Genomic DNA, 133,189 nt, shown 5'->3' on the forward strand with positions numbered 1-133,189 from the left:
CTCGGACTGAGCACTCCCGCCCACAAGCGGCCAGGCCGGAGGGGCCCAGGGACACAGAGTGGGCAGTGGCCAGGCGTCAGGGGCCTGCTCTCCCCGCACCCCACCCTGGAGGAGGGGGAGGGGCTGGGCCAAGGGGTGGGGAGTGGGGTCTCCCTGGCCATCCCTTCAGCCGGTCTCAGGAGGGAGGGAGGAGGAGGCGGTGGTGTGGGGGCTGCACACCTGTGCTGGAGCTCAGCCTCGCTGGGGGCTGGGGCCGTGGGAACAGGGCGGGCTGCCGGTTGGAGAGTGACAGGCTTGGGCTTTCGTCTCGAGGGTGGGAGGGAGCAGGGGCACACTGGCTGGGGAGGGCCCTGCGGATGCTGCCTGACCCCAGTGCCAGAAGCCCAGGGAGGCCAGTACCTCCACTGGAGAGAGGTGGAGCGTGCTGGGGCATCCCAGCTCCCAGAGGGAGGCCCTGAGGGGCAGCAGTTTGGCACTGGCCAAGGAGGGGCAGCCTCAGGGCGGGGGGGGGGGGGGCATCTCCAGACACCCCCACCCCGGGCAGAACGGGGAGGGGTGGCTCAGAGCTGAGTTTTCGGCAGAGGCAGAGGAGGGGACTCCGTGTGGGTTTCTGCCCCCCAGGGGCTGCCCCCCAGCCACACTGCATAACAGGCTCAGGTGCGGTGGCACAGGGGGTTTCTGCACCGAGGGCCCCTCCAGGCCAGGCCCTGGCATGAGTCTCCAAACCAGGGACTGAGGCCCGCCCTGTCTCTGGGTGGCTGTGAGCGGGGGGCCAGAGCCGGCCTGTCCCAGCCCCGGGAGCTCTCTGAGCACCTGTTGAGGGCCAGGCCGTGACGACACCCACCCCCATCACAGCCTTGCCGCTGTCCTGACACCCGCCTGAGGGAGAGACCGGGCAAAGAGGGCAGGTGGGAGTGACTTTGGACTCGGCCCTTGGCCCTGGGAGCCGGGGGGGGGCCGGCAGGGCACAGCAGGTCAGCTGCCCTGGGGCGGAGACCAGGTGGTGAGGAGGCGCGCAGGGCAGAGAGCCCGGCCTCTCGGCCTCCCCGAGCGCCAGGGGACTGGCAGGCAGATGTCGGGATGGCACTTCCAGGGCCCCCAAGGAGAGGCAGCCCACGCTGGGGAGAGCGACTCGGGCTTCCCCTGCCTCCCGGACACTCCCCCCACGCCCCTGCCACTCACACCAGTGAAACAGGTGGCTGGGGGAGGCTGGTCAGAGCCCGACTCTGAGCCCCATCAGGCGGGACCTGGGTCTCCTTCCAGATTCGGAGGGCAGGGGCTGGACCTCCGTGCTGCTGGGCCAGGGTCTGCCCGAGCGGGGCCCCAAGGGCCCTGCCCTGAAGGTGGCACCGGCTCAGGCTCCCGGCTCAGGGCCCCGGCGGGTTGCTTCACCCTCTGGGCTTCAGTTTCCTTCTCTGCGGGGGGGCAGGGCCGGTTCGAGGCCCCAGGGCCCGTGGAGCTCGGCCGTGTGGCCCGGAGTCTGGGGTGCGGTGTGTTTGTGGGAACGTCTGGGCTTTTGCACAGCCCCTGCGTTTGAGCGAGAGGAGCGGCCGAGTACCGCTTCCTGCCCTCTGGTGCACCCGGACGGACAGTGTCCGGTGGGGAGCTGGGCCGCGTGCACGGCGCGGTCCCAGGGGCGACGCGGGCTCCCAGCGCTGTGCACGCCGCAGCGCTCCAGGGTGCCCGGCTGAGCCAGGGGGGTGGGCAGGAAGGAGGGGCTCGGGGAAGCAGCTCCGAGTGGAAGGGGGGCGTCTCCTCTCCCCTCGGCCCTGGTCCGCCTCCCTCGGGGCTGGTTCCGGTTCCGCGGGGCCCGGGACCCAGAGAGGAGCCTCGCCAGCGCCGCGTGTGAGGCGGTTCCGAGACAGCCAGGTGCTTGCGGGCTAGAAGTGGGGACCGGCTCCTCGGCCACCCGCTCAGAGGCCACCCCGGCTGAGTCGCCGCCTCCAGGGGCTCCCTGGAGAGGTGTGGTGGCCCCCGCAGGGGAGGCCAAGCACATCTCCACTCCGTGGCCCTCTTGGGCGCCTCGCCGGCTGGCGCCTCTCCCAGCCTCCAGAGCCACGGGGCTGGTTGCATTGTGGCCAGCGGCGCTCCGTGGTCGTCCTGTGGCCAGGGCCCACGAGCCAGGGCTCTGCGGGGAGCAGGCATCGGGCTGGCTGTGCAGCCACAGCTGGGTGGGCGCCAGGGAAACCCGGCCCCCGGCTTTCTCAGGAGCTCTATCTCCACGGAAAATATGAACCTCTTTGGATCAGGCCCAAAGGCAGGGGATTCCATTGTTCTGGCTTCCGCCCCGGCATGGGAGCGGGGGCCCAGCCCCCGCTGGCCTTGCTCCAGGCTCCCCCGGCTCGTGGGGCTGTGGCCCGGGAGCCTCAGCCCAGCCACCTTCCTGGCCTGGGAGAGAGGCCCCGGGCAGTGCGTGGCCTGCCCTCCCCCTCACTCCAGACGCTTCTGCCAGATGCTTCCAAGTTGCTCAGACCTCAGCGCTCAGACTTTCTGATCCCTGCGCTTCCCTCACTGGGAAGGGGGAGAGCAGGGGTGGGGCCCGGGACCGAGGGAGGCCCCTTCTAGGCAGCCCTCGGGGGGGGGGGTGAACTCACACGAGCACGGGAGCCACGTGTGAGCGTGAGCGTGAGCGCGCACCTCAGTGGCACTCAGCACCGTCCCCGGGCTGCGCGGCCACCACCGCTCCCCGCTCCGGACGTCTTTCCATCACCCGGAAAAGAAACCCACAGGCACCGGGCACTCCCTCCCCGCCGCGCCCCCCAGCCCCGGCCAGCCCCTCGGTCCTCGTCACGGCTGCGCGGTGTCCGCCGTGTGGCCGGGGCCACCACTTGCCTCTCGGCTCAGCAGCCGGTGGGCACGCCAGCTGTTCCCGCGCTTCAGCCGGCGTGGACCGAGCTGCCGTGTCCTGGGTCTCACACGCTTCTCACATTCCTGCGAGCTCAGCGTGGTGGCCCCCGTCTTGGCCGTGTCGGGAGGGTGAAGCTCCCCGGGGACCCGAGACGCGGGTGTAGGGCAGGCAATGGGAGTGGAGTGGACAGGCCCTGGGGGGCACGCACGCCCGGTTTCCGCACCGTCCCAGAGGGTGGGTGACTGTCTGAGCCTCACGAGCTCCCACCCCACCCCTCTGGGACGTGGGGGCCGGGCGGGAGGCGGGAGGAGGTGGTGGGTTGGGCGCTCAGGCCCCTGGCTCAGGGCGCTCAGCCGGCGACAGCCAGGGCTGCCCTTCCTGTCCCCTCAGGCGGGCGGCGCTGTGCCTTCCGGCCCCTGTGGCAGGGGGACGGGACGCCGCAGCCCCTGCTGTCGAGTGGGGCTGCTGCCTCAGCTGGAGAGCGCCTAGCGGCTTCCCTTCCGCCACCTCCTCCTGAGTCACCCCTGAGTCACCGACAGCTGATCATCCCTTGTGGCCCAGTCAGTGGCCAGCCATGCAGACCAAGTCGTCTCTGACCCCTTGTGCCACGGTGCCCTACTTCAGGTCGCCCTGTCTGTGGCCGCCAGCGCGAGGCTGGGGTCCGAGCCCCTCCCTGGGCCGGGCTCTCACACGTCCCTAGCAACAGCAGTGGCGGGAAGGGGACTCGGTGGCTCCGTCTGTGGGGTGGGGCTTAGAGGCCAGCCTCCAGCCACACGTCCAGGACAGACGGGGCAAGCCACGCCGCCAGGGCCGCCCCGAGCCCTGCCCCCGCACCTGGCTCCCCCTCTCTCACTCTCCGCCCTGAGCCCCCACGGGGCCCCGATTCGCAGTTCAGGGCCCCGAGCGAAGGTGCCTCCCTGAGCTCACCCAGCAACAAGCGTCGGGCCCCAGAGCCCAGGGCCCTCCTTGTCTCCCGGGAAAGCATGGTCCCGGGGCCCCTGAGTCCCACGGGGACTCCTTGCCAGCACCGGCCCCCAGCCCCAGCTGCTTCGGGGCTCAGGGGCCCCCCCATGGAGGCTCTGGCAGTGCTGTGCCAGGGTCAGACGTGGGCATCCCCCCTTTTCTCCACCTGCACCCCTTTCTCATCCTTCCCCACGGACCCCGCCCACTAGGAAAGGCCTCACCGGCCGGGCACGTCACAAGTGTTAGTGACGAGCTCCTTTGCCCTCTGGGACCGGTCAGTCAGAGAGCACCTGCCCCTGGAAGCTCTGAACAGCCCAGCGCCCGGTTTCCTGTGGACGCTGTCACCAGGCACCCGTGCCACGGGTGCGAACACCTGCTTCTCAGAAGCCGGGAGGTCCAGACATCGCGACCCAGGACGGCGAGGAGCCAGAGCCAGAAGGACACACCTCCGGGTCCTGGGTGCTGAGAGAGGGGTACGCCGGGGCCAAGCACCCACAGTGCTTCCAGACTCCTCTGTCCTCAGGGCCCCCTTCCCCCCATCACAGGAAAGAGGACGCCCCGGACGGAAGGGTGGCCGCGCGGCGCTAGGCCGAGGGTGCCAGGGTTCCTCGGGGTCTGGACCACAGACAGAACCTCTCCCAATGGGAAGGCCAGGTGGGGTCCGATCTACTCTCGGGTCCCCTTACCGGGTCCTACTTCTGTTACCATTGAGGCGACAAGACCTCGATTCCTTCGTCAGGTGACCAGGTGCAGTCAAGCAAGAATTTATTGGCTGCAGCAAAGGCCCCCTCAGGACGGGGAAGCAGGGAAGGGCTCCGAGGAGCAACAGGAGAGCCCGGGGGGGCTGCGGGAGCTCACTGGGAAGCCAGAGAAGAGGGGTCCCCGGAGACAGGGTCGGGGGGCTGCCACTGCCCACTGCTCTCCTCCTGGCTTCAAGTCTCGTGGGGTCCGTAGAGCTGCGGAGGTGCGTGCCTGTGGGGGAAGGAGTGGGGGAAGGGAAGGCAGGGGCCCTGCGTGCCCCCGGAGGGAGAGAGTGCTGGGTCTTTCGTCCTGAGGGTTCTCCGCTCTCGCTGGAAGGCGGGGAAGCTTACGGAGGCCTCCAGGGAGGGTTGCGGTAGAATGTGTACCCATTCTCCAGGTGCGCCCTTCCGGAGTCCTGGTCGTAGCTGATTGGTCGGTGCGCGGCAGGGGGTCATTAGTCGGGGCAGCCGTCCGGAGGAGGCAGCCAGGGGCCGCTCGTCTGGTTTTGCTGCTTTTCTGGGCCCGGAGCTGAAGCGCGAGGCGGCCCCGCGCTGTTATCCCTAGAGGTCCCTGTGGAAGGGAGTGGTCACGCAAAGGCCGCGCGCGATCGCGTGAGGCTGCGCTTCAACCCCCTGTTCCTCCCCCAAGGGGGTCTACCGCAGGACTGGCGACAGGTCAGGGGAGGAAAGGTTCCTCTGGGGGCGAGGCCCTTGTTGTTCCAGTTTTGCCCCTTGCTAGGCACCCCCGTGACCTTCTGTACCGGCCCACTGTCCTCGCTCTGCTCGTGCGGAACTGCCTATCACACTGCGGTGTCCTGAGCACTTCACACGCACTGTGCTTCCCTTTTACAGACGAGGACATTGGTGCACAGAGAGGTTAAGTCGCTTGCCTAAGGTCACACAGCTCTGGGTCGCCCTGCCTGAATGGGTCTGAATCCAGATCATCCTTATTTTCCAGACAGGCCACTGGGTCCATGGCTGCGCGCCCCCGCCGGCCCGGCCGCGCCAGGCCGACCCCCAGAGAAGCCTAATGAATGTGCAATGGTCGAGCTGGCGAGCGACAGCCCTGGTGAGGTGCGGCCAGCGCTCGGACCCTGGTTCCCGTTTGGGGATGGGGAGAGGGCGCGGGTCCTCCTGGCCTCCCCTGCCAAGCGCCCCTCGGCCGGAGGGTGGAGCCACTGGTGGGCGGAGCCTTACCCAACGTACCAATAGCGGTGTCGGGCGGAGTTAGGGGGCGGGGCGGGGCCAGTGAGGGGGGTGGGGTCTTCGGGTAACAGGCCAATGGCAGATCGGGGGCGGGGCTGCGGCGGGCGGGGGCGCGCGGAGGCGGTGGCGGCGGCGAACAAAGAGGCGGCGGGCACGGGCGGCCGAGGGGAGCCGAGGGGAGCCGAGCGCAGCCGAGCCGGGCCGAGCCGGGCCGGGCCGGGCCCAGGAGCGCGCGGGCTATGCGGGCTGCCAGGCCGGGGTCGACGGGCCCCTGAACCCGGCGCCCCGGACCAGCGAGGAGCCCCGCCGCGGCCGCGCGCCCGAGGCGGCCGGCCCGCCATGGCCGGGGTCAGCTACACGGCGCCCTGGTGGGTGACCCTCCTGCATCGGCTGCCGCACTTGAACCTGCGCTGGGAGACCACCAGCAGCCAGTTCCGACCCGAGGACACCGACTACCAGCAGGTGACGTGGGCCCCCGGGTCGAGGGTCAGGGCCCCAGGTCATGGCCCTTCCTTTCAAAGGTCTAAAGACACCCCTCCCCCATCGAGGGTCACAGCCCTCCTCCTTGTGGATCGGGTGCCCCTCCACGAGGGTCGCTGTCCCCGTCCTTTTTGAGGGTCTTAAAACGCCCTACTTTTCTTTATGAGTCATTGCTGCCCCCCCTTCTTGAGGGTCCTCTGGGTCTCGGGTCTCTCCTCTTGCAGGGTTTAAGGACACCCACTCCCCCATTGAGGGTCCACCGCCCTCCTGCAGGTTCTAGCCTTCCTCTGGTGTTGCTTGAGGCCCTCTTTTCTGGGGTCCCGTGGAGCCCCCTCCCTCCCCTCTGTGGAGCCCCCTCTGCCAGCTGTCAGCTCCTGCCCAGGCCCCTGTCTGTCACAGGGGCTGTGGGGGGGCCGGGATGGGGTGGGAGCAGGAGGTCGTTGCCGGGAAGAGCCCCCTGCCCATGCAGCCCCGCAGACCTGCTGGGCTGCCCCGCTGTGGGGGGGGGGGGCCACACACAGTGCGGTGTGCCTCAGGTGACACCTGGCCTGCCCGACACCGGCTGCCAGAAGCCCCAGAGGGGGGAGGCCCGGCCACAGGGATACAAGGTGGGCCTCGGCCTGGAAGGCTGGAGAGGGCTGAGCCTGGGCAGAGCCGGGGGTGGCGGAACCCTTCCCAGCCCTCCCCCCAGTGACAAGGCTGTCCCCGTGGACCCTCAGCCCGGGGTCATGCCCAGCCCCAGTGCCAGCCCCGTCACTGAGCCACCGGTGCCTGAGGGCCCGGCCAGGGACCTGGCTGTGGGCTTTCTCTTCCTGCCTGGGGGTCCGGATTCCAGCAGCCTCACGACCTGGGCGCCCGGTCACCTGGCCATGGGAACCCCTCGGGGCCTCTCTGTCTGACGGTCGTTGCGCAGCTGCCGGGGTGGCCCGTGTCACTGCTCACCTGTTCACAGTTCCTCTCTCTCTGTGGCCTCCCTCATCGGGGCAGAGAACGGGAAGCAGAGGGTGAGGGCGCCGCGGGCACCCCAACTCTGCAGGGGAGCCCCAGGCTCCCAGTCCCAGCGCCCGCCTGGTGCCTGTGTCCCCAGTCCTGCAGCCCTGTGTCTGAGCAATCAGAGGGGGGCGAGGGACCGGCCCAGGCACACCCAGGGACAGCAGGATTGTACAGAACCTCATCCCTGCATTCTAGAGGCCGCGCCCTGGGGGGCGGCCGGCGTGGGGGCACCAGCTCTGGGCCCCCCAGGAACTCCGTGTGCCGGCTCTGCCACGTCTGTCCTGGGGGCTCTGCTTCCACAGGCCGGAGGGTGGGCTGCCCTCTCGGAGGTTCCTTGTCAGCTCCGCAGCCCCGGGGGCACCGGGGGCGTCCAGCCGCACTGGGCGCTCCCGCTGGCCCCTGGACTGCCCCTGTCCCTGCTGCCCGCCACGCTTGGGCGGGTGGCCTCGCTCCTGCGCTCCAGGTGCCGTCCTCCGTGGGCCTCCCAGCTGGGGTTCCAGGACACCTGGGCGGGAGTGGGCAAAGGGCAGGCCCCCGACGGCAGGGAGGCCTCGGGGTGGTGGCCAGGTGCCCCTCAGCACAGCCCGTCCTCCCACAGGGCTTTTGCTCCTGAGAGGAGCTTGGTGCCTGCCCGAGCCCTGTTCCCTCGTCGCTGTGGGAGGCTCTGACTCACCCTCTCTCCTGCCTCCTCTCTGAGGAGCAGAACGAGCCACTGAATAATTCACGGGGTGGAAACCGGCCTGTCTCCATCCCCCGCCACCCGTGCTCCCGGCGGGGGGCTGCGGGGTGAGCCACACCTGGGCCTGTGGCCTGCCTCCCCCTTCTGTGCTGGCACCCTTGGGCAAGTGTGAGACCTCTCTGAAGCTTCATACCTCCCCCAGACCCTGGGCTGGTGCCCCTTCTCTCCAAGGTCGCGGCGGGGATGCAAGAGCCTGGGCTCCTGCTCCCCACTGGGCAGGCGGCGGAGGGAGCTCCCTCCCGGGGGGCAGGCTGACGGGGCACCGTGGGCTTTCTCTTCCAGCCTCCCTTGGTGAAGCATTCCTTGCTGTGGGAGGGTATTGCCCTGTCCCATTGGTGGGTGGGGGACTCTTCACCTCCTGATCTCTGGGCCAGGGCACCCGCCTGTCTCCAGCCCCAGCCTGGCTTTCAGGGGCCCCGCAGCCCTCTCCTGCTGTGTGGACTGGGCGCCTCTACCTCCTGACCCATCCAGGGGAAGGGGGGCCTGGGTGCAGGCTTGGGGTGGATGGGAGACCAGTCTTCGGCCTTCTTTGCTGTCTCCTGCCCCCCATCCACTGTTGGGAGCCCTGGTGAAACCCACTGGAAAGCCCCACGGCTACTGTGTTTCAGGGTGCTCTGTGGGGACATCTATCACTAGCCCTTTGTCACACGAGCCTGGGGATGAGGACCGTGTTCGTTACAGAGATGAGCAAGCTGAGGCTCAGAGGGAGAGGGGACTGGCCCGGAATCACGGAGCGAGTGGGGGTCGGCCAGAACCCTGCTGCCGGCCTCCTGCTCCTGGCTCAGGAGCCAGGGTCAGCTGGGCAGCAGGTGGCTGGGGGCCTCCTGGGTGGGGGCCGTCCTGAGGCCTCCCGGAGGCCCCTCCGCAGGGGTGCGGGTGTGTTTCACAACCTGAAGGTTGTGATTTCTCTTGGCTGAGGGTCTCAGGCTCCTGGATCCCCACTCAGGCCTCCATCCTGGAGGGGAGGGACTCCCTGGCCACCGGTGCATCTCTTGGGGGCCTGTGGAGTCTGCTGGACGGACAGACGGCGGGGGCACATGGTGCTGGTTCTGTGAGGCTGATGGTATCTGTGATGGGAGAAGGAGGCCAAGGAGCCTGGGGGGCTGCCTGTGCCGCACCCCCACCTGCCACCAGGGGGGGCTGCCGGCCTGGTGCCCCGGGGCTGAGCTGCCCCAGGGTGCCCAGAGCTGCCACACACCGGGCAGCAGAGAGGTGCTGCCTGACCTTCCATGGGGGCCAGGAGCCCGGCTGTGGGCACTCAGCAGGCCACTTCCTCCCTGGAGCCTGGCCGGCGGCGGGGGGCGCACCGGCCCACGCGCCAGGACAGATGGCAGCAGTCGCCTCAGGTCCCCCACGTAGGGGCCCGCGTCTCATTAGAGATGCGAGTGCTTGCGTGTCGCTGGCGTGACCCCAAAGATGAGAGGCTGAAGCAGCCACGCGGAGACCTCAGGGAAGGGGGTCCCCGGCAGCGGGAACGGCACGTGCAAAGGCCCTGAGGCAGGCAGGAGCCTGCGCCTCGGCCCAGAATGAGAGACTCGCTCTGGCCCGAACGCGCTGCCCTGGGAGGTGGCGAGTGCTTTGTGCCCGGCGGTGTGCGAGCCCCGGCTGCTGGCCACTTGGGGGGAGGGGAGACCCCAGCAGCGTGGGGGGACGCCATGCAAGCCAGGTCAGCCCGCGCCCGTCAGCGGGTGGCAGGGCAGCCCCCTCTGACGGACGGGGGAGGCAGGCCCGGCCGCCGTCCCCACCTCTGACCGGAAGGAAACCCACTCCGGTGGCACGACGGCACTTACGGGCTCTCTTCTCGTTCACGGGAGGCGGGCGCACGCCCGGGCCACTCGGCAAACCGGAGAGAGCGTGAGCACGGAAACGGAGCCCCTCCGGCCGGGGTCCGTCCGAGCGCCCGTGCGGGGCGGGGAGGGGCTCTCAGCGCTGGAATCACGCCCTTTGCCCGTCCAGCCGCCTGCGTTCCGTCACCCTGAGTTCGGGCCTGCGTCCCCGATCCGGGTTCTCGACGCTTGGCCTGCACCCTGAGGTAGTGGTCCGGCTTCGGGGACTGCGAGTGACAGGACGTGCCGCATGGCAGAGCCCTTGGGGGGCTGGGCGGCGGCCTCTGCAGCAGCCCCTGCGTGGACAGAGCTCGGGGCCGGGCCTCGGGGGGCAGGGCCCGTGCGTGGGTGGGCAGGGAAACCCCCGCGGTGCTGCATGGATTCTGTCTGTTTCCCTCCTGGCCGGTGTCAGAGTCCAAGGGCAGAATCCAGTTGGCACCGCCGGGGTCACATGCCTGCCTTTGGCTGGCGGAGGGCTGGTGGCCTGCTGGTGGCCTGCTGGTGGCCTGCGCCGCCTGCGGAGTGCGCACCTGCGGAGGGGCAGGCGTTGGGGCCCGACTCTGGGTCTCCCGCCCAGTGGCGGCGCGGGGGCTGCATCACCAGGCTCTGTTGCTGGGCTACCGGCTCCTGGTTTTCAGGGGTCTGAAGAGGCAGGGACAAGTTCTAGGGGACATGCAGGGCATTGCTCTTTTGTCCCTGGCCAGGGGCTCTTGGCCAGGGTCTGGGTAGGCGGCTCCGACCCCCAGGCCACACCGGCTCTGCCCGAGAGGCTTGGGCTGCTTTTTCAGTAAACAGTCTTCTGGGCAGCCCCACGCTGGCCCTGGGGGTGGGCGCCATCAGCCCCATGCCGGCCAGCGGGCGCCCTCTCCGTGCCAGCCCCGCCCTCAGTGGTTCCTGGGTCCAGCGGGCGGGCGGCAGGACCGGCCCCCTCCCCCCACGGGCACTCTGCTGAGTCCTCAGTTGGAGAAGAGGAACCGAATCTGCAGGCATGGACGGGTTACTGACATGGGAAGTGCCCCTTGTGGCCCCTGAGGGATCGGGCGCATGACGGGGGCAGCAGCAGGACCCCGGGAGCACCCGGTGGCGCTGCCTCCTGGGGGTCTGCGGGGGTCCTGCCCTGGCTCTGTGCTGGGCCAGGACACGCAGCCCTCAGGGGCCTCCGGGGCTCCCCACAGCCTCGGGGCGGGCGACACCCTCAGTGGGCGAGACTCTGAAGGGCGCACACTGGGCCCTGCCACCCAGATCAGGGGCCCACTTCCCAGGGGATGTCCCCGAGCCGAGATCCTGAGGAGGGGCCCAGGCCTGCCCTGGGGACCCTCTGGGAGACGGGATGGCAGAGGCCGACAAGACTGGGCCTGCCGCCTGCCCAGCTGGCCTCCCGAGGGTCCGCAGTGGTCAGTGTCTGCTGAGGCAGCAGGGGTCCGCCCCACGGACGGGGCGGGAGGGCTGTGGTAACCACTGTCAAGGCTGAGTCGCCAGCCCAGGGCCAGCGGTGGGGAGGGCTTCGTGCCAGCCGGCCACGAGGCCACTCTTGTTCTTGTCCGAAGCCAGGACAGGCCCGTGGGTGTGGGGCGTGCCCCCAGGGAGCGGGGCCAAGTGGAGCCAGGGCCACAGATGGGCTGCTTGGGCCCCCATGAGTCTCCCTTTCCCCTGCCTTCCTCTGAGGGCTGTGCCGTCCGTGTGCCCCTCCCCTCCCCCACCCACAGGAGGGGCGGGGGGGGGGGCTGTAAGGGGCAGGGGTGCCCAAGAGGCTGTTTCCTCCCGCAGCCACCACTGTGGCCAGGCCTGTCCTTCGCTGGCCAAGGGCCTGGGGGGAGGCTGGGCTCCCCAAAACCTAGGTGACCACCTCTGCCTCAGAGAAGGGTGGCTGCCGCCACACCACCTGCCACCCCACGCCACCCGCCCGGCTGCCCACTCTGGGCCTGTACGCCCCCAGCTGGGTTCCCGACCGTCATGGGGGCTCTCAGTCCAGTCCAGGCCGGGCCGCACCCCCCCAGGTCACCTGTGCCTGGTAGAGGCAAGTCTGGTGGTACAGGTGGCTTCCGGCTGCATCTGCGGCCCGTGGCCTGGGTCCCCGGATGTGGCCCGAGGAGGGTCACTTGCACACAGTCCTGGTGAAGAGCAGCGGAGTTTACTGGGTGTCCCGCTGGGAGGGACATTAGATCAGGGGACGGAAATAGACCAGGCTGGCTGCCGGGCTCTCTGATGTCCATTCACACTGCGAGCGGGCTGGCGTGCGGGCGGGCGGGGGCGGGGAGAGCCGGGCCCCAGTACTCCTGCACACCGGCCCCAGGATGGGCCGGGCCCGGGGATGACCTGCCCGTGTCTCTGGGGCCCTGGGACGCCGTCCACTCAGTTTCCGGAGGGTGAGGCCGCTGGCGTGTGCCTGCGAGGTGCTGAGGGCAGCTGGCGTGTGTCTGCGTGCCACCTGCTGGCCTGGACATGGGACCTCGAACCCTGGAGGGGGGGGCGGCTTGGACAGAAAGTTGGGCCCCTCCCAGGCTCCTGCCCAGCTGGCCGCTGGCTGTGCTCCCTCGGGCAGGGCCACGAGCTCACCGGCATGGAATTCGCAAACCCCAGGCCCCGCTCAGTGGAAATCTGTTTTTAATTTCTGGCTGAGATCTGGCCGCCACAGCCAGGCGTGCTGCAGGGGCGGGGGGCTGTGGCCGCACAGCCAGCCCGGCGCCCGGCTCGGTCGGCCCCGCGGCCTGCGTCCTCGGCATCCCCTCGGCCTGGCCCAGGGGGCGAGCGGGCCTTTTCTGGAGCTTTCCTCGGGAGGCCTGTGCCGGCTCCCACCCTGCCTCTGTCACTGAAGCGAGGGCTCTGGGGGTCTCTCCTGGTCTCAGGTCCCTGGCCTGGGAAGTGGGTGGCCCCCTGCCTGGGCGGCCTGGGGGCCAGCGGGTCTGTGGCTGAGGCCGGGTCTCAGAGGGGTGGGGCAGCTGTGGGGTGTGCGCCTCCCCAGCAGGGGCCCAGACACAGGGTTCAGCCCAATGTCCCCCCCAACCCCTCCCCCAGGCCCCGGGCCCCAGCCCAGACGCAGGGGAGGGGTCCCCCCCAGGGTGTCTCCGGGATGCCCCCTCCTGGCCTCGTCCTCTGGAGAAGGCAGTTCTGGGGCTGGGGTGGGACGCCCCTTCAGATACAATCCAGGGCCCACTGCTCCCCCGCCCACCAGCTCCACCCCGCCCGCCCACCGGACCCCCAGCTCTGCCCCCTGGCGCTGCAGGCCCAGGCCTGGGCCCAGCCTGCCCTCAGCCCCTGGCTGTCCCCACCCCTCACGGGGCCCTGCTGGCACCCAGCGGCCCCGGAGGACAGTTTAGGGAACACCGCCTGATGCTTCTGTGCCCTCCTGAGACCCCCCCCCGTCTCTAAGCTTCTGGGCCTGCCTGCGGGGGCCTGGGGGTCCCCGGCCAGCCCAGCAGGGCTGTGTCTCTGGCGCCCCAGCACCAGGCCCGGTGCCAAGCCCAGATGCCACAGGTGCTGCCGTTCCCCATCTTGGGCTGGCGCGGGGCCAGGGGCCTGTTATGGGGGGCAGGGGTCACCAGCACAGGGAAGGGGGCGCACCCTGCCCTCTGCCCCCTGGTGGGCCTGCCCTCAGGGAGGGCCGGCCTGCGGGCCCTGGGCCTCGCCAGCTCCCGGCCTGGCCCGGCTGCCGCCCCACTGGGCGGGGATCCTGCCTCCGCCCTGCCAGCTGTGCCCTCGAGGAAACGCCGGTGACTCCACGGCGAGGCCGGCAGAGGGGTCAAGCTGCTGGGCCGGGGCGGGCGGCAGGGTGCTGCTCAGGTCCCTCGTGGCGCTCCCAGCCCGGCGGCCTGGGGCACGTCGGGGTGGCCTGCGTGGCGCTGAGCCTGCCGCTGTGCACAGGTGCGCACACGCACGTGCACTGGCCGGTCTGGTCCGGGCAGCCAGCGGGGGGGGGGGGGGGGGGGGGGGGGTGGACAGGAGGCGTGGCAGGAACTGGCAGGAGGCCTACAAGTCTCTCTCGGTCTGTGGGGTGGTGCTGAGCCTCCCGCGGCAAAGCTTTTAGGCAGATTGGGTGGCCCTGCCATAGCCCTCGTGGGGCGGGCTTGGGGCCCAGGCCCCTTGCAGCCAGAGTGCCAGCAAGGCTGGGGCCCAGCCAAGAATCCCCCCACCCCTCACCCCTCGGGGCTGCCCCCCCCACGTCTCCCTGCCCAGGCTGAGAGGACCTGCAGGGGGCTGGGGCCTGTCGGTTGCCTGACCTGCCTCCCGCCTGGGCCTGAACTGGGGTGGAGGGAGGCCTCCCACCTCCAGCTCTGGCTCTTCTGCGCTTCCCAAGTGGGTGGGCTTTGGGGGCCTCAGGGCGCCAGAGGGGGTTGGCCAGGGTGTTCTCCTGGGCACGCTTACGGCAGGGGCTGCGGGGCCCTGGAGGAGGGCGGGGAGCCCCCCGAGTCCTCACCCCCTGGCCCTCACTGAGCCCAGCACACCCCTGGCGCTTCAGGCGGCTGGTTGCCGGGGCCGGCGGTCGGGGTGTGGGCCCGAGCACTCGCCCAACCCCACTGTGTGCTGACATCCCTTCCGTCACAGACGGAAAATTCCGTTTGGTCCGAGCCCAGATGCTGATCAGACAGTTCCCGTTCTCTTTCTGAATGGGCCCGGGCAGCAGCCGGCGACGCCAGCCCGGGGACGGCAGGGCGGGGGGGCCGGGGGGGCGGGCCCCGTGGGAATGCCGGCAGAAGCCGGGCCCCTGGGAGCCTGTCCTCAGGAAACTGGGCCAGAGGTCGGGTGTGGCACTGGGCCCGGGGGCTGGAGGAAGCGGCCACCCAGCCTGATGCTGCTTCCCAGGGCCGGCGCCCCCCAGCCGGGCTGCCCCGTGTGACCGGGAGGATGCTGTCGCCTCCCTGGGGGGGGCCCTGCGGGGCTGCCCTGGTACGGAGCCCGCGGCCCACCTGGTGGGGTTGCCGTTTAGCGTTCCTGAGAAGGAGCCGTCCTGGCCCTGACAGAGAGGAAGCTCCCCTCAGCCTGTCGGAGCTTGGGGTGGGGGTCAGGGGCCCCCGTGTTTCTGAGCGCCCACTCTGCGCCAGGCCTCGGCCACAGGGCACGGTCCCTGCCGATGGGTGCGCCTGTTGAGGCCTTTCCCGCGCCCCCTGGGGGACGTGCGGGCAGGCGGGTGCTGGAGGGGGCTCCCTGTCCTCACAGCGGAGGGCTGCTCCCCGGGTGCAGGGCCGCGGAGGCAACTCGGGGCACCGGGGCCCCCCCTGCTGCTGCCCCCCAGGCTTGAGGCGCTCATGCCCTTGGGTGCCCTGCTGTGATCCCAGGTCCCATTGTCGCCCCCAAGGGCCTAGGCCTGGGGGCACCGGCCCCACCCTGACTCGGCTCCCTGAGGCGGGGCTGCCTGGGAGTGTCCTGTGTGTGAGGCTGCCCCCGGCCGGCCACCTGTGCCCTGTCCAGTCTCTGGCGAGTGTCTGGTGCCCAGGGGCTGGGCCCCCTCCACCCACCACCTACCACCCCTGGAAGTTTGTGGCCACTGCTGGGGAGCTCATGGGGCAGCCCCTTCGTGTGCATGTGTGAACGTGGGTACGTGTGGGTGTGAATCTGTGTACTGTGCCTGTGCGGACGTGAACATGTGTGTGAACGTACGGCTGTAGGTGTGCCTGTGTGCACGTGTGGGCGCGAGTGTGAATGTGTGAGCATGCACGCATGAACATGGGGGTGTGCACACGCCTACCTTGCCCGTGAGCGGCCCTGGGCTCCCTCCCCTCCGGCCCCAGGGCACCCACCCGCCGCCCACCCCCTCCCCAAGGGCCCCGACTCCTCCCGGAGGCTCCCTGCGGAGGAGCTGCTCCAAGCTTCTGCACACGGCCGCTGCTCTAATCTCGGTGACCGTCCAGGAGAGTGACGTGCCTGCCTCCGTTTTACACGTGGGGAAACCGAGGCACAGAGTTTAAAGTCACTGGCTCAAGGCCCCGTGGGGAACCAGGGGGAGCAGCAGCTGCAGGGCAGCACTCCCTGGGACTCCCTGGGGGCCGGGCACCCCTTGGGGGCCTGAATTCAGGGGGTGGGCTGGGGTGGGAGCCTGGCAGGAGGCCCTCCCCCGGGCCTCTGTCCAGCAGCGGGCAGGGCAGTTCTTGGCCTCCCGGTGGGGACACCCAGGGGGTCTCTGCCCTTGGTCTCGGCACCTGGGCACGGGCTCTGGCGGGGGCCTTGCAAACCGAGAGGGGCTCAGACTCGGCCTCGGGCTGCCTTCGCCCAAGTGAGGGCCCAGGGCGGGGGCCTGGGGCGGGAAGCACCCACCCCGTCCTGCACAGCCAGCAGGGCTGTCGGGAGGCCGCACGGGATCACACACGGCCGAGCTGGGTTCGGGCCAGCGGCTGCCCACGCCCAGCCGGGGAGAGCTGCTCCCAGGTTCTGGTTTTGTGTTTTAATTATAAAGGCCGTACATGTTCGTGGCTTTAAAAAAAAACAAACAGAAAAACAAACCAAGAAGAACCCGACAACAAAAAAGGAGCCCAATCAAAGCTGTAGAAGGAGATCCGGGAACGCCACCCACCCGCCCACCTCCGGCCGGGGCCCGGCGCCTCCCAGCTTGCCTCGCCCCAGGCATCGTGGGCTCAGGAGCCCGTGATGCTTATCTTGCCTCGGCTTTCTCATCTGGTCAATGGGAGTGGGTGGTCCTGGCGCCGCCGAGGCGCCTGATCCAGGTGGGCGAGCTCCGGCGTCCTGGCCACACGGTGGCGGGGACTGCTCACCGCTGGGTGGAGCTCCAAGCCCTGCACCCCGACCTCGCCCCCTCGCCCAGGGGGGCCCTCGGAACCAGGAGCCTGGGCGGGTGGGGCTTTGAGGGGGGCTCAGTGGGGTGCAGGTCTCTAGGGAGGAGTGTGGGGGGCCTGACGGAGGGGCGGGGGAGGAGCCGCAGCAGCAGGGCCTGGCGACTGGCTGGGGGCTGAGGGTGGCTTTGGTTGCAGAAGTGCAGGTGTCCCCTGGAGCCAAGGCCCCGGGCGGTGGGCTGAGCTGCCCTCCGCCTCTGACCTGTGGGGACCGGTCGGACAGGCCCCGCGGCACCCCTGGTCGGGGTCCAGCCCGTGCACATGCACGCAGACCCAGGGAGCCCACAAGAGGGCGCTCGTCCACGTACCCTAATGTTTATCCATTCCCCGAGTTGGGCAGTGTTGGGTTGGTTAGGACTGGCGCCAGAGGCCGAGCCCCTTAGGGTAAACGTGCCCCCCACCACGACTGGGTCCTGGCCCGTGTCCCCGGGACCTCGAGTGCCCCGGGACCTCGAGGGAGCCTTGGGCCGAGAGGTGGCTCTGGTGCCAGCCCCAGGAGGCCTGCTCCCCGCCCCCACCGCTGGTGAGCAGGGCGGTCAGCTCTCCTGCCAGTGCAACCCGGGGCCCGGATTGCTTGGTGGGCGGCAGCGCGGGGCAGCCAGTGGGAAGGGCTGGAGCAGCCTGTGGCTGCAGCCTCCGGTGGTGCCCTGGCCTTCCCCTCGAGAGTGCCTTCCTCCCACGCTGCCTGGCAACCGTCTCCAGGGAGACGGATGCAGTCCCAGTGCCTCTGGCCAAGCCTCTGGTCCCCGGGAGCCCCGGTGTTCCACCCCCAGCAGCTCCCCGCTCCGGCCCACGGAAGCCCCGGTTGCTGAGGCTCAGACGTGGGGAGGGAGGGTGTTCCGGGGTCCTCCTGGGGTCTGGGTCGGGGGGGTGGTGAGGGCAGCTGAGAGGTGCTGGTGGTCCCACCACAACTGCGATGGGTCCCTGGGGTGGGCACCTCCACGTGTCAACCTTTGGTGGGTGCTTCCTTGTGTGCCCCCGAGAGGTGCCCCTGGACCTCTGTCTCCCACCCTGAGGCCTGTGCTGGGTCTGGCCCCACCCCTGTGAGCGCCCACGGGGGAGCCCAGCCTCGGGGACAGGGGTGCCTCCCTGGAAGTGGTGGAGAGTTCTGGGCCCTTCAGGCCGCGGGGGCTCAGGGTCCTGGAAAGGTGGCCTGGCCCAGCGCAGCCTGAGCACAATGGGTGGGGGGGGACTCCATGCCAACGGCCCCAGTGGGGCCTTCACTGGGATGGAGCCCCCCTCTGCTCGGAGGCTGTCCCCCAGCCAGCCCCCCCGAGCATCTCCTCCAAGGGGGAACCCTGCTCAAACATACTCTACCTTGGGCTCCGGAGCCCAGGAGGTGACAGGTCCCCTGGGGAGGGGCACGGGGCGGGGTAGGAGAAGCTACCCCGTGGCCTCCCCACCCCCCCACCCCACACCGGCTCCACCCAGTGGAGCTAGGGTTGGGTCCTGGTGTGTCGTGCAGGGTTGAGGACCAGACTGGGTGACCACGGGCGCGGCACGCAGGTGTTGGGGAGCCGCGACCCCAGACGAGGGCAGGGCTGGCTCTTTGGGAGCGAGTGCCGGGTGCCCTGTTCTGGCGCTCAGGTGGGACGTGCGGGTCCGGGACCCCACCTCCAGCGCCGCTGCCCCGCCCGCAGGCGCTGCTGCTGCTGGGCGCCGCCGCGCTGGCCTGCCTGGCCCTGGACCTCCTCTTCCTGCTCTTCTACTCCTTCTGGCTGTGCTGCCGCCGGCGCAAGAGCGAGGAGCATCTGGACGCCGACTGCTGCTGCACCGCCTGGTGCGTCATCATCGCCACGCTGGTGTGCAGGTGAGCGGGGAGGGGCGGGGCCTGGCTGGGGGCGGGGCCCGGCCTGGCGGCGGGATGGGGGGCCCCCGAGGGATGCCGGCGCCCTCACGCGGCCTCGCCCCGTCCTAGCGCCGGCATCGCCGTGGGGTTCTATGGCAACGGGGAGACCAGCGACGGCGTCCATCGGGCCACCTACTCGCTCCGCCACGCCAACCGCACAGTGGCAGGCGTCCAGGACCGCGTGAGTGGCTGCCCAGATAGCAGGGGCTCTCGTCCCGCCGCTAAACCCCGCGCCTGCGCGAGTGCCTGAGCTTGCGGGAGGAGGCTGGGTGGGGCGACCGAGGGGTGGGCGTGGTTGGGGTGCTGGTGCTCCGGCTCACCCGCCCGCCGTGGCACAGGTGTGGGACACGGCCGCCGCCCTGAACCGCTCCGCCGAGCCCAGCCTTCAGAGCCTGGAGCGGCAGCTGGCCGCGCGGCCGGAGCCCCTGCGGGCGGTGCAGCGGCTGCAGGGCCTGCTGGACACGCTGCTGGGCTACACAGCCGCCATCCCGTTCTGGAGGAACCCGGACGTGTCCCTGGAGACGCTGGCCGAGCAGGTGGACCTCTATGACTGGTACAGGTACGGCGCGCTCCTCACAGTCCACCCCGCCTGGCCCGCTGCCCCGGGGTTAGACTTTTCTTCCGATGGCCAGCTGGCTGCCAGCGCCCGGTGCCTGAGGGTTTATGAGTCACGGGGTCCGGACCTCCAGCAGCCACTAGAAGGACTGATTCCAGCCCCAACAGCCCAGAACCGCCCATGGGTGCCCCTCTGGGTCCCCGGCTGCTTGCCTCAACTCTGCCGGCCCCAGTGCAGATACCTGCCCCGCCCCAGCACCCGCCCCCTCGCCCAGCCACCTGGGGCCCACACCCCCTGTGCCCGCAGGTGGCTGGGCTACTTGGGCCTGCTTCTGCTGGACGTCGCCATCTGCCTGCTGGTGCTGGTCGGCCTCATCCGCAGCTCCAAGGGCATCCTGGTTGGGTGAGTCTGTGTCCTGGCCTCCCCTCCCCCACTGGTGGGTCAAGCTCGGGGTTTGTCCCAGGGGAGAGGGGGGGGGGGCAGAGCCACACCTGTGCACTGGGAGCTGGCCCCCTGGCCTGCAGCCTGCCGGGCGGCATGACTCCCGCCGTCTGCCCTCCACACCGTACCTGGGGGTGCTGACTGGCTCTCGTGGTCCCCAGGGTCTGCCTGCTGGGGGTCCTGGCCCTGGTCATCAGCTGGGGTGCACTGGGCGTGGAGCTGGCTGCGTCTGTGGTGAGTGGCAGCCGGGGGGCGGTGTCCTTGTCTACAGGGCCCGTCGTGGGGTGGGGAGGGAGCCTCAGTCCTCGCCCCTCCCGACTCCCATGGGACACCGAGGGCCCCAGGGGCTGGCCCTGCCCTGGGGCGCATGGCAGGTCCCTGCCGCCCCTCCTCCCACCCTTCAAAGCGTACCTTCTGGAGGAGTGAAAGCAGACCCTGGGGGCTCAGGCTCCACCCTGGAGCTCGGAGGGTGGGAGGGCCCCGCTGGGTCACCCCGGCTTCCTCGCCTGCATCCGTTCCAGGGGTCCAGCGACTTCTGCGTGGACCCCGACACCTACGTGACCAGGATGGTGGAGGAGCACTCGGTGCTGAGTGGGGGTGAGTGTGCGCGCCGGGGGCTGGGCTGGGAAGGCCCCCCCGAGTGAGGTGGAGGCACCTGGCACCAGGGTCAGGGTCAGGGGGAGGCCGCTGATGATGGGAGGGGGCGGGGGACACGGGGGGCAAGGAGGGGTGCGAGAGTGATGGGGAGAGGTGATGGCGGCTGCTGCCAAGTGGGAGTCGAGACGGCCGTGCCCCGTGGGCAGAGGCCCCAACTCAGAGACACTCGGGGGTGCTGGGGAGGCGGAAAACACCCGTGGCGCGAGGAGAGGGCGGGAGGCATCGGGGCCAGGTGTGTGCTCAGGACTTTGGACTTCACGCCATGGCCCCAGTGGAGGGTGGGGAGCGGGGGAGACATGTGGGGGTGAGTGGCTTCCTCAAGCTCCCTGGGCTGCCGGAGCAGCCGGGGGCAGGGGCGAGGGAGGGAGCCGGCAGGAGGCAGGGCAGCTGGAGCCCACGGGCGAGAGGAGAGGACAGTGGAGCAGCCACGGGACTTCCCCAGAAGTTTGGGGGTGGGGGAGGGGCTGGAGGGCTCCAGGGCTGCGGGCTGAGTAGGGGACAGAGCAGGAGGGTACTGACCGGCCCTCAAGGGACTGTCCCCCCCTTTGCCCAAGAAAGCCCCAGGGGCGAGCGTGGGGGGCTGGATTTGGCCTATTTTGTTAAGGAGTCATTTCCACCTAAGCCCGAGGAGCCCCACTGTGGGGGCAGGGGAGCCTGCTTTGCCAGGGGAGCCTGCTTTGCCAGGGGCCGGCCAGGCTGGTGACAGTTGTTCCCGCCATTGTCCCAGGCCTTGGTGCCCTCAGCCCCGCCTCCCCAGGCCCGCACGGGTCCCGCACGAGGCCCGCACGCCAGCCCGTGTACAGCGGCTGACGTGAAGTGGGGACTTCGAGGTGTTTCCACACGCGCTCGAAGGGGCCCCAAACCTGAGGGGCTGGGTGTGGGGGCGGCCAGCCCTGCCCCCCCTCCAGCCCCCGTCCCCATGCCCATCCTGCTCTGGGCCCCCGGGAGCCCCCAGCAAGGGAGCCGTGTGCAGCTGCAAAGCTAGTGTCCTGTTTGTGGGGCGGTGGGCCTCTGACCTCCCGGGGGCGCCCAGGGGCCAGAGAGCAAGGAGGGGCCGGGGGCAGGCGGTCGGGGTCTCCTGGGGTTTCCAGAGTCAGAACTGTGAGTGAATCCCCGTCTTTAGGTGCTAGAGGCCGAACTGACCCTGTTTCAGGGGGTGGGGACACGCAGGACAGCTGTCCTGCCCGGGCCCTCCGGGCTGCACGCCCTTCTCTTGTGACTCCCTGGCCTCACACATGCTGTTCTGCCCAGGTGGCCCATGGGTGGGTGCTTCCCGGGGGTCTTCTGACCCTGCAACCACCCCTTCCCCCCTTAGCACCCCGTCTGCTGCTGCCAAGGGAGGGCAGGTATGAGGCTGCCCTCCGAGAGTCGTGCCCCTGGCGGGGACACCCAGTAGGAGGGCCTGGGCCCGGCCCGGCTCCCTGGGGGCCACGACCCCCCCACATGTGACCATAGACACGCACATGTGCACACCGGCAGGCACACGGACATGCCCACACACCTGTGTGCACATGTGCATGCACATGCATGCGCACCCACACACACAGCACATGTGCACAGGCGGGCACACAGGGGCCCACATGCATGTGGTGTCTGTGCACATGGACACACCGGCGTGTCTGCACACACGTGTGCACCTGTGGGAGCCCACGTGGCCTCGCCCACTCAGCCGCCGCCGTCTCCCCACAGACATCCTGCAGTACTACCTGGCCTGCTCGCCCCGCGCCGCCAACCCCTTCCAGCAGGTGAGAGCGCGGGCTGCCCCGGCCCCTCGTCTGGGGTGTCTGCAGCCCCCCGGGCCCACCGTCAGGCCGCAGTGTGGTGGGGAGACAGCTGGACAAACCTCACTGACGTCACTGACTGCCCCCCGGGTGCCGCCCCGGTGCCCCTGTGCCCCCCAAATTCCTGGGGCCCCTCTCATGTCCTGGGCTGCCCCCGGCCAGCCCGGCAGGGCCGAGCCCACGGGTGGGCGCGGAGGTCCCGTGCCGGCTCCAGAATGAGTGGACGGGTGTGGCCACGGTGGGTTTGGAGGGGGACCCTCAGCCCGCTGCCTGTCACTCCCCATGGCTGCCTGGCCCTCGGGGTCCTGAGGGCCACCTGTCTGCTTGAAAGACGCTGCACCTCCGACAGTCTGCACCGTCTGGGTGCGTGGCACCTGGGGGCCAGGGAGGGGTGTCCCACAGGCCCCCCGGACGACCTGTGTGAGGCAGGGCCTGGCGGGGGCGGGGGGGGTGGGTAGTGGGCTGCTGGCCTCACCGCCCTCAGCCGGCCTGTCTGTGGAGCAGAAGCTGTCGGGCAGCCACAAGGCGCTGGTGGAGATGCAGGACATCGTGGCCGAGCTGCTGAGGACCGCGCCCCGGGAGGCCCCGGCCACCAAGGTGAGGGGCGGGCGCGGGGTCGCCGGGCGGCACCACCGCGCAGGGGCCTCCTGCCCACCCTTCCACACAGAGGCTCCTCCTCCCCCTCCTCCCCTCCATGTCCCCAGGGATTTTCGGTGGCTTCTCAAAAGAGTTCTGCTCTTCATTTTATTTTTCTTAAGATTTTATTTATTTATTTTTAGAGAGAGAGGAGAAGGGAGGGAGGAAGGGAAACATCAATGTGTGGTTGCCTCTCGCACACCCCCTACTGGGGACCTGGCCCACAACCCAGGCATGTGCCCTGACTGGGAATTGAACCTGGGACCCTTTGGTTCGCAGGCCGGCACTCAGTCCACTGAGCCACAGCAGCCGGGGCCCTGCCTTGCGTTTTAAAAAATCGCACAGACTCCTCCTATTGAGAGAGTAGGGAAGCTGAGAGCAGGTGCAAGGACCAAGTGAAGACCTGCCTGGCTGTGCTTCCTGCACAGGTGCGCCCCCTGGGGGCGTCCTGGGGATGTGAGGCAGGGACTGTGCGTGCCCGGACGCTGGGCAGTGCCTCCCTCCCTCCCTCTCTCTCTCTCTCTCTCTCTCTCTCTCTCGCACGTGCACACACAACACTGTCACTGCCAACGCCGCCAGGCCCCCCAGAGGCGCACACACTGCCCCACACTCTAGCTTAATTCTAGGTTAATGTTACTCCCTTTTATTAATTTTTTAATATAGTGTTTTGTTTTATTTTATTTATTTTTTAAAGGTTTTATTTATTTATTTTTAGAGAGGGAAGGGAGGGAGAAAGAGAGACAGAGAGAGAGAAAAACATCCATGTGCGGTTGCTGGGGGCCGTGGCCTGCAACCCAGGCATGTGCCCTGACTGGGAATCGAACCTGCGATGCTTTGGTTCGCAGCCCACACTCAACCTACTAAGCTACGCCAGCCAGGGCTCCCTTTTATTTCTTACTCCTGCCAGGGCACCCTTGGTGCTCTGCAGCCTGAGCGGGTAGGCAGGTGTGTTGGCTGCTTGGGTGCCGTCACAGAGTGCCACTCGGGCGGCTTAGGCCTCTGTCTCCCAGGCCGGGTGGCTGGAAGGCGGAGACTTGCCCCCTCCCTCCTTCCCTCCCTCTCTCTTAAAAAAAAAAAAAAAAAGGAATGAAAGAAACGTCTTCGGGTGAGGATAAAAAAAAGACCCAGGCCCATGTCAGGAGACACTAGGGTGCACCTGTCCCTTCCATGACACTGAGGGGCCACACAGCAGTGTCTGTACTGGACAGGCATTCGCGGGTCCTGCTGTCCCTGTCTCCCCTCATGTCCTCAGTGGTCTCCCTGAGGCCAGGCCAGACTCTGGGGGTGCAGTTCGTGAGAGCTGGGGCTCCTCAAGGCCTGAGTGGAGATCGCAGGGCACGGGGCGGTCTCGATGGCAGGGGGAAGGGGGGTGGAGACCTGGGAGAGTCCCAGGCGCCCGGGGCTGGCTGGGGCTCCCCGCTCCAACACGGTGCCGACCGGCCGTGGTGTGTGTCCCCAGGACCCTCTGCTCCGCGTCCAGGAGGTGCTGAACGGCACGGAGGTGAACCTGCAGCAGCTCACGGCCCTGGTGGACTGCCGCAGCCTGCACCTGGTGAGACCGGCTCCCGGGGCCGGGGCTGTGGCAGGGAGAGGGCCGTGGTGGGGGCCGTGGTGGGGGCCCAGCCCAGGCTCCAGGCCAGGGCTCCACGGGGAGCGGGGGACGGCCCAGGCTGCTGCGAGCCGGGCTGCAGCCCCAGCTCGTCCGCCTCACCCGGCCGTCCTGCCGTCTCCGTCCCCGCTGGACCCAGGACTACGTGCAGGCCCTGACCGGCTTCTGCTACGACGGCGTCGAGGGCCTCATCTACCTGGCGCTGTTCTCCTTCGTCACCGCGCTCATGTTCAGCTCCGTTGTCTGCAGCGTCCCGCACACCTGGCAGCAGAAGAGGTGAGGGCTCACAGGCGCCCTCCGGTTTCCCCGGCCACGGCCCACACACGGGGCGTTTTTAGGGGCCTGCCTTCCGGACGCCCCCGTCCTGGTCCCCAGAGACAGGGACCGGGGTCTCCTCGCCTCCTGTGGGCCATCGACCCCTGCAGCCTCCGTGAGGCCGGGGGGCCCTGGAGGAGCCCCGTGTCACAGGCGGGACACTGAGCCTGAGGAGCTCCTGGCATGGGGGGCACCATGAGGCCGGAGCAGGCAGGCGGGGGCGGGGGGAGCGGCCCCTCTTGTGGGGCTGGCTGCCCGCCCACACCCGCCATGCCTCTGGCTGGCCTCAGAGCACCTCGTCCACCCTCACCCAGATGTGGGTGTGCAGGGCTGCGGCGGGCTGGCTGGGGAGGGCCCTGGGCAGCTGTGGCTTTCGTGGCCCACTCAGCCGGCCAACCTGAATGACAGCTCCCCCCCAGGGGGCCGCTGTGTCCTCATCTTTGAAGCGGGGGTCCTGGCAGCCCCTGCCTCGTCTCCCCAGTCAGCACCGGGTGGTGGTGTGTCGGGGCGCCAAGCCCCTCCCCTTCTCGGGCCCGTGGTTTCTCTCCCACAGTCACCTCCTGCCTCTCCTCCCCTTTGGGCTTTGGCTGCTCCTCGGTGGCCCCGCTCCGGGGACAGATAACTCATCCCAGGTCCCTTCCCTCTGTCTGCATTTCTGCTCCGTGGTTCTCTGTGGTGACGGAGGCCGTGACAACAACAAGGACGGTGGCGAGGGTGGTGGTGACGGTGGTGGCGACGGTGAGTTTGGGGCCTGACCCCGTGCCGGGTGTCCCTCCCCACAGGGGCCCGGACGAGGACGGGGAGGAGGAGGCCGGCCCGGGGCCGCGGCAGGCGCACGACAGCCTCTACCGCGTCCACATGCCCAGCCTGTACAGCTGCGGCAGCAGCTACGGCAGCGAGGCCAGCATCCCGGCCGCGGCCCACACCGTCAGCAACGCCCCGGTCACAGAGTACATGTGAGTCGCGGGGCGGAAGGGCTGGGGGCAGCCCGGCGGGGGCAGGCAGCGCCGAGCCAAGCTGGCGGCAGGAGCTCCTCGCGGCCACAGGCACACGTGCCGGCCGCCGCACCTGCCGGCCGGGGCTGAGAGGGCGGGCCTAGCCCGGGCGAGTGAGCTGGACAGGGTGCTGGAGGAGCCGGCAGAGCCAGGGGCAGGGGCTGCTGGGCAGAGAGGCCCGTCCCACAGTGGGGCCACATTAGGGCTGGGCCTTCCCCCCACCCAGGGGGCTGCCGGGGTGGGGGTGGGGTCGGCCTTCTGTACACAGGCAGATGTGGGGGGAGGCCACGGGGAGGCCACGGGGTCAGACGCAGGGCCTGTGTCTAGGTGGCCGCGGGGATGCTGTGGCCCAGGGCCCGGGCTGGGCATGAGGTGGACAGGCAGACACCCTTGGGCCCACTCTGAGCCCTGGGTTACTGTGCCGGGTGCTTGCCAGGAGGTAGCACCCAGGGATGGTGAGAAAACCCAGGGTGCACCGCCCCGGCCGCAGCCGCGGTTGGGGGCGCCAGGCAGAGCAGGGGGGCGCACAGCTCGCCCGGCTCCAGAGCTGGGACCTCCGCGGCCCACGCCCACTCGCGGCCCCTCTCTCCTCAGGAGCCAGAATGCCAATTTCCAGAACCCCCGCTGTGAGAACACCCCCCTCATCGGGCGGGAGTCCCCACCACCCTCAGTAAGTCGGGGCCGGAGGGCGGGCGGGGCGCCACCCGGCCGCCTGGGTGGTCTGCCGTGGTCCTCTGTGAACCTGCAGCCGGGCCGGTGGGGCTGGGTGGGCTTGCACGCTGGCCTTGAGGTGCCCTGGGGCCCAAGTGGGCGGCAGAGGCCAGCGGCCTGGCCACCAGCTCAGCACGGAGGGGCCCTGGCTGCTGCTTCCCAGCCGACCGCTTCCTCCTCTTTTCCTTTCTCTGGCGTCCGGAGCTGAGCCCAGGCCTTGGCCCCTGGCCACTCCAGACCAGCCTGGCCTTCCCTCGGCCCTCGGGGCTGAAGCATGGGAAGGGGGGGACAGGGCGTTTTTGTGCCAAAGAGAAGGAGTGTGCAGAGGGGCAGGGCCCCGGCGGGCCTCCTAGAGGCAGTGGGCTGCTCCTGGCAGGCTGGCCGGAGGGGCCGATGGTCACCTTGCTTCAGGACAACCGCCCTGCTGTGCAGTGGCCCCGCTGCGCCCTGCAGCAGAGCCAGCCTGGACCTCCTGGACCCGGGGTGCCACGGGCTCCCCGGCTGTCACCCCGCCGGCACTGTGCTCCGGCCCCCACGGCCACCCCCGGCTGGGCCCTCACCCTGGCGTTGAGGCCACTCTCTCTCTCTCTCTCTCCTGCACCCCTCCCACCCTGGGCCCTCCTAGCGGTATCTGGCTGCCCTGGACTCTGGCAGCCACACGGGCTGGCAGTTTAAGCCCCTGGACAGTGCCCGAGCACGGTGGTGGCCGTGCCCTCAGAGCGACAGGTACTGACCCGCCTGGCCCCTGCCCTGTGCAGCGCCTGCCTGCCTCGCCTCCGCGCCTCACGCCCTCCGCTCGCTGCTGCCCGCAGCGGGGCCGGCCAGGGCCTGACCCAGGTGCCCCGGGGCCGCCCCAGTCGGTGCTGTGGGGCCGGCACAGGCCCATGCGCTTCGTGGCTTCCAGCACAGCCACAGAGACCTCTGGGGCCGTCCCTGGGCCGTCACCCCCACTCCGGGGACAGGGAGGCCTGCCCCCCAGCCCAGCTGTCCTGGGCACCACCCGGCCAGGAGACCGTCCGCCTGAGGCCCTGCATGTCCGGAAGTGCACACAGGGGGGCGCCGACGAGCGTGCGGGCTGCGGCCGGCCGTCCCCATAGTGCTGTGCGCCTGCATGGGCTCCCTCGGCGGTCTGGGCCGCGGCCCGCCGCCCCCACCCCTCCGCATGTCCACGGAATGCCACGGCCCCCGTGCCCGCTGCTGCTCCTCCTGTGTCCCTCCTGGCCCCCGATGGGCAGGACAGACCCTCCCCACCAGGAGTTCTGGGAGGGCTCTCCAGACCGGGGGACACGGTCCCCCGACCTGGGGACTGTAGGGTGGGCTAGCATGTGGCCGGGGGGGCCTGTCTAACAGACCCCTTGACCCCTGATGACCTGTGGCACAGGTCTCAGCCCTTGTCCCCACCCCTACGGGCGTGGGACCCTTTGCACATGGGTGGTGGCACGCACCTGCTCCACAACTGTTCACTGGCACACATGTGCACTCAGGTGTGCACTCACGCACACGTGTGCACAGGCCCCGCACACGCATGTGCACTGAGCAAAGCTCCCGTGCCTCGGGTTGGACGAGGGCCATGAGCTGTGCGGTCCTCCCCTCCCCCCCCCCCCCCCCCCCCCGCCTGTCCCTGCGTCTGGAACCTGGGAGGAGCCTGGGCTGGCCGCCCCCCCAGCTAAGTGCATCGCCTGAGCCCGAGGGGCCCACGCAGCTGCGGGGCCGCCCTCTCCCGGGGTGCAGGGCGGCGTGGCCCACGGCCCCGCTGCTCCGGGTCCTCCTGGACCGCCAGACTCTTCCTGGAGCTCGCCCCGCCCCCGCCCTTGCGCGGCACCCTGAGGCGGGAAGAGGGCCTGTGGGTGGCCTTCAGGTCCTGGGCCTTGGGGGGGGCCTTCGAACTCGGGCCCTTCGGGGCGGGCAGAGTGCTGGTCCCACCGGGACGGGGCCCTCAGGGCTCCCGGCCTCTGCACCGGGCCAGCTGCCCCCCGCCCCAAGCCCTCCCCCAGGGCTGCCAGCCATCAGCCCTGCCCCCAGGGGTGCTCGCAGCGGCCGGCTGAGGCCGTGCCCACGCCCCGCTCACCGAAGCCCCCTTCTCCCCGCAGTACACGTCCAGCATGAGAGCCAAATACCTCGCCACGAGCCAGCCTCGCCCCGACTCCAGCGGCAGCGGCCACTAGACCGCCAGGCCGGCCCCCGCCCCACGTGCCAATCGCCCCGTCGCCCCCAGGCCAGCACTGCTGCTCCCGCCTCCCCCGGGGCTGCCCGCCAGGCCCGCCCTCCCTTCCTGCAGGAGCCCGGACACCCAGCCCCACGCCCTCCACCCTCCCAGGGTTCAAGTTCACAGAGCCCTGCTCCGGGCCACCCAGCCAGCGCTGCGCCCCGGGGACCCTGGAACCCTGCCGCTCCCGCCTCGCCGCGCCCTCCTTCCCTCCGCAGCCCTGACGCCCTGGGCCACTGCGTGCCCCGGTGCCGGCGCCTCCTCGCTCCGCTCCGCAGTGCGTCCCCCCTTCTCTCCCCCCGAGGGGCCGCCTTTGCTGCCTCCGCCCGCCCCCCATCGCTTTCTCCCTCAGCAGCGCCGGACCCTCCACGCCGCGGGAGGGCGCCAGGCGCCACGCCCAGCCCAGGCCGCTCACCCAGTGCTGGCCGCCCTCTTGGTGCCAAACCCCTCCCTCTCCCCCCAGACTCGGCAGCTGGTTCCAGTTCCCTCTTGCACTAACCACACTCATCATCATCTCTAGGGCAGGCGGGCCGCGGGGGCTGCTGGCGAGCACACTCCCCCCGCCCCCGTCCACCCAGGACAGGTGCAGTGTCCCGAGCCTCCTGTGAATGAGCCCCAGCCCCTGCCGCCCCCGGGGACTAACCACTAACCTCACCCCAGCCGCCCGCCGGGGTCCCCTGGCCGGGCTGGCGAGTGGGACCCCGAGTCCAGGACAGCTAGCCGGGAGTCCGGCCGGAGCCTCCGGTTCTTCTCGGGCACTGCTGCCGGGGGGGGGGGGGGGGGCGCATGGGCAGCCTGCCCGGGGCCCCGAGAGCCCTCCCCAGGCCGGTGTTGCCCCGGGCGGACTGAGGGCTGCAGGACCGTGGTCCCTGTGGCCTCGGTCTCCCTACCTGTGAAGTGGGAGCGAGGCTCCCTTGGGTGCTTTTGGCTTCAGTGTACAATGTTTGCCGTTTCCTGCCGGGGGCGGGGGCAGCCCCACGCTGGGACAGGACGGCCCCTGCCAGCCCCAGCCCTGGCGTGGCCGGCCTCTCACGAAGGGGCTGGTGCCGGCTGAGGCCTGTGATGCCCCCGGCCAGGGTCCCAGAGAGGGAGCTGGGCAGCTGGCCGGGCAGTTTACAGACCAGGGGGCGCACGGGGCAGCACCCCGCCTGGGCCCGCCTCAGAGAGGCCGCCGGCATCCCTCTGGGACCTCCCTCCTCTGTGCTGGTGTCTGGGACCAAACGGGCAGGCGGGCCAGGCCGCACCTGCCCCGCCCAGGGTCGGCCTCCGCCCTGGGAAGGGAGGGGCGTGAGTGGGCTCACACTGGGCTCCTGGGATGGCCGGACCTCGCCCTCACTGCGCTGCGGGACGCTGTGGGACACTGCGGGCCACAGCCTGCCTGCCCGCCTGTGCCCTGGGCTCCGCCCTGCGGCCGTGGCCGTGGCCTGAGCATCCCGGCCTCCCACCAGTAGGGCCCAGCAGTCCTGTGGTGCCTGCCTCGTGCTCCGCACAGCCCGGCAAGGCCGCCCCAGGTGCAGTGGGTCTCGGGGGCAGCAGCCCCGCCCACGCCCTGTGACAATGTGCAGCCCCCCACTCCCCCCGCCCCCAGTGTGGGCAGGGTGTGCCCGCTCGCCCTTGACGCCCTCCGGCCTCTCCACTCATGGACGCTGGACACAGAAGGGAGGAATCCAAGGGGTCAAAGATGAGCTTCAGCCATGCGGGGGGGTCCCACTTTGGTTTTACTTTTGTTCTGTGTTGGGGCCTCTTCCTGGCCGTCCCCCACTCTGTGAACCTCCCCACACCCCCAACCCCCCACACCAGCCCCCCGCCCCAACATCCTCTCCACACAGCCCCACCGCCACCCCCGTGGGCCCTCGGCCCCTCCGGCCCTGCAGCATCCTGGGGGGTGGGTGCTCGACCGTGGGGGGAGCAGGGAGCCCACAAAGCCCCCCAGGGCGCGGCCCCCACAAGGCTGGGTGCGCCGGAGGCGGGGTCCCCTGGGATACCTGGCCCGCGGGCCCTGGCTGCTGCCCCAGGCCGGGGCAGTGAGTGGGAGGCCTGGTCGGAAGGCCCTGACCCTTCTCCCATCCACACCCACCCCATCTCACTATGCAATTCCAGTCCAAGCCCCCCGCCCCTGCCCACCCCGGACCCCACCCAGCCCGGAGGGAGAGCAGGTGGCAGCCCCCGGGGGCCCAGCGGGGGGAGGTCTCGGTTCAGCCACATGTCACACGTTCGCCACACACGGTCTCTCGAGATAACTTCGTGGAGACTCCACCCCTCCCGGCCCCCTCCCACCAGATTGACTATCCGAGCTGACTGGGGACAGAGGCCTGAGCCACGGGTCACTGACCTCCGACCTCTGACCTCCCCAGGGCCATGGCTGGATGTGCTGTCGCTGTGTTTGTTTTTTCTTTTTTCCCCCCCACCCCAAAGTGGGCTTGGGGTTTAATTTTTATATCTTTGGGGCTTTATTTTTCTTGGCAAATACTAAAATCTCGTCAATATAATTTCCGTGGTTTCTATTCAGCTTGGGTTTCATGTTTTAAAATAAACAAATTTTAAAAAACAGGTCTCTCCCTTCCTGAGTCGTCCTGGATCCCACCCAGGTCTGCGGGCGGGGTGGCCACGTGCGGAGACCCTGGGGCTGGGGAGGCACCTTGGGGTGGGCGTCAGACCTGAGGTTCGGGGGCGGGGCCTCTGGCCTGCCCCGAAGCTGCCCTGGAGGGCGTGAGGGCCGGGCACTGCGCACGCAGGGCAGATCGGGAGCTTGCTTTGCGGTCTGGAGGTGCAGTGGAGGGGCCCGAGGGGACACGGGTGGCTGGGCGGGGACACCGCCACCACCAGGGAGGTGACAGGCAGGGGCAGAGAGGCCGGTGAGTGCTGTGACCCAGGACTGTGGGAGAGCCATGGTGCGGGAACGTGGGGTTCCCCAAGGCCCTGAGGCCCTCGGTCTGGAGCCCAGAGTACAGCTGGGGGCAGCGGCTTCCTGCCCAGGGTGGCGGCTGAGCCGGGGGAGGGCTGGGCAGAGTGGGTCGGGCCAGAGGCTGGCCCAGGGAAGATGTGGGTGTGACCCCAGGCTGGGGGAGGGGAGGGGAGAGCAGGTGAGGTCAAGGGCAGGGCCAACCTGGGGCTTCAGCTAGGGGAGGGCTTGAAGGGGGGATCGGAGGTTCGGTGGACAGAGAGGAGGGGGGCAGAGGACCCTGCTGCTGTGGGGTGGGCGCAGTCCAGGGAGCGGCCCCAGAGGACGGGGTGGGGCCACCGCGCGGTTCCCGAGGGGTTGGAGGCTGAGGGTGGAGCTGCCCGTCCAGCAAGCTGCTGGTCCAGACTCGGCCGCCAGTGCCACACCGGAGCAGAGAGGGAGGGGCCCACTGGCCGAGGTTGGAGGCCGGGGGTTGCGCTGGGCTGGGCTGGGCCGGGCCGTGAGGAGAGACAGCAGCCAGCCTGGTCCCAGAGCCGTGGCAGGAACGGCCTCCGGACATCATGCATATTGCTCAAACCCAGTATCGGTACTGACATCAGGATTCGCGCCCTGGCTGGTGTGGCTCAGTGGATTGAGCACCGGCCTATAGATCTAGAGAGTCACAGGTTTGATTCCCAGTCGGGGCACATGCCTGGGTTGCAGGCCAGGTCCCCAGTAGGGGGCGTGTGAGAGGCAACCACACACTGATGTTTCCCTCCCTTCTCTAAAAATAGATAAAATCTTCTTTAAAATTTCTTTAAAAAAAAAATAATAAAGATCCTAGGAACCCGGGTTGAGGCTGCAGGAGAGGAAGACGTAGGTCCCAGCCTAAGGGTGGGAATGGACCTGAACTTCACGGGAGAAGTGGGGAGTAAAGAGGAGAGAGCCCCAGCCTCCAGGAGCAGCACAGCAGCTGGCTGGCCACACGCGGCCGAGTGGGGCAAGACTGACCTTGGCGGCCCTTCCACGCCCAGACAGCTGCGCGTGAGAAATAAAGGCACATGTCCACAAATTTAACGAGAGAGAGAGAGAGGGAGGGAGGGAGGGAGGGAGGCTCTTAGGAGCTAAAAACCGCCATCCGAGAACAGCAGGCTAGATGACTCGTTGCTGTGACGTCACCCAGTGAGATGTCCACTGCAATGATGGCGCGCAGTGTGCCCACAGGGGCACTGGGAAGCGGGGTGCCGCTGTGACGAACCCCTAAGGGCGGGGCTGGCGTTGGGACCGGGGACTGGAGGCATTCTGACAGGTGTGGCAGAGGAAGCCCAGGTGCCTCGAATAGCTTGTTTGTGGACACGTGGATGCTGGCCGCCCGCCGGCGAGGTCCTCTTAGCGGTCACACCTGCCGTCAGCACATCGTGGGCGGGCCGTGGGCGGATCCGCAGGCCGGGAAGGGGCCGCCTCTGGTGGGGCTGTGGAGGAGAGGGGGAGCGAGCGGCTGGGGCCTGGAGGAACGGTGGAAGAGAGCCCAGCAAAGTGGGGTCCGCCGGTCACCCGGAAAAGACCAGTGCCGCCTGCAGGAGGCGACAAAATCGGAAGGCTCACATGGGTGGGCACGGTGCTTCGGGCAGAAAGCCTGGGGCGGCTGGACAGCCATCTCCCGGTGCCTGGAAGGAAGGAAACAGAGGTCCCAGTGTCCAGTCCCAGCAAGGGAACAGGTGTGCGCCAGGTCTGCAGAAGCAAAAACGGAGAGGGGATTGCTCAGGACGGCCTTGCAGACGGATGTGGGGGGCCCAGAGGGGTTTTGAGCGCGCTACGTCCCCAGAGTCCCAGCCAGCTCGGACAGAGAGGGACAAAACGAGAGGCCCCCGGGACCTTGGTATCTGCGGGCGGGAAGCAGGCTCACAGGAGCCACCCTGGGGGCCAGGGAAGGAGCTCAGGGTGCAGCCACAGCCCCGGGGCGGTGGGGGGCGGGGAGCAGAGCTTTGAGCCGCAGAGGGTAAGTCTGAGGTCTCCTAACTGCCTCTGTTCCTGGGATCCCAAAGTTGCTTGGACTGCGGAACTCGATCCCTTTTCCTTCCCTGCTCTCCCTTTGTAAGGGGTCTGTCCACGCTGGTCACACACACCACTGTGCCTGTGCCTGGGAAGGGGGGCGTCTGTCTTCCAAGTGCCTGGAAGGAAAGGCAGCCTCCCCCGTGCAAGGGGTCTCGCCCAAACCTGGGGGATGTTTTTTGATGGTGGGGGGTCTGGGACTTTGGCTCCACTGAAATTCAGATGAGATTTTGGACTCTGAAATGCTGCTGTAAAAATGAAATATTTGGGGACAATTTTTAAAAGATGTGAGCCAAACTTCTAGAAAGAAAATCACACAACATTGCTGAGAGTAATTACAGAAGACCTGGCTACTCGCATGGACGTACTGTTAGGGTGTGAATTCTTCCTGAATTCGCTGCCTCGATGCACCCCTAATCACAGTGCCAGCATGTGCTGGGTATCCTCGTCATAACATTCACGCGGGGCCACGAAGCACTTACCACCGACACGATTGTCGAAAAGAGCAATGAGGCCTCTCGCTACCTGACTTCAGGATCTCTGTAAAGCCACGGTGACCAAGACAATGTGTTTTTTTTTAAATTTAATTTTATTGTAATTGTTGTTCAAGACAATGTGGTTTTCCTTCACAAACACAAGCAGACGGATGGGACAGAACAGAGAGCCCTTTCACAGACACAGGGCCGACTGGTTTTCAATAAAGCCGCCACGGTCGCCCGATGGGGGAAAGGATAGTCTTTCCATGAATTTTATTTATTTTTTTAAGATTTTATTTATTTATTTTTAGAGAGGGAGGGAGAGAGAGAGAGAAACATCAATGTGCAGTTGCTGGGGGTTATGGCCTGCAACCCATGAATGTACCCTGGCTGGGAATCGAACCTGGGACACTTTGGTTCCCAGCCCGTGCTCAATCCACTGAGCTACGCCAGCCAGGGCTTCCATGAATTTTATTGAGCAAGGAAAAATAAGTGACTCTCATCGCTCACCTTATACGATACGCAAAAACTAACCCCAAACAGGTCAGGAATCTAAATGTGAAACAAATCCAGCTTCCAGGGTAAAACACACACATGAGAAAAATGTTTGCAGCCTTGAGACAGACACCGATTTCTCCGAGGAGCACCAACACCAGAAGCCAAAGAGAAAATAAAAATGGACACAGTGGGTTTCCTAGAGACTTCCAAACCTCTGGGTTTTGTAAGACCCGGTGAGAACATGACAGTGCAAGCCACAGACGAGGAGGACCTCTGTGTCACACTCACCCCGGCAGAAGGCTCACAGCCGGAAGATGGACAGAAAAGGGGCAGGAGATGTGCACAGGTGCACAGAGCCGTCACAAAAGGAGACAGAAGACGTACAGATCACCCCTAAGCACACGGAAAAGTTTAACGCCGAGATGGAGGAAATGCAAATTAAAACCTCAACGGCCACACTCGGACCGGAATCACTGAAGTTAAAGACTGACTGAACTGCCCTTGGCCGGCAGCTCAGTTGGTTAGAGCATCATCCCCACACACCAAGGCTGCAGGTTCGACCCTCGGTCAGGGCACATACAAGACAACTCTTCCCTCCTGCTGAGGGCGGAGTCAGGAGAGACTCCTCTCTCCAGTCCCCGGTGCCCCCTCCTCACCGGGGACAGCAGGGGGGCACGGCCAGCGCCCCGCCCCACCGGAACACCCACCCCCACCCGGCCGTCACAGCAGGGACTCCGGCAGTCCTGGCCCCAGGGCCGGGCTGAGGCTCCATGAGTGACCAGGTGAGAAGTCTGAGCGCCTGGCAGCTGGGCTCCAGGGGCCACGGGGTGCAGCCAGGGCCCAGGCAGAAACGGCCCCCCATGGGCCCCACCACCCTCCGTCCACCTTGGTGGTGCCGACCTGGGTTCCGGCTGGGACACAGACTCAGAGGGGACCCCGAAGGGGCCGCAGTCCCTGGAGCCGCTGGGGGCTGTCTGAGCCGTGACCCTGCCCCGAGTTAGGAGCCATCTCAGGAGGGAGTCCGAGCAGACCTCACTGAGGGCGCAGGTGTCCTTGGTCAGGTGCGAAGCGGGGGCTTTGGAGGCTCAGGGGCCACCGTGGACCCTTCGGGTCCGTCTGTCCCTGCTCTGGGACCCTAGAGACAGCCCTGTCCGGGTGAAACGTCCAGGAGAAATGGCCGAGAAGCTCGTCCCGGAGCTTCCTCCTCCTGAGGTTAGGAGGGCGGAGGACAAAGCCGGCCAGCTGTGTAACTGCAGCAGGTGGGCCGCGAGCGCCCCCTGCAGGCGAGTCTTTCCTTCTCATTACACTCCCAGGGGACCACTCGCCAAGGGAAGACCAAGGCCCCAACAACCCAGCCTCCTTCTGGAGGCTTCCGGCCAGCTGGCAGGACAACCAGCACCAGAAAGGCAGGCTTGCAACATTGTTTTTCTTTTAAAAACATTGTGGCAAAATGAGCACAAGACAAACGACATCTACCCTTTAACCATTGCTACGTGTAGGTTCAGTAACAGGAAGCGAGTTCCAGCTTGCCATGTGGTGCACCCGTCACCACCGCCACCTCCAGAGATGTCTCACCTTCCCAGGCTAGACTCTGTCCCCATGGAACACTCAGCCTGCCCCCCCGCCCCTGGGACCTACCATCTACTCCCCGTCTCTGTGGACTTGACTACGCCTGGACCTCGGATGAGTGGGGGTCCCACACCATCTGTCCTTTCCTGTCTGGCTTGTCCACTCGGCACGATGTCCTCGGGGCTCATCCACACGGCAGCAGGGGCCAGAGTCCCCTTCCTGTCCAGGCCCAGCGGTGTCCCTGGTCTGGAGGCCCCCGGCCTGGCGGCCCCATGTTGTTCGGCCATTCTCCCATAGATGGGCATGGGGGTTACACCCCCTGTTGCTTATTGTGAAAAATGCTGCTGTAGACTTGGGGTACATGAGCGTGCTTGAGTCTCAGGAGTTTTTAACAAACTTTAAGATTTTATTTATTTTAGTTTAGTTTTAGAGAGGGGAAGGGAGAGAGAAAGAGAGGGAGAGAAACAGCAATGTGTGGTTGCTTCTCCCGAACCCCCTACTGGGGACCTGGCCCACACCCCAGGCATGTGTCCTGACTGGGGATCGAACCGGTGATTCAGGGGCCCGTGCTCACCCACTGAGCCACACCAGCCAGAGCTTCACAAACTTTTAATTTGGAATAATTTAAAGTCTGCAAAAATGTTGCAGAGGGAGTGCAGACAGCTCTCAGGACCCCTCACGTTAACATCTCACGCCGCGCAGCCAAGAAAAGGGCATCAGCTGGGACCCCAACTGCTCCCCAGACATCACGGAGGTGTCACCTGTCTGTCCTGTTTCTGTCCCAAGACCCAGCCCCGATGGGCATGTCTTAGGTTGTTCTCAAAGGGTCGTTACAGACACGACATAATAATGTTACACACATGACATCATAATGTGGGGAGAACACGGATGGTAGTGTTGAGTGAGAAGCAATAAACGAGATCATGTATAAGCAGACATTGAAACTTTTTTTCATCCTCACCCAAGGACACTTTTAAATTGCCTTTTTTTTAAAAGACAGAGATCAATGCGTGAGAAACATCAATTGCCTCCCAAATGCGTCCAACCTGGGAATCAAACCTGCAACCCAGACATGTGCCCTGACTGGGGATGGAGCCCACAACCTCTTGCTTTCATGGAATGGTGCTCCACCCAACTGAGCCAGCAGGCCGGGGCTGAAATGTTTTTTATGCAGCATGCGGTAACAGTGTTGGGAGGCAGGGAGCACAGTGACCCCCTTCTGCTGGAGGAGGCTAAACCTGGAAATTCGGGAAGGAAAGAAGAGCCACACCAACAGTAAATGCATGAGGAGGCCATGTTTCTCCTATGGAGCTCTTGCAAATAAATGGGACTGTTAGAAGTAAAAACGATCACATTGTCGTGTCAGGTTCTCAGTGTATATTTTTCATTCTTTTTTTTCCCTGTTTGACGGCTCTAGGAATGGGTAGTTATCTTCAATTTCATTTGAGACAATTGTGTTAGATTGTATTGTGACAGCTGTCATATCAGCGTGCATTTTAAAACACAAAAATTGGTGAATTTTTATGTCACCACTTTAATATTAAAGATGGAAGAAGATACACGTTTGCAGCACATGATGCTTTATTATTTCAAGAAAGGTAAAAATACAACCGAAATGTGTAAAAAGATTGGTGCAGTGTATGGGGAGGGTGCCGTGAGTAGTCTGACAGGTTTCGTGTTGGGATTCGCATCGGGTACACCAGTTGAAGTTGATAGCGATCACATGGAGACGTTCACTGAGAACAATCAACGTTCTTCCTTGGGGGAGAGAGCCGACATAGTCAAAATATTCAAGTCAATCAAGTTATTGGTGAAAATGAAAAAGGTGTCTTTTACGGAAAAAAACATATGGACTTTTTGGCCAACCCAATCTATATCTTTTGCATCACGCGCGCATCCATCACTTCCTCGCACTAAAGGACGTGACGAGCCCCTTCGCTGGGGAACGGCATCGCGCGGCCCCTCTGGGCAGCACCTGCAATGCCCTGGAGGTCTCCTGGGAGACGCGCGCGGTGCCAAACCAATCCCCGCTGTCCCCAGCTTCCATCACGGATCGGTCTCTCTTGGCACTTTGTAGAAGCAAAGGGCCGGCGGAGCCCAGGTACCTATGAAAGTGCCGGTGGAACTGAAAGTGAAGCCCTGGCTCTCTAGGAGAAATGAATTTGGCTTTAGGAAACCGTCCCACCATCATCTCAAGAACTTGCTCCTCTTCCCCAGCGAGGCTCTTTCTCCACTACACACTAACTTCCTGCTTCACGGCCCCTCCCCCGGCGCTGAGTTCCCATCTTAGGATGCTTCAGACATCCCCGGTCAGCGGTTGTCTTCACGCCGGGCGATAACCACAGTACAAGAAACAAGTACACGACGCCCTTCCCAAGAGGACACGCCAGGGCCAAAGCGGCCCGCTCCCCAGCTCCAGCTGCACCGCGCCGCGCGGCCCCGCCCCGCCTGCCTGGCCCCGCCCACCCACGTGACCCGCGCTCGCCCTCCCCCCCCCCCCCCGCCGCTGAGGGCGGAGGCTCCTGCAGGCCGAACCACCGTGGGCCGGGAGGGGAGGCAGGCCGCACTGCCGACGCCGCGGTGCGCTCAGGTGTGGTTGATTAAAGCAAGTCTCATTTTTTGGGGGGTGTTGCGCCGGGACGGCGTCTTCCCAGGAGTGTTGGCCATCTTTGGCTCGGCAGGAATTCCTTTCATATTTTGGAATCGCCCATTCTTGTGCACAGTCAGTAGACGAGTCTAAACACCGACCTGCGAGAGGGGGACTTAGTCATGTCAGTGAAACTGCTTATCTGGTGAAAGGCTGATACATCGCAGCTAGAGCAGTTCGTTGGACGTGCAGGTTTTTCTAGTATGAGTTTGTGACTTATGTTTTTACCCAAAGCCAACTAGTTAGCTGACTTCTGGGACGTCCCCCCTCCCTGCGGTCACAAATGGTTTAGCCCTCCGTCGCGGGGCCCGATGGGAGAAGACCGCCATGGTGGGCAAAACCATCCCCCTCCAAGAGCAGGGGCCTCCGGTTCGCGATGAGTTTGTGGACTGGCGCGAGGGCCTCTGTGATCGCCGTTGAGCGCATACTCCTTGTGGAAACGCCGTAGTAGTCGCCGGTAGACACGCCGATGCCCTCTGAGTTTCCCCGTTCGCGCTGGGAGGCGTAGGGGCGTGGGCGCACTCCCCCCGCCCTCGTGGGACGCCCCGCCGCACGCACATGGCCCGGCCGTAGGCGCGGTGCGGCCTGGGAGAGTCGGAAGCACGGCGAGGCGGCAGCGGCGGGCCCATGCAGGACGCGGAGAACGTGGCGGCGCCCGAGGCGGCCGAGGAGCGGGCAGAGCCCGAACAGCAGCAGCCGGCCGCCGAGCCGCCGCAGGAGGAGCCGCCACGGCCCGCGGGACCCGGCGCGCAGGAGGCGGCGGACGGCGAGGACGAGGAGTCGGAGGCCGGGCCGGGGCCTGAAGTGCCCGCCGAGCCCGCGGCCAACGGGGAGGAGGAGGCCAGCGCCACCCCCGGCCCGTCCCCGCCCCCGCCCGAGGAGCTCCCCGCTCCGGCCGCGGACGGGGCCCCAGGAGAGCAGGCCCGGGACGCGGCGGCCGAAGGCCGGTCCGACGGGGCGGGCGGGGAACTTGGCGGCGCGGCTGAGAACGGCGACGCGGACGAGCCCTCCTTCAGCGACCCCGAGGACTTCGTGGACGACGTGAGCGAGGAAGGTGAGGCGGCGGGGTCACGCCGGACGTGGGCGGGAGACAGCGAGGGGCGGCCCCCGTTTTCCACCCCGAGTCTTGCGCAGCGGCGGGGTCTGCGGGGAGACTCCGGACCCCCTTTCCTCCCGTGAAGGAGGCAGGACGGAGATGGCCTGGCGACCCAGCCGTTCCCGCCCCGGGTGTTTGGAGGCTGGAGCAGCCGCTCGGCGCGCTCGCTGGAGCCCGGCCGGCGTGCAGTGGGGGCGGTGAGGGTCGAGCCGAGCAGGACACCGCACGTGCCGCCGGGTCTCCGGGGACAGTTGTCAGCTACAGGTGGGGGTGCCCGAGGGTCCAGCCACACCTGTCAAAGGTGGCCCCGACCCGGTGCGGGCTCCTAGGGGCGTGGGCCGCTATCCCCGGAGCGCGCAGGGGCAGGGCTCCCTGCAGAGAGAGAAGCTCCCTGTCGGGCCAGTGCCAGGCGCGCTCTGCGACCCCTGCCGGGTGTCTGTCTGTAGTCGGGGAGGGCAGACAGCGGTCCTGTCGCAGGTAATTGATTGTCTCCGGCTTTCTCTTGATGGCAGCTTGCTGTGCTCTTCTCTCTACCTGACTCAGTGGACAGGCGTTATTTCTGCTTCCTGCCCCGGAGGGAGCGTTCAGTGTCTAATCTCAGCGGACGTTGTTGGCTCCTGTTTTGTTTTCAGGGATTTAATCGCTCCAGGCGTGAAGCCCGTCGGTGGACCCCTGTGCACCGACCCCGTTTTAGCGCGGTGGGAGAGGGAGCGCACCGCCACTGCAGCAGCCAGCGCTGCTGCGCCAGGAAAGCGTGGGGCTGCTGTGCTGACACGCAGGGTGTGTGTCGAGGTGGTGCGTGCCGTCACGCTGACACTGAGTCAGAATCACGACGGGTCTCCGGTGAACTGTGAGAGCTCAGAAAACCAAAATAGAGCCGTCAGCTCTCCAGCGTGATTTTAAAGGGTTACCATGTGTCCTCACTGATCGAGTCACGCTTGGCTTCGTAACATGAACACGTTCCCGTGTGAGGAGCAGGGAAGGCTGCCCAGCTGGGAAACCAGCCTCCACGCCCGACAGGCCTCCGGGGAGCCCCCCAGGGCCGGTGCTGCTGCGGCCGCTGCTGCCCAGACCAGGGTCCTTCCACCACACCAGCGTTTGGTACCTTAACATCTGAGTGTTCATTTTAAAGCCCATTTTGATCCTCTGGTATTTATTTTACTTCTGACTTTTTTTAAGACTTTGTTTACTTTTAGAGAGAAGGAAAGGGACCTGGCCCACAACCTGGGCACGTGCCCTGGCTGGGAGTGGAACTGGTGACCGTGTGGCTCGCAGGCCAGCGCCCAGTCCACGGAGCCGCACCAGCCGGGGTTGCCTCTTTTTTTTTTTTTTTTTAAGCGTTTTTTGAGCGCACGTCCTTCACCTAAGATTTGAGAGCGTGAATTGTGTCCAGATTTGCCCGGTGTGGCAGTCAGGGGCTGTCACGAGCAGGCCTTGGGGAGTGCCACCAGAGTGACCCGAGGCCCCAGTCCTGGGGGCAGGCGCTGAGCAGCCCGCAGCTCTCCCAGGGCCCTTGGTCGTGCCCAGGGCTCGGGAGTGTTCTGCGAGAGCCGTCCCGTGCGGAGGGAGCAGCGAGCGCTGCCGCTCGAGAGCCTCGTCTCTGGAGTACGTGGAGTTGTGTGCGGTGCCGCCCCGGGGGGCGTCGGATGCAGCTCGGGGTGCAGGGCTGCCCCGGCCCCTCCTGCTGAGACACTGGCCAGCGGTGGCTCCCTCACAGGCCGGCTTGTAGTGTCGCTTCCCAGCTGCTGTGGGGCTCTGTCAGATGCAAGAGAAATGTTGACTCTTGAGTGCCTTCCTTGGCTCATTAAGCATTATTTATATCTATATTTACTTTTGAGAATTGTATTTTCCTGTTTCTCCTGAAGCCAGACGGGGCCTCTGTGAGCCAGGAGCAACCAGAGTGTGGGCCGGGGACGTGTTGCTCCGTGTGTGGGTGCCGCCCTGGCTCCTTGCGGTGTGCGGCAGACTCTCGTAGAGAACCGGTGTTCCCACTCGCGGCCCTCGTAAACTCGGATCAGGCTTCACAGGCCACTTAATTGCACCGTCGCTGAGCTGCAGGAGGAGCCCCAGGACCCCGCGGAGCCTCGGGAGGAGAGACGTCCTCAGGGTGTGGCTGGGACCTGCCTCTTTCCCTTTTTTCTTTTCGGTCTCAGTGTTTGTTTCTCTGAAGTTTAACTGGCACTTGTGTTTTCTTCTTTGAAAGACTATTTATTTTTAGGGAAAGGAGGAAGAGAGGGAGAGAACCATGCTGATGTGTGGTTGCCTCTTGCGCAGCCCCCTGCTGGAGGCCCTGCCCATAATCCAGGCACGCGCCCTGACTGGGAATCGAACCGTCGACTCTGGTTTGCAGGCTGCTCTCCATCCACTGAGCCGCCACGCCAGCCAGGATGTGAAATTTTGCGGCAGCTCTTTTTTTAAGATAACATATTCAATGTCACTTATAAAGGTCGAAATTAATTAGGAATCATCTCTCACGGGGCACGACTCTTGAAGTTAAAGGACTTCTTTCTGAAAGCCCTCTCAGCGTGCCGTGGGACGCCTCAGGCACCGGAGGGGGGAGCAGGGTGCAGCGAGCAGCGTTTCCTGGCGAGCCCCGTTTGGCGCGCTGGGAATTCTTGAAAGTTCGGTGAGGAGGGTCGGGGGGCACTCGGGTCCCAGCGCGGAGACGCGTGGTGCGCACCCCTGGCCCCGGCCGTGCTCGCAGGTGCCGGGCTCTCGTGCCAGCTGGTGGCCCTGCCGGTCTCACCAGCGTGCTTCGATGGCAGCTCTGCCGGCGTCTGCCCTCTTTCCCAGCCCGGTGCCGGTTGGGTGGCGTGTCACCGCTTTCCGGACGAGCCAGTTCAAACGAGGGGGTTGGGGGGGGGCAGGTCTTGCTTTACTTCATCTGATGCCATGACCTCCGAATGAACGCCTGTCTCCAGCAGCTGGTCGGCGCTGACCGGTTCTGGAGCCTCATGGCCGAAGGACCCAGGGTGTGGGGCCCGCCCCGGGCAGCAGGCAGGTGGCCCCCGAAGCGCCTGGCAAACCAGCCGGCCTCCCGTCTGCTTCCCAGGCCAGTGCTGACTAGTTCCTCTCGTGTTTGCACCCGCCTTTCCTTCCTCCTGCTCCCGCCTCCCAGCTTACGGAGACGAGGCGGACCTCGGAGTTTTGAACACTCGAGACGGGCTCTGTGCCGTAACTGTCAAAGCAGATGCACAGACGTAACACGTTTCGGTCTTTGCGTGTCGTCGAGAAAATGAGCAGCACACGCCGCTCACCGTGCTCCCGGCAGCACCCGGTGTGCAGGGCGAGACACCTGCGAAGGGCTGGGGGCTCCTGGCCGCCCCGTGCGGTGCTTCCTCCAGCGGGAGGCCCCACCCGTCGCCGGACGCGGCGTTCACGCACACGTTCCCCGGAGCTTGTGCGATCTCTGGGCTCCTCGTTCACACGCCCGGCTCACCCACGCTGTCTCCGGACGGGAGGGATGTGGGGGCGGGACGCCCGGCAGCCGGTCTGCGCTGGCGGTGGTCGGGGAAGGCTTCCCGGGTCAGTCCCAGCCACTCTGGGCTCCCGGGTCGCTGGCTCCAGGTCTGCCCCTTGGCCTGCGATCCCGCCATTTGCAGTCTGCTTTGAACGCTCCTCACGACCTTCGCTGGCCGCCAGGGCTCCGTCCCCGAGTCCTGACTGTTGCCGGGAGCGTGAGGGGTCCAGTCTTCCCGACTCCCCCAGGTGCAGCTTTGCAGGTGGCCCAGGGCCCAGGCCGCCGTCCTTCCCCACGCGGGCGTGGGGTGGCTCACCTGCCTGCTCCCGGGAGGGGACTTGGGGTGCCGACCGCTGCTGCGCGGGCCCGTGGGTCACTGGGCCCCTCCGCCCCGCACAGAACTGCTCGGGGACGTGCTCAGAGACCGGCCGCAGGAGGCGGACGGGATCGACTCGGTCATCGTCGTGGACAGCGTGCCGCAGGTGGGGCCGGACCGGCTGGAGAAGCTCAGGAACGTCATCCACAAGATCTTCTCCAAGTTCGGGAAGATCACCAACGACTTCTACCCGGAGGAGGACGGGAAGACGAAAGGGTGAGTCGCGGGTGCTCTCGCCGCCAGTGTCGGGCGCCTGCGGTGGCCACCCCGCGGCAGAGCTCTGTCTCTGGCCTCGCGCCTCGCTGGGGCGGGCTGCAGCGTGGGCCCCTGTTCTGGCCGGCGCACGGCGGTGGCGGCAGGGCTGCTGCCGCTGGGGGTGCGGGGTGCTGGCTACCGGGTATTCGGGAGACTGGTGCTCGGTGGTCCACTCTGCCGGCGGGCGGTGGGCACGAGGGGCGTCCTGGGCAGACGGCTGGGGGACCTGGCAGCTGGCAGCGTTCCAGGCAGACTGTGTGTGTGGGTTTTACTGAATCTGTGGCGTCGTGCTCCCCCCACACGTTTGACCTCTGACTCGGGGGTGTCTTCACAGCCTGGGTGAGCGCCCCGTGTCACTGCCTGGTCAGCAGTCGCTGCTGGTGCCCCCTGCAACGGCGCCTCCGGTCAGCGTGCCGGCGGGAGGTGCCGCGCCCGCCTGCAGGCTGCTTCCGAAGCACCGCGCTGGCCTCCCACGCCGGCGGGTGTGAGTCTGCGCCTCAACCGTGCGCACGAGGGCACCTGTCAGGCCGCCATGGTGTGTCCCCCCTGCCGGTTGACATGCCGGGAGCCGCAGTTGCAGGCGCGGCACGTGTCCCCTTGGGGGTGGTGTGGAGCCCCCGAGGCGGTGACGGGCTCACGCTGGCACGGACACGCGAGCACTTTGCGTCTCGCTGCACGGTCCCGTCGGCCAGCCTCCGTTGGCGCTCCCGGGGGGGTGGGGGCAGCCTCCGAGAGGACGGCCCCGGAGGTGACCGTGCCCTTCAACTCAGGTCTGCAGACCAGCTGGGGCGGCTTTGATTTCTTCTTAGAGACTAACTGACCGAATGCAGGGGAGGCGTGTGACGTTTTCTCTGGAACTGGGCGGGAGGGCACCTCGCGTCCTCTTTCTGTTACACTGGAAGGTTCCTGAACCTCCGTGACTTTGCCTGCAAATCAGCATGACATTAGCTACTTTGTATTTTGTAACTGCTTTACCGGAATAATTGACACAGTGAACTCGCCCAGTTTTAAACGTGGGAGAAGCAGGTGCTGACGGGGAGCCGCGCCGTGGTCTGGGTGACGGCGTTTGGACGGGGGCTGGTCCGTGAAGGGGGGGCGGGGGGCTGGGGCTGCTGAGCTTGTCTTCCTTGCCGAGGGAGCTCCGCTGCCGCCGTGACGACTGCCTGCACACGGCAGGGGCCGGCCGTGTGCGCCGGCCGCGACCCCAGTCTTGGGTCCACACGTGCGCGAACGGCCCCCCCCTCGCCGCAGGTACATCTTCCTGGAGTACGCGTCCCCCGCCCACGCCGCGGACGCCGTGAAGAACGCCGACGGCTACAAGCTGGACAAGCAGCACACGTTCCGGGTCAACCTCTTCACTGACTTCGACAAGTGCGTTGAGGCCTGGCCGCGAGCCCTGCCCGTCCCCTGCCGAGTGCCCAGGGTCTGGGGGTCCGCTGGTCAGACCCCTGCGGGACCATTCACACCCCGGGCCCCCGAGCTGGCCAGTAGCGCACCCCCCACTGGCGTTACCAGTAGAAGCCCCCCACCCCTGCTCCGGGGTGGGCAGGCAGGGGCGCGGAGCGGCGGGTCCCGGACAGTCCCTTGGTGACCACGTTACGGAGACACAGGAGGAACCGGCCTCTTGGTCACCCGGCCGAGCCGGTGCCCGGCGAGGGCCGACTGTAGGCCGCCTGGGCGGGGACCAGAGTGGCCACCGCTGTCCCCAGGTCACCGGCCCGTCTCTCCTCCTCCTCCAGGTACATGACCATCAGCGACGAGTGGGACATCCCAGAGAAGCAGCCTTTCAAGGACCTGGTACGTTGTGTCAGAGCGGCCGCTGCGTGGTGGGGGAGGTGCCGGCCGGGTGGCCGGCCGCCCGGCTCGAGGTGACCGGTGGGTTCCTCGGAGTCGGAGACGCTGGTGGACCTGTCGGCCTGTGCGGGCAGTGGTCAGGAGCGAGTGTTCTGTGGTGAAGGTCAGCAGCAGAGTCGGTGACGTCCCTCTCGGGCCCCCCAGGGGAACCTGCGGTACTGGCTGGAGGAGGCGGAGTGCAGGGACCAGTACAGCGTGATCTTCGAGAGCGGGGACCGCACGTCCATCTTCTGGAACGACGTGAAGGACCCGGTCTCCATCGAGGAGAGGGCGGTGGGTGTGGCTGCCGTGTGGGGCCGGCGCGGTCCTTCCCCCAGCGGGGATGCGGGGCGGGGGGCGGGCAGGAGGCTCCCGGGGCGTGCCAAGGCGGGGCGGGGGTGGGGGGCTGTGGCCATCCGGGTCACGCCGGCCTGGCTCTCCCCGCAGCGATGGACGGAGACCTACGTGCGCTGGTCCCCCAAGGGCACCTACCTGGCCACCTTCCACCAGCGCGGCATCGCGCTCTGGGGGGGCGAGAAGTTCAAGCAGATCCAGAGGTTCAGCCACCCGGGCGTGCAGCTCATCGACTTCTCGCCGTGTGAAAGGTAGGCCTGTGGGGTCCGTTCCTTCCGGCGCCGGCCTGGCCTCCGCGGCTCGCCCAGCGCCGTCTCCTGGTGGTGCCATCCCACGCTCAGACAGCACGGGGGGCAGGAGCTCCCGTGTACGGCCCCCCCCCAGCTCTGCAGTGCCCAAGGGGTCGCATCGCTCCGCCACTGCCTCTCCCCGAGCGTCTGGGCCCGGTGTTTCCCAGGAGCCGCTCGGGGGTGACGTGGAGGAGCAGCCCCTCCCCCTCCCATCAGGGAGCTCTGCGCAGCCACGCACCGTCACCGGCCACGGGGAGGGCACCCGCTGGCTCACGTCCAGTTCAGCCCCTCCGTCCGGGGACGCCCTTCGTGCGGTGTTTCCCCTTCGGGTCAGGACCCGGTGCGAGGCCATGGGTCCTGCAGACGGCTTTCTCGCGAGTGGAGTCCCCCCCCGTGTGCGCGGGTCCCGGTGGCCCAGCTCTGGGCGGGCGGCCACGGGCAGCTTGAGGGCCACGCCGCACGCTGTCCTGTCTGCCCTGGCCCTGGGTTGCCCTCCCCCGGAGCATGGCCCGCCGCCCCTCTGTGCCTCTGGGGTGCCGCGTGTGCTGCGGCTCTGCCCCGGCCACAGCCCGTCCTCGCCCTTGGTGGGGCGCCCCGGCAGCCCCGGCCCAGGCTCCTGGGGCGTGCGTCCGTGCCGGCCATGCCTTCTGAACTTCTCGGGGTGTTTGCCGCTGTCCCGGCGTCCCCACGTGGTTCTTCTGGCTGGTTGGTTTGGGCTCAGGCCTGGGCCTTGTGGGTCAGAACACCCGCAACTGAGCGCCCTCCCCGGCCGGGACCGGGCGGCGGCCTGGGAGGCGTCTCCCCTCCCTGGCTTGGCCGAGGGCCCCCTCGGCTTCACCTCGGTCCTTGTGTTTCCCACGTCCCTGAGCTCCAGCTGGCGGGGGTCCCCTGGTTTGACGGGGCGGGTGGCTCCGACACCGTTGCTGCTGTGTGTCTTCAGCACGGGAGAGCGGGCGTCTCGTGGGGCAGCAGCGCGTGTGGCCGGGGCCCCCAGCCGGGTCCGGATGCCGCCTCTGCTGCCTCATCCCTGTGACCCTGCTCGGCCCCCAGGCAGTTGGGGCCGCCACAGCGCCGGCGGTTCCGCTCCTGGTCCTCTGGGGCGTCCTTCCAGGAGAGGGGCCTGGGGCCTCGGCCGGGCCGGCTGGACGTCGCAGGCCTGTGCCCGCAGCCTGCCAGGCTGCAGGTCGGCCGCCACCCACAGAGGCGTGGCCTCTGTGAGAGAGAGAGCGGGAGGCTGTGAGTGCCTGGCCTGTGTTGCAGGTACCTGGTGACCTTCAGCCCCCTGATGGACATGCAGGACGACCCTCAGGCCATCATCATCTGGGACATCCTCACTGGGCAGAAGAAGAGGGGCTTTCACTGCGAGAGCTCGGCCCACTGGCCGATCTTCAAGTAAGGAGGCGGGGCCGGGGCTGGGGCCGGCGCCTCCCTGCGGCGGCTGGTGGGCGGGGCCTGGCACTGTCTCTCCTCCTCAGGTGGAGCCACGATGGCAAGTTCTTCGCCAGAATGACGCTGGACACCCTCAGCATCTATGAAACGCCGGTGAGTGGCCTTGGAACCGAGCCCTGAGCGGAGCCAGCGTGGGGTGCGGGGTGCCCCCCAACCTGGCAGTGGGGGGTGGGGCTGCACGTGCAGGACGGAGGCTGACGCGAGCCCCCTGTGCCCTATCTCCCGGCAGTCTATGGGCCTCCTGGACAAGAAGAGCCTGAAGATCTCAGGCATAAAGTGAGTGGCTGGCCCTCCAGCTGCTCTGACCCGCTCCCCCTGCACGACCCCGGGCTCCCCACGTCCTTGATCCCGGCGTGAGGATGGCCCCAGGCTGCTGCACGCTGCCACCTGGGCCGCTCGTCTCTTTCCCGCCCGTGGATGGGCCCCTCCTGAGGGCCCCACCATGGAGCCAGGGCTCTGCCTGGTGGCTGCTGTGCTCCGTCCCTTGGGTGACTGCACCGTGGGTTCAGGTGGCCTTGGGTGGGTCCAGCTCCTTTCTGTCAGTGGCCCCCTTTCCTGCCTCAGAATCCTCTGGGTGGGTCAGTGTCCCCGCAGTGCCGTGCCCACCCTGCAGGGGGCAGCCACGCTTCCTGCTCCTTCATCCTCACTGCTCTCGGGCGGTGTTGAGGCTCGTGGTGAGAAGGGAAGCAGGACCGGTTGGCCTCGATGGCGGCGTGCACCCCCAAGCGGTCCCCCCCAGCACCTCCAGGGTGCTCACAGGGTGGGGTGCTGCCTTGGTCTTCCCAGCCCCCCTCCCCCTGCTGGGGTGGGCTTCCCCGTAGCATCCTCAGAAACCCCACGGCCGGCCCCTCTGCCTGCGGCCGTCTCGCCTGCGGGCAGTCGCAGGCAGCAGTGAGGAATGGGGTTGGGTGCTGCCCAGAGGCCCGCAGGCGGGGGCGGGGACAGTCAGCATCACCTGCCCCCGCCCTGGGCTGGTGGGCTGTCCGGGGGTGAGGTGCCCGGCGCAGCGCCGGCAGTCGCCTGCACGCAGCCAGGGCACCCTGATGCCCGTGCGCTCGGCCCACCCTTGGGTGACCCTGTCCTCGGGCTCCGCAGAGACTTCTCCTGGTCTCCCGGGGGAAACATCATCGCCTTTTGGGTGCCGGAGGACAAGGACATCCCGGCGAGGGTCACCCTGATGCAGCTGCCCAGCAGGCAGGAGATCCGAGTCCGGAACCTGTTCAACGTTGTGGACTGCAAGCTGCACTGGCAGAAGAACGGGGACTACCTGTGCGTCAAGGTGGACAGGACGCCCAAGGGCACCCAGGTGAGCGGGGCCAGGGGTGCTGGCGGGCTTGTGGGGTGAGCGTGCGGGTGTTTTCACATCCACCTGACACCACGTGGGGTGGGCTGGCGCGTCGCGGCCGGAGCTCTGGTCCTGCTTTCTCTGAGGAGCGGGTGGCACACTCGCAGTGCGGAGCTGCCGGGGAAGGCGGCTGCCCGGGGGCATCGCGGGTCCGAGCTGTGCAGGACGCCCGGACGTGGGCTTTTTCCCAGGGCAGCGGCACTGGCTCTCCGAGTCCTGGGCTCCGTGTGTGCTGTCCCGCCAGCCGCAGGCGGGGGGCGGGGGGGGGGGGGCCGAGGAGTCCTGGCATGGAGGGCCGGCTGTGCGCGGTGACACACGCCGCTAACTGTGGGGCCCAGCATCCGGTGGTAGTGCTGCCGGGAAGGCCCCAGCAGAAGGGCTCTTGCCGGCCCACCCTAGGGAGATGCGCGGATGGGCCGTGGTGCCGGCCTGGGGGCGTCTGTGCGGGACCAGGGCCTGCGGGGCAGCTCCGCAGGGTCGAGCCCACACGCGTGTCCGTCCAGCCCTGCGGAGCCTGCATCTCTGCGTCCCGTGCCCGGGGGCCCCGAGGTCTCCTCGCAGTTGCGTCTCTCTCAGGGTCGTCCTCCCTTTTTCGTTTTCTTTTTCCTTTAACTCACCAGGGTGTTGTCACAAACTTCGAAATTTTCCGGATGAGGGAGAAACAGGTGCCTGTTGACGTGGTCGAGATGAAAGGTGAGCTCCTCGGGGCCCCCCATGGCCACGTCGTCCCTGCGTGCCGTGCACCCCTGGCCTGGGGGGACCCCGGGGGAGTGCCGGGCCGGCAGAGCTCGGGGACACAGCTCTCGCTCCCGGCGGGCGGCTGTGTGCCGGCCGGCTGAGCACGTGTCTGCCCTCCGAGCCCCACCCCCTCCTCACACGGCGCTCAGCCCAGGCGGCTTGTCTGGGCTCAGGACCACCGTGCCGACGCCGAGGCCCCGCCCTGGGGGGCAGCCTTATTAGCCTGCGTGCTCCGTTCTGCTGGAAGGAGGAGGGGAAAGAGCAGGGGAGGTGGGGAGGCGGCCAGCCCTTCTCGGGCCTGCGAGCGCTCAGTCAGCGCCACGGCCCGTGTGGGGGAAGACCGGTCAGCGCAGGGGAGGGCGGGTGGCCCACTGGGGCCTTGGCTGAGGGTGTCCCTGCCGTGGGCCCGGAGTGGCTGCCGTGGGCCCCGGGCGCCCGGCTCCTCCGCCTGCATGGTGTGTGTGCCCTTGAGCGGACGGGTCGGGGGCTGACCGGGACCACTCTTCCGGCTGCAGAGACCATCATCGCCTTCGCCTGGGAGCCGAACGGGAGCAAGTTCGCGGTGCTGCACGGGGAGGCCCCACGCATATCCGTGTCCTTCTACCATGTGAAGAGCAACGGGAAGATCGAGCTCATCAGTGGGTGGCCTCACCCGCCGTGTGGCGTGGGGGGGGGGGGGCTGGTGGGCGTGGGGGGGGCCGGCCGGGGCAGCTGCGGGAAGGCGGGACCATCGTGGTTCACGTGGGCACGCCCCAAGCACGGAGAGGCGGGCCCCTTGGCACCTCCACGGTGGTGTCTGCACTGGAGCTTCCTGCCCTGGGGGTGGAGCTGCCGCCTGGGGGACAGACGCCCCCGCCCCCACCATGTGTGGGCTCCCGGTCCTCACCCTGCCGGGGCTCCGGTTCCATGTGCTCAGTGCCCAGCACACAGCAGGTCCCTGGCGAGCGCTGTGGTGCAGAGAGGACGGTGGCTGGTGGCTTCACGCGCCCCAGCACACAGCTCTGTGGGTGCCCCGGGGTCTGGGCGGCTGTCCTGAGACGGTCCTGGGGAGTTGAGCTTTCGCTCCCCCGAGCTCAGCAGCATGCATGGAGGACTCGACTGGCCGTCCCTCACACCACTTCCCAGGCCGCGCCCCCGCCGTGAGACGGTCACGAGCAGGTGCCTCGTGCTGCCCGCCCCTCCCGGGCCTGGGCCGGGACGCCCCGCCTGTCGGGCTGAGCTGACAGGGCCTGGGCAGAGCCTGCCCCCGCCCCCGGGCTCCTCCAGGTCCGTGTTGGCAGTGGGCAGGGACGGTCTTGGAGAGGAGACGTGAGCGGGGAACTCGGGGACGTGGGAGTCGGCCCCTGCTGGGACCTGGAGTCCGGCCGGGTGCAGGCTCCCAGGAATGGGCCTCCTTGGAAACGGAGCCCCTCTGTCTACTCACGTCTCCGAGCAAATCGTGCTGCACACGAGACGCCTCGCAGTGGGGGCTGCAGTCCCAGACCCCCGTCCCCGTGCTCAGCGGGGGCTGTCCCTTCCGTGTGCGTCTGTGGCCCGTCCCAGAGCCCGCCTTGCGCTGCTGACCGACACCCCCTCCCTCCCAGAGGCCTTCGACAAGCAGCAGGCGAACACCATCTTCTGGAGCCCGCAGGGCCAGTTCGTGGTGCTGGCCGGCCTCCGCAGGTGGGTGTCTGCCATCCAGCCGTGGACCCCGGGCCTGTGTGTTGTCTCCCCCCCGCCCCCCCCCGCGGGTTCCGAGTGGTGACACTGCCGAGTCCTCCAGAACCTGAGTGTCCTCTGGCGGAGGGAGGGTCACCCCGGCTCCGGTCGAGGGGACAGACGTGTGGTGGGAGCACCGTGCTCCCCGGACGGGCACCGGGACCAGGAGGAGGAAAGCGGGCACTTGCCAGGCTGGCCCTGGGTGGGGGGGGCAGGCAGGACCGCCTCCGGGGAGCCCCTGTGCCAGGGCAGCCCCCGTCTTAAAGTGGACGGTGCCCCCAGGGGCCGTCAGGGCGAGCTCCCTGGGGGTGGGGGGGGGGGGCGAGACCTCAAGGGTGCAGACACAGCCCCTCCCCCGCCCGATGGCCCCACACAGCTGCTGCTCGAGACAGGGCGCCCCCCCCGTCCTCCTCTGGTCCCCACGCCGACAGCGGGGCGGGGGTCCGCGGGCTCCCGGTGAGCCCGCCCGTGTGTGTCCGCAGCATGAACGGCGCCCTGGCGTTCGTGGACGCCTCGGACTGCACCGTCATGAACATCGCCGAGCACTACATGGCGTCCGACGTGGAGTGGGACCCGACCGGCCGCTACGTCGTCACCTCCGTGTCCTGGTGGAGCCACAAGGTGCGGCCCCGCATCCGCCCCACCCCCCCGCTGGTCCCGGGAGGCCCGGTGCCGCCGCCACCACAGTTCAGGGGCCCGAGTCCCCGTCACGCCGAGGGGACGCGCTGCGCGGCACTGGCCGGGGTGGGGGTGGGGGACCGGAACTCGAAACCTGAAGTGTGGTCTCCACTGTGTGCATGTCGGTGTCCCCCCCCACCGTTGCGACCCCGGCCTCCGGCGCTGGCAGCCTGGGGAGCCCCCGAGGCTCGGCCTCCTGTGTGTGTCGGGGCCGCTCCTGAGTCGGGCCCCAGGCGTCCCGGCCGCGGCAGCCAAGTGCACGCTGCTGCCCCCGCGGCAACCGGGCTGCACGGGGTCTCCGTCTGCGGCCTGCCCTGCGGTTCCGAACCAGCCCAGGCCTCGCCGTGCGCTGGCGTGGAGTGTGCGTGTGAGGGAAGCGCGTCCTGGTCTGCTCACGGGGTCTGTCCAGCGGAGCGAGGATGCGGGGACACACTTGCCAACGCCTTGAGTCAAACCATCGCGCTGCGGCCAGGACCAGAGGGCCCTGCCTGCGTCTGGGCCTCAGGGAGGCCTCCCCGCGGCCGGACGCAGCCTGGTCCGAGACGAGGCCACAGCGGGGGAAGGGGGCACTGCCTCCTTCTCCGGGGACTTCTTGCTGCAGACGGCGTCTGCCGAGTGCGGCTGGGTGGGGCAGCCGCGCTGGTTTCCGCTGTGGCCCAGAGCGGGCCCATGGGCGGCCAGCGCTGTCGCAGCTGCTGCGTGTGTGGCACCGTGGGGTCCAGGGCCCCCTGGGGTGGGTCTCCTGGGTTGATGGCCACCCCCGGCTGGGTGAAGGCGGGGGTCTTCGGGTGTTTCTGTGGCCCCGTTGCCGCCGCAGGTCACGGGTCCCTGGTGCGGGCCAGGGCCGTGAGTGCCGCCTGCGACCTCCGTCCCTTGCAGGTGGACAATGCCTACTGGCTGTGGACCTTCCAGGGGCGCCTCCTGCAGAAGAACAGCAAGGACCGCTTCTGCCAGCTGCTGTGGCGGCCCCGGCCCCCGACGCTGCTCAGCCAGGACCAGATCAAGGTCTGTCCCCCGCTCCCCGCCCCCCCGCTTACGGTGGCGACAGGGTGCTGACGAGCGAGCAGTGGAAGGGTGACATCTTGGTGGCCCTTTGAAGAGCTGCTTGAACAGCAGCAGCTGGATGGAAGAGAGCGGTTTTGGGGCAGGCCCCAGGGTCTTCGGGTGGTCTCGGGTCACGCTGGCCCCATTCTGGCAGCTCGAGTGCCCGGGGTTTGCAGGACTGGAGGACGCCCCCGGGGGGCTGAGGGCAACGTGTCCGGGGTTGCACTCTCGGGGCTGGCCTGTGCGCACCAGCCCTGAGTGACTGCTCTTGGTTTCAGCAAATCAGGAAAGACCTGAAGAAGTACTCCAAGATCTTTGAGCAGAAGGACCGTCTCAGCCAGTCCAAAGCCTCGAAGGTCAGCCTTGTCTTCGCCCTGGGGGGCGCGGAGGGGGGCCAGCGCCCGACTCGGGCAGAGGGCGTGCCCAGTGGGGACACCCACTGTCTGGTCACAGAGCATGCTCGAGCTGGAGAGGGCTGCAGGGCCGGGCCTGGAACTCTCCAGGCTCATCAGACACAGGCGTTGGGGGCAGGGCGGCGAGGGGAGGGAAGGTGAGGGCCTTGTTGAGGGAGGGTCCCCCCGCTGCCCGATGTGGGGTGGCCGCTGGCATGGGTGTGCGTGTGGGCTCAGGGACACAGTGAGGGTGCAGGTGTGACTTTGCCATCCCCGCCTGTGCCAGGAACTGGTGGAGAGGAGGCGGACCATGATGGAGGACTTCCGGAAGTACCGGCAGACGGCCCAGGAGCGGTACCTGCAGCAGAAGAGCGAGCGCCTGGAGCTGCGCGGAGGTAGCGTGCGGCCTCGGGGGCGTCGGGGCGTGTGCAGGGGCTTCGGGGCGTGTGCGGGGCGGTGCTTTGCTCCTTCGTGTCTGCGAGTGGGGTTCCTGGGTCCGTCAGGCGTCGCATGCTGTGTGATGGCTCTCCGCCGAGGAAAGGCGCGCCCCGCACCACCCACCCTCGGGCCTCGGGCCTGGTGGCCCGGCCTGTGTGGGGGTGTCCCCGGGGGCCGCCCCACCGCCCGCTGGAGCCCCTCCTGCCTTTCCAGGCGTGGACACGGACGAGCTGGACAGCAACGTGGAGGACTGGGAGGAGGAGACCATCGAGTTCTTCGTCACCGAGGAAGTCATCCCTCTCGGCAGCCAGGAGTGACCGAGAGCACTGTGGTGAGGGGCCTCCGGAGGGGCAGTGGGCGCCCCGCGGCTGACCCACACGGGGCCGGAGCGCGTCTCGTTTGGGGCGGGGCGGGGAAGCCCGGGGTCGTGTGCTCGCAGTCACGGCGTCCTTGTGTGCACACTGGACGTCCAGGCAGGACTGGCCCCGCCTCACCGCCGGGCTCGGGTGGGGGAGCAGGGCAGGGCTGAGAAGGCCAGAGCCTCCAGTCCCCGTGGCCAGGGCACCGGCGCTGCCCCGGTGACAGGGCAGGGCCCAGAGGGGTCGCTCCTTGGGGCTGGCGGGGGTGGGGCGGAGGGGTCACTGGGTGTCCGGGCAGGACGAGAGGCTCCTGCTGTTGTCCTCGGCTGCGGTGCTCCGCTGCTCCAACCGAGCGGCCCGGGGCTGCCCGCACCGCCGGGAGCCCGCGGTGTGCCGGGCTGGGGGCTGAGCACCACACAGACGGCCGTGTTCCCTCGTTGCAGCGTCACCGAGTGCCGGAGCCGGGGCGCCCCTGCAGACGGCCCGCGCCAGCCCGAGTGCCCGTGCTCCCCGCCCCGCGCCAACCGCCCGGGAGGCCCCGTCTCCAGTCGTGCCTTCACCCCGCGTCCCGGGGCGGTGTCCAGGCGCTGCTTGCAGTCTCTCGTTTGGTTTTCCAGTCACGCCACCAGCGTTCGTCACCGCGACGCCGGCGTGGTGCCTGCCGTGCTGCCGAGGAGGCGGCTCTGCACTGCGCGGCCGCCCTGTGGGCCCTGCCGTCCCGTGGGCACCCGCCGGGGAGCAGCACTCCGGCAGCGTCCCGGTCCCCGGCCCGCAGGCTGCGCAGGTGCTCGTGGGCAGGACGTGGAAATAAAAGCAGACCTGAGTGAACTCGCTGTCTGTCCTCGTCGCGCTGTAGACACGGGTGGCGGCCGGGGTGGGTGCCTTCCTCCCGGCCCCCGCGGGGCGGGTCTCGGTGGGGCTTTCCCACGCCCACACGGGGCAGGCGTGACGCCCAGGGGCCCGCCCCCTCGTGGTTGTGTCTCACGTGTCCTGCTGTGCCCTGGAAGGCACACACGGTCCAGTCCGTCCAGAAAGCAGCTGCTCCGGGCTTCCATGCCCGCCATGGCGCCCAATGAGAGCCGCTTTCTGCCGTTCCTGGGGCGTGCAGCCGGAGGCCTGCGGGGTCCTCTGCCTCCAGCGGCTGTCTTGCCCTCTGAGTACTCCACTCTGCTCCGAGGACCGGGGGGTGGCCAAAGCCACGTGCGCTCGGCCGGTGTTCCGAGATCAGCGCCCGTGTCAGTGCCGCTCCCCCACCAGCCCGGCCTCCTGGCACCCGGGGCTCGGCCGCCACAGGCAGGACCGGGCCTGGGGCTCCCCGGGGTGGGCGCACGCCCCCGACAGCGTCTGCGCTTGGACGACTGGCTGTCCTGGGAGGGGCCCCTGCCCCTGCCCTCAGGCTGCAGCCACTGCTGTGGGGGCTGTGGGCCACGGGCCCGTCCCCCGCCGCCCCCTGGCTCCTGGTCCCCAGAGACCGAGCCTGTGTGTGTCCCCTGAGCGTCCGTGAGGCAGGCTGGCCTGGCCCAGCCAGTGAGCACACGGTTGGGGCCGCTCTCCTCTGCGGTTCCGTGGGCTTGGTGTGCCAAGGCCTGGCGCTGCCGGCCGGGTGCCCGTGAGCAGGCAGGTGCAGGCTCCCAGCAGCGAGCGTCCTCAGACCCGCGCCCCACGCACGGGTCGGTGCCTGCTGGCTGTCACTGGGACACTCCGTGTGGGTAGGAGACTCCTGAGGCGCAGTCAGCCCGAGCTCCCCGCCGCTGCAGAGACCGGCCTCCCGGGCTGGCCCGCCCTCCACGGGGCGTGCGGGGCCCGTGGGGGCGGGGCGGGCGCTGGACGCTGGGCCCCGGCCGCCTGTGCAGGTGCGAGCCAGCCCTAGCCCACCGAGCCACCACCACCTGTGTGGTCCCGGGCACCCAGCCGGTGGACCTCGAGGTGCTCTGGGCACTCGAGCAGCCCTACCCTGAGGCCGCCCCTCCGCCCCCCAGTTGGGACCTCAGACCAGACTTTGGGGCCCTGGCTGTGACACGTGTCAAGTGTTGCCAGGACCCTGCAAGCCACCCACCCTTGCAGGGTGTCAAGAAGTTGGTGGGTTCGGGCCCTGGCAGGCTGGCGGCGTGGGCAAGGGGCCGGCGGCCACGCCCTCGTCCTCAGAACCGAAGGTCGTTGCAAAGTCACTTTAGAGATTTGGGCAAGTGGTCACAGCTGCAAATGTTTCTTCACACGTCAGCTGGTGGCACCTGCTCCCTCCACCTGCCATGGTGAAAAGCCCCGTGGCTGTGGCCAGGATGGATCTTAGGCAGGCTCACCTGTAGAGCAGGTGAGGCGGTGATAGAGGAGCTCTGGGGTTGCCATGGCGTCAGATTAGTGCGCAGACACAAAGGCTGGATTGCGAGTCTGGGGCTGTAGCTCCGTGCCAGGTGTGCAGCCAGCCCCAGCCCACCTGGGCCCGGCCCCCCAGCTGCTCGGGCTCACCCAGCGCACGTGGGCAGGGCCGGCGTCCCTGAGGCGGCTAGGGACCAGTGGGGCTCCTGGGGCCGCTGATGTCAGTGGGGCGGGGCTGCTGCCGGCCGGGCAGTTCTCGTCAGCTGGCTGGCAGGCGGGCGGGCTGGCAGGCTGGCAGGCAGGGACCCTGGAGCCGTGACCAGGCCCTCCCACCCACCGCCAGCCCCGCCCCAGCCTGGGGCAGCCCCACCGGGGAAGGAGATGGAGCCCAGAGACCAGCAGCTTGTGGTGAGGGTCCCTCTGGCTGCGTGGTGGCCCCCAGCAGGGCTGTGTGTACCCGAGGCCTCCCTCCCTGCTCCGAGCTGCCTCCCGGGCCCACCCCCCACACCCCCTCCCCCCGTGTCCAGCTTCTGTGCAGGACCCTCCCCCCTTTCCTCGGAAGTAGTGACCCCTTCCCAGGCACCTCCTGCACCCCTGCCCCCTGACTCTCCTTCCCCAGGTAGCTAGGCCTGGACCAGGACCCTGGTGGGGTGGGCCCCACCACCTGGCCCCATCTGGGCCCTGTAAGACCTGACCAGACCAGCTCCCAGGGAGCAGCTGTCTGTGTCTCTCAGAAGGGGTCCCTTGGGGGTCCCTTGGGGGGCGGGGGGATGGCCCGGGCCTGTGTGTCTTCTCTGAGGACAGTGGGGCGAGGGGAGGGGGGGCACTCCGCAGCTGGCGGGCCCTGGGCGAGCAAGTGCCCAGGCTCCCCAGCCAAGACTCACGCGGTGACGGCCAGTCACGGCACCCTGAGCGTCCGGCGGGGCGTGAGTGGGCTCACGCTGCTGGTTCTGGGGTGAAGGCCTGGAGGGGGGGGGCTTCGCTGGCCTTCAGCTCTCGGTGGGGGGGGGGGGGGGCCGAGGCCCGGACGCAGCCGCAGGTGTCCTCACAGGTGGCGCTTCGGATCCGGCCGCTCAGCGAGGCCGAGCTGGAGCAGGGAGCCGCCGTCGTGGCCCACAAAGTGGGTGACCAGGTGAGGCAGGGGGGTGCTCAGGGCGTGGCCACGGAGCTCAGACCAGCCGTCCTGGGCTTGCGAGCGTCACCTGCCATGCTCCCTCGCTCACACTCGCTCGGTCACTCGTGCCCGTCCATCCACCCGCTCACTCACCCACTGACACGTGCGTCTGTCTCCGGTCCCTCGCTCGCTCGCCCACCACAGCAGTGTCCAGGCCGCGCTCACCGCTGGGGAGGCCAGGGCCGGCCCCAGCTCGCTCTCCAGCGGGGTCCGGCAGCGAGCAGGCGGGCGTGCGGTGTCGGCAGCACGGAGGACAGGGAGCCAGCGAGGCGGCAGCCAGGCGGCCAGGACGGCCTCTCTGACGAGTTATCTTCGAGGAGCTGGGGGGAGGGCGGTGTGGGCCCCTCGCGGGAGCCAGTGGAGGGTGCCACGGCGCTGCCAGCAGGCCTGGTGACGGCAGCGGGGTCTCCAGCCAAGCGTCGGGGACCTGCCCCTGCCGCACTGCCCAGGGCCCTCGGAGCTGAGCGCCCAGTGCGGTTAGGGAATGGTGGAGGCCGCTTGCCAGAATGGTCGCCAAGTCCGGGGCGAAACGCAGCTCTGTCAGGGGAACCGGATCCCTCGTCGGTCGTGAGAGAGGCGCGGGGGGCACGTCACAGCCTCGGGCCGAGGACCCCGGACGCAGGCCCCAGGCCCAGGTCTGCGGGGAGGGACCGGTGGGCTGTGGCGTGTCCTCGCGTCTCAGCAAGGGGACCAGCTTCGTGGGGGAGCCCCAGGAGGCGGGCAGGAGCCTGGAGCTGACCCACTGGCAGCTGGCAGGTCAGGCAGGGACACGCTGTGGGGCAGGAAGGACGGGAAGGAGGGGGCGTCCTCCTGCCCGACTCGAGAGGCGCATGGGACGGCCCGCTGGGGCCGGCAGTCTCACCCGTCCCACCGCAGGCACTGGCCAGCCTCCCCGGGAGCCCCTCGCCCCTGGGTGACTTCTGGTCCGGTCCGATGCCAGAGGCTCTGGTGGCACCCACGTGCGGGTCAAAATGCCCCCCTTGCCGCACCCTCGGAGGCGACCAACTCACCCCGAAGGGAGTGTCATCTGGGCGGTGGCCTGCCGGCCCGGGCTTGTGCCCAGGGCCCCTCCACAGCACATGTCGCCGTGGGGAGCCCTCCACCCCCAGGCCCGCCTGGGCTGGGCTGGGCCCCGGCCGGCACCCAGCTGACTCCTGCAGCGCAGGCCTGGCCCCGGGGAGCACGTGCTGGGGGAGCTGTCCCGGCCCTCTGCCCCTCGGTCCAGGGACTCAGCCGGCACTGCGGGAAGTTTTAAAACACACAGCCTCTGACTGGTCGGGGGCAGTGACCTCTTGTGCCTTCGACTGGCCAGTGGACAAACGACAGTGGCCACTGGGCGAGGGTGCCCTGTCTGGAACGGAGAATCCATAGGCCACGTACTGCAGCCACGTCTGACTGTATGTGGAGAGCAAGGCGGCGTCTGACTGGCCAGGTCTTTGTGCCAGAATTCCTCCTGGACGCGGACAGGCGCCTGATGTTTTAGGATTTCCTTGTTTGTTTATAGAGAAAGGGAAAGTAAGGCAGAGAGAGGGAGACAGGGACCGGTTGCCCCCCCGGGGACCCAGCCTGCAGCCCAGGCTTCTGCCCTGACCGGGGATCGAACCGACAACCTTTCACTTTGTGGGACGACGCCCAGTCTCCTGAGCCTCCCCTGTCGGGGGGACAGCACCTGATTTTTTAAACATGATTTTTATTAATTTACTTAGAGAAATAGGAAGGAAGGGAAAGAAACATCAGTGTGTGGTTGCCTCTCACACCCACCCAAATAGGGACCTGGCCTGCAGCCCAGGCAGGTACCCTGACTGGGAATCGAACCGGCGACCCTTTGCTTCGAAAGCCAGCACTCAGTCCACTGAGCCACACCAGCCAGGGCGGCCCCTGGTTTTTTAAGAAGTCACTTTAGAGAAAAAGGGGTAGCTATCTACTACTATCCTTTCTCGGAAATCAATCAAAATTACACCTGCTTTTTGTCGGATTGGCAGAAAGTCTGCTTTTGGTGTGCTGCAGAATGTCAGTGGTTCGTCTCCGGGTGCCAGGAGACGGAAAGGGTTGGAGGACCGTGAGGAGAAGAAAGTTGGCACGCCTCACGGAAAAGTGCGGGCCAGAAGCCAGGGGCGGCCCAGGGGCTGCCCCGGGCCCGCCTCCCTCCCGGGAACCCTGGGCCACCCTCACCTCCCGGGCTGCCCTCGCTTCCCGGGCCCTGTTTCCAAAGCCGTGGACTGAGGAGGGGGCAGGCCGGTGGCCAGATGGTGGGGCTCTGGTCTGTGGTCGTGCCCCTAACTCTGGTCTGTGGTGGTTCCTCCCCAGTGCCCGGCCAGGCAGGGCCTCGGAGTCACCCCTCAGCCCCGAGTAAACAGCCTGACTGCTCACCGCCCTGCTCCCCCCGGCCCCCTGGGGAGGTGCCTTTGCACCTCGCCTGCGGTCCCCCGAGGTCCCCACTCCATAATGACGCGTTTACGTCAGAGAGGAGTGGCCCCAGGGAACGCAGAGCTCAGGGGGTCCCTCTCCAGGTGCCCGTGCACCCCACGGCCCCACTCCCCCTTCAGCTGGGGGGTGCAGCCCCTGAGCAAAGGGACAAATGCAGTCTGTGGGGATGGACATGCTCAGGGTCACAGAGGGTCACAGAGCGCAGGGGCCCAGCGGCCGGCCCAGCCCTTCCCGGTGTGCGCAGCCCCTGCCCCTCCCGTGGGGCCTGCCCACCCTGGTTCCGGGCGGCCCCTCCCTCCGCCAGCCCCTCTGCCGACCCCTCCCGCCCCTGCTCCCAGACGGTGGTGCTCATGGACCCCGGCGAGGACCCCGAGGACACGCTGCGCACACACCGGTCCCGGGAGAAGACCTTTACCTTCGACACTGTTTTCGACCAGCACGCCTCCCAGGTACGCCCCTGCCCCCGCCCCCCCACTGGGCCAGGCCCGCTCTGAGTGTCCCGGCCCTGCCCTTGAGAGGGGCTGGACGGCCGTGGACCCGGGCCCACCCCAGACTCTGTGAGCCTGGAGCCAGAGGGAGCAGCCCCAGCGTTGGCGTCTGCCCTCCCTGGCACAGCTGCTGCCTCTGCCTCTGGTGGGTGAGCTGTGTGTCCAGCCAGGTCGTCGGGATGGCCACAGGGGCTGGAGAGGAGGACCCGGAGTGGGTACCAGGGAAGGCAGGGGGAGGGGGACGGTCACTTCGGTTCGGTCCAGCCAAGCCTGCACACCCTCCCACACCAGCCCTGGGGGAGTCCTTTCTTGAATACCTCTAGGGACGGGGAGCTCACTACTGACACACTCCTATCACTACCTACTGCTGCCTCAGTTAAATCCTGCCGGTGGGTCACGTCGCTTCCAGGTCCCGGCTTTGTCCCATGACGATGGGCCCTGATGCTCCTGCAGGTTTCCAGCCCGCTCTGATCTCCCAGCCCGCTGCGTTCTGTCTGGCCCCTCCCAGTTCTCCCAGAGGCCCTGGAAAGGGCTCACAGGAGTCTGGTATCAGGGTGTCAGGCCTCAGGGTGTGAGGGTCACACTTGCTCTCCTGTGGTCCCCCTCGCAGCCCCCCTTTGGGGCTGGCCTTGTCTCACCCCGCATGGCTGGGTGCAAGCAAGGCCTCGGGGTGGCGCAGACACAGGGCCACGTCCCTCCGTGGGGCCCCCCCGCCCTCCCCCCCAGGTCCCTGTCCCCACCCAGAGGGCACAGTGGTGGGCAGTTCCCCCCAGACGGCCGGGCGCCCGGCTCCGGCTGGGCTGTCCCCTGGACGGTGTCCCTGTGTCTGTCCGCAGGGAGACGTGTACCGTGCCACCGCCCAGCACCTCGTGGCCGGCGTCCTGTCAGGGTACAACGCAACGGTGTTCGCCTACGGCCCCTCAGGTACCGCCGGGGCAGCGTCCCGGGGAGGGGCTCTCCCCACGGCCCAGAGCCCCCCGCCCACGTGCTGCCCCCCACCCCCCTCCGCACCCGTAGGCCCCTGTCCCGCAGCAGCCCGCCTGGGAAGGCAGGCAGCACGGCCCCCTCCGACGAGAGCACTGGGCCTCAGAGAGGAACGGCGGCTTCCCCAGGGTCCCACAGCGGGGGCAGCAGAGGCTCGCAGGGCTGCGCTGTCTCTGAAAACTGGGGTCATCGCAGGTCAGGTCGGGGCTGGACGGGCCCCGACCCCTCACTGGGCCGAGGGGCAGACGGAGGCCCCTTCCTTCCGTCAACAAGCGTTCCTGAGCACCTACTGTGTGCCAGGCTCTCACAAGAGAGACGAGCAGCCGGGCCCTCACCTGTCAGCGCACAGGGAGGGGGCGCCGAGGGGCCGAGGGGCCAAAGACCCTCTTGAAGGGCGATGGGGTGACAGGGTCACCTGACGGCTCAGACACCACGAGGAGAGTTTGGAGAGAGGACAGCGGTCCGTGTCCCCTCCCCCAACACCCTCTGCACCTCCTCTTTGCATCCGCCCAGGGCTCCTCCCCGGGCGGCCCGGAGACTGGCCAGCTCTTCCCCTTGTTTCCCAGAGGGAAAGCCAGCGTGTCGGAGCAGCGGGCATGTGGGCGGGCACGGTCTCGGGCTCAGGTGTGCCCGGGGGGCTCTGAGCCCCGCTCAGGCGCCCACATGGCGGGTGTCCCGTGGCCCCACAGGTGCCGGGAAGACCCACACGATGCTGGGCGTGGACGCGGAGCCCGGCATCTACCTGCGGACCCTGACCGACCTCTTCCAGGCCATCGAGGGGACGCGCGAGGACGCGGACTACAGCGTGTCCATGTCCTACCTGGAGGTGAGCCCGCCGCCCGCCTCAGGGGCCTCACCTGCAGGGCGGGGCCACGGCCGTCGCACGCCTCGGGCTCCGAGCCGCCGAGGCTCCCCAGGCGCAGGGCCCAGACGCGTGTGCGCCCCGCACGGATGAGTGTGCTCCCCACGCGAACACGTGTGCACCCCACACTGACACGTGTGCACCCCACACCGACATGTGTGCGCCCCACACTGACATGTGTGCGCCCCACACCGACACACCTGCACCCACACCGACACACGTGCATCCCACACTGATGAGTGTGCTCCCCACGCGAACACGCGTGCACCCCACACTGACATGTGTGCACCCCACACCGACACGTGTGCGCCCCACACCGACACACCTGCACCCCACACCGACACACGTGCATCCCACACCGGCACGCGTGTACCCCGCACTGAGTGTGCTTCCCGCGCTGACATGTATGCACCCAACACTGACACATGTGCGCCCCACTGGCACGTGTGTGCACCCTACACTGACATGTGTGCACCCTGCACCGACACATGCGCGCCCCACGCCGACACATGTGCACCCACACTGACATGTGTGTGCCCCACGCTGATGTGTGCATCCCACGCCGACACGTGTGTGCCCCGCACCGACACGCGTGCGCCCCGCACCAACGCGGCTGCTCCTCCCAGCCTCTCTGCGCCGCCCCAGGTTTACAACGAAGTCCTCCGGGACCTCCTGAACCCGTCCTCGGGGTTCCTGGACCTGCGGGAAGATGCCAGGGGCGCCGTCCAGATCGCGGGCCTCACAGAGGTGTCCACCTCCAACGCCCAGGAGGTGAGGGTCAGGGCGGCCATGCCCGCCGGAGGCCACAGCATGCCCCTCGGTCAGCCCGCAGCGGAGCCCAGCCCACCACCCTGCAGCTGGTTCTCGGCCCGGGGAGGGCACACACCGGCCCCCGCCCTGCTCTGTCTATCTCTCTTCTCTGCCGCCAGCCTCTCCCGGGGCCACCCGCAGCACCACGGCCTGGGGGCACCCCCCACCTGCCCAGAAACTCTCTAGGGCTCCTCCTCACCCCAGAATCAGCAGACTCCTCAGTGCCCCACCCCTGAGGCCCGTGCGCCCCAGCTGCACTGGTGGCCGGTGGCCAGTGGGCTGTGCATCCTCCCTGTGGGGGTGGCGGGGGCAGGCCATGAGCCACCCTGCCGATTCCGTGCCGAGGACCCGAGGACTGGACCTGTCTTCCTTCACCCCCGCTCTGTGTGTAGTCCTGGCATGGTGTGCACACAGTAGGTGCTCAGCAGCAGCCCATGGGCTTGCTCACAGATGGGTTCCGGCCCACCACCTGCCACTCCACACACCTGCCCGGAGGTCTCAGCCCCCTGCTCGGTGGGGGAGAGACGGGCAGTCCATCGGCAATGTCTGCCGCGGCAGAGGATGGGAAGGGGTCGGCCATTGGCCACACCTCAGTCCATGAGTCACTTCGTGCCGCAAACCAACGGTTCCCCCAAGGCAGGTCCCGCCCCCGCTGTCCCACCAAGGGGACCGGCCACGAGGTGCCCCCACCTCCCTCTCTTTCTGGGCAATTCCGGAGGGGGCGTGCGGCCCCTTGGGCCCTGACCGCCCGGCCTTGCCGCCTCTGTCCCCAGATCATGCAGCTCCTCACCAGAGGCAACCGGCAGCGCACACAGGAGCCCACGGCCACCAACCGGACGTCCTCGCGCTCCCACGCCGTGCTGCAGGTCACCGTGCGCCAGCAGAGCCGCGGCCCCGACGCCGCGGGGGAGGCGTGCGTCGGCAGGCTCTTCATGGTGGACCTGGCGGGCTCGGAGCGGGCAGCCCAGGTGCCTTTTGGTCCCTCGCCGCCGGCCCTCGCCTGTCCCTCGGGTCCTGAGCAGGACCCCGTCCCCCGCCTGGTCCTCCACCCGGGGGTCCGTGAGCAGGACCCCGTGCCCCGCCTGGTCCTCCGCCCGGGGGTCCGTGAGCAGGACCCCGTGCCCCGCCTGGTCCTCCGCCCGGGGGTCTGTGAGCAGGACCCCGTCCCCCGCCTGGTCCTCCGCCCGGGGGTCTGTGAGCAGGACCCTGCCCGCGGCGTCTTCAGCACCTAGAACAGTGCCTGCCCCGCGAGGCGCCCGCCCAGCTCCCCGCCTGCTGGCCCGGTGAACGAGTCCTCAGCCCGCACTGCGTGGGGAGCCCGTGGGGGCCCTGTTCGCAGAAGGCTCCCGCGTGGCGGGCCCTCCGGGGTCAGAGACCCGGACCCGCCCCTGGGCCCTGGAGCCTCAGGGAATCAGGGAGACAGGCCGTGAGCAGTGACAGAACAGGGGGCTGTGCTTTGGGGTTCGGGGTCCACACAGAGGCTGTGACAGCCCAGAAGAGGGCGGTGGTGGTGGCGGCACCTCAGGGCTGAGCCTGAGGGGTCACAGGAGCTCAGTGGAGTGCGAGGGCGAGCGAGCCAGGGGGAGGGGACAGTGTGTGCACGGCCTGGCTGCTGGGGGGACAGTGTCCGCTTTGCAAGGCCTGACAGGGCTGCCAGCCTGACCCTGCCGGCCTGGCCCTGCCGGCCTGACCCGCCCACCCCTTGCTGCGCCTGTCGCCGGGACTGGGGGTTGTGCCCACTGCCTGCTGCCCTTGCGGCCAGAGCTTTCCGTGCAGGTAGGACCCAGCCCAGGGCCGGGGGCAGAGACGCTGCTCCACCGAGCTGGCATCAGAGAACGTCGTCGATGACGCCTCTCTCCCGCCCCTCTGGGGCGCCAGGCGCTTAGCAGTCCTAACCCAGCCCGTGCCCGATGCGGCGTAAGGCAGGCGGCGCGGGGGCTCGGGGTCCCCACCCCTCCAGTGGCCGTGTAGCGCTCCCCGCAGGACTCTGTCCTTGACGTCGCCGGCCCCGGGTTTCCGGGACAGTCGGTGCACGCAGGGCCAGGGCCCCCGGGGACACGGGTTCTGGCCCCCAGCCCTCAGCCCCCTCCCCGGGGACCCGCCGTGGGGAGAGGGCGGGCAGCAAAGCCCACCCCCCGCCAGCCCGGCCTCTCCCCGCTCAGACCCAGAACCGCGGCAAAAGGCTGCAGGAGGGCGCCCACATCAACCGCTCGCTGCTGGCGCTGAGCAACTGCATCGCCGCGCTCAGCGAGAGGGGCGGCGGCCGGGCGCACTTCGTGAACTTCCGCGACAGCAAGCTCACGCGCCTGCTGAAGGTGCGAGCCGCGGGCCGGCCGGGCGTGTGCGTGCGTGTGTGGGTGCGTGTGCGCTCACACGTTTGTGCGTGCGTGGGTGTGCGCCGTGTGCTGCTGCCGCGGCTGACTGCGTCTTTCAGGACTTGGCTGCTGGGGTCGAGGCCCCGACCAGGGTCAGGGGACCCTCCCAGGAACCCCCGGAGGCAGGAACCCCCGTAGAAACCACCTGTAGCCCCTGCCTGCCCGCCTGGCCCAGCCCCCCGACCCAGCCCCCTCCCCCGCTCTGAGTGTGGCACAGCCTGTGCCCGGGCAGGTGAGGGCCTGTCCCGACACCCCCCGCCCCCCGCCCCCGCCCCCGGAGCAGGACGCCCTGGGAGGGAACAGCCGCACGGTGATGGTCGCTCACATCAGCCCGGCCAGCACGCACTTCGAGGAGTCGCGGAGCACCCTGCTGTACGCGCACAGGGCCAGGAACATCAAGACCAGGGTGAGCCGCCGCCGCCGCCCGCTCGCACCCTCTCTCTCGGGCTCCCGCCCCTCCCTCCAGGGGCTCCTGTGGGGGCCGTCCTTCCTCGTCCCTCCCTGCCTCGGGGGCTCCAGGCGTGCCTTGACCACCCACACCCCCAGCTCTGTGCGTCCTCACAGGGCCTGCTCTTCCCTCTGTGTCTGCCTCCTCCTCTCCGACGGGGTCGCTGGCCCTGGACTCAGGGCCCTCCTGCACCCCTGGTCCCTGGTCCCCGGTCCTGGTCCAGGATGCCCTCACCTCTTTGTCATCTGCAAAGATGCTTGTCCACCAACGGCACATTAGCAGGGCTCACGGCGCTGGCATGAGGACTTACCCCCCGAGCCTGGCCGGGTCCTAGGTCGCCCTGGTTCACAGCCTGGGCAGCTGACATGCGGAGAGGGAAAGGATCACCGGCTTCCACAGGGGAGCCGAGCGGGCGTGGAGCCCAGCGCCCGGCACCCCAGTCCTCCCACACCGTCTCCCCGCCCCCGCCCCCGCCCCAGCCTTCAGTGAGATGGTGCTCACAGCTCGCTTGGTTCCCGGCTCCCGGGGGCCACTCTGATGGGTGCGGTTGTCAGTGTCGCCTGTCCCCAGACACGAGGGGACCCTCCCCGGTGTCCGGCTCTGAGTGAGGCACTATGACAACATGAGACGGAGGGTGGGCTTCCCGCTCACCCAGACCCTGCGCTTGGCCACAGGGTGTGGGCGGGCAGAAGGCCTGGACTCTCACGGACGCAGGTGCCGTCCCCAGCTGTGGGACGTGCCCTGAGGGGGCGTGCCGCAGGGTCCTGCAGGGACGCACAGCGGAGCAGGCCGGGCCCGGGGCGTCTCTGCTGGGGGCCTGGCTCGGGCCGGGGAACGGAGCCCCAAGCTGCGCAGAGAGCAGACTGTGGGCGGCTGCACCCATCGCCCCCCCCGTCTGCTGGGGTGAAAGGCTCCCGGAGGCGTGTCGCTGGGGACGCCCCTGGGCTGCCCGTCAGAGGGGATGGGACAAGCCGCTCTGCAGCTGTCAGAGGGGGGCAGACCCTCCTGTGCCGACGGCCACCTCCAGGACTCCTCGTCGCTCGGGGAAGCCGCTTGGGGACGAGTGGCCGCCTCTGAGATAGTTTACGTAAAACCCAGCGCTGGGCCTGCGGCACGGAAACCGCTCCTGGGCCTGCAGGTCCACACGTGTGTGCATGTGTCTCTGCTCCGCACAGGAGGCGTGGGGGGGCTCCCGGCCACACAGCGGCAGTGTGTTCCCCGGGGGGGGGGGCTTCTGCAAACCCGATGGGTGTTTTTACTTTTTTTTAAGGCTTTCATTTTTATTTATTTTTAGACAAAGGGGAATAGAGGGAAAAAGACAGGGAGAGAAGCATCAATGTGTGGTTGCCTCTTGTGCGCCCCCTACTGGAGTCCTGGCCTGCAACCCAGGCCTGTGCCCTGACTGGGAATCGAACCTGCAACCCTTTGGTTTGCAGGCCAGCACTCAGTCCACTGAGTTCCACCAGCCAGAGCTGTTTCCGTTTCTTTTGCTATGGTAAAACACGCAGGATGTGAAATCCACGGTTTTAACCACGTCCAGAGCGGCAGCTTTAGGCACAGTCACGCCGTCCTGCCGCCGGCACCAGCGACTGCTCCAGAACTTCCCATCTGCCCACACCGAGACGCTGCCCCCCTAGACGCCTGCACCCCTCCGCCAGCCCCCGGTGCCCCACCTCCTCTGTCTGTGAGCCTGACCCTGCAGGCGTGGGCTGGCCAGGGCGTGTCCTCCCGTGTCTGTGTCCTGTCCCGCCGCTCAGTGTCCTCCAGGTCCGTCCGTGTTGGACGTGTCAGAACCTCCTTCTCTCTGAGGCCGAGCTGCACTGGTTTGGATGTCGCCACACGACGGTCTGCGTGTTTCTGGCGCGAACACGCGGCTGTTGGGACGTTCCCTTCGCTGGGCAGCCCGCTGGCCCTGACCCCGGGCGTGTCCTGCCCCGCCAGGTCAAGCGCAACCTGCTGAACGTGTCCTGCCACAGCGACCCGCGCACGGATGTCATCTCCGACCTGCGCAGGCAGATCGAGCACCTCAAGTCCAAGGTGGAGAGGCAGGACCCGGGGAAGAGGGGTGAGCCCGCAGCCCGGGACCCGCAGGGTAGGGACCCCGGTGCGCAGACCTGGGGCCGCGCTGGCGCGGGACGGGGCTCGTGCGAGGAGCGGAAGGTGCCCCCGCGGTGGGAGACCGGGGGCCGGGTGCGTTCTGAGTGCGAGGGGAGTGCTGGCCCATGCGGAGAGCCGCCGGGAGACGCCCGGTCTGCAGTGGGGTGAGACTGCCAGCAGGGCTGTGCCTGTTCGGTCGGTGACAGTGACACACACGTGTGGAGGGCAGTCCTGGGCGTGGCAGCTTCGCCTGGAGAACGTGGGAGGTGCTGAGGGAGGAGCCCAGGGGTGACCTCGGGGGTCAGCGGTAGCTGCAGGGCCAAGGAAGGCCTGAGTCTCTCGACGGGCCTGCTCTGGGGGACCCAGACGCCGATGGAGGAGGAGGACGGCACAGCTGCCCCCCAGGACCCGCCCCCCGGGACCGCACTCAGGCCTCCCCCAGGGCCCCTCCCGCCCCCCCGTCTGGGTGTCCGGCAGTGCGCCCCAGACACCCTGCCCTTCGTGCCTGCAAACGTCAGCGTAACCCCCGCAAAATTCCCCGCGGAAACGTCACGAGTCGTCTCCGAGGCGGAGGCACAGCAGCGCCGACCTGGTCGCTCCCTCACCCGCCCACTGGCGGTCAGGTCCGCACGCCCACCCTGTGCCAAGCCTCTGAGCCGACTGCGGTGGGTTTTGTCTGAGCAGAATCCCCGCAAACCCCACGCACCCAACGTGGTGGGCACGTCTCCTGAGTGTCTTCTGCTCCCCGGGCCTCCCCGCCCTCTCGTTCGGTTTCCCTGTGATTCCCACGGGAGTTGCACGTCCGTGAGGTTTCTTACCTCCCACTGAGCCGAACTGAGCGTCCCTCTGCACTCCGTGCTTCCTGTGACAGGGTAGTCGAGCCTAAAGCCTCGAGATGGGGTTTTTAAGTACTCTTATAAAGATGGAGTTGAGAGCACACCAGTCCATCCACCCACCCACCATCCATCCATCCATCCACCAATCATCTGTCCATCCATCCATCCATCTATCCACCCATCCATCCACCATCCACCATCCACCCATCCATCCATCCACCAATCATTTATCCATCCATCCATCCATCTATCCATCATCCACCATCTACCATTCATTCATCCATCCATCCATCCCCACCCACCCACCCACCCACCCATCCATCCACTAATCATCCATCCATCCATCCATCATCCACCATTCACCATTCATCCATCCACCTATCCACCCACCCATCCATCCACTAATCCACCCATCCACCCAGCCACCCACCCATCCATCCACTAATCCACCCATCCACCCACCCACCTACCCATCCATCCACTAATCCACCCACCCACCCACCCACCCACCCATCCATCCACTAATCCACCCATCTACCCACCCACCCACCCATCCACACAATCATCACCCCCCTCGCCCCACCACCCCTCCGTCACCTACCCACCCACACACGTGGATGGAGCTCCTCCTTGGGCCCAACCTAGTTGGGTGGCAAGCATGGAGTTCAGCCCTGGCTCAGGTGGCCTTGCTCCCGGGACAGCTGGCTCTCTGTGGCCCCCAGCCATGACGCCCACCCAGGACACAGAGGAGGACAGCCGCCTGCAGATGAGCAGGATCCGGGCCCAGCTGGTGGGGGCCTTCGAGGAGCAGCTGGAGATGCGGCGCAGCCTGCTGGAGCTGGAGAACGCCAGCGTGGAGCTGCACGTCGCCGTGTCCCGCCACCTGCTGGCCATCGCGGAGTGAGTGTGCCGCCCGCCGGCCCGGCCCCGCACACCCGGAGGGGCAGGGCAGCCGGGAAGGGCCAGTGGGGCCGCCGGCTGGAGCTCCTTCTTTTGCTACCGTCCAGCCTCCCGCCACCGCCTGCGGGTCCCCACGGGGAACTCTGTTTTTTAATTTTTACTTGAGAGAGAGAGGAAGGGAGAAAGCTGTAGAAGCGTTGATTTGCTGCACTTACGTGTGCATTTTTCAGTTGCTTCTGTGTGTGCGCCCTGACTGGGGATCGAACCTGCAACCTTCGGGTATCGGGCTGATGCTCCAACCAACCGAGCTACCTGGCCAGGGCTTCCCATAGGGCACTTTGGCCAAGGGCTCCCCCTCTTCCCAGGTGGACCCGTGGCCCACTCCCTCCCGTGCCTTCCGCCCTGCAGCGAGGCTGCAGTGGGTGGAGGATGCCCCCCACCCCCACCCCACCCCACTGCTCTGGTCTCTTTCTCACAGGCTGGGTGCAGGGCCAGCCTCTCGGGCTCACCTCAGCCATGTGGCCGGAGTGGACACCGAGGCTCAGAGGGGCGGGGTCAGCCCACGGTTGTGTGTCCACTGGCCAGGGCTCTCTCGACTGCTCCGTAGTTACTCCCTGCCCACCCTTCTGTGAACAGGCTGACCCCGGGCAGGGGACTGGCCGTGTGGCTGGTCACCCCAACAGGGACGTGTGGGGGGTGGGGGCCTCATGAACAACGACACAGGGTCACCACACTGTCCTGGACGAACAGCACGTGCGGCTTTCCGTCCCTTCTGCCCTTGCCCCCTCCTCCTCCTCCTTTCTGGGCATTTGTCAGATCCCACAGGACGCCCGCACCCCAGCGACTCCACATGAAAGCCGCCGTCCCCGCCCCTGGAGCCCCCTCCCTCTCCAGCCTGTGTCCTGTGGTTCAGATGCACCCGGGCACAGTGGCAGGCTCTGCCCTGAGACCACAGGGCCTGGGGGCGCTGTCGTCACCCACGTTTCACAGCTGAGGGACCGAAGGGGCTCACGGAGGCGGCACCGGGTGGGAGGGGCCGGGCCGGCTGCAGCATCCTCGTCACTCGGCCATCCTGCACCTATCTTTGCTGCTTCCTTATTTTTTCCAGTTTTTCTTCATAACTTCTGTTTTTTACGGGCATGGAAGAGATCAGATAGCAGACCCGATTCCGCCCCCTTTTCGTGCCCATGCCTGCGAGTCGACCACAGGGGCCCACAGGGGCTCCCAGCCCAGGCATGAGGCTTGCACTCTGACCCCTGACCCCTGTCACGGCTGCAGCTGGGAGCGGGAGAAGACGCACCCCCACGCCCAGGATGAGTCCCCCGAGAGGGACGAGCGGCAGGAGGCGGAGGTGGAGGCAGCGGACGCGGACGGGGACGGAGAGGAGGACGCACCCGCAGAGCCGCATGAGGTGACCCTGGCCAGAGAGGAGGTCAGCCTGCTGCTGGCTGAGCAGCGGAAGACCGTGGCCCTGCAGGTGGGGAGAGGGGCCGGGCGGGCCCGCGTGACTCGGTGGTGCTGAGCCACCAGCATTTGCTGAGCGTTCCCGGGCACGGCCCCTTCGCTGTACCCCCATGGTGGAGGGCCACGTGCAGCCCCTCCATGGGCGGAAAAACTGGGGTTCAAAGAGGTCGGAGAGGTTGTCCCCAACCCCCAGAGAGGTGACGGGTCCAAGGGCAAAGCCACGCCCCTGCGTGTCAGAGTCACGGCCACTTCAGGGGCTGCAGGGGCAGCAGGGCAGGAGTGGCCGTGGGGCGTCCCCCCAGACCCTGCTGCCTCTGCGTGTGGATGGCAGCCAGCCCCTCGCTGCCGTCCACAGGGTGTGTCATGCCCAGTCCCTGGGAGGAGCGGTGCACCAGAGCCGGTCAGGCAGCTGGGGCGGTGGGGGGGGACCCAGGATGGAGCCTTTCCAAGGGACGGGGCAGGTGAGGCAGGTGAGCGGGCTCAGGACTGGCTGTTCGGAGCATTCCGGCGGGCTCCGGGGCACAGGTCGGTCCCTCGCTGTCTGGTAGCGGCCCTGGGTGACGAGGGCTGGTGGCCAGGGGCCAGAGTGTGAGAGCCCCTGGGGGAGGGTGGGGCGTGGGCTCCGGGCTGGGGGTTTGCACCTGAGAGGTGCGCTCCTGGGGGAGGGGGAGGTTTCTGTCTGTAGGACATGGCCGACCCTGGGTGGTCAGGCCCTCAGGCCAGCGGGGCCCGGGTGTCAGTGAGCACATCGGCACACAGAACAGAAAAGGCAGGACTAACGCAGGGCCGTGGCCACGCGCCCTCAGAGCCCGGCACCTGTGTGTTTTCGTGGGTGCGGCGAGCGGGCGCGGCAGCGGAGACCCCGGCGTGCGCCTGAGTGCGCCGTCTCTCCGCCAGGCGGGGCTGGAGCAGCGCCTGGCCAGCGCCCAGAGCAAGGCCGCGCAGCTGGAGCGGCTGCTGCCCGCCCGGGCCCTCAGCGAGGACCAGCAGGAGGCGCTGCGGCTGCTGTGCCGGGCCCAGGAGCTGGAGCTGGAGAACGCGGGGCTGCAGGCCGGCCTCCTGCGCCGGGACAGCCTGCTGAGCCAGAAGGACCGGCTCCTCCGGCGCTGCCACCAGCACCGGCGGCTGTGCGAGCGCATCATCCGGGACCAGCGGCGGCTCCTTCGGGGTGAGGCCGGCTCCTCCGCTCTCCGCCCGGCTCTCCTCTCCTCGCTCACCCGTGTGTTCCCCACCCCCCGCCCCTTTGCCAGGGCTCAGGGACCCACGATGGGTCGCACCTCCTGTGGGGGGTGGGGGGCTGCCTGTGTTTCCTGCAGCCCCTGCTCCCAGGCCCTGCTGCCCGCGGGTCCCTCCTCCGCTCTGTTCCGTGAGCCTGTGCAGGCGGCTGCCCCCCCCATTCCCTGCTGTCTCCGGGCTGCTGCCCCAACTTCTCTTGTTTTAGCTTTCTGTTCTCACGGAAACATGTCCGCTCGTGTGCGGGCATGTCTGTGCACACCTGTGCATGCGTGTCCGTGTGTGTGCACATGTCTGTGTGTGCACGTGCTCATGCATGTATGGATGTGCGTTCATGTCTGCGTGTGTGTGCGTGCATGTTTGTGTATGTGAAGGGGGAGCAGTCACCTTCCACAGTGGGGACCCCACGTTGATAACCAGCGCCTGTGTCCCCGACCTGCCCCCCACCCCCCTCCGGCTCCTGCAGACGGCGGCCTCCCGGTGCCGGCAGCGCTGGCCGAGAGCTACGGCCTGTACTCCCGGGAGCGGGACGAGGGCTCGCTGGACCGCCTGCTGCGGCTGCACTCGGCGATGGCCAGCTCCCTGCGGGTGAGTGTCCGGGGCGTGGGCGCAGTGCCGGGTCAGCCCGGCCCCACCCACTCACCCACCCAGGGGTGCCACTGCTGGGTCACGGGGGATTCTGTTGGACCTGCGGCCTTGAGGTGCTCCGATAGCAGGCACTTCCCCCACGTCCCGGTTTTGCTTAGGGCCGAGGCCCGCCTGCGGCCCTAGCACTCGCTCGGGGTCAGGGGCCTCCTCGTTGCCACAGTGGGCGCTCGGTGGGGCGAGCAAACGGGCTGCTGCTCCGCCTCCCCGCGGGGATCTTCCTTGGGGGGGGGGTGGCCAGGAGGGACGGGACCTTCCCGTGGCCTGTCGGGGGCCTCAGCTGGACACAGCCACCTGCTTGTGGCCCTGGCCCCTGCCGCCTCCCTCAGCAACTCCGTCCGGTCCCAGGACGGCTCTGTTGGGGCCGCCACTCCACCGCCGCCGGAGGAGTCCAGCCGAGACCAGCTGGACGACTGGAGGGACCTCCCATGCAGTGGGCAGTTGGAGCTGCCGCCAGTGCTGCTGGACACGGACAGGTGAGCTGGCCCTGCCTCTTCTGCTCTTGGTTCTAGGTGAGGCGGTGTGGGCTGGGGTGGGGTGGGGCTGGGACGGGGCCTCCTGTGGTGTGCGTGCCCCTCACAACACTGCGGAGTTGGCAGGCCACCACACCCTTATGGGCCACACCCCCTCTGGCCACGCCCACCAGCCCCTGACCAATGCCTGTGTTTCCTGTCTGCAGCGATGGCCACAGGTCCTCCAAAGCCACACCCTCAAAAAAGCCAGGAAAGCAGGGCATCCTGGTCCCTCCGCCTGCCCTCCGCATCCTGCTCACACCACCGTCGCGGGAGGTGGGTGTGTGCGGGGTCAGGGGCCCTTTGGAGCTGGCCTCCTGGTGCGCCACTTCCCTGGCCCTTGCCCCGTCCCCAAAGCAGTCTCCCCCCCCTACCCCCCTCAATGAACCACTTGGGCGGAGTCCCTGTCCCTGGGTCTGCTGCTGGGGCCCTGCGTGATGGCCCGCCCTTGCTGCCGCCCTGCAGAAGTCCGGCTCTCTGAGTGCGAGGAGCCGGGTCTCCAAGCTGTGCTCGCCAGTGGCTGGCCTGGAGCTGGACACCCCCAGGGCGGCAGCTGCCGCCCTCAAGGAGATGGCCTTGGGCACCAAGAGCATCGCCCTCATCGCGGCCACCCGGCGCTCCAAGGCGCAGGACCGAGAGGGGGCCAGCGGCCGCTCCTCCCTCCACCGTCCAGAGGAGGTAGCCCGGGACCCCAGGGACCCACGCCCAGCAGACAGGAGGGGGCCCCACGCCCGTGCGGGCCGGGGTGGCTCTGCAGAGAGGAAGGCCAGCAGGAAGCGGGCCCCCCTCCTCCTCACCTGGGGCGCACAGCCAGTGGGTGGTCATGGGCCAGGGGGGTTCAGTCCCCGGGCTCCAGGCGGACAGCAGAGAGGGAAGGGTAGGCGCAGCAGGGGCCCGGGGGTGGGAGTCCCGGGTGCTGGGAGCTGGGAGGGACCCCCGCCTGCACTGCACATCGCCTGAGCCACTCGGGGCCTGGTGGGGTCCGGTAGTGATGGGGTTTGGTGGGACTGGTCTTCCTTAGCACCGTCTCAGACATTGTCCGGGGCCTGTGCAGAACTTGTCTCTGAACCCCAGAAAGCTGTGTCCCCTGGTTCTAAAGCGCGTCAACTGACAGTACTGCATGCGGGCCGAGGGGTTGGCACCCGCCAGCCACCGTGGGCTGCCGCCTTCCCGCCGTGTTGGCACGGGCGCTCATCCAGCAGCGCCCGGGGGGCAACTGGCCACGCACGATCCCCTCCCAGGCCGCTTTGTGGTCCTCTGTTCCCTGAGGGTGGTCACCATGGCCGCCCTCAGCTGTGACATCTCGCATGATGTCTGCACCCCTAGACAGACCGAGCTTTCACTCGAGCTGTTGTCTCGGGGTGTCGGACAGTGCTGACCTGCTCAAAGTCTTGACAGCGTTTCAGCAAAGCTCGGAGAGCTCTTAGCAGAGTGTCCCGTTGATTGCCTCGTGGGGGCGGGTTCCTGGGGGCCGTGTCACTTTGGGGGGTTCCCTCTCCCTGGGCCCTGGACTGAGGGCGAGTGGGCAGGCTCTCCAGAGAAAGGGGACGAGAGGGAGGGGCGACGGAGAGAGGTTTATTGTGAGCCGTCGGCCCCTGCGGTCCCGGGGGGCTGGCAGACCCCGCTCAGCAAACCGGAGCCGCAGGGGCACTGGCGTTCCGGTCCCAGTCAGTCCAGCAGCGGGAAAAGGCCAGGGTCTCGGCTCGGGGCAGCCCGGGCTGCAGGAGTCTCTCTGGCCCCCAGGAGGGTTGGCCTTTCTGCTCTCCTCCGGCCTTCGGCAGATCGGGCGCAGCCCACCCGTCTCGGAGGGCAGTCTGCTCCCCCAGTCGGTGTATTTAAATGTTACTTGTTGCAGTGGGGGGCGCTGCGGGGAGGAGAAATGCGGGGGGGGCGGCAGGCAGCCCTCCTCACTGGGGGTGGCAGGAGAGCGTCCTGCCCCTCGTGGCCCCTGAGCTGCCCCACGTCCCCACAGTGGTCCGCACACAGTGGGCGTCTAAGCATTGCAGGGTGCGGCTGGACGTTTTACCTCTTCCCACCCGCTCCCCACACCCCGCCCGCTGTGTGATGTTCCCCCCCCCCCCCCCCCGCACAGGTGGCAGAGAGACCTCAGCCCCCGCCCCTGGAGCACTCGACCGAGAGCCAGACGCCCCTTGTACCCCAGCAGCTGCCCTCGGCGCGGGGCTTCCTCCCCGCGGTCCCCACGGCCCCCAAGGGGAAGCCCGGCCTCAGCCTCCACGCAGGTACAGGGGCCGAAAGAGAGAGCGGCACGCCGCTGGCTTTGTGGGCATCGCTGGGACTCCCCCTTGCTCCCCCAACCCTGGGCTCCAGGCTCGACCTTGGGAAGGCGTGACCGGTGCCTGCTCCTGGTGTGGGTGGGTTTCGGGGTCTCAGGGCAGCGAGGGGGCCAAGGCCACTGGCTCCCTGGGGAGTCGTGGGTCCAGGGTGCTCAGCTCCGGGCAGGGTGCCCTGCCGGCCAGCAGGGGTTGGATGATGACCACCTGTGCCCTGCGGCGGAACGCCCACGTCCGGCCCGTGCTCTGGGCCGCGGCGGCCGCCTCCAGTGCGGCTTAGAGTCTGGCTCCTGCGCTGTGGTCACTGCAGAAATGACCTGTGTGCACTGTGGTGACTTAGGAAAACAGATAAAGTCACAGATGAGAGACACTCGTACCCCCTCCCCCCCCCTTCAGAGACACCGGCTGCACGGTGACGCCCTCCCTAAGGGCAAGCAGCCTCGGGATCCCCTGCGCCTGGTACAGGGTGTCAGGTTGCTCCCCACGCGCCCCGGTGGCTGCAGCAGGTAGGCAGACGTCGGGGGTCCTGAGAGGGGACCCCAGACCGTCAATGACCCCAACAGAGCAGGACAGAAGAGGAGACCGAGCGTTTAGAAACACATGTGGTACTTGGACGGCCCCACACCTGGGTCCGTGGCCTGCATTCTGCCCGTTTTTTCTTTTTAGATTTTATTGATTTATTTCTAGAGAGCGGGGAAGGGAGGGAGAGAGAGAGGGAGAGAAACATCCATGTGTGGTTGCTTCTTGGGCGCCCCCCCTACTGGGGACCTGGCCCACAACGCAGGCATGCGCCCTGACTGGGAATCGAACTGGCGACCCTTTGGTTCCCAGGCTGGCACTCAATCCACTGAGCCGCACCAGCCAGGGCTGGTTTCTGCCTTTTAAAAAATGTTTCATTTAGCCTTTCCAGTGAAGATTTCTGTAACATTTATAAAAGTGTCCGTCCAACATTGACTGGAGAAAGCAGACAGACAGCCAGTCCTCGAACGGGCCTCTGTCACTGGCTGCGTGGCGAGAGCTCCCGGGCACTTGGCACCCACTGCGTGCTGGGTGCTCTACAGGCGCCAGTCCCTTTGTGCTCACGAGAGCTCTGGGCTGGGGAGGGGCTCTGGGAGGCTCTGGTCTCCCGGGTCAGCCCTCCGAATCCTGTCCCGTCTGGAGAGGAGCCCCTTGGACTCTGTGTGTCTGGATGGTGGAGACGGGACACACTTTACTGTGGGGTTTCCTTGCGAAACGCCCAGAAATTCCCAGCTGGACAGTGCGGGGGGGAGCCCGGCCCCCGCAGAGCAGGCCACTTCCTCCCGATCTGGCCCTGGTCACACCGCAGGGGCTAAAAGTCACCAGCACGCTCCCCATCCCCCCGCCGCCTCCCAGGCCGGCCGGGCTAACGGCCCGACTGACGGGGCCAGGCTGACAGGAGAGAATCGGCGTTTAATAAGTGCGCGAGGGGACATCCCCCTGGAAGCTCATTTCTGGACAGAGGAGAAAGCGGGGGAAAGAGCGTCGGACTTCAGAGGCGAGAGCGGGCGATCCGCAGGGCGCGGAGGAAGCGTGGACACGAGGGCAGGAGCACGCCCCCCCCGGTGACCCAGGAACTGGGGCTGCGGGCCCCGGGCTGCCCCCCCGTGGGCCGCACTGCACCCCCGTCACCCCGAGGCAGTGTCCTGCGGTCCCCCTCCTGAAGCAGGCGTCTCCGCCTGAATCTCTTGGACAGGAGGGGGCGGGTCAAAGGTTCTCCCCGAGTCTCGTTTCTTGATGAACAGCTCACAAGTGGGATCTGGAAAAGCGGCCCCGGGGGCGCAGAACTCGGGTCCCCTGAATTGACCCATGAACGTGCCGCAGCCCTCTGGTAACGGAGGGCGAGAACCGGCCACTGAGGGACGGTTGAGGAGCGAGTCCCTGGGGTCCGCTGGTGCCCTGTCCGGGGACAAGAGAAATCAGCCTTTTCGGATAAACGGGGAGGGGGGGGGGGGTCGCAGGGCCCCAGCAGGTGTCAGGAAAGGGCGAGTCCCGGTGACGGCTGAGGTCCCGTTCCCCACCCAGCCCGGGAGGCCCGTGTCCTCCAGACCCTCCCAGCACCCGTGGCCCCGTTGCCTCTCCCCCTGAGCCAGCCCACAGCAAGCCCTCAGGCAGACCAGTGCACCACTGGGAAGTCTTTGGGGAACAGGAGGGAGGGAGGGCTGGTCCTCCGTCCCCCGCTGGGCCCTGAGCCCACCCCTCTCGGGCCTGTTCCAGGTAGGACCTCCCGTCACTGTGCCTCCTTCTGAGGGGTTCCTGGGGGAGGGCTCTCGCAGGTGCTGACTGGCCATGGCCTTGGGGCCAGGCGCTCCCAGAGCGGAGCGGGCTGTGTGACTGCCGGCGGTGCCCAGCAGTCAAACCGCGTGTCTTGTGGGGGGAGGGGGTGCACCGGCAGCACGTGCGTGTCCCCCCTGCGGGCAAGGCGGCCGGGCGGCCCGTGGACAGGCCTGCTGTCACCGGAGCAGCCGTGGCCGGGACGGGCTCAGGGGTGAAGCTCCGGGTTGGGGGCGGCCAGGCCTGGGGGGTGGCCCGGGGCTCAGGCAGGACGCCCGGTGGGGGGACGGGAGCCCACGTGGGCCCGACCCGAGTCTGGTGGGCGGGTTCGGCCAGGGCCAGGCACCCACTGGCCAGGGGCCCCGCGGGCGACCCCGGCGGGGACTCGGGCTTCACTGGAGTCGGCCTTGCCCACCGACCGAGGTCTCCCGCCCCTTCCAGGGTCTGCAGACAGCGGAGGCCGGCGCCACAGCCCGCGGCCCCCCAGCAGCCCTCGCAAGCGCCAGGGCGGCAGCGCCAGGGGACCCAGGAGACCGAAGTGAAGGCGGCGGCAGAGACGCGGGTCCGAGCACACGGGGCTCTGCCCTGAGGTTGGACTGGAGAGGCGGGGGCCCAGGCAGGGGCACTTTGGGGGACAGCCCTTTGCCCCAGAGGCCGCCTCAGCAGCCACCTTCAGCAGAAGGCCACCCACGGGGTGTCAGGACCCTTCCCGGGACCTCACCCAGGGCCTCGGGCTTCTATGGCTGACTCCTGACTGGGGTGCTCGCCCCCGAGATCGCTGCACCTCCCCGCTCCTCCTCCAGGGGGAGCTCTCTGTGCCTGGGACGCCAGGCCATGGCCCCCTGAGCTCAGGCTCAGGCGAAGAAGTTGTTGAGGACACCCAAGGGGGCAGGGGAGAGGGAGGGAGACTCACCTTAAGGAATAGTCCCCCTCTCCCCGACCACGGTGACTGCCAGCAGGCAGGCCTGGCGTTTTGGGGGCAGCCGGGGGGCCCAGGGAAGAGCTGAAGCCGCAGCCAGCCTGGAGCCTGAAGGCCCTGGAGGCAGCGACCCTCTTCCTCACGGAGCGCGGCCCTTCCGTCCTGCAGCCCTCGCCTGAGGGACGCGGCCCCCGCACCCACACCACACCCACACCTGCACCCACAGGGGCGTGGGCTCTACTCAGCCTCTTCGGAACGGTAGCTTCCCATCAACGTCCCGCCTGGTGTTTGACCGGGGAGGGGCCCGGGTTCCGTCGCCCAGACGAGTGGGGTGAGAAGTTAGCTCTGCCGCCCCAGGCGCCTCGGCCGGTCTGCGGAACGACACGGGTCCCGCCCCGTGTGACCCAGGCTCCCGGGGAGCCGGCACCGGCACCCGGGGAACATGAGCGTGTCCTCCCGTGCCCGTGACCTACCGTCCCCCAGGGCGCGAGACCGTCCTCTCAATGCCCAGCTGCGCGGAGAGGGGTGCGTCGCTGACCTCGGGGCGCAGGGCGGCGTGGCCAGGCCCGGGAGAAAGTCGGGGCTCCGACCGCGCTTGTGCGTCCTAAGCGTCCGTCATTTCTTTCTCCGAGATGGCAGAAGGGGCGGGTTACGAAGGCCTGGCAGAGTCCGTGTGCACATACATGTCTCTGTGTGCACATACATGTCTGTGTGTGTGCACATGTCTGTGTGTGCACGGGTGTGGGCCTGTGTCCTGCCTTCCTGGGTGAGTCCCAGGAAGTGGCCGGGACTGGCCGCAGTGGGGATGTGGTGGCAGCAAGAGGAGTGGGCGGGGCTGTACCCATGTTTGAACTATTTGGGTGTTTGCCCTGCTCGAGTATGAGCTGGTGCAAAACGATCAGCCCCAGCCGTGTGGGTCAGCGGACTGAGGGCTGGTCTGTGAACCACAGCGTCGCCAGTTCGATTCCCACTCAGGGCTCAAGCCTGGGTTGCGGGCCAGCCCCCAGTGGAGGAGTGTGCGAAAGGCAACCACACAATGACGTTTCTCTCCCTCTCTCCCTCCCTTTCCTTCCCCTCTGTCTAAAAATAAATAAATAAAATCTTTAAAAAAAAGTTCATTATTTTTAAAGCAGCCCCGGTTCTATTATTTGCTGGTGCGGGCAGCTGTCCCAGATTTGCCAGCGGAAAGAATGGAGGCTCACAACAGGATGTGTGATGTGATTTGGGGTCTGGGTGAGGACACTCGCGAAGATGTATACAAATGCGGCTGGCACAGGGGTTTCTGGGAGGATGCCCAGGAGCGAGGGCGGAAGTGGTGCTGGGCTTTGAAGTCAAAGCCACGGCTGGGGGCGGGGGGGCATGAGGAGGGGCTGGAGTCCCCCTTCGGAAAGGCTTCTCCCCACGGTTCTGGAGCGGAGGGCCCCGGGTTGAAGTCCTTGGGGTTTCAGCGTCCCTTGCCAGGCCCGTGGGTGGGCCCGTGGGTGTGCACACTGGTGCTTTGTGTGTGTGTGAGTGTGTCTCTGTGCGGTGTGTGCACGCCTGTCTGTACCAGTGCGCTTGTGTGCATCTGTGTGCATGCATGTGTGTGAATACCTGTGCCCCTATCTGTGAGGGCACGCAGAGGGCCGGGTGAGGAGCAGGCCAGCCCCGGGGGCCCCTTCCGGGAGGGAGAGGGCTGTGTTTTGCCCGTGAACTCAGCACATCCGCCTTCCTGGAAGGTTGGCGCCAGGCCCAGAGGGTCATCTTCCTCTTCCTCTGCCAAGTGCCTGTCCCTGGAACCTCTGCATGTGACTTGGTTTGGAAATCGAGTCTCTGCAGACGTAATCCGTGAAGGATCTGGGGATGAGACCGCCCTGGATTGAGGGCGGGCCCCAAATCCGGAGGCAAGTGTCCTCGTGAGAGGAGAGGACACAAGCGCACAGCCGGGCGATGGCCCTGGGACCACGGAGACAGGGACCAGGGTGACGCGGCCGAGAGCCGAAGCACACCCAGGGCCCCCAGAAGCTGGGTGAGGTGGGAAGGACCGGCCCCTGGAGCCCCGGGAGGGAGCACACGGCAGGCCCACACTTTGACCTCCGGCCTCCAGCCGTCTGCCGTCCTGTGGTCCCATCCGGGCAGCAGTGGGAACGGGTGCAGTGGGGCGAGGCACCTGCGTCCTGCACAGGGGTGGGCAGGTTGGCCGGGAGGACAGGCCAGGTGCAGGGAGGCCCCGCCCTCCTCGGGTCCTCTCTGTGCACACCTGCGCCCAGGTGCTGCTCCTGTGCAAGGTGCGGGCACCCCCTCCCACTCCACCCCACCCCACCCCCACCATAGGATGGGGGCAGCCTCCCCACACTGGTGCACAACCACAGGGACTGAGACCCATTGGTGCCTGGATCCGGTGCTTCCCGAATACACCGCTGCACCCCACCTCGGGGTCTGCTTCAGGGCCCGGGCCGAGGCAGAACTGCTTCACGAGGACCCCCTGGGCCTGGGCCACCTGCTCCAGGGGGACCGGTGGTGCTGGGGACCCTGGGCCCGGCCTCTTCGCTAAGGGCTTTCTGTGCGTTCTGAGGGGCCGAGCACTTGCCCAGGTGGAAAAGGAAGGTGAGCCGATGGCGCTTTATCCGGATTTCATGAAGGTCCAGAGGTTGTTTCTCACGGCCCTAAGAAGAACAATGGACACATCATTCCTCTCAGCTCGGTGGTGCCCGCTCAGCCTCCACTGGGTTCAAACCCCGGCACGGGCAGCCGGAGGAGCAAGACCAAGGAGGTGGTCTGTCTCCCTGAGACGGGGGCGGTCAGCAGGGGGCGACCTGGCAGGCCCCCCAGCAGACAGGCTGCCTAGACCGGCACAGCTGACTCCGCTGTCCTCCTCCTCGGAGTACAGAGCCAGGGGCCACCCCCCTCCCTGGGAAAGGGGAACCACCGGAGCCGTTACACAGATAAGGAGACGGAAGCCCCTGTGAGGTTACGCAGGGCGGGCGAGCGCCCCACATCAGGGCCAGTACTCTCTACCTCCCCTGTCCCCTGTCCCCTGTCCCCTGTGGAGGCCCACCCCACCCTGCAGGCAAGACACGCCCCCTGAGACAGCCGCAGGGCGGGTGGGAGGTGAGCCTGTGTGGGGCCAAGGGCCCTGGAGCTCAGGGCTGCTCATGAGGCTCCTGTCCGGTCCCCCAGATTTTCCCATTGCCCTAGAAAGAGGCAAGCTGAGTCTGCAACCCTCATACCAATTCTCTGAGTTTCTCCCTTCTCCTGGGAACCCCTGATCCGAACACCCAGAGACTCGGGCCCTTGCAGGCAGGCGGCTCGCTCTATCAGCCGCTGACTTTCCCCAGCCCCGGCCACAGCGCTCCTATCTTTTCTTTCTGTTGCAATGCTGGTTATGAAACCAGAAATTGCCGTCATCTGTAGGGGACATCGCAATAACTCAGGCTGAGGCCCAGCGACCGGGCTGGGCTGTGGTCAGCCCTGGGGAGGCCTTTGCACAGGGAGCCAGGGGCCCTGAAGGGGGTGGGGTGGGGTGGGGTGAGGGGCTGCAGCCAACAACGTTCCTGCCGGGAAAGGCAGCCAGCAGGGATCCACCCGCACTCGAAAGGGATCTGGGCCATGAGCAGGGCGGTGAAAGTCACCATGGGGGTGTCTCCAGGGAGCAGCTGGCCTGCTCACAGGCCCTCAGAGCAGGTGCCCTCCGGGTCACGGGGTCACTGCAGCGCAGTGGGCTTGTGGCTCTGGAGCCCCGAATTTGGCTTCTGGTCCAGACTGTCACTTACACATCTGTGTGCGGTTGGTTCGTTAACTTCTCCGAGCCTCTGCCGCCTCCTCTGTGAGGATACTATGTAGCTATTCCAGAGGAGATGTGTGTGTTTTAATCCAGGTGAAACTGACATGACAAATTACACCGTTTTTTTAAAGTGAGCAATTCAGGGGTCATTTAGCACATTCACAATGTTGTGCAAACACTGACCCTATCTGGTTCCCCAAACATTTCACCACCCCAAAAGGGGACCAGGTCCCCATTCCCCGGCTGTTCTCCTTTTTCCTCCCCCACCCCAGTTCCCCTAGCGGGGGCCCTCACCCGCCCCTCCTCCTGTCCCGGGCTCACCAAACAGTTTTGTGCAAAGGCTTTCACGGTGTGGTATTCTGGCTCCTGGCAGCCTGAACCCCCATTTAACTCAAACCCGCCTTTACCAACCCTCCCAGGCACCGGAGAACTTGCAGGGAGACTAAAACCCGCAGCTCGTGCTGCCCCACAAAGAGCCTGGCTGAGCCCTCCGGCTCCGATTAGACACGGAATTGTGTTTCCTGTGTGGCCCTCTTATGTGGCCCCGAGCCCTTTTATCTTACCGGAGGCACCCGTGCCCCTCTGTGCCCCATTTCAGGGTGGTCTGGGAATGGCTGACCTCGCAGAAATGCTAACTGAGCATCTCTGACCCAGGCTTGCTGGATGAACAATCTGTACTACTTCTTCCCGATGAGCTAAATCTGGGCTGGAGAAGTTACATTTTATATATTGTTTAATGGAGGTGTAATTTACATAGGACAAAATGTATCCTTGCCAGCCTGAGTCTTGGCAAACCTGTAGCCACGTAGCTATCCTCACCACATTCCAGGTACCGATGGTCCCATCGCCTCCAGTTTCCTCACTCCTTTCTTGGCCAACCCCTTGCCAACCCCCGTCCCTGGAAGGAAAGTACCTGTCCCTTTCCCAGAGTGCCACCTCAGTGGGATCACACAGCATCTCCTGCTTGGAGTTGGGCTTCCTTCACACAGCAGGACGGACCTGAGTTTTGTCTCCGTTGCTTTGTGCTTTGACAGCTTGTTTCTTGTGTTGTTGAGACGGGTTCGGCGTCCAGATGCACCACAGCTTGCTTGCCTGCTCATTTGCCAGCCGAAGGTTTGGGGCTGTTCCCAGGTGGGGGCGATTGTGAATAAAGCCACTAAGAACTGTCACATATGTTTTTTTTTTTTGTGCAAATGTATTTCTCTTGGGTCAATTTCTTAGGTCTTTATTTCTCTTAGGTAAATACCGAGGAACCAGTGTGGGGGTTGCATGTTAGACTTAGGTTTAGCTCTTTAAGAAACTGCCGGAATGTTTCCCAAATGGCTAAGCCATTTTGCCTTCCTCCCAACAGTGTAGGGAGCTCCCGCTGCTGTGCATCCTCGCCAGCACGTGGTGTTGGCTGGGTTTGTGCATGTACACGTGTATTTTAACCATTCTGACATACATGTAGTGGAAACCACCTTTTAAAAGGGGGTTACTATATAAGTATTATAGGCTACATTGTGTCCTTCTGGAAAAAAAAAGAAAAAAAGAACCGTTGGAGTCCTGACCCCAGCACCTCTGAAAGTGACCTTATTTGGAACCAGGATATCTACAGATGAAATCAAGTTCAAGTGCGGTCATTAGGGTGGGCCCTCGTCCGGTACAACTGTATTTTTATAAAAACGGGAGAATGTGGACACAGAGACAGAAATGCACAGAGGGGAGCTGATGGAGAAGACACATGAAGGAGACGGCCACTGACAAGCCAGGGAAGGCGCCTGGAAGCACTTCTCCCCCTCCCCGCCCCAGAAGGAGCCCACCCTGCCCACACCTTGACCTTGGACCCCAGCCTCCAGAACTGAGAGATTACATTTCTGGCGTTTAAGCGACCCCGTCTGTGGAACTTTGCTGCGGCGGCCCCAGTAAACTCACACACATACAGCACACCACAGCAGCTGCTGCATCTGTAGGCGTTGAACCCTGCGAATAACACGGCACGGCCTGTCACCTACCACCCAATGTAACGACCAGATGGTGACTGACATCTCTGCCTTTGCGTGCTCCTGCCCTCTGCCACCCGGAGCCTGCCGGCTGGAGGAGCCTCCTTCCAGGCAGAGGCGTGAGTGGGGCCGAGGGGAATGGGACTTGGGCCTCCAGAGGCTGGCTGAGGAGGTGGTAGCTGGGGGGTAGGTGGGTACAGGATACGGGGCTGGCTATTTTCATGCTAAGGGGGAGAATGGATGCAAAGGAGAGGTTGGTACATTCTTTTCTTTTCTTTTTTAAGATTTTATTTATTTATTTTTCGAGAGGGGAAGGGAGGGGAAAAGAGGGGGAGAGAAACATCAGTGTGTGTTTGCTTCTCCCAGGACCCCTATTGGGGACCTGGCCTACAACCCAGGCATGTGCCCTGGCTGGGAATCGAACCATCAAACCCTGTGGTTCGCTGGCTGGCGCTCAACCCGCTGAGCCACACCGGCCAGGGCAGTACTTTCCTTTTGTTGTTGCTGTCTCCCCCATTAGAAGTGAAGCTGCAGGAGGGCCTTCCTGGCTCCTCCGCTGCCGCTGCCGGGTCTGCAGGGCCCAGCAGCGGGAACTCTCCGTGTCTGAGCGCTGCCTGGGGAAGGAGTGAAGAAGACGCAGCCTTCCTTCCATCAGAAGACAGCCGCCGCCCTGGCCGGCGTGGCTCGGTGGGTTGGGCGTCGGCCGGCAAAGAGAAAGGCCGCGGGTTCGGTTCCCGCAACTGTCTGGGTTTTGGTCGGTCCCCGGTTGTTGTCCAGAGGCAGGAACCACGTAAAACATCGCTAACTGAAAAAGTTCTGTACTTAACGGCACCGAACTGCGCACTTAAAAATGGTGAAGATGGTAACTTGGGTGCATTAACCACAATTATAAAATAAGGGATGCTCAGAGCAACGGCCAGCCAGCCGCGCATTGCTAGGCACGCACAGGCCTCGTTCCCCGGGGCCTCACTGGGTCCCTGCACCGTGGCTCTCGGTGGCTGACTTGGAGAGCACCGCAGAGAGGTCAGTCGCTTCCCCAAGGTGGCACAGCGAGTCCACGGCAGCCTCACGAGGCCCTGCGCGCGGGCGGGTGCCGCAGACGGCAGGCGCCGCCTCAGTGCCGGTTAGCGAGACCGTGCAGGCTGCAGCCGCAGCCTGGTCTCAGCCGGCTGCACTGACAGCCATCGTGCGTGGGCGCCGCACTGCTCCGGGGGCCCGGGCCGCTGGGGGCGGAGCCAACGCCGGGGCCCGCAGGGCAGGATTGGCTGCTGAGGAAGGGGGCGGGGCCCATCGCTGGTCGTAAATACGGCGCCACATGGCACTGGTTTGGGAGGCGGGGCGCGGAGCGGAGGACGCAGGCGCGCTCAGGGTGGGTGCGTTGAAGGGTCCCGAGTTCTCGCGAGACGAGGAGCCGGAGGCGGGGCTGCGAAGCCGGGGGCGGGGCCGGCGGAGGGGTGGCCTCCGAGGGTCGCGAGGCAGCGGCGGCGGCGGCCTGAGGGGAGGTGAGGAGCGGGGTCGCGGGGCGCGGGGCGCGGGGCTCGGGGCGCGCGGCGGGCTCCCGGCGGCCGGGCCGTCCCTGCCCCCCTCCGCCCCCCGGAGGGTCGGGCGGCGCCCCGGCCGAACCCCGCGCCGGCCGCTGTGCGACCTTGGCCCGGCGCGCGCCCTCTCTGAGCCGGCCGCCGCGGGAGCCGCGGCTCGGCCCGGGCGGGGGTCCCGCTCTCCAGCCGGCCGCCGGGCCGCCGGGCCGTGGCCCGCGAGCCTGGGCGCGCCGGGGCGCCGCCTGGCGCGGGGCAGGGAGCGGGGCGCGCCGGCCGGTCCCCCGCGGGAGACCGGGCTGCGGGCGCAGCGGGGCAGGTGCCTCCCGCGGGGGACCGGCCGCACGTGCGGGGCCCGGGCCGCCCCGCGGGCCAGCGAGGGGCCCCTCTGCGCGGCCGCGCGCCGGCCGGTGCCCGGAGGGAGGGGAGCGCAGGGGCCGCGGGCGGCGGTCCAGGGGCCGCCCGGCTCCTGCAGGCCGGGCTCGGGGCTGCGACCCGCGCGCGGGCGCGCCCTGCTCGTCGGCGCGGCGACCTGGGCGCCCCCTAGGGGGGCGCGCGCGGCGCCGCGAAGTTTTCCGCGGCGAGGGCGGCAGGGGCTGCCGGGGCGGGAAGGGCGCGGGACGCCGAGCGAGCGGAGCCTCCCCCCTCCCGCGGGAGGCGGCGGGGTGCGGGGGACGCGGCCGCCCCCGGAGCCCGGGCCAGAGCGCGCGAGTGCGGGCTGCGGGGGGTGGGGCCCGAGCGGGGCGCGGTCCAGGGGCGTGGGGCGGGGGCGCGGGCCGGGGGGCTCCGTGGGGCCAGGACTCACGACTCGAGGACGGAGCTGGCAGCCGCGAGGAGTTGGGCCCGGCGCGGGCGGAGCGCGGCTGATTTGTGTGCGGTGTCTGGGCCCCCCGGGTGCCGTGTGCCCCGGCAGAGGGCGGAGGGGTGTCCACGGAGGCCACCCTGCGGACACGCGCGTGGGAGGGCGGGCGGCGGTTCTGGTCCACAAAGGTCCCAGGCCGAAGTGCCGTTTCTGCGGAAGAGACCGGTTATTTTTAATTTTTCTATTTTCTGTCCTCTGGCCATTTTCAGGGACCCGCACAGGACTTCAGTGTCTTTAAGGCTCGTGGTGTGGCTGCACGAAGGCCACTTTCTACATAGCTGCAGAAACGCACCTGGTGGGCTGGTTGCCACCGGCCATTGATGCCCTGAAACAAATGTAGCTAGTTCCTCGTCTCAAAAGAACTGTCATCTTTGGTTTTGATGGTTGACATGGTCTCCCCCCCTCCAGAGAGTGGCAGTTGGGCAGTTTCGCACCTACTCGGTGGGTGTGTGGCTGCGGCCAGGGTGGTGGCTTTGCCAGCAGATGGGCTGAGCACAACTGACACAGCAACTCCATCCTTCCTGCAGTTAACCCAGCCGTGGGGGTTTCTGTAGCTGCGGAGAGGACTTTCGAAATCTCTCAGCTGGGGCGGGAAGCGCCAGGCCCAGCTGCTCAGGGGAGAGGAGCGCACTTCCGAGCAGGACCGGGGGCTGCTGGGCGCCCGGAGCCCGGCCAGCTGCCTTTCCCTCCAGGCAGCAGCGCGGCGGAGCCTCTGAGCGGCCCCAGAGCAAAGGCCGGGAAACAGGGGCATCGGGGCCCCCAGTTTGGAGGCCCAGCTGGAGCACTGACTAACGAGGCTCATGACGGCTACCCCTGCCCCCCCCCCCCCCCCGGGGTACAGAGCTTCCAGGGTCCTTTAGACCCCCCCCCCCACCCCTTATATAGGAGCAGACGGCCAGGGGACCCTCTGGTGGACGTGGGAGGTAGAGGCCAGAACACGCCTGCAGGCGGAGGGTGTGCAGGGAGAGGCCGTGGAAAGCGAGCTGCCACTTGTGCATGCGTGGAGACGAACATGGCTCACACATACGGCACGCACGAGCGGGACACTCTGAATGGAAGAGCAAAGTGCCCAGGGGAAGCCCTGGGTGTGAAGGGCAGGGGCAGAGGTGAACACTGGGGCCGGGGGGGGGGGGGGGCGGGGGAGGAGGTGGGGGGAGAGAAGGACGAGGAGCTTCGGAGGAGGAACCGGAGAGCGGAGGGAGGCACAGTGAGAGGGAAGGAACTCGGCAGGGTCGGATCAGGAGCCTGAGAGCTGGACAGTGATTTCAGTGAGAGAGAAGGTGAGAAAATAGGGAGACAGGGAAGGGGAAGGAAGGACGTGGGATGAGCTCGCTGGCAGAATGGCACGAGGTAGCTCCCTGGCAGCGGGCCTGTCCCGCCGAGGGGCCCGAGGGGCCGGCAGCTCAGACGGAGACGCAGGTGTCCCTCACTCTCCCGAGGGTCCAGCTCCCCGCCGGGTGGCGTGCGGGCAGCAAGTGCGGGCAGTGAGGGTGCCGGGTGCGAGTCAGGGCAGCACGGGCTTTGTGTGGAAGTGCCTCTGCAGCCGTGGGCCCCCCCGGAACTTGGGGAGCCGTGCACACCCACCCCGGGGCACACTGTTGTGGCGTCTCAGCACTCGGGGCCAGAGAAGGCTGTGCTGGCTCCTAGAGGGAGAGTGACGGCAGCGGGCCACCACGGGAGGAGGCGAAACGGCGTGGGGACCCTCCGCAGCAGCAGTGGGAGCCGGCAGACCAGAGAAATGGCGTTCAGCATTCGGAGGGAGCACTGTTCAGTCTTGAGCTCCGCACTGAGGCAAAGGAGGGTGGAGGAGAGATGTCTTCAGACGCGCTCCCAGAAGGAACCTCTCGAGACCTTGTAAGGCAGTGCCCGGCAGGCGTGCGGTGTCCCAGCCAGGCGGAGGGTCTGGAGAGACGGCTGGAGCGGACGGGGTCTCCTGGGAGGAGAGGGGAAGGCTCTGGGCGGGCCCCAGAGGCCAGGCCGCCCGCCGGGCACCAGGCGTGGACACCAGACCCCTCGGGGCCCGGGCTGGCCAGAGGATGCTGGAAAGGGTTTGGGGGAAGGTGGAACTGACCGGGCACCTGCGCTGGGACGTCTGGGGAGGGGGTTCAGACGCTGGGGCCGGGGGTGGGGGGGTGAGTACACGGGAACCAGGGCTGGGGTTCCTTCCCGGGAAAATGGGGCCTCAGGTGGGGGCAGAACACGCGTGACGGGGTGCTGCGGGGTCAGCTGTGACAGCCCGCACGCGGCAGTGGGCGTGCAGGTCGCTGAGCGTGCCCCGGTGGGAGTGACGGCACGCCCGTCAGGAGAAGCCGTGCGGGCGGCCAGGGCAGGGCCGGGGGTGGCAGGCCGTGGGTGAATCGGACGGCTGCTGCTGCCCCGGGGCCGCCACTCAGGCAGGAGGGGAACGGCGAGAGCTCCCAGAGATGCGGCGGCGAAGAGGGGGTGCAGGGTGGAGGTGGGTCCTGGGGACAGGTGGGCGCTGCTGTTTTTGGTGGCGCGCTCCCCGGAACGGTTTGACCCAGAGCACGTGGGTGAAAGTGAGGACGGGGCGCAGCACACTTCCGCTGGAAAGCGGAGGCCCTCGCCCTGCCTGGGGGGCGGGGGGGGGGGGCCACTCGCCAGCCCCCTCTTATCAGTCAGCGAGCACTTGTCTCTGCTTCCTCTTCGTGTTGCCATTGTTCCCTGCTTCCTGTCCCCCGGCTGCGGGTGGCTGCGGGTGGCTGCGGCTATGTGTCGGAGGTTCGGCACTGTCTTCAGCTTTTTTCTTCTTTTCATCTGTTATAACGGGATTTTTGCCTGCTTCCAAAAGTCAAGGAAATAGCATTGGGAACCCTCCTTTACCTGTCCGCCAGCTTCCTAAATGATGAAGTCAGGGCCGCCGTGTTCCTCCGTCTGCTGTCGCTGTTGTTGCTGTCGGTAGCACGAGAACGCCTCGTTGAGCGCCTGCTGCATGCCAGACCCCATTCCAGCCGAGAGGGCCAGGGCGGTGGGCAGTGAGTGGGTGAGCCAGTGAGCACATAGCGCTGGCGGGGACCTGGCGAAGCAGCGGGTGCTGTGGGGGCGGGGGATGGGGGGAGGTGGGCTGGGCAGCCCTCACTGAGGAGGAGGAGTCGAGCAGAGGTCAGAAGCAGGTGTGGGGTCAAGCCCCAGGGCTCCCCCGCGGGAGGGGTCCCGGCAGAGGACGGTGCCGGCGGTGGGCCGGGCAGTGGGGGCACAGCCGGTGGTGCTGAGGAACTGCGAGGCCCTTGTGGGGACAGAGGAGGGGACGAGGTCAGAGGACTCCACTCGTGGGCTTGTCGCAGGCCGCTGTCGGGGCTGCTCGTGGGGGGCCGTGGGCTCTGGTGGCTGGAGCGGAAGAGGGGGGGCCAGTCCTGCCACTGCGGGATGGGGGGCGGGGCAGCGGGGGGCTGCGGGTTTTGAGACCGGATGCGTTTCTGGGGTAAAGCCTCAGGCAGGTTCTTGAACTACTTGTGGCAACATTCATTATCATTATCTCACCCCGACACAATCTTTCCGAACTGACTTGAGTCTGAGAAGCGAGTTGCTTGGGTTCCAGAGCCTGACACCACACGGCAGATAGTTGAGTCCTGGCAGGAGCAGGGGATTTGGTAGATGCTCGGCCTGTCCCCTGGGAAGGTGAAATCTGACTCCAGAACGTGGGTCCGGCACGCGTGCGCCAGTGTCCGGTCTACCGAGGTGTCGCTGGGCCTCGGGGACCAGCGGGGGCGGACAGCCGGCTGGGGGAGCCGTGGGCCCCGCTCTGCAGGGAGCCACTTCACTCCCAAGGCCAAGTCCGGGCTCAGGGCTCGCCCAGGCCCGCCAGGCCGTGCGTCGCCACCTCCCGCTCCGGCAGGGCGGCGTCTATTACTCACTGCTGTTTGGCCGCCCTGCCGGGTGGGGGCTGCCGGTGGGGGGCGGGGGGGGGGCTGGGCTGCCGGCGGGCGGAGCACGAGCAGAGTAGTTTCTTCGTAAACAAACAAGCCGTGTGCGGGCAGCGGGCCTGCCTCACGGTGGGGGGGTTAACTTGGCCCCGAAGCGTCCGCTGCAGGGCTGGAGGGCAGGGGCGCAGAGGGCAGACACGGAGGCCGCTCACAGGAACTTTCCAGAGCTCTGCCATCGGCCCTGGCGGGAGCCTGGGGGATCTCTGCCTCCTGCGGCGCCTGTGGGGCCGGAGGGCCAGGAGGGTTCCCCTGCCTTTCACCCTGCACCCCCGAGCGCAGCTCAGGTCTCCGGGCAAGGAGAGGGGGGCTCTCTCAGAGGCAGAGGTCGTAAGAGGCTGAATGTCCACTGAACACCAAGCCGTCCGCGCAGATGGGGCCTGGAGAGGCGGCCGTGCGGCGCGGTGTCTGGGGAGGAGGGCCCTCCCTCTGGCTGCCCGGGCTCCGGGCCGGCTCTGGGCGGTTCCTGACTCTGTGGACTCCGGCAAGTTGTGTGTTTTGTCTCGATTTCATCATAGTTCGTGTGAGGATGAAGTAAACTAATATTCAGGCCCTTGTAGCAGCACTTTTGGAAGCATATGAACTGTTTTCATTGTAAAGTCTGTTTGAAACCCGCAGTCTTCGGCTGCCAGTGGCTGCCTGTTGGCGGGGAGCGTGAGAACAACGAGAATCGCGTGGTCTGTCTCAGCGGGACAGACGGGGGTCTGGTGAAGGCGGAGGGTCCGGGCAGCGGCACGGTGCAGAGACAGCGCTTTGCTCTGCGGCAGCCGCCGCCGCCGCCAGCGTCTCGTGTCCACCCTCGGCCGCTCGGGAGCACAGGCCTCCCTTGTCCGTGGGCCGTAGGCGGGGGCTGGACACGCAGGTGTGAGCTGCGTCCCAGGCCGCTGGCAGAGACCGGCCCTGGCCCCGGAACGCCTCCCCCTCCCCTTCATCTCTGCGTGTCGACGAGGAAGCTCGGCTGGGCCCGCCCCGCACTGCCGACCACCGTGCATACCAGTGGGCCTCGAGGTCGGGGGGGCATCCGTCTCCCACTCTCCGTGCTTCTTCGGTGCTGTGCCGGCCGGCCGGGGCCTTGGGCCCCCTCTAACGTGGGGTAACGTGCGACCGCTCCCTGGGCCGCCTGCAGCTCAGTCGCGTGCACACACGTAAGGTCAAGCAGCGCGCCCCTTGACCTTTGGGTACGGAGTCGTCCGCTCTGCTGAAGAGCGTGGGGAGTGCCCTTCCACGGGTCTCACGGGGCGACTGTCAGCACGACACCCCGAAAGTCAGGGGCTCAGCCCCGCAGCCTGCCCGCTGTTGGCGGGAAGGCTCCTTCAGTCCAGCAGCCTCGCGTGGGCAGCCAGCGCACAGCTCTGCCGCCAGCCGGGGCACCGGGGCTCGCACCTCACTGGGTTCCCTCGTCGGTAGCGGCGACAGGGGCGTTTGACGGAGCCCTGGGGGAAGACTGGCCCCAGGCATGCAGCTTCCGGCCAGGTGGGGCCCTCCCGGTGGGAGGTCATTCCACACTTGCGGGCTTGTGTCGGCCACATCTGAAGTGGAGGGAGACCTGAGTGTGGAAACTGCCCTTGTTTCCTGGGTGAAGGACTGCTGTGCGAGGCCGGTGCCGTCCCTGGCGTGCCTGAGGCAGGGTGTCCCCGGGCTCCCCCCCCCCCCCCAGAGAGCAGGGGCTGCTGCCGAGACCTCCGCCTCAGCCGCCCTGCCCTGGCACCTTCCTAGCTGACCCCTTTGAAGAGGAGGGCCTGTGGGGCTGCCGTCCCGTGGCCCCTCTCCGTGGCTCTCAGACCCTGAGCCTGGGGCCGCGCGGGTCCGAGGCCCCGCAGTGCTGCGCTTTGCAAGGACTCAGCCCCGCCCCCCCCCCCCCCCCCCCCCCCGCCGGCTCGGCCCCACACCTGCTGCTCGTTCGTGTGGCGTGCCTGAGGCTGGAGGCGACGGCGCAGAGGACCGCCCGGCGCCCTTGTGCCCTGATGTTACAGAGGAACGTGGGCTCAGCGCAGCACCGGGTGCTCCGCGCCTTGACTTACTCGGAGAGCCCTGGCCGCACCGCCCCGAGGCAAGCCTGGCCCCTGGCCGCTCTCCGGGGGGGCCCGGGCCCGGGGCAGCCGCACGGCCTCCCAGGCCCAGGTCTGGGCTGGCCGGAGGGGAGGGGAGGTCCTGGCTTGTTTTCACGCCCCGCCCCCCCCGCCGTCATGAGTGTTCAGAACAGTAACGGTAACCCCGTTTCACGCACTGATTCCAGGCGCAGCCAGCCGCGAGCTCTGCCGAAGGTGTCGGGGGGGAGCGTGGCTTCGGCGTCGGGCTCCAGGTTTGGCCCCCGTTTCGATGTTCTGCCGCATTAAGCCTTTGTTTGGTTTCTTTTTGGACACTCGGTGCATTCAACAGCGTCGGTCGGAAGTGTCGCCGAGTCCTTGTTACAGCTCTGACTCATTTCCCCGTGTTTTACTGCAAACCCCCCCCCCCCGACGTGAAATATTCCACCTCGACCCTCTGTGAGTGTCCAGCGCGGGGGCAGCAAGGTGCTCGTCTCCAGAGCGTTCTCGCCTTCCCAGACCGAGCCCCTGTCCTCGCGGAATTCTCACCCGCGTCCCCGGCCCCTGGCGCCACCCCACCACCCCCGCCTCCCGTCTCTGTGGCCGTGGCCCTCCGGGCCCTCTGTGAGTGGTGTCACACAGTGCGTGTCCTCCCGTGTCTGGCTTATGTCACGGCGCACACTGTCCCCAGGCTCGTCCGCGGCGGAGCCTGCGGCGGGTCCTTTCTGAGGCCGAGCACGGTCCCGTTGCGTGGACAGCTCACGTGTGTGTTTGTCCTTCAGTGGACACGAGGACCGCCTCCTCGTTTTGGCCCCCGTGTGAGCTGCACCTCGGTGAGCGCGGCTGCGCAGACCCTGCTCTCGGCTCTCGCAGCCCCCAGCCTGGCGATGGGGTTGCCAGCGGTGTGCCACACTGTGTCTGGTGTCCACGGGGCCTTCAGACCATGCTCCACCAGGGCGGCGCCGTTGCTCTCCCACTGTGTGTGCGAGGGTTCTGATTCCTCTACACCGTCGCCCACACCGGTTCTCTCTCCATCTCTCTCTCTCTCTCTCTCTCTCTCTCTCTCTCTCTCTAGAAAGGAGCTGTCATGGTGGTGAGTGTGAGGCGGCGTCTCGCTGTGGTTTGGGTCTGCACTGTCCTCCCATGGACGTGAGGACAGAGACAACAAGCACTTTTCCTGTTGGCCGGCGGCAGGGCCGGCCGGACCTGGGGCTGCTGGCTGGGGGGTCGGACCCTGTCAGGGAGAGGGCCTCCGGGAAGCGAGCCCCTGGGGACAGCGGGCGCCCTGACCCCAGCAGGGACCTCTTCTGAACCGTGTCTGCACGGCTCATGTCGTCCACTGTGGGGTAGGGACAGGGGGCGGAGTGTCGACCCCCGCCTCCTGCCACCGCTGTCCGTGCGGGGGCGCCTCGGGGCCTGGGGTGGGGGCTCAGCTCCCCGCACGGCGCCCCGGCCCGTGAGCGAGGTGGTTCCGCCGGTATGTCGGGCTTCAGCAGGGCGGGGTGCGCCAAGAAGATGCCTCTGTTGTCGGGTCACTGCCACCTCAGGAGCCGCTCCCCAGACCCTTCTCCCCCATGTCCAACACCGATAGGAAGTGGGGTCCCCAGACTGCCCCCCCGCCGACCCCGGTCGGGTCGTCTGCCACAAGGGTTCGCAGAGCGCCCCGAGCCGCCACACTCGCAGCCACAGCTCACCGTGGCACAGGGTCCCGGGCAGGCTCAGCCAGTGGCGTGGGGCGGAGGGCAGGAGGCGCCCCTCGGGGACCTGCCCGTTGGCCCCTCCCAGTGCAGGTGAGCTCAGAGCTGAGCCCTCCCAACAGGACGAGGGACCTTGTGCCTCAGGGACCACGGCTCCGTGGCCATGAGTCTCTCCGCGGACAGAGTCTTTCCTGGAGCTCCATCGTATCGGTATCGACCCCCACACCCTTGACCTCGGTCTGCAGCCCTTTCAAACCCGTGTGACCCAAAGCCCCCCCCCCCCCCCCCCCCCCCGGGCCACACCGTGGGACTCTGAGGCACGGCCCCAGGCCCCCAGGCCAGCAGTGCCAGTCCCCTCGGGCAGGTCGTCCGAGGGCCCAGGGCTCCCTCACGAGGAGCGCAGGGCAGGGAGGCCTCCGGGCACGGACCTGGCCGCCCCTTCCTGTCCTCGGCCGGGCTGTCCTCCGGCCGGGCTGTCCTCGGGAGCTGGTGTGTTTTCCTGTGCTGCGGGCTGTCGGGGCTGGCGGCTCCTGCAGCACCCTGTCGGGGAGGGGGGGGGTGTTGGGAGACAGGAGGGGCCCAGCCAACCCACTGGTGCCGCCCCACAGGTCCCGAGACCTCCTCCGCCTGTGCTCGCTGACTGTTCTGTCTGTAGTTTTTAGTTGTAGGGGCAGGTCTTGGGGCAGTGAGGCTGTCTGTCTGGCTGGAACCTGAGTCGCACCTGGTCAGGCATCCAGGGCATCGCTGTCTCTGAGTCAGCATCCCCAGCCGGGTCCCCAGCAACGTCTCAGTCCGCACGCTTCAGCCGAGCGGTTGAGCAGACACCCCATCTGAGGAAGTGCCTGGGGCGGAGTGGAGCTCTGACCTCTGTGGGTGGACCCTCCCTGCCTCCCGCCAGCCCTGGGTGCGCTGTGCCCTTCCCGAGGAGCAGGGTGGGGGCGGGGACTATGCACAGGCATGCCAGCCACACCCAGGGGCCTGTCTCCAGTGTTTCTTGGGATTGAGTGGACACAGCAGAAGAGCCTTTGCGAGGGAGGGGGCACCTTCACACTCCTCTGGACTGTGGCTGCACTGAGCTCTGCCCTCTCACCGCCGCCCCGCCACCCCCTGTGCTCTGGTCCTCCAGCCTCCTCTCCTCGGTCTGCGCTGTACCCAGTGACAGCTCTGCCGGCTTCCTCTCCGCAGGGCAGTGACAGAGGGCCTCTGGTCACCTCCTCAGCCACACTCGTCCTTTCGGGCCCTTATGGGCAGCGTTGCTCACAGTGCACAGAGAGGCCAGGGCTCCTGGTCGGGCAGCCTGACCAGACCCAGCGCGTGGAGGACGGAGGGGGCGGCAGACGGCCTCGTGGAAGGAGCACCTGGGTGCCAGCCGACCCGCCAGCGCCACCCACTGGACCCTGAGCCCGCAGGGGGCCCTCGGGCGGGCCCAGCCTCTAACTCGGCTCTCTGTTGCCTTTGCAGGTCCCTGAGCGCGGCGCCAGCCTCTCCACCTGTCCATGCGGCCGGAGTGAGCACCGGCGCAGGATGGCCACGACCCGGCTGTTCCGCCTGGGGCTGGCCCTGGGCTCCGTGTTCATGGTCCTCCTGATCATCGTGTACTGGGACCGCGTGGGCACCGCGCACTTCGCCCCGCACACGGCCTTCTCCAGGCCGCACACCCCGGGGCCCCGCCCCAGCCCCGGGCGGGCTGCCGCGGGGGAGCCGGCGCCCGGCGTGGGCCAGTTCCTGGAGGGCCTGCTCGGTGGCGCCGGCCTGAAGCAGGATGCCCTGCCGGGCAGGAAGGCGGAGCCGTCCCCGCCGCCGGCCCCCAGCCGGCCCGAGGCGGGCAGCGTGGAGGAGAGTGTGAGGGGCTACGACTGGTCCAGCCGGGGCGCGCCGCAGGGCCCGGACGCCGACGGGCGGCAGGCCGCGCGCAGGGGCGTGCTGCGGGGCTTCTGCGCCAACGCCAGCCTCGCGTTCCCCGCCAAGGAGCGCTCCTTCGACGACATCCCCAGCCGCGAGCTGAGCCACCTCATCGTGGACGACCGGCACGGCGCCATCTACTGCTACGTGCCCAAGGTGGCCTGCACCAACTGGAAGCGCGTGATGATCGTGCTCAGCGGCAGCCTGCGGCACCGCGGCGCGCCCTACCGCGACCCGCTGGACATCCCGCGCGAGTTCGTGCACAACTCCAGCACCCACCTGACCCTCAACAAGTTCTGGCGCCGCTACGGCAAGCTCTCCCGCCACCTCATGAAGGTCCGGCTGCAGAAGTACACCAAGTTCCTGTTTGTGCGCGACCCCTTCGTGCGCCTCATCTCCGCCTTCCGCAGCAAGTTCGAGCTGCGGAACGAGGACTTCTACCGCCGCTTCGCCGTGCCCATGCTGCGCGCCTATGCCAACCTCACCAGCCTGCCGGCCTCCGTCGGCGAGGCCTTCCGCGCGGGCCTCCGGGTCACCTTCTCCCACTTCGTCCAGTACCTGCTGGACCCCCGCACCGAGCAGCTGGCGCCCTTCAACGAGCACTGGCGGCAGGTGCACCGGCTCTGCCACCCCTGCCAGATCGAGTACGACTTCGTGGGCAAGCTGGAGACGCTGGACCAGGACGCCGCCCAGCTGCTGCGGCTGCTCAAGGTGGACGGGCAGCTGCACTTCCCGCCGAGCTACCGGAATAGGACCGCCAGCAGCTGGGAGGAGGACTGGTTCGCCGAGATCCCGCTGGCCTGGCGGCGGCAGCTGTACAAGCTCTACGAGGCCGACTTCGTGCTCTTCGGCTACCCCAAGCCCGAGCACCTGCTCCGGGGCTGAGGCGCGCGGCGGGCTCCGGCCCCGGACACCGCGGACCGGGCGCGTCGTGGCTCTCCGCGCGGTGACCGCTGCTGGGCCTCCACCGCGTCCCGAGGAGGGAGCTGGGGCCACCTCGCACCGGCGTCTGTGGCCTCCTGCCCCTCCCTGTGTGGCGTGTGGCAGACAGGCCCGCCGCGCCCCTGCCCCCACGGCCTGGACACGCGGGGACGGGCCTCGGCCACACTCCAGTCTGCCCAGCCCCCCGCGGGCGGTCTGGCAGCCAGCTTTGCTGCTCACCCGTCGCTTGTGCTCCCCGAGGACTGTGTCGATACTGTTTTTTAAGATTAATATATTTCAGATATTTAATGCGAGACGGGCGGAGGAAGCGACGGAGTAAATCCTGCACCTGCTCGCACCGCCTGCCTGTGTGGTTCTTCAGGGGCGCACAGTGGGGCTCTGCGGCGCATGGCGGCTGGCGGCCACACTCGGAGACGCCACCGAGGGGAGGGAGGGCCCCATGTGCGGTCGGGCCCGCCCGTGCCTGTGAACACACAGTAGACACGCCCTCACGAGCGAGCGCCCCTCCACCGGGGGCCGTGTCTCGTGGGCCGGTGGTCAGACCAGGGCTTTGTGCCGGCCCCGGCCCCAGCCCCAGAGGTGGGCGTTAGCTCCAGCGCCTCCCTCCGCGTCTGAGCCGCAGACCGAAGGCGTGCCGTGCCGGCGATGGGGGGCGGGAGTCTGTCCACGGTGCGCGTGCCCCATCAGCAAGGCGAGGCTCTGCCTGGCTCTCCTGGTCCGGCTCCGGTGACGCTCCTCCAGGCCGTCATGGCCCTGGGTGGTCCCGGTTGGTGGCCCCGACTCGGTTAAGGTGTCTGCTAGTCCGGAAGGCTCTTTCACGACGTCTGGTTGCAGTTCCTTTGCAGTTGGCTGTGTAACTGTTGAGAAGTGTGCCGTCATCTCGTGGTGTTGGGGCGTCACAGCTGACCTTGACTTCCTAATCTTGGGCGTCGGGACCTTGACACCCAGTCCCTGGAGGGTGGGCTGCAGGCCTGGAAGCCCTCCCTCGGGTCTTCTGGGTGCGAGTGCCCTTGACCTGGCCGGCCTGCTGGAGCCCGTGGCTCTGGGTGTGTGTTGACTAGCGCAGCGCAGGGGGCCGGGGCCGGGGCCCAGCCCGGGGGCAGCCGTGGGCAGGAGGGGCGCAGGACAGGCCAGAGGCCCTGGTGGTGAGGGGCACGAGGGTCTGTGGCGGAGAGGAGGTGCCGCCTTGTCTTTGGCTGGTTTCGGTGTGAGGAGCAGGGCCGAGATGTTCGGAGATCTTCCTTCCGTTTTCCTGGGCCTGGGGCCGGCTCAGTGGTGACAAAGAGATGGCCCCGGATGCCCCCGGGAGGTCCCCTGCCCAGGGCTGCCGCTGGGAGGAGGCGCAGACGCAGGAGATCAGTGAAGGGCAGCAGAGGCCTTCCTCCTGGTCTGCTAACCCCCACCCCATTCTTTTGTAGTCAACTACACATAACACAAAATTTACCTTTTTAAGCATTTTTAAGTGTCCAATTTAGGGACATTAAGCACATTCACATTGTTGGACAACCGTCACCACCATAGTTTGTGCCACAAAATCCCCTTGTGCGTCATAGCTGAGCCCCCAGCAGGGCCCCCCAGGCACTGTGCCTGTCACAGCCTGGGAGAGCATGTGGCGTGGGGTGGAGCCCGCCCTGCACTTGCGCCTTGGCCTTGGGGTTGTGCATTTTGTGCCTCCCCCAGAGAGTGCAGCTCTGGGTGTGGGGCGTTGGCTCTTGTCCTCTTAACTCTTACAGCGCCTGACACACTTTCCCGTGCACTGTTACAGCGTGTCTGCCTTCTCGTGTGTGTTGACACAGTGATATACCTTCTCATGTGCTGATACAGCGTGTCTCGTACGTGTCGATACAGTGTCTGATGTAGTTCCTCATGTGCTGATACAGTGTGTCCACTCATAGCTCCTAACGAACATTTAGGTGTCCAGTTGCCTTCATCATCTATTTTGAAGGAATTTCTACTCTTGACAAATTTTAAGTTTGTGTTTGGCAAGGGTGAGGGTCTCCTTTTCTCTCTGCAGTGTGGTCAGCGTGCCCCTGTGCACCGGCAGCCACGGTCTGATTGGTGAGGGCGGGGCTTTCATGCAGCCCCGCCTCTCGTGGGGGCAGTTAGAGGGGCTGCCCCGCCCACCTGCCCTCCCCAGGTGGGCTGTGCTGGAGCTGTCCCGCTGGGAGCGCTTGGCAGAGGGGCAAGGTGGCGTTTTGGGGACGGAGCGAGGCGGATGCCGTGGGGAGCGTGGCTGTCTAACCTGCCTGCCTGCGGAGCTCCGTGTCAAGCACACACAGAGCCCCCCCCAGGCCCCAGGCCTGGAGTCTGGGGGGTTTATTATAGTGGGGTCGCAGACATGGGCAGTGGACCCCCACTACACTGTGAGTCTCCTTCCCACTTTTCCCGGGGGGGGAGCAGGGCCTGGGATGCCAGGGCGGGTGGTAACTGTTTATTATGTGAGAGGATGAATGGATGAGTGAATGAATGAATGAGTGGATGAGTGAGAGAGTGAGTGGGTGAGTGAGTGAGTGAGTGGATGAGTGAGTGAGTGGGTGAGTGAGTGAATGAGTGAGTGAGTGAGTGAGTGGGTGAGTGAGTGAGTGAATGAGTGAGTGAGTGAGTGAGTGAATGAATGAGTGAGTGAGTGAAGGGGCGACTCCGTGAGGGCCCCCCTCAAGGCCTGTGAGCCGGGGCCTGCAGCGTTCTCCCACAGGTTTCACGGAGGCACCCCCGCTCGAAGGGTCGGTGCGGGGCTCCGAGGCCGTGGGGCTCCCTCCCCCGGCCTCGGTTGCTCTCTCAGCGCCGTGCTGTCCGTGGTTCTCAGGGGCAGTTTGCCCGGGTCCTGGGGAAGTTCCTCTGCCCTCCCCGTCCCAGACAAGAAGGGTGTCTCTGTTCCCGCCGCCCCCACACCCGTGCTCCCTTCCCGTGCTGCTGCGGTGGTCCACCCCCCCCCCCAGAGAGGACCCGCGTTCCCCTGCCCCCCGGCCCTCCGTGGGGCGGGGGCCTTCCGTGTCTCCGGAAGGAAGGGGGGCTCCTGGTGGGACTCCCCCCGGCCGTGTGCCCTCCCCACTTGGACCAGAGAGCTAGCTGCTCAGAGGGTGGAGTGCCTCTCCTGGCAGACGGCTCGGCACGGCCTGTCCTCCTCGGCCGCCCCGCCCTGCCAGGCGCCAACCGGGCCCCCAGACGTCACGCAGGCCCGGGGGGTCCGCTGCCCCGAGCCAAGGCCCCGGCGGTGATGGCTCGTTCGTTTGTAAAACCGCATGTTCTCTCCTGCCCACCCGCATTCCAGACCTGAAGTTGTGACGAGATGAATCTTGGCTAGTCTGACCTAACTAATTTAAAACCGCGTGAACGTCTCTCCAGATGGGGTGACTCTGGTAGGTGTCTGCCGCTTCGGCCTGCACTCACCCCTTCCGCCTCTGGTCAGCCTGCCCCTCGCTCCGCGCCCTGGGGCGCCAAGTGGGGTCGTGGCACCCGGCCCGGAGCACCGGCCAGGTGGGTGGTCCCGAGCTCGTTCTGGCAGGGCTCACATCCCGGTCTGGACCATCAGACCCAGCACCCTCGGCTGTGCCCTCTTGGGAGAGCCACACCGAGAGACAGGGCCACACCTTGAGGGCGGAGGCTGAGAGCCGGGGCACCAGAGGGCGTCTGTGGCATGGGATTAAGCTCATTGGATCTGGACTCCTGGCCTTGAACCCTCCGCACCCTGCCTCAGGCCCCATTCAGTCACCACGCCGGCTCTGGTGCAGCAGGGTCCAGCGTCCCAGCGATGCAAAGAGGCCGTGACCGCTGCGCAGAGGGGCTCGCTCGTTGGGCACGGACGGCTCGCTGTGTGACTTCACACACATGTCCCTCCGCTGAGACGCGCGGACGGGCAAGGTCCTCCGCTGTGGCCCGTGCAGACCAGCACGGCAACAAGGACCCAGGGGCACATCTCTGTCCTGGCCGTCCTGGCACGTCGCCACGGGCCTGCTTTTCCCAGGCTCCGATCCATGCCCTGTGCCCTGGCTCGGTCTCACTGGGTGACGAGGAGCCGCAGGGTGGCCGTCGGTGGAGAGTGGACGGCGTGGGCTCGGCCTCCTGCACTTGCTGGATTTGCAGCGCCCGGGCCCGCCGTCTGGTCGGAGGCTGGCGGGGCTGTGGGGCCATGAGCCCGTGCCGTGCGTCTGGGGAGGGGATCGGGAAGCACAGCCCCAGTCCCGGGGGTGTCTCACCCCAGCTTCGGGCCGCGGCCTCTGCACGTCCGCACTCTCCCGGCACGTGGCACTGGCCACACCGAGGCCTGGAGCTGAGTTGGCAGCACCGAGCTGCACCGAGAAGGGGCGGGGGTGGGGCTGGCTGGCAGGTCTGCCGTGGTGCTGCAGGGAGGGGGCAGGGCAGGAGCGGGCTGAGTAGGTGGGGCGGGTGGCATGGGGCAGGGGCGCCCGGTGAGTGGGGTGAGCGGGGCGTCTGTCCAGCCCCAGGTGCGGGAGGCAGGGGTCTTGGCTGTGTCTGGGAGGCCATCCCCGCGGGTCCTTTCCTGCAGCCTCCCCCACGGGTCACTCTGTTCGCATGTCTCCTCTCCGTGGGGCCCGCCCCCACATTTCTGGGTGCTGTCCGCCGGCGTCACGCTCCAAAGAGGAGGCTAGCGGGGCTCGTGGGGGAAAAGTCTTGTTGACGGGAACCCTGTGCGGTCCTGGGCCGAGCCAGAGTCTGCCCCCGTGTGGGCTGGTGGCCCCGTTTTCCAGATGGGGAAACTGAGGCCCAGAGAGGCCGTGCTGACCTGCTCACGTCCGACACCACTCAGGCCCCTGTCGCTCCGACCCTGAAGCCCGGCTTCCCTGGACCGTTCTCCGCATCTGACTCGGGCCCCCTGGGGTGTGTGTCCTCCCGGGCAGGCCCTGGGCTCGGGCACCAGGCCCGGCCTTCGGCAAAGGCCAGCCCAGGGCTGGGCGGCAGCCAGAGGAAGATGACAGGCCTGGCTCGAGGGCGCTCGGCCCGTAGACCGGTGGCAGCGGACAAGCGGGGGCCTGCGGAGAGGGCGTGCAGCGGACAGCCAGCCGCGCGGGCGGGGGCAGAGGGACGTGGGCGCTGTGCTGGCAGAGGGGCCCGGAGCAGAGGGAGGGGAGAGGAAAAACCCAGCACTTGGGAAAAACACCGGCCCGGCCCGTGCCTTCGCCCCGTGCTGCCCAGGGAGCGGCTCCGCCCGGGCAGCCGCAGCCGGGCTTGGTCCGGGAGTCAGCAAGGACTTGCCTGAGATGCGTCTGCTCCCTCCAGGGCCCCTCCCCTCCCGCCTGGTGGGGCTCCCGCCACTGGGGCGGCTGGGGGTGGGGGGCGGAGCTGAGCGTGCCTGCACTCCCGCTGCCGCTCCTTGTCCACTCAGAGGGAGGCCGCCTGCTCTGGCTGGCCGGGGCCCTTTCCAGAAGCCGGTGCTGACGTCCCCGCCGGACCCATCTCAGGCCCAAATCAAAAGGAACCCGGCCTGATACGGAGACATTCAAGCAGTCTCGACCCAGAGGGGCAGTGGGAGCCTGGCGCTCCCCAGACCCTCGGTCCTCCTGGGGGATGGGGGCCCCGCACCCACCGCCCAAGAGAAGTCAGCAGCCCCGGCTGTCCGCCCCAGCCCTGCCCTCCTGCGCTGGCACGGCCCCCAGCCCTGTCAGTGGGCCCACCTGCCGGGGGCTCCCTGGCCTGGTGGCCGGCCCAGGTGCCAGTGACACCAAAGCCTGCTTTCTCTGCTGTGAGGGCCGGAAACAGGCCGTCTGAGCCCCCAGCTTCCGGCATGGGGCTGCTGCCCGAGAGCAGGTCGGGTGGTCCCGGAGCCCCCGGCCCCGGCCCCATGTGCTAGGGTTCAGGGCGGGACACTGGGCTCCCCAGGCCTGGCCACGCGCCCTCCACTCTGCTCTCTCGGGCCTCCTGGGCGGGGAGGCCCCGGACGCCCCGTGGGGTAGCAGCTGGGTGGCGCTGAGTGTCCCAGGGAATCGGACGTGGGCGCCTGTGGGCAGAGCTGCCTTCTGCGGTGACTTCCTGCGGGCGTGGGGCCCGCCTGGCCCTCCTCTCCTCTGTGCCACCTGCCCAGGCCTTTGTTGCTGGCTCCTGCCCTCAAGGCACAGGGACCCCACAGGGCCTTGGCGGCCACTGTGGCTCTTCTTTGGTGTGGGGCGCCCCTGAGGTGAGAGCACACGTGGGCCCAGAGGCAGAGAGAGGGTGGTGTGTGGCCTGGGGACGCAGATGCTGACCCTGCACCCCCCGCGCTGCCCCCACCACACGGGCCTCGTGGCCCTGCCCTGCCATCTTGGCGGCAGAGACCCAGCAGGAGACCCAGCAGGCGGAGACCCGGCCTGGGCTGCATCGTGCCCCGGGCAGGGATGGCGGCCTCCGTGGCCACGGCTGCCCCACCTGCCTGGCCACTTCTCAGGCCTCAAGGGCCTGCTGACCGCGGTCTACTGCCTGCCCACCGGGGCGTCTGGTTGGAGCCTCCCAACGAGCCTTTGAGCCACACGGGAAGTCGACGTTTTCTGATGTGTTGTGAGGTTTCACTCACAGCTTGTCCCCTGCATGTTGCCGGTGCCCACGGGGGGCAGCAGGGTTTTGAGGAGCAGGCTCCGCAGCTACCGCAGTTTCAGAGGAGAGGAGACAGGCTCCCGGAGTCCGGGGTTCCACCCAGGGTCACAGCGCCTGCCCCAGCTCCCGGCTCGCTCTGGGAGGAGCCGGCCCCGGGGAACCGTCCTGGCCCCTTCCATCTGGGGTGGGGCTCCTCTCCCACTGACCAGTGTGGGTCCCTGCGGCCACACACGGGGGCGGGCGAAGGGGGAAGAGGGCAGGAAGAACCGGCCCTCAGCGCCTGCCCCCTCTGGGGAGGGCTGCAGCTCCGAGTCCGGCCGGCGGGAGGATTCGTGCAGCGCCGGCTCGCCTGGGCCCCGCACCGCCCACCAGGGGGCAGCCTCGGCTCAGGCTCCGGCCTGCGGGGGCGGGGTCTCCGCTCCGGGTCTGCCCAGGCTGGCGCCCTGCCTCGGGCTTGCTGGCCGAGGCCTGCGGGCAGTTCCGCAGCCGGAGCGAGGCCCACCCAGGACGATCTGGAAGGAAGTCCTCCCAGCGGCAGCCTCTGCTGGGGGCGGCTGGTTGCTGCCCAGCACAGAAGCCAGGTTCTCGCCGGGCTGTGGGGGGCGCCGGGGGCTCAGAGCCCCGGCGCTGAGCCAGGACGGCCGCAGGGGTCTGTGGCCCCGCGGCGGGCTGGGGCTACGTCTCGACGCCCAGGCCTCTGGACACCCCCAGGCCCCCTTCTTCGCGATGGGTGCCCCCGAGCCCCGCACACCCGCAGCAGGAAGCTGGCAGGAGCTGGCCTCCCCCAGGCCGCTCGGTCCCCGCGGCCAGGGCTGCGTCGCCGTCTCTCTGCCAAGCCTGGGCCCCGACAGCCGCTTCTGGCCGTCACCGGGAACCCGCACCGTCCACAGCGGGGCCCGAGGTCCCTCCGGAGCGGGCGTGCGGTGGGCTGCGCTGCGCTGTCCGCGCTGAGCTTCGCCGCCGCTCGTCGGTGGGCGCTCAGCCGCTGCCCCTGCGCGCCGGGCCGCCCTCTCTGGGTCCTGCCTCGGCTCCGTCGCCCTGCCCGCCTGCCGGTCGCCGCCCCTGACCGGCGTGGTCCTGGGGGAGCAGTTCCCCCGCTTTCTTCCATGCATCCCTTTGTCTCCGCGCGTGAATCGTGGCATCATTCCACCCGCGTCCGCGGGAGGTCTCGCCGGGGTTTCGGGGGGGGGGGGGGGCTGCGCTGCCCCCTAGCGTCAGTCTGGGGGACGGCCCTCCCTGCGGAGTGTCCCGGACCGTGAACAAGGAGGGGTGTCCCTCCGCGCCTTCAGCCCCTTCCGGTCTGGAGCTTGTGTCCCTCCGCGCCCTCGTCCCCTTCCGGTCTGGTGTTTGTGTCCCTCCGCGCCCTCGGCCCTCTCGGGTCTGGAGGTGCCGGCGGAAGAGCCCTGCGCAGCCTCCGTGGGCTCCACGCCTCCTGTTTCTCTTCTTTTGGGCGACGGGGTTTTTAACGCAGTGCAACAACACGACAAATGCAGGTACCGTGCGGTCGTACCACAAAACAACGTTTTTATATGTGGCTTCGTGGGGGCGGAGCTAACGTCCCACGTGACGTGCGGGGGGGGGTGACCTCGGCGAGCTGCCGGGTGGCGCGGCCGTCACCGCGCCCAGCCTTCCCGCCCGCTCTCTGTGCGCGTGTCTGCCCGTCTGAGCACCCACGCGGACACGCGGGACTCCGGCAGTGCCGAGTCCTCGGCCGCGTCACCTGGCACCGTCCCCCTCGTTGGACGGGCGGCCCGCCCCGCCCCGCCCCCGGGGACGGACACTGGGACTGGGTCCCGTCGGGGCCGTCACGGATCTACCGCCGCCAACGCGCGTGGACGCCCACCGTCCACTCCCCGGCGGAGACCTGAGCGTGGGGATGCCGGGTCACGCGGGGGCGCCACCTGCGCGAAGAAGCTCCCGCGTCCCCACCCCCGCGCCTGCGCTGGCGCCTGTCTCCCCGGGGGCCCCTCCCAGCAGGCGGGGCGCGTGGCCTCACGGGGGCTCGGATTCGCGTGTCGCGGATGATGGGCGACGCCGCGCGTCTCTGCGTGTGCTCCTCGTCACCCGGGTGTCCCCGTGACGGGCCGCCCGCTGGGCCCGCGCTCTGCGAGCGGTGTCCCCCAGCCCACGGCCTCCCCTGTTCTGGGCGGCGCCCCTCGAAGAGAGCCTTTTGTGTGTAATGAGTTCCACTGACCCGCGTGCTCACGGGCTGGGCCTTCGGGGCCACGCGCACCCCACGGTCGCAGAGGGGCCCGCCCGGGCTTTCCTGCAGAGGTCGCGCAGCTCCGGCTCTTCCGCACTCACCGGGTTCTCGGGGGCGCCGCGGGCTGGGGGGGAGGCTCCACTGGGGGGTGGGGGTGGGTCTGGAAGCCCCGGCTGTCCCGGCGCCGGGCGTCGAGCAGCCCGTCCCTTCTCCCTGGAACCTTGGGGTGCGTCCGTGGGGTGCGTTCTGTCGAAAGTCCCTTGACCCTGAGCACAAGACCGGTCTCCAGATTCCCGGTTCCGCTCCCTCCGCCAGCGTGCCCATCTTGTGCCGGCAGGACACCCCCGCCGCCCCCGAGGTGTCGTGGGAGATCCGAGATGAGGCCCCGTCAGCCCCCCGACTCTGTCCTCCTCCTGCACCGTCTTGGAGAGCCCGATCCTCGCCTTCCCGCGGGTCCCCGTCCTCGTCTCGGGCCCCTTCTCAGCGGCCTGCACGCCAAGGCCGGTGTTCACTGCGGGACAGGCCTGCCAGCAGCCGGGCAGACTCTTCTCATCTGGGGGAGTGCGTGCTTCCCCTCCGTGTCTGCAGGGCAGCCCACCGGACTCGGCCAGCGCTTGGGACACGCCGGCGCTCTGGCCCCCGCAGCCTCCCCCGTGTCTGTGGGCTCAGGGCTGCCCTGTGCTGTCCCCGTGGGTCTGAGTGCCGTGCTCTCTGCTGCTTTCGCCGTTTTCTCTGCGTTCCGGTGCAACCGTGTGGCGGCCACGGCCAGCAGGTGCCAGCGAGACCTGTCCTCCCGCCTTCATTCGTCACCCCACCGATGATGCCAGGTGGCCTGTCTTGGCTGGTCTGAACAGTAACAAGGGTCCAGGTAGAAGACCCCCAAGTCCTTCAGCCTCTGGGGTGGGGGGCTGGAGCCCAGGACTGCCTGTGCCCCAGGGTCTGTGAGGGGCAGGGATGGGTCTCCACAGAGAAGGTGGCAAGCACTTGGACAGGGGCAAGTGGAAGTGTCCCTTCCCATCGGAGGGGGCAGTTCAGGAGGGCAGCACTCGGTAGGGGACACACGTGCCCGGGGATGCAGCCGAGAGGGGGCACCGAGGCAGCGTGGCCTGGAGCGCAGGTTTGGGGCTCAGTATCCTCAGTGAGCTCTACCGTCTGCCGGGACCAGGGGCACGGGGCAGGGGGCAGCTGGGGGGGCCGCAGGCCGGTGCTGACCTGGGCGTGCCCGCCACCCGCAGCACAGTGGGGTCCTTGCTTTGCAGACAGCCCCCACCGGGGCCTGGTGGCCCCAGGGCCGGCCCTGACTCCGTCCGGGGTGCACGCCGTCTGCCAGGGCCAGGCCCGCTCACCTCCCCGGGGCCATGGGGGCTGGAGCGTGGGAAAGCACTCGGCTCCAGGTCCCCGCCAAAGGCGCGCCAGAGCCGCCGTGCCCACCGGGGCTCCTGGGCGCGCGCCACGTCCTGGCGCCCGAACAATGCCCGCCTCTGAGCAGGGCTGTGGGTGGGCTGTAACCATGGCGAGGGGCCCCGCGAGGCAGCAGAGCCAACTGCCCGTCAGGGTCCGCCGGGCCCAGGACCCCGGTTGCAGCATTGTCCCTCGGGCTGGAACCGGTCCCGGGCCCGCAAGCTCTGAATGGCGGGCGGGCGGGTGGGCAGGAGCGGGGCCAGGGCCGGAGAGCAAGCCGGGGTCGGGGGGAGGCTGGGAGCTGCTTCCCGGGTCCTCACACGGTGGCCAATGTGGGCCGGAGCACATCCCGGGGCCCCACACCTGCTGGCAAGGAGGTCCTCTCACTGCCACCCCCAGCCCGCCCTCTGAGCTCCCCCCGAGGGGCACAGGGCCCCTCTCCAAGTTCCGGGATGTTCCGGGCAGCTGGCCAGAGCACACGGGGTCCCCTCCAGGTGTCCCTGGGGCTCCCCCAGCCTGGATGCCGAGCGCCCGCTGGCTCAGCCTGCATCCACCCCTGCCTGCTCGGGGCACGGAGTAGCCGCCCCTCTCCAGCGGTGGGGGCTGGGGTCCCCCCCGAGTCATGCTCACAGAACCCGTGTTTGCAGTCAAGGCCTCCTTTAAGGAAGAGTGAGGAGAGCCCTGGCTGGTGTGGCTCAGTGGATAGAGTGCCGGTCTGTGAACCGAAGGGTCACCAGTTCGATTCCCAGTCAGGGCACAGGCCTGGGTTGTGGGCCAGGTCCCCTGCGGGGGGATGTGCAAGAGGCAACCACACATTGTCGTTTCTCTCCCTCTTTCCCCCTCCCTTCCCCCTCTAAAAAAAATTAAATAAAATACTGAAAAAGAGAACCACAGACACCCGGAGTGCCCGGGCCCCATCCCAGCTCCACTCTACGCCCTGCCCTACGCCCTATGTGCCGTGCGGCCGCAGGCAGACGTCTCCCTGCTCCCGGGTCTGTGACCCTCTTGTGTGCAAGCCCACGGCAGACCCGCCTCACTGGGCCCCCGCCTCACTGGGCTCTCGTGAGGATCCCCGAGGTCGGAAAGGGGCGGCCGAGCCCCGAGGCTGGTCCCGTGTCTCTCGGACTCTCCGTGAGTGACCCGGCCGGCCCTGGAGCGGAAACCCTCACCGAAACCCCACACGGGAAGGGACCGTGAGCAGAGAGGGGCTGGGCTCGGGAGCTGCGGACAAGTCTCGGGGCAGCACCGCCAGAGGCGCCACCACTGCCTCCCCGAGCTGGGAGTGGGGCACTGGAGGGGCCTCTGGGGGAGGGGGAGGGGGCGGGTGTCTCCTCCCTGTTCTGAAGCCCCCCCCACACCATGCCCTCCCAATGGGGAGCCTCCCGAGCCCCCACCAGGTGCCCTGGGCTGCCCTGTCCCTCTTGGTGCAGGGAGCCAGCCCAGGCCCTGCTGGCGACCCGAGAAGGGAGTTTTCTCCAGTCTGCTGCCCCCCTTGATGGGGACCCAGGATGTGGCTGGGGTGCTGGAGCACCCTGGCGCCCGCCGGACCCCACCCCCGTGGGTCGTGCAGAGGCTCTGGCCCCAGCAAGCACCAAGGCCGTGACCCGGAGAGGAGGCCCGGCCAGGCCCTGTATGTAGGACTCGCTCTCCATGGGCCTCCTCGTCCTGGACAAGCCAAGCCCCAGGACGGCCCAGGGTCGGGCGTACCCCACCTCCCAGAGGGGACCCACCCGCCAGGAGGACCAGGGCTGGGGGCTCAATGCCGACTTGAGGGGCCCCCTCCACTGCACCCCATCACTGGGGGCCAGGGTGCTGGGTTTCCACAGGTGACATCATGGTGCACGGGCGTGCCAGTGGGGGCATGGAGACCCCCATTTTGACCCCAACTCCCCGAGTGGTGGTCCTGGGGCTCAATAGGACAGGAGAGGAGCAAAGCCTTAGGGCCCCATCCAAGAAGGTGTCCCCAAGGGCAGAGGCCCCCCTGCAGCCTGCAGAGTGGAGGAGATCCTCTTGCAAGTGCCCCCAGGGGAGAAGACCTCCCTCGTGCGTGCCCCCCTCCCCCCGGCCACCCACCCACTCCTCCCCGCCCTGTGTCCCGTGCCTGGCTGACTTGTCTCCTAGGAACGCCTGGGCCGCTGGGGAGGGCCCCGAGGCCCCAGGTGCCCTGGCTGGGGCCCCGGGTGGAGCCGAGAGCCACCTGGTGCTGAAAAGACAGCTCCTCATCCCCCCCCCCCCCCCACCCCAGGCAGGGGCGGCTCCCTGGGAATCGCTTCAACTCCCCCGGCGGGCAGGTGGTTGCAGTTTCCAGTAGCCAAAGGTTTGGGGTGGGGTGGTTACAGTGCAGGTTTAAGAGGGGCTCCCCAGCCCCTGGTGCCTCCCCCGCAGCCCCTGCCGCCAGGCTCACTGGGTTCCTCCAGGGCTGGGCGTGGAGGCAGGTGTCTCCTCCCTCGTCCTGGTGCCCCGGGGGCGCCGCAGGCCTCACCTGCCCTGGGGCTGGCCTCCGGCAGCACCTGTGGGCCACTGTCCCCACTGCGGGTGCTGCCCTGGGGAGTCCGAGGGGGCGTGGGTTCAGCTCGCCTCGCCCCCCAGCACCAGGGACACCTCTGCGGGTGCCACCATAGCCCGGCGACCCCCAGCCCTCCGGGTCAGGCTGAGACGTGCTTGGACCTGGACACTGGCCCCCGCTGGCCGCCCCTCGCTCCGGTGGCCCTCAAGGGAGCCCTGGCGGATGGACGGTCGTCAACCCGAAGCAGGGATCGGCGGACCGAGGGCAGGGTCCTGGCCTGGGCGTGGGGCGGGGGAACTAGGCAGGCCGGAGACGCCCCCGGGGCCCCACGGGAGGAGCAGCTCGGGCCTGGCCCCTGCTGCCTTGGTGCGGGGGCGCACGGACCGCACCCCACCGTGCTCGCCAGGGGCCATGTGCTCCTCACCACCACACCGCCTCACAGAACCGGAAACGGGGGCCCCGGGACGTGGCCTTTTGCTCCGGTCCCGTGGTGTTTGTCCCCTCCATCAGCTCGCCCGCTGCCCGGCGCTGGATGGTGGGAAAGGCAGGGGGGTGTGGCCGTGCCCGATTCTCCCAGCCTCGGCTTCTGTCCCCCCCACCCCACCCCCGACACACACACCCAGGGTGTCATTGGGTGGGAACAGAACCCCGCCCTGTCCTGGTGCGGAACCTGTCCTGGTGCGGAACCGGGAGGGAGGGTCAAGGAAAGCCATGTCTGGAGCGCCCCCTGCTGGTGGGACTGTTCTCGCGGCCCAAGAGGCTTGAGGAAGGGCCTGGAGCGTGGGGGACCAGGAAGGCACCTGCACCCTGGGGTGACTAATGACCTCTGTTCAGGTGGGACAAAGTGGGGCAGAAGTTGGTCTGAGAGCAGAGGTCTCCGACTAGCCCCCCGGGGACACCCTGACTGGGTCTCCCTGTGGTGGCCGGTAACCGAAGACAGAGGCGGCAGGCAGCCAGTTACCGTCGTGTTTTTAAAAGAGAAGATCCTCCTGCTCCAAACCCCCTTTCCCTGTGCATAGCTGAGCACAGTGGGGTACGGGCCCTCCTGTTAGCCGCAGACCCCACCCATCCCTACTGCCCTGCACCCACCTGCCTCCTTTGGTCCTGAGGCCTGTGGGCAGTGGAGCTCTCTGCTGGACCATTCCGAGGGTCTGGTACCTTTGGCCAGCTGGTGGTGTTGGGAGCCTGTGGGCGTGACCCTCCTCGCCAAGGCCTGGCCCAGGGGGTCTGTCCTACCCCCACAGCAGAAGGTCCTCCAAGAGAATTGCCAGGAGCAGGGGCGGCCCTGGCGACCCCCCAGAGTCCCCGCAGTGGGAGCGCAGCACCCCACTGATGCCTTTGGGTCTCTAGAGGGTGTCCAGGGCTGTTTGGGCTCCTCCTGGGGACTCTGTGACAGCACCGGGGAGGGGCAGAAGGCGTGCGGGAGGTGGAGATGGATGTCGACTCCAGGGTTTGCCTGTGAGCGGCCGGGAGATGGGCTTCTGTGGTAGGTGGTGAGCTGCCCGTCCCTTGCAGCATTCAAGCAGGGTCTGGCTCCATGTATTTGTTAAGATGTGTCAGACCTGCAGGTGAGCACACTGGCTGGCCCTGTCCTGGAGCTGACCGTCCAGTGGGGGAGGGTGGCCAGCACACCTGTGAGCAGGTAGACCCACGAACCATGACGGCAACAGTGATGGAGAATAAGCACAGCCAGGGATGTGAGAGGCTGAGGACGCCGTGTCCGGGAGAGGCCTGAACAACGGGCTGGGCAGGCTGCACTCGGGGCGTGCAGGGAAGTGCCGTGCCAAGGCCCTGAGGCCGGGGTGGGAGGCAGGGGTGGCTCAGCGTGCTCCAGGGCTGGAGAGGAAGGGGGTGAGCAGGGGAGCGAGGGCCCAGCGATGCCGCCCTGGGGGGGGCTGGGTTCATTCTCACCTCTCAGCACGGGGGTCCGGGGTTCCAGGGAGGGGGTTGTACTAGAAGCCGCTGTGGCCCCGGGGCCCCTGTTGGGAGGGGCGCCCCTAGCCTGCTCAAGGCTCTGTGCGGCCTCTCCGAGCCGGTCAGTCACACATGAACTCGGTCGTTCACTTGGCCGACATTCCTAGAGCCGATGTGCTTTGGGGCAGCGGGGCCGGGGCAGGCCGGGCCCCTGACCCCCAGCGAGGCAGCGTGCTGGACGTGGGGGCACAGGGAAGCAGAGGGTGAAGAGCCCACTGGAGGTCAGGGAAGGCTTCCCAGAGGAGGTGTCATCTGAGCTGAGGAGCCAGCTGGCAGTTCTGGCCCTGGGGCTGCAAAGCTGGGCCGGGGTGCAGCTACAGATGGCCGGACTGGCATGTGCACTGTGTGCTGAGGGCAGTGGGTGTCAGGGAAGGGGTCACTCTCAGGCCACAGCTCCCCACCCCCCATTTCATAGGTGGGGAGATGGAGGCCCGAGGAGGCAGGGCCTGGGGCCACTGTGGTCTGATTTGCCAACAGCAGCTTGTACCCTGGGGGAGACAGAGGGCCGACCCGAGGTCGGCTGAGCCCAGGGCCGGTGGCCGAGGGCCAGGGCTGCATGTGTGCACGGAGCCTGTCGGACCTGCCGTGTCTGGCTCCTCCCCTCGCTGGCCGAACAGCCGGAGACAAGTCCCTTCACCCCTCGGAGCCCGGCTCGTGTCGGCTGGGTGCTCGCTGCTCTCCGTGACTAGCTCAGTTCTCGGGAGGTGGCACGGAGCCTGGCAAGTTCAGGGAGGGCCTGCAAGTTCAGGGAGCCTGTCCCCAGGCCCCGCCCCCCACGCCCACCCACCCAAGCAAGAGAGCCTGGCGTCTGCTCGTCTGGAGGCAGCGCATCTCCAAGGAGGGGCTTTTGTCTGCAGGGAAACTGAGGCCCGAAGACAGGAGCAGGGCCCGGGGCTCCGAGCAGGGACACCCTGCCAGGGGCAGGCGCGGTCTGGCCTGACCACAGGACCTGGCCTGGTGTCCCCCGTGTAGGTGGCCCCTCCCGCTTTCCCGGGTCCTTCCCAGGGCCCAGGGCCTGGTCTGCAGTGTCTGCCCCCCTGCCGGCCCCACCCCTCCCCTTGACGGGCGGCCAGAGCCACAGAAGAAGGGGATGTGGCAGGCAGGACGTGCACGGAGCCAGGAAGGAAGCTCCGCTGCTGGAGGCTGGGGCCACTATTGTCTCACCTGGGGGCGGGGGCGCCTCGGGGGCCCCCTCTATCCGGCCGCACTGCCTGGAGGGGTCTCGGCAGGCTCTTCCCTCTCTGGGCCCCACCTTGCTGCTTTCCTCCCCCACTCAGCCTCAGTTTCCCTGCGTGTAAAACCTTCGAGGGCAGGAGGTCCGGGCCAGATCCATGCAGGTGACACCGTGACAAGGGTCGTGACCTGGTGTGTGACTGTGCCTAGTGCTTTACCTGAACTCGCTGGAGCCTCCCTGTCCCCGACAGGCACAGGGCTCCGGCGGCCCCAGAACGCAGGACCTGCCCGCAGCCACACTGGGGCACAGGGGCCGGGGCCCCACAGTCCAGGCCTGGCCGCCCCACCCACCATAGCCGGCCTCCTGCCTTTCTCTCAACAGCTCCTCCAGAAGGCCAATACCTGTCCCACCTCTCCCTGTGTGGTGACATCACCCTTTTAGTTACGATGGCCAGATCGGTGGACCGAGTACCAGCCTACCAACCCAAGGGTCCCCCGTTCAATTCCCAGTCAGGGCACACGCCTGGGTGGCAGGCCAGGTCCCCAGTAGGGGGTGCGCAAGAGGCAACCACACATGGATGTTTCTCTTCCTCTTCTCCACCCCACCCCCGAAAATAAAATCTTTAAAGAAGAAAAGGTGGCCAGACGGTAGACAGATGTGCCAGATGACAGGTATGCGGATGATGGGCACAGGTGCAGCAGGTGACAGGTAGCTGTGGCAGGCTGTAGGTCAGTGGTGGAGAGGCAGACGTGCCACACGGCCGGTAGAGGGTAGGCAAGCGCGGTCTGAACCCAGGACTGGGAGGCCCCCCCGCTCCCGCCGCTGCTCACTGTCCCCAGAGGTGGCCCTCAGGCCTCCCGGTCACCCCTCCTGCCACCGCGCTCAGGAGGGACAAGGGACGAGGAGAGGAGCACGTCCCGTTTCCAGGTGGGAGAGGGAAACAGGAAGGGCCTCCCTCCGCCCACAGGAAGCAGGCGCAAAGGACGCCGAGGAAGCTGGTTGGGGGGGCAGCTCGGCGGCCCTGGCGAGGACCAGCTGGACCTTCGGCTGGGCCAGGAGCCCCACCACCACCACTGCCCCCTGACACCGCTCTCCCCCGGTCACAGCAGCCAGGCCCTGCACTCTGCTCAGACTTTATTGAATATGGAGCTGGAGACGGGGCCCCGGAACCATGCACCGCCCCCCCCCCCCGTGGCCCCAGTGCACGGGGGACGGCTGGAGGCCGAGACCGCTCCTGGGACGTGGCTCAGCAGCCCCCACCCCGGCTGGCTGCCAGGCACGGCTCCCCTGGGCTCAGCCCCAGCCCCGCCCACACAGGGGGCAGAGGGAGGACCAAGCCGCAGCCCCTCCAGGCTGCTGGGGTCCCAGCGTGAGGACGCGCACCGAGGACCCCGCGGTGGGAGGGGCGGGGCAGGAGCGTCACCCCCAGCCCAGGCCCCTCCGGGCCAGCTGCACGTGGGCCAGGCGCTGGTCGCTCAGCACCTGCACCCGGGTGACGGCCGCCAGCGGCCTGTGGCGGTGGGCGAACTGCAGCACCCTGTGCTCCTGGGCGTGGACGTGGAAGTGCTGGGCGTCCGAGCCGACCTCCATCTGCAGGCGGGCGGGCGGCCGGCCGGTGACCCCCTCCCGCCCGGGGCCTGGGCCCGGTGCCCCTCCACGCACCCTCTGAGTCCCGGAAGCACGGCCAGCGGGGCCTGAGGGTCCCCTCACCCCACAGAGCCCTGTCTCTCGGGCCTGCCCCCTCCTCTCTCCTAGGGGGGTGTTTGGGGGGCGGGGGGCGGCCCGTTGCACCCACCCGTCCTGAGATGGCCGCTGGCCCGATCACCTGCAAACGCCCCCTGTGGCCCCAGGCAGGGACAGGGAGTGGCTGGAATCCAGGGACACGGCTTCCACACGGGGGGCCCCGGGCACTTCCACAGGGCCCAGGCCCCGCCTCCCGGGCAGATCCCAGGCTCCCCGCCCCCGTCACCTCAAAGGGCTCCCCCAGCGCCAGCGGGAAGACGCTGGACACCTCCTCCTGGCCCCAGCGGCCGCCCTGGAAGGCGTTGCCCACCATGGTGGCGCTGCCGAAGCGGGGCTTGACGTGGAAGGCGATGTCCCCCGTCTCGGACAGGAAGTTGATCTCAAACCTGGGGGCACGCTGGGGCTGTGAGAGCGGCCGGCAGCTGGGCAGCCGCCCTGCCCAGAGCCAGGGAGGGGCCCCGGGGAGGGCGCTGGCCTTACCGGTCCTCTCCAGAGTCTGCGTGCCCCTGCACCCGCAGGCTCCAGCCGGGGGCCAGGCCCTCTGCGCAGAAGGCTTCGAACTGCAGGCAGATGAGGGGGCAGGCGGGGGTCTGGGGTGAGGAGGCCCCCCCCCGGCTGGCCCCGTGGGCAGGGCTCCCTCCCTGGCGGGTACAGGGGATGGGGGTCTCTGCCTGGGGTCCCACAGGGGGGCAGCTGGGCCTGGAAGGAGCCAGGGGGCTGGAGAGCCCCTGCCCTGGCCCTGCTTCCTCCCCCCACGCCAGGCCTCACCCACCTGCAGTGCCATCCCCGCAGCCTCTGCTGGCTGGCCGAGCCGGCCTGGGATGTGAGCTGGGCGAGGGGGGGGGAGGCCCCGCCCCCACAGCGGACACGCCCCTGCCCCTCCCTGCCCCACCGCTCCCTCTGTCCTGGCCTCTCTGGCCTCAGCAGGTGCTTCATCCAGGCCCCAGGGGGAGGGTCAGCCAGCGCCCCCCCCCCCCCCCCCCGCCCAGTTCCTCAGGGCCCGCCTGGCTCTCAAACTTCGCTTCTTAAGGTCCTCGGACACCTGGAAACAGGAGCCAGCCGCTCCCCCATTCTTGCAGGAAGGACGCCCTGAGGCCGGCCCCAGCCCTGCCTCTGTTCCCAAGGACCCAAACCCTCCCGTTGGGTCAAGTGACGGGGCGGGGAGGGAGGCGGGCTTACCACCCCTGCCCTAGCCTTCTGGGGCCCTGTCTGACCACCGGGGGCCCGAAGCCTGGGTCCCCCACCCCACCCCACCGCACTCCACCCCGCCCAGCACCCCCTGGTGCCGTTCTGGCTGGCTCAGCAGCGAGTGGGTCAGCGGCCCCATGGAAGTCCAGTTGGGATTAGGCTGGGCGCTCTGGTCAGCACATTCCAGAGCGGGGCGGGGGGGCCTTTCCCACCCCACCTCCCTCCTGGTGTCTAAACCGGGGAGGTGGCCAGGCTGGGGCCCTTGCAGAGCGCGTAGGAGAGAGAGGCAGGGTCTCCCCAAGCTTTCGGGCGGCTGTGGGGCCCCTTGGCTACACTGACCTGGGAACCGACCCAAAGATGGGCTGGTGGGGGGGGGTGCACACGGAGCTCCAGGGCTGCTGTGTGAGTGTGAGTGTGTGCTGAGTGTGGGGTTGTGTGTGTGCACACCGGGGCCCACGTGTGTGCTGGTGTGAGTGCCAGCGTGTGTGGCTCAGGAGCCCCTGCTTCTCAACGAGGGTGGACACTCATGTGGACCCCGGGCCCCCGGGTGCTCAGCCCCTGTGCCCCGAGCACTCCCCTGAGCCCCAGGCAGTGAGGCCCAGCGCCAGCCTGGCCTCTTCCCGCGGGCAGTGCAGGCGAGTGCCTGGTCGGTCACTGGAGGGGCGGGGGGAGGGGTGCTAGGGCCAGGAGGGGACATGGTGTCAGGGGACTGGTGGGCAGCACAGGGGCCACCCCTCGGTGCTGTCTTCTCTACCAGGCACTGGGGGACTGGCAGCGGGCAGCCCTGGGCATCAGAGAGGCTGCAGCTGGAGCTGACCGCCCACTGCGGGTCCTGGCTCCGACCCCACAGCTTCCCAGTCCGCAGGGTGGGGGCTGGTGCTGCAGGTAGCCCAGGGGCCCCCGAGCCGGGAGGGGGAGCCTGACCCGTGCACGCCAGCCTGGGCCAAGGCAGGCTCCACGTGCGCCTCGACACCTGGCCCCTGGCCTGAGTGCACGCCTGGTCCGGCCTGTGGACTCCTCCTGCCTGACTGGGCTTTGGAACCTTGTCCCCGAGAGTGGGAGCTGGGAGTGGCCGACGCCGTCAGCAACTGGGCCGCCAGGGGCCCAGGAGGCTGGGGACGGAGAGGGGGACACGGAGCCCCGTGGGGCTGATCCAGCCCAGCAGGCATGCCCCGGAGCCCAGGTGGGGCCCGGCCTGGCCTGGTGGGCGGGGTGCAGCGGGCAGGCTCCCACCCTGCGTGGCTGGCCAGCCAGAGCTGGTGCCGGGGAGCAGACAGACCCGGCCTGCAGGCGCCGCCCTCCCCGCCCCCAGTCCCCGGATGCGCCCGGACTGTGGGCTCGCGGAGGCTCCGGAGGAGCAGGAGCGGCAGGGTCTCCGCCCAGAGCCAGTGAGGGTCTTCAGCAGCTGGCCACCTGGGCTCTGTCACCAGGCGGTGCCCTCGAGGGGCCGGAGCTCCTCGGCCGTCCTGCCCCGGGTGGTACCCCACCGCCAGTGCTCGCGGTTCCAGGTGCTCGGCTAAGCTCCCTCCATTCATCAGGGTCTGGGCTGCACCCGGCCAGCACAGCCAGACCGCCACCCCGAGTCACAGGGAGGATGTGGGGGCTTGGGGAAGTGAGGGCACTGGCCCCAGGTCACACCGCCAGGGTGTGGCAAAGCCAGAGTTCGAACCCAGCAATCTGCCTCCTCAACGTGGAGCCCCGCACCAGGTTAGCATGGGGGTGGTCAGGGTCGGCTTCCTGGAGGAGGCGGCGGCACCTGAAGTGGGCCTCGAAGGGCGGGCAGGAGTTAGAAGGTAGCAGGAAGGAAGGTACTGCAGGGAGAGGGAAGCGTGGGGGGGGGGGGGGCTGGCCTCGCCCTGGCAGGCCAGTCCGTGCTGGAGGCAAGGCCCCGGGGGGTTACAGGCAGCGGGGTCCCACATACCTCCGCGGCCCCCGGGGTGGCGGGCACAAGTCCCTGGGACAAGCTGGAGGGTCGCCTCACCTCTCGGGAGGCCAGCTCCCCTTCCATGGCCTCCTGGGGTCGGGTGTGATCGCACCGCTGATCTAATGATGAGGACACTGAGGCTCAGGCAGAAGCCATCACCCCAGAGCCCCACGATGAGGGATGGCGGAGTCAGGAAGGGAGTGCTGCCTTGGGGGGTCCCCTAATCCCCTCCCGGCACTCTCTCCTGCCCTGAGCCCCCACCCCGAGAGCACGGAACTTCCCGGCCAGCTTGTCAAAGAGGCATCGGCCACACCTGCTGCGACGGGTCCAGGCCCAGGACACTGCTTCGGGCCAGCTGTCCTCTGGCTGGGCGCCTGGTGGCCCTGGCACGGGGTGGCTCACTCTGCGCCCCGTTGCCGGCCTGTGCCCTGCGGGTCAGGCCAGAGGGGGAGGCGGTTTGAAAGCGCTGGGCCACTGTTCCACAGGCGCGGAACGTGAGGTGCAGGAGGAGAGGGCTGGCGGGGAGACGGCGTGGGCGGTGGCAGGGCCCGAGCTCTGGCCTCCGCTGCCCCGCCGAGGCCGCTGGTAGGACCGTGACCGTGAGGACTGCGCCAGGCCCGGCCTCAGCACTCGGGCTCCCCCGAGCCCCCGAGCAGGGTGCTACACCCCCATGCTCTAGCATGCATGCACACACACACACGTGCACACACGTGCACCCCCCGCCGGGTTCACAGATGCCGCAGCTGAAGCTCCTCCCAGGACTGCGGGCAGGGCGGAGCCTCCCCAGCTCGGCCCCAGGGGCAGCGTCTGGGGACGCGGCCCCTGCCCCTGCCGTGCACAGCGCTGGGTGAGGGCTTCCCGTGCACGGTGCTGACGGAGAGACGGAGGCCGTGTCCGGCAGCCGCGAGTTTCCCTGGTGAGCAGGCCTGGCCCAAGATGGTGCCCGAGAGGCTCCAGGGCCCTTGGGTGCTGCTTTGGGGGCTGGGGCTGAGGGGCAGGGCTCCCGGTGGCCCTCCCTGGTCCCCACCGTGAGTGGCCTACCACGGCAGCCATCTTCAAGGGAGCTCAACTAGCCCCAACAGGCCGGTCAGCATGGCCGGTCTGGGCCCGAGGCCAGGGGAGCCGGCGGCCAGCGGACACCTGGCGTGGGGGGGCCGTGATGACTTCTCCAGACAGGGGCCGGGCTCCGGCGGCCTCACTCTCAGACGCGGCAGCAGCTGGACCTGAGGGAGGAAGAGCTGGGAGTCCGATCGGAAGGGAGGGGGTCCGGGGCTCCTGGACCCGGCCCGAGATGGGGTGCCGGAGCCTCAGGGGCCAGGCCCCTCCCCCAGCACCAGGCCAGAGTCCGGGGGGACTGGAGGGAGCACGGAACACCAGGCATGGGCTAGGTCCCCGCTCTGTGCTGCTCTGGACCTGGGCCCACGACCCCTCGGCATGGGGAAGGGGAGGGGGGCGAGACCCATTTCCACCCCTTCGGCCCCCAACGTCTGCCAAGCACCTGCTGCGTGGCGCTGTTGGGGCCCACACAGACCTCGTCTGGTAGAGGGAGACCCGGGGCGTGCCCTCCCCCCGCCCCCGCCCAGAGTGTCCTGATAGCGTTCACACCAGGAAGAAGGGGGCCCAGGTCGGCAGCTCGGAGCCTTGAGGCCCAGCCCCCAGCCCACCAGCCCCGGAGGCAGCCGGCCCGCCGGGTGAGTGTGAACAGCACGAGACTGACCCGGCTCAGTGCAGAAACCAGGTCAGATGCCTCGTCGGTAGTTTCTGTGTTGGTTGCGTGTTAACACGGTATTTAGATTCCACTGGCTTAGATGGAATGTATTATTAAAGCGGACCCCATCTGCTCTGTTTCTAAATGTTTGAACGCGGCCACTGAAGGGTTTGAATCACGTCTGTGCCCCCGGCTGGGGTCCGGGATGGAGGTAGCGGGAATGGAGGGGCCCCTCCAGCCTCAGCAGGGCAGGGGCTCTGGGCTCCATGCTCGCTGCCCCCATACTCCTGCCCAGAAGGGCCCCGCCCAGGAGGCCAGGGACAGTGACCTGCAGGGGGAACTGGCATCCGGGATGTGAGCTGAGGCCGCACCATGAGGGGGACAGCCTGGGCTGAGCCGCGTGAGGACCCTCCACTGTGCCCCTGAAGGAGCCAGGGGCAGGCCTGCTCCCACCCAGAAGCCCCTCAGGACGGGCCCCACCCCCGCCTCGGGCACACGGGAGGGCAGTGCCGTCCCCAGCTCCTGGCCTGGGCTCCCTGAAACCCCGCCTGGCCAGCACCACATGCTTCTCGTTCACTGGGGGCAGGCCGACCCCGCTGGCTTCCAGCGCTCCCACCCAGACCCTGGGGGGCTGCCAGCCCCTGAGATGGCCTCATGCCAGCCCCAGGACATCCATGCGGGGTGGGGTGCCGGAGCCCGGGGCTCCAAGAGGTGGACAGAGCCCCGAGGAGGCTGGTGAGAGGCAGGGAGAGGCAGGGGAGGGAGAGAGTTCCGACAGCACAGGAGCGGGGTTTGGGTGGGCGGTCAGTGCAGGGGTGGGGCCCGGAGGACTTACCCCCCGGTCTCCCCACTCTCCCGGAGGGGACACGGAGGCCCGGGGAGGCTGGGTGACTTGTAGTCCGAGGACCGCGTCGTGCGAACGGCAGGCAGGACAAGCCAGCAGGGATGCCCCTCCCTCTGGGCCCCTCACACTCGTGGCCACACTCCGCAGCTGGCACTTGGGCCCGGACGGAGCGCGGTCCCCTGCCCTGGTCCCCAGGGCGTTGGGGACTGTCCTCTGAGCCGCCGCGTGGGGAGCTCCGGCCGAGCCTGTGGAACTTCCCCAGCCCAAGGGGTGGTGGGGGGGAGCTGTGGTGGGCTGACACCTACAAAGGCCGGGGTGGGGAGGGGAGGGGTGGGGACACTGAGGCAGAGAGGAGCTGCCTGAGCATTCTGGCCCTCCACCCCCCACCCCCAGGGTCAGTCTGGGATTTGGGGAAGTGGGAACCCAGGGGCTGTCTTGTGAGATTAAAGGGTCTCTACTGTGGGACCCCATTCATGTCCACATTATCCACCCACCCACCCATCTACCACCCATCCATCCCACCACCCACCTATCCACCATCCATCCATCTGTCCATCCATCATCCAGCATCCACCGTCCATCCATCTGTCTGTCCATCCATCACTCATCCACCCATCCACCATCCACCCATCCATCCATCCCACCACCCACCAACCCGCCAATCTACCACCCACCACCCATCCATCCACCCATCTACCCACCACCCACCAACCCACCATCCACCCATCTACCACCCACCCACCATCCATCCACCCACCCATCCACCCATCCACCCATCCATTTGTGCAGCATTTAGTAAATGCTCGCTCTCTGCTGGGCACTTGGGGGCCACAGTGGGGGAGGGGAGGAGTCTAGACGAAGGCCTAGCGGGCGTGGGGCTGGCTTGGAGTCTGCGTGGTCAAGGTTAGGACTGGCTCTGCAGGGTCTGGGGTGCCCCAGAACCACCCCGCCCCCCATCCTTCCCCTTCAGGATTCTGTTTTGTGATGGTGGGAATTTTGTGGCGTTTCTCGGGATAGAAACTAAAAGCAACGACAAACCACTTGTGTATGTAGCTCCAGGGGTGAGGGGGGCATTCTGTGGGATGGGGAGCCTGAGCAAGGGCCAAGTCCAAGGAGAAGCGAGTGCCCACAGGGTGCCAGGGAGCCGCGGGTGTGGGAGGGGCAGGCTAGACCTGGCTGGAGGGCGCCTGCCCCCAGGCCCAGGACCGAGCCCGGGCACCTCGTTCCTGGGTGGAGAGGCGAAGACGGGGCGGCAGGCAGGGGACGAGGCGGGGACCCCAGGGTGGGCTGTTCTCCCAGGGGACCCCATGTCAGTGCTGGGCAACGGCAGGCTGGGGGGGCGAGGACTGGGCTCTGAGTGGGCAGGAGGGAGTGGGACCCTCGGCCCCATCGCCGCCCCCTCCTCTCGTTTCCTAGGCCCGCCCCTCCCCACGGGGGGCTCAGGTCCGGCATGCCAGCGCCCCCCAGCTACCCGGGCCACCCCGCCCCTGTCCCCCCTCTGACTGCTGCTCCCACTTCCCCTGGCTGGGACGGGACATGAGATTTTTTCAAAACATTTCCTTTGCAAAATAATCCTTCGAAATGTGTTTTTGGAAACGGCTCCTGATCTGAACAGGAAGACGTTCATTACAGCCCCTCCCAGAGGGGCTGGGGGAGGAAGCCTGGTGGTCAGAAGCATGAGCGAGGGCCCGGGCGGCCAGCCCACGCCCGCCACCGGCCTCCCCTCCCCACGACCACGCTGCTACCCCCGCCCCCTCGGTGGCCACTGGGGGGCCGCTCTGCCCCCAGACGGGGGGATGGAGACCGCCGAGGTTACGGGGTCGAGACAAGCAGGGCAGAGCCCCTGCCTCTGTGGCCACTGGGCATCCGTGCGAGGTGCGGGCAGTCCCGTGTGGGCCCGTGCGTCGGTGTGTGGGGCTGAGCGTGGGCCACGGCACGGCGGGCAGAGGAAGGCACAGGGCCGCTCAGCAGGCGCGGGTCCGGCAGGCCTGTCTTCCTCGCCCCACAGGGTGGCCTCTCCCCGGGGCCAAGGTGCTGGCTGGGCTGGGGCCCTCGGGGAAGGGGGCGGGGGCTCCGGACCACCCACCGAACAGGAGCTCCCCGGGCCTGGACCAGGACTGTCTTCCAGGTCCTTCCACGTGTCCGTCCGTCTCCGGGGGCTCCGATGTGCATGCTCTGGACCCTGTCTTACAGGTTCGGGGCTTGTGCTCATCTTGGAAGTCTGGGGCGTCTGAACCCCGACCCTTGCCTAGCCGTCCAGCCGAGGGTCTCACCCGGCATGCAGCAGCAGGGCCCACATGGGTGAATTAGAGGGATCAGACCAGGGGCCGCCTAACGCCCACCCACCCCTCCAACCCCCCACCTGCCCATTTGTCGGATTGCACTGACTTTATCGGGCCAGGGACGGCCCCCCGGGCTGCTTCCGGAGGCTCCGAGGCAGGACCGGCTCCCCGGCCCATTGTGGCTTCTGGGAGCCGCCGCACGCCCCGGCCCGAGGCCCAGCCCCCACCTCACGCGCCTGCGACGGCGTTGCCAGCTGCTGCGTCAGTGTTCCCGCCACGCTCCGACTCGCCTGTCCCCTTGTCCGCTCTCCGGCTGCACTGGGCCCCCCAGACGGTCCGGGACCTTCTCCCCACCTCAAGAGTCCCCACCCGTCACAACCTCGGTGTCCCTTTGCCGCAGGCGGTGACACATCCGCAGGTCCCGGGGATCAGGGCGTGGGCAGCTGGGGAGCGTCCTGCCCGCCGCGTCCTTCGGGGTACCTGCGGTCTGCCCACCCGTCCCCTCCTCTCTCTGGCCGTCTGTCCACCTGTGAGTCACCACCAGCTTTCTCTCTCCGTTCACCCAGCTGCGTGTTCCTGGGCCCGCCCGTGTGTCTGGCCACTCACCCGACGTCCGTCCGTCCGTCCGGACGCCCATCTTTCCTGTCCATCCACTCACGAGCCCGCCCACCCGTCTGTCCCCAGGGGGCAGGATGCGGGTGGGGGGAGGACTGTGGCACACAGAGGATGTGGGGGGGCTCGGGGTGGAGCCCCCACACCCCCTGCTCGGTCTGGCTTGGTCTTCCTCCCCACCTCGGCCCCCCCCCAGCGCTCCTTCCTAGAACCCGGCTGTCACCCCCCAGAGGAGCCATTTCCTCCACCGCCGAGCCCGCCTTCCCGGAACAGGGCTCTCCAAGGCCAGAGGCCATCGCGGGCCCTCCCAGGCTCTGGCCCCGGCCCAGCCCAGAGGGTCCGATGGGTGGTCGCTGAGGGGAGTCGGACCACTGTGGTCAGTGCGGCAGCCCAGCCCCGGGGCCGCAGAGGGGGCTCGCTGTCCCGCGGGCCCGCTGACCCCTACGCAGACCTGCGGCCCCCCCAGCTCCGCTCCGCTTGGGGCTGGCCCTGGGGCTGGGAGAGGCTGTGGGAACGGCCCCTTGCAGACCCCGTGCCGGCTTCAGGGCGTCTCGTCAGGCAGTGCTGGTCACCCCGGGGCTCAGGGACGGGGCCCTGGACTGAGCCCAGGATGATTCGATGGGGAAAAAATGCCCCCGAGAGCAGGATTGCGCTGTGGCTGCCAAGACGGCTGTGCTTCCCTCAGCCCGTCCCCCCACCACGCTGTGGGGACGAGCCGGGGGCTCCGGGCCGCCCGGCACCTCTCGAGGCCCCTGCGCCTCGGGGTGGGACCTTGTCTCAGTGACACAGCCCTCTCCCCAGTGCCACAGCCTCTGTCTCTCTCTGTCTCTGTCCCCCCCCCCCCCCAGGGCCACACTCTGCCCCCTGGCCTGACAGCCCAGGACGGTCCCTGTGCCCCTGCCCTCCTCCAGGGCTGTCCTCCCCGGGGACTGCGTGGGGTGGCCTCGGTCCCGGCAGCGACCCCCTTGGAGCGCCTGCCTGGGGGCTGGGGGCTGGGGGGCGGCCACCCGGGCTCCTGGAGCGGGAGCCGGCACGGCCTGGGCCCTGCCCGCCACCGTCCGAGGCTGCTCGCAGAGGGAGCCGATGGTCAGAGGGGCTCTCAGCGGGGGGGCAGGCGGGCAGGTGAGTGAGTGGCGGGGCTCAAACCAGACGGATGATGGGTGAGAGTGCCCCCCGGATCCCGGCACGCTGCAGCAGCCCTCTGTGCCCTAAGCCTGCCCCGCGCCCAGGGCGAACTCAGTGTGCCCGCCTCTCCCCGCACGATCTCCGGCGTCGCAGGCCAGGGGGACTGCCCTGGGCCCTGGGGGTGGTGGGAGGAACCGGGGGGCAGGCCTGCTCCTGGGCCTGGCGCTCGGGGGCAGGAAGGGAGGCCGGCTGGGCTCTGCGGCGCACCCCAGAGGTGGGGAGGTGGAATGGCAGGGCCTCCAGCGGCTCGTGAGCTCAAGGTGTAAGGGCATGCCTGCGCCCAGTCCTCCGGTGCCCCCCAGGCCGGCGCCCCCGTGTCTGGGACCAGCCAGGTATCCACGGGTCACTCACAGACCTGGTCGGGGAGGAGTCGGACTGGGGAGACACGGGAGTCATGTTCTGAGCTCCTACCCCCCGCCCCGGTCTCCGTGACGTGGGGCCACACCCTGCGTGGCCTCCCTGCCCGCACCGGTGGGTGCCGGCACAGCTCCGGGAGTCGTGGTGACCCCTGGGAGTTCCAGCTCCCCAGGAGGCCCAGGGCCAAACTCCCGTGGCGGTCACCTCCTTGCCCATAGGAGCCACGGACCTCTGAGCAGGGCCCCTCAGGCTCAGGACCCCGGGGAGGCCAGAGGAAGGGGGGTGAGGTGCTGTCGCACACCTGAGGCCCGCACCCCTGCAGCCCCCCCCTCATTCCCCTGCCCACAGCCCACAGCTGCCCCGACACCCCTTGGCACCTATGAGGCTGGGGGGCCTTGGGGCCAGTGGGCGGGGCGGGGCTGGGGTCCAGAGGAAGAGAGAAGCTGTGTGGGGACAGGGGTCCGACAGGGAGGGACGCAGACTGTGCCTGTCCCCCATCCTGCACACTTCCCGGGCACCCGCGTGTGGCCCCCAGCAGCCCCCCACCACGGGCGCGGGTGCTGGGGCAAACCCAGGTGGTGCCACACCCTCCCCCGCACCTTTCTCCACCAACCACCGGCCCCCGCTGCCCGCCTGTGGCCCTGGGGCCTGCTGTGGGCCTGCTCGGGCCTCGGCCTTTACATCTGGGCAGTGGGCCGCAGTCCCCAATCTCAGAGCGCCCCACCTCTGTCGTGGAGCCATCCAGTTCACGCTCAAGGCCTCCCCACCCTGTCCCACCCTTTTCGTGGGTGCAGGGCAGGGGGGCACTGAGGCCCAGGGAGCCACACTGGCTGCCCCAGCAGGCCTCCCCCTGGTCTACTCAGGCGCTGGCCCGGGTGGGCACTCTGCCCCTTCTGTCTGCCCATTGTCCCCAGGCCACCAGGGCCCGGCCACCCCCACCCCCACACCCACCCCCACGGCAGAGAGGAGGAGCTGGGGGGTGGGACAGGGGAGGGCCAGACCTGTTAACAAGCTTCTTCCCAGACCCCACCCGCCCTTAACTCCCCAGGCCCTTCCCAGGCGGAAAATTCAATTAGTTTCGAGCAACTGCTTTGCTGAAGCGCCAGAGAAAGGGGCCGGGAAGAAAGGGCATCTCCTGGCGGCTGGTGTGAGCTGGGGTTGGGGGGGCTGGGGCGGGGAGGCTCACGGCTGAGTCCGATCTCTAAACGTGCCTTTGTGTGTGATTCTGGGGCCCTGGGTACCCGCGCCTGATCCCTGCAAAAACCCGAGGCCCCCTGTGGGGCCCCCCAACCCTGAGTGGGCTCCAGGCTCGGGGTTCGGTGGAGGCCAGGCTGGGGGGCACAGAAGGGCTAGCGGGGGTGCTGTGGCCCCTGCGTCCAGCCTGGGCGACTCCACTCCCTGTTGCACACTGGCCGCCCGGCTGGCCCGCTGCCCTCTGGCGTTCCCATGCCCCAGCCTGGCCAGCTTCCCCTGCAGGAACTGGCCCCGGGCGGGCCTGGCTCTCCGTGCGCTCTCCCAGGCTGAGTGGATGCCATGCCCTGCCCGCACGGAGGTCCAGGGCCCGCGGCGGGTCCTGCGGCAGACACACTGTTCCCTCCTGGAGAGCTCCCCCCGCCCTGCCGCGCCCTGGCTTCCGGGACGCCCCCCTCCGGGGCCGGGGGCTCGAGCATCCAGTCCAGCCCCGGCCCGGGCGTCTGCGCTTTCCTGTGGCGGGGAGTCTCCCTCGTCCGAGGCCCACGGGCTCCGGCACCCACCCAGGGGCCCGCTCCGTGTCTGTGACAGGGCCTGGGGCGGATCCGGTCGGGCTGCCTCTTCGTGCAGGTCCCCCACCCTCTCCGAGGGCAGGAGGGGCGCCCATGTGACCCGGCCCCACCAGCCCGCACCCCTGTGCCGCTGTCCCGGGGCCTTCCTCCCTCGGCCCCCCTCCAGCCCTCGTCCCCTGCTCCGGGACGTCCGTCCCTGAGCCCCGCGTGGGGATGGGGGGCCGCCCACCTGAGCCCCACTGTGGGAGGCGAGGGGCAAAGGAGGTGTCCACAGGCCAACAGGGAGCCTGGGTGCCGGAAGGGGGGCCGGCTGCCTCACTGAGCACTCTTCGCCCCGGACCCCCAGACAGGGCCGAGGGAGGGGCTGCTGGCCCCAGACCCCTTGCGGGCACGGGGGAGGGGTCCCGGGGCTGACAGGAAGGAGAGAGGTTTGGGAAGGCAGATGTGAGGAGGGGCCGCGTGCAGAGGAATGTGGGCCGGCCCCTCCTCTTTTCCCAGGAAGGACAGGGACAGATGGCAGCTGGGGGGCTGGGGTCGAGGGGGAGCCCCGCCATCTCAGCCCGAGGCTCTGATGGGCGCCTAGGGCCCCCTGCCCCAGGAGCTAGGGGGGCACAGCCTTCTCAAGTTCCCGCCCCCCACCAGCTGTGTGCAGCTGGGGACTCCCCTGAGGAAACCCAACACCAGCGGTTGGGGGGGTGGGGAGACTGGGGCATCCCATTGCTGCCTGAGCACAGTGCCTGGGTCCCCCCCCACCCCTGCCCCCACCGCCGCACTGACGGGTCCCTTTGTGCCCTGCTGCACTGGGACAGGTGTGCCATCGCCTGGAGCAGGCTGGAGGGCCTGGTATGGAGGCGTGGGGTGCCATGGGGGGCAGGAGCAAGAAGGGTTTTAGGCTCCACCTCCAGCCTGAGCCTCAGTTTCCCCAGACGGCACCCCCGGCGGGCCAAGCTCCAGCAGCTCCTCTCTCTGCAGGGGCCCCCCCTTCTCTGCCAGAGGGGGCAGGCGAGCCCACAGCGCTGCCCACGACTGCCCTCCACCCTCAGCGTCCACGCGCAGCACCCCACTTTGCAGATGGGGAGACTGAGGTCCCGCCCACGGTGCCAGCTGCCCCAGCTGCCCCGGCCCAGCTCCCGAAGGGAGGGGCGTGCGGGGCGGGCCGCCAGGTGCCTCTAATCCTGCGTCAACAGGGGCTTAGGCACCTGCTGCCTGCAGCCTCGGGCCTGCCCCAGCGTCTCCGTCTCCGCGGATCTGGGCTCGCAGAGGCTTTCCCACGGAGCCTGGGCCTCCTGCTCCGGGGTGGGGGGGGATGGCGCCCACCCCGACCCTGTCCTGGGCCAGATTTCCTTGATCTCGAGCCCAGCCTGACCCGGCGGGCGGGTCTGAGAGGCCGGGCCTGCTGCCGCCTCCCTCCGACCCCGTGGTCCCAGGAGCAGGCCGTGGGCCGTGGGCCGGGCGCCGCGGCAGCCCACCCTGGTGGGCACACTTCCCAGATACGCCAGGGCCGGGGGCGCCCCGGGGTTTGGAGAGCCTGGGGCGGGTGAGGCTGGGGAGCAGAGTCCTGCATGGGGGCCCCCCGCCAGCAGGGGCGGGCCGGCCGGAGGGCCCTGAGCTCTGGGCGGCCTGAGACGGTCTCCCCGTGAGGGGACGGGTCACTTCCTGAGCCGGGGCTCCCGCAGTGGAAGTCCGAGCTGGAGGCGGAGCTGGGGCGAAGGGTCGGCCTGGCAGTGGCGGGGGGGCGGGGGGGTCAGACGGCCTCCGAGCAGGGGTGCTGTCCACGGCCCACACCCGCCCCTGGGCTCAGCCCAGGTTGCCCTTACCAGGGCCAGCCTGGGACTGAGCCAGCCCTCAGGCCCCCTGCCCCACCCTGAGGCCCCGACGAGGCCTGGCTCGGGCTAGCACGGTGGCTTCCAGCCACACGGCTGCGTCTGCAGGGGCAGGACCCACCCTGGCTCCCCCCACTAGGCTTGTGCAGACCCCTGTCCGTCCGCTGCCTGGCTGGGTGACTCCCAGCCTCTCTCAGGCCTGGGTGTCCCTGCGGGGACCCTGCACGCTCAGCCTCCTCCTGTCGGCCCCGCCCAGCCTTGGGGCTTACGGGGTGCAGGGGAGGAAGGTGGGGGTCAGCCTTGTCCCAGTGCCGTCCCTGCCTCTGCACCCCCACCAGCCCTGTGACCCCTGCCCCTGCAGGGTCTCCAGGCCCCTTCCGGGTGGATGGAAGGCAGGGCTGGATTTCCATGTCAATGGGCCGGGCTGGCCTCCTGGTAAGCTGGTTAACAAGCCCCAGCCCGTCGGGAGGCCAGCGGGGGTTAACACAGACTCCATTCTCCCCAGCTCCCAAGCTCCGTGGCCTCTCGGTTGCCATGGCGCCCTGCGTGGCCTTTTGGGCCACAGCTAATCCTTTTTCTGGGCCTTTCATCCTGACTGTCCCACCCTGGGCTGGTCGCGGTGACTCCGCCGCGCCCACAAGGCTGGTTTCCCGCCGGGTCAGAGGAGGCCGTAAGCCCAGCCCCCAAGGCCCCCAGCCCCCTGGCTCCGGACCTCCGTCCCTGTCCCCACGACCCCAGCCTCCCCCCCTCGGAACTCCAGTGGCGGGAACGGAGCCTCGCCACGTGGCCAGCTCTTGTCCTGGGGCTGGAGGGCCCGCAGGCCCGGCCCCCACCTTCCCCGGGTCCTGCTCGGTCTCCCGAGCGAGGTGCTGGAACCTGCCGGACCTGCTCCCGCCTCAGGGCCGTGGCTCCCGCCGCTCGTCCTCTTGCCAGGAAACTCCCTCCGCCGCCGAGAGGCAGGCGGTGCTCACCCCCCTGGAATCTCCGCTAGAAGGTCACCTTGTCGGCGCGTCCCCCCAGAGGGCCGGCTGCACCAGTGTGGGGACCCGGCACGAGGACGGGGCTGGCCGTGCTGGGCTCTGCGTGGAACGGAGTGGGGGAGCCTTCCGCTCAGAGCGGCGCGCCGGAGCCCCAGGACACACGGCAGCCAGGAGGCAGACGAGGCCCAGGCCTGGGCTGGCCCGGCCTCTCGCCAGGAGCGTTCCCCGTCCCCTCTGCCTCCTGGGCCCAGAGCGTCCGCACAGAGGCCGCTCCCCCCAGACGACAGAGTCCCGGGGTCCGGTGATGCCAGGGCCCTGTTAGGCTGGCTGCAGCCCCAGCTTGGCTCCCATGGCTCCTCCCTTGCTGAGTGTCCACTTGCATGCAGCCAGCGACAGGGAGCTCACCACCTGGGTGGGGCAGATGGGGAGGAATCACCTCCATGCTGGGCGTGCTCCCAGCCCCGGGCTCCAGCTCGGACAGACCGTGCTGGGGCCTCCGGGTCTTCCGGTGCATGGGCTGTGACCAGACAGGCGCCTGGCCCCGAGCGGGGCTGCCTGGGGCCAGCTGGGAGTGCGTGGGTTTTTGACTTCCTGCGGGAAAGATTTCACAACTCGAGTCCAGGTGACGCTGAGGACAGTGAAACAAGAAAGTGTCCAGCGTAGAAGTCGTCTGAGAAAAGGGAGCCCGGGGGACAGGCTCTGGGGGTCGGCCCAGGACAGGTTGCCCGCTGCCCGTTACCTTGGTTTGGGAGGCCAGTGCCCATGGGGAAAGAACCGGGGGAAGAAGAGGGAGGGAATGGCAGGGGCCGCTACCCCTAGGAGAGCGCCCGCTGACCCTGAGGCTCCCATCTCTCTCCCGCAGGCAGGCGGGAACCTCAGGGCAGGGTTCACCAGAGTGTCCATCGGTTTCCCAGGTGTGCTCCTGCAGGGCCGTGGTGTCCACTGATTGGTCGGAGACAAGGCAGGGGCCGCCAGTCGGCGCAGCTGGTCCCAGGGTCAGCGCGGCATCGCTTGTCTGGTTCTGCGGCTTCGCTGGGCCTGGAGCTGAAGTGCAGCAAGGCCTCGCTGCTGTCTCCAGGAGGAAAGGGCCCATCACTCTGGGGGCGATGGGCTTGTTTTCCCAGTTTTGCACCCTCCCCCGCGCACTGGGGGCCTTCCTCCCCCCAGGGACCATCTGCATCTGGCTGTAACTCGGTCGGCCAGTCTGTTTGGCTCTCTGCCTCAGTTTCCCTAGCTTCCCACTGCCCTGCCTCAGGGTAGCCGCTCCCTGGGGCAGGCAGAACCGGACTGCGGGCCCCCAGCTTCCCCCCAACCCCTGCCGTCTGGCACCGGGGTCAGAGCCCGGCTGGCCTCGCCGTTTCTCACCCAGGCACCCGCTGCCAGGACAGCTTCCTGGGCCCCAGGGTGCCAGCGAGGTGGCCACCACTGGCACGCGGGTGGAGGACTGTGGCCCAGGAGGGGCCCTCCCCCACCGCCTCACCCAGGGCCCGAGTGGAGCTAGGGCTGAGGGCGCTGGCTGAGCAGGGCGCTGACAGGACCAGCACGTTGAGAGCGGCCACAGCGTGAGGACAGGAGGCTGGTGGCTGCGTGGTGACAGAGGCCAGCCAGGGCGCTGCCCCGAGGCCCAGACCCTCCAGGGGTGGGGGGAGGTCTGGAAGCCTCAGCTTCCTCGTCTGTCCCAGGGACCGAGGGGGGCCCCTTCCAGGGCAGCCAGCCCCCCATGCCCGTCTGTGTGGGAGGGGTTACCCGGGGGCCCCGAGACAAGGAAGGGGGGAAGGTGGGGGGGGGCCGGGGAGCCTCTCTGCAGTGTGTGGGCGAGAGCAGGATTCCAGAACTCTCCGGGGAGACTGAGCAAGGGCCAACCTTGTAGCTGCCATTGGCTGAGCTGTGGGAAGCCCAGCAGCCCCCACCTTGTGCTTCCTGCCCCCCACACCCCCCACGCCCCCAGAGGCCCTCGGTCGCCTCGGAGTCAGGAGGGCCAGGCGCCCCCACCGTCTGGGAGACGTCACAGCTGCCCGGGCCCCTCCCCCACAGCACCCGTCTGCGTAGGGGGGGGTGAGTGAGAGCCCGAGAGAGGGTCCTCCCGGAGCGCGGTGTGAGCAGAGGGCCCAGAACAGGCCCAGCGAGGGGTCAGGCAGGCCTTTCTGCCGGCCCCCGCACACCCCACTGCTGTGCTTGGGGGCAAACAGCAGCTTCCGTGCCGGTTTGGGGGGCAGTGAGAGAGGCCCGTGCCCGCGGCCAGCTTCTCTGCCACGCGGACACGGCACCGAGGAGGCTGGCTCAGGCCCTGCGGGGCGCATGGGGCTGCCTCTGCGTGGGCGCCCTGGCCAGCTGGGGCACGCTCGCCCACCGGGAAGCAGGCAGGCCCGCCTTCCCTCCCGCTGCAGCGGCCCCAGGCCCCCGCCCACCAGCTCTGCCTTCTGCATCCCCTGACCCACGCCCCCCCCCTCGGCGCGGCCCACCCGACAGCTCCCTGGCACGCACCCAACCTGGGGTGCCTCTGTTCCGGGGGGCTCTTGCCGTCAGGCCAGTTCCCGACTCGCCCTTGGTGCGGGGCTGTGGGGGCCCAGAGGCGGACCCCAGGAGGGTGCGGACACAGGCGGGGGAGGTCAGGTGCCAGCCCGAGCTGGCGGTTAGGAACCACCCCCTGAGGAGGAACCGCCCGGGCCGGCCGAGCAGCAGCACACGGCGCGGGTCAGGGCTCTGACGCCGCAGTGCGGCGGGCGGCTGGCCGTGGCAGCAGAAGTGGCAGCGACGGCCCGTGGCCGCGCTCCCCCTGGGCCTGTGTGCTGGCTCCGGGGACCGCAGGGTGGTGGGCGGCCTTTGAAGCGGACCTCCCGACCCCTCCCTGTGTGCCGCTGCCGCGGCCGAGGCGCAGAGAGGCCGTGTGACCGGGCTGAGGTCACGGAGGTCATCCTCGGCAGAGCCAAGATCCCAGCCCTGACCGCCCGTCTCCGGGAGGCAGAGGCGCGAGCTGCGTGGCCTTGCGCAAGCCTCCGTCTGCGGCAAGGGCCC

At 68.1% G+C, this 133,189-nt stretch overlaps 6 protein-coding genes and 1 long non-coding RNA gene across 9 annotated transcripts; 4 read left to right on the forward strand and 3 right to left on the reverse strand.

Moving 5' to 3' along the window:
* Positions 1–5,892: 5,892 nt before the first annotated feature.
* Positions 5,893–29,886, forward strand: TTYH3 (tweety family member 3). Of its 2 annotated transcripts, XM_036014532.1 has the most exons (15): positions 5,893–6,219; positions 18,218–18,387; positions 18,496–18,607; positions 18,765–18,985; positions 19,289–19,384; positions 19,585–19,657; positions 19,945–20,020; positions 21,770–21,825; positions 22,366–22,458; positions 23,957–24,049; positions 24,246–24,382; positions 25,204–25,377; positions 26,011–26,086; positions 26,753–26,853; positions 28,218–29,886. In XM_036014532.1, the coding sequence occupies exons 1-15, from the start codon at positions 6,097–6,099 to the stop codon at positions 28,231–28,233; spliced, it is 1,617 nt and encodes a 538-aa protein (XP_035870425.1). In that variant the 5' UTR covers positions 5,893–6,096; the 3' UTR covers positions 28,234–29,886. The 2 variants fall into 2 exon arrangements, with proteins under 2 accessions (XP_035870425.1, XP_028383083.1); XM_028527282.2 differs by lacking the exon at positions 26,753–26,853 and having other exon boundaries at positions 5,894–6,219; positions 28,218–29,885.
* A 9,007-nt stretch (positions 29,887–38,893) lies between these two features.
* Positions 38,894–54,907, forward strand: EIF3B (eukaryotic translation initiation factor 3 subunit B). Of its 2 annotated transcripts, none has more exons than XM_036014531.1 (19): positions 38,894–39,510; positions 43,412–43,604; positions 44,895–45,014; positions 45,383–45,440; positions 45,642–45,770; positions 45,924–46,081; positions 47,381–47,512; positions 47,596–47,662; positions 47,799–47,845; positions 48,665–48,875; positions 49,535–49,607; positions 50,168–50,290; positions 51,236–51,314; positions 51,833–51,971; positions 52,908–53,033; positions 53,351–53,428; positions 53,751–53,859; positions 54,116–54,233; positions 54,729–54,907. In XM_036014531.1, exons 1-18 carry the CDS (start codon positions 39,084–39,086, stop codon positions 54,217–54,219), a joined length of 2,373 nt encoding a protein of 790 aa, XP_035870424.1. In that variant the 5' UTR covers positions 38,894–39,083; the 3' UTR covers positions 54,220–54,233; positions 54,729–54,907. The 2 variants fall into 2 exon arrangements, with proteins under 2 accessions (XP_035870424.1, XP_028383076.1); XM_028527275.2 differs by having other exon boundaries at positions 38,895–39,510; positions 54,705–54,906.
* LOC118498004 lies at positions 54,787–68,645 on the reverse strand. The gene is made up of 3 exons (XR_004900524.1): positions 68,630–68,645; positions 64,925–64,927; positions 54,787–54,919 (listed from the first exon to the last, which is right to left on the reverse strand). It is a non-coding gene; the product is annotated as an uncharacterized LOC118498004 (long non-coding RNA).
* On the forward strand, positions 56,837–79,531 carry LOC114510269 (kinesin-like protein KIF19). The gene is made up of 19 exons (XM_036014530.1): positions 56,837–56,985; positions 57,629–57,709; positions 60,517–60,627; positions 61,503–61,590; positions 62,340–62,476; positions 63,158–63,283; positions 64,096–64,290; positions 65,485–65,637; positions 65,981–66,103; positions 68,087–68,237; positions 69,780–69,978; positions 71,257–71,455; positions 72,340–72,610; positions 73,142–73,263; positions 73,669–73,796; positions 74,000–74,108; positions 74,298–74,645; positions 75,925–76,072; positions 78,857–79,531. The coding sequence occupies exons 1-19, from the start codon at positions 56,959–56,961 to the stop codon at positions 78,955–78,957; spliced, it is 2,817 nt and encodes a 938-aa protein (XP_035870423.1). The 5' UTR covers positions 56,837–56,958; the 3' UTR covers positions 78,958–79,531.
* Positions 79,532–86,240: 6,709 nt separating this feature from the next.
* Positions 86,241–95,880, reverse strand: LOC114510268 (nascent polypeptide-associated complex subunit alpha, muscle-specific form-like). Its single transcript, XM_028528917.1, has 8 exons — positions 95,860–95,880; positions 95,567–95,678; positions 94,648–94,780; positions 90,574–90,720; positions 90,318–90,386; positions 89,555–90,066; positions 87,420–87,626; positions 86,241–87,157 (listed from the first exon to the last, which is right to left on the reverse strand). Exons 1-8 carry the CDS (start codon positions 95,878–95,880, stop codon positions 86,241–86,243), a joined length of 2,118 nt encoding a protein of 705 aa, XP_028384718.1.
* Positions 86,542–98,316, forward strand: CHST12 (carbohydrate sulfotransferase 12). The gene is made up of 2 exons (XM_028528210.2): positions 86,542–86,581; positions 96,600–98,316. Exon 2 carries the CDS (start codon positions 96,663–96,665, stop codon positions 97,923–97,925), a length of 1,263 nt encoding a protein of 420 aa, XP_028384011.1. The 5' UTR covers positions 86,542–86,581; positions 96,600–96,662; the 3' UTR covers positions 97,926–98,316.
* A 16,566-nt stretch (positions 98,317–114,882) lies between these two features.
* On the reverse strand, positions 114,883–116,343 carry GRIFIN (galectin-related inter-fiber protein). Its single transcript, XM_036013949.1, has 4 exons — positions 116,281–116,343; positions 115,989–116,068; positions 115,735–115,894; positions 114,883–115,355 (listed from the first exon to the last, which is right to left on the reverse strand). The coding sequence occupies exons 1-4, from the start codon at positions 116,290–116,292 to the stop codon at positions 115,185–115,187; spliced, it is 423 nt and encodes a 140-aa protein (XP_035869842.1). The 5' UTR covers positions 116,293–116,343; the 3' UTR covers positions 114,883–115,184.
* Positions 116,344–133,189: the final 16,846 nt, after the last annotated feature.

This window comes from Phyllostomus discolor, chromosome 13 (assembly GCF_004126475.2).
Source record: "Phyllostomus discolor isolate MPI-MPIP mPhyDis1 chromosome 13, mPhyDis1.pri.v3, whole genome shotgun sequence".
Taxonomy (NCBI): Eukaryota; Metazoa; Chordata; class Mammalia; order Chiroptera; family Phyllostomidae; genus Phyllostomus; species Phyllostomus discolor.

Coding starts and splice junctions, on each gene's coding strand:
- TTYH3 (XM_036014532.1), top strand. CDS start 6,097: ATGGCCGGGGTCAGCTACACGGCGCCCTGGTGGGTGACCCTCCTGCAT. Junction 21,826..22,365: donor CCGCCAACCCCTTCCAGCAG/GTGAGAGCGCGG, acceptor TCTGTGGAGCAG/AAGCTGTCGGGCAGCCACAA. Junction 26,087..26,752: donor GGGAGTCCCCACCACCCTCA/GTAAGTCGGGGC, acceptor GGGCCCTCCTAG/CGGTATCTGGCTGCCCTGGA.
- EIF3B (XM_036014531.1), top strand. CDS start 39,084: ATGCAGGACGCGGAGAACGTGGCGGCGCCCGAGGCGGCCGAGGAGCGG. Junction 46,082..47,380: donor GACTTCTCGCCGTGTGAAAG/GTAGGCCTGTGG, acceptor CCTGTGTTGCAG/GTACCTGGTGACCTTCAGCC. Junction 51,972..52,907: donor TGTCCTGGTGGAGCCACAAG/GTGCGGCCCCGC, acceptor CGTCCCTTGCAG/GTGGACAATGCCTACTGGCT.
- LOC114510269 (XM_036014530.1), top strand. CDS start 56,959: ATGGAGCCCAGAGACCAGCAGCTTGTG. Junction 61,591..62,339: donor GTTCGCCTACGGCCCCTCAG/GTACCGCCGGGG, acceptor GTGGCCCCACAG/GTGCCGGGAAGACCCACACG. Junction 73,264..73,668: donor CGATGGCCAGCTCCCTGCGG/GTGAGTGTCCGG, acceptor GTCCGGTCCCAG/GACGGCTCTGTTGGGGCCGC.
- LOC114510268 (XM_028528917.1), bottom strand. CDS start 95,880: ATGCCCTGGATGCCTGACCAG. Junction 95,679..95,859: donor TGCCCTGGATGCCTGACCAG/GTGCGACTCAGG, acceptor CCTCCCCGACAG/GGTGCTGCAGGAGCCGCCAG. Junction 90,387..90,573: donor TGCTCGACTCCTCCTCCTCA/GTGAGGGCTGCC, acceptor TGCTACCGACAG/CAACAACAGCGACAGCAGAC.
- CHST12 (XM_028528210.2), top strand. CDS start 96,663: ATGGCCACGACCCGGCTGTTCCGCCTGGGGCTGGCCCTGGGCTCCGTG.
- GRIFIN (XM_036013949.1), bottom strand. Junction 115,895..115,988: donor GCAGACTCTGGAGAGGACCG/GTAAGGCCAGCG, acceptor GCGTGCCCCCAG/GTTTGAGATCAACTTCCTGT. Junction 115,356..115,734: donor CGCTGGGGGAGCCCTTTGAG/GTGACGGGGGCG, acceptor GCCCGCCTGCAG/ATGGAGGTCGGCTCGGACGC.